This window comes from Babylonia areolata, chromosome 32 (genome assembly GCF_041734735.1).
Source record: "Babylonia areolata isolate BAREFJ2019XMU chromosome 32, ASM4173473v1, whole genome shotgun sequence".
Lineage (NCBI taxonomy): Eukaryota > Metazoa > Mollusca > Gastropoda > Neogastropoda > Buccinidae > Babylonia > Babylonia areolata.
The window spans coordinates 18,043,560-18,151,733 of NC_134907.1; the positions used below are offsets into that span (position 1 = coordinate 18,043,560).

At 43.3% G+C, this 108,174-nt stretch overlaps 3 protein-coding genes across 10 annotated transcripts; 2 read left to right on the forward strand and 1 right to left on the reverse strand.

Annotated features, from left to right (window-relative positions):
* Positions 1-18,754: 18,754 nt before the first annotated feature.
* Positions 18,755-30,886, forward strand: LOC143276664 (chymotrypsin-like serine proteinase). Its single transcript, XM_076581288.1, has 7 exons — positions 18,755-18,907; positions 20,631-20,737; positions 23,625-23,803; positions 24,665-24,755; positions 27,458-27,623; positions 28,733-28,875; positions 30,329-30,886. Exons 1-7 carry the CDS (start codon positions 18,874-18,876, stop codon positions 30,473-30,475), a joined length of 867 nt encoding a protein of 288 aa, XP_076437403.1. The 5' UTR covers positions 18,755-18,873; the 3' UTR covers positions 30,476-30,886.
* A 6,880-nt stretch (positions 30,887-37,766) lies between these two features.
* On the forward strand, positions 37,767-56,929 carry LOC143276719 (solute carrier organic anion transporter family member 2A1-like). The gene is made up of 13 exons (XM_076581370.1): positions 37,767-38,114; positions 38,884-39,138; positions 41,426-41,542; positions 41,997-42,216; positions 43,139-43,321; positions 44,686-44,772; positions 46,605-46,808; positions 47,549-47,713; positions 49,825-50,008; positions 51,089-51,233; positions 51,700-51,854; positions 52,897-52,961; positions 54,193-56,929. The coding sequence occupies exons 2-13, from the start codon at positions 38,923-38,925 to the stop codon at positions 54,519-54,521; spliced, it is 2,070 nt and encodes a 689-aa protein (XP_076437485.1). The 5' UTR covers positions 37,767-38,114; positions 38,884-38,922; the 3' UTR covers positions 54,522-56,929.
* Positions 56,930-57,643: 714 nt separating this feature from the next.
* LOC143276720 (uncharacterized) lies at positions 57,644-103,835 on the reverse strand. Of its 8 annotated transcripts, none has more exons than XM_076581372.1 (17): positions 103,548-103,835; positions 102,462-102,543; positions 101,548-101,591; positions 99,805-99,894; positions 96,854-96,874; positions 91,451-91,534; positions 79,174-79,305; positions 75,461-75,536; positions 73,802-73,884; positions 72,475-72,529; positions 71,050-71,222; positions 69,828-69,929; positions 68,795-68,966; positions 67,600-67,724; positions 65,437-65,571; positions 62,378-62,627; positions 57,644-60,416 (listed from the first exon to the last, which is right to left on the reverse strand). In XM_076581372.1, the coding sequence occupies exons 2-17, from the start codon at positions 102,502-102,504 to the stop codon at positions 60,175-60,177; spliced, it is 1,827 nt and encodes a 608-aa protein (XP_076437487.1). In that variant the 5' UTR covers positions 102,505-102,543; positions 103,548-103,835; the 3' UTR covers positions 57,644-60,174. The 8 variants fall into 8 exon arrangements, with proteins under 8 accessions (XP_076437487.1, XP_076437494.1, XP_076437493.1 ...); XM_076581379.1 differs by having other exon boundaries at positions 91,463-91,534; positions 99,817-99,894; positions 102,462-102,550; XM_076581378.1 differs by having other exon boundaries at positions 99,817-99,894; positions 102,462-102,550.
* Positions 103,836-108,174: the final 4,339 nt, after the last annotated feature.

Genomic DNA, 108,174 nt, shown 5'->3' on the forward strand with positions numbered 1-108,174 from the left:
GGCTCACTGTCAGTGAAATTGGCATACCAGCATTCTCTATGCTGTCAGTGAGGTTGTCATGTCCTCTTTCAGTTGCTTTGGCTCACTGTCATTGTGTCATGACTTCATGTCGTCATTGTCGGTTACAGCTCTGTGTCATCCTGTGTCAGCAGTTTTGGTTTACTGATGTCATCCACTCTTAGCACTGGTTCAGTTACATCGTGCCATGTGGTTGTGGTGTAGATATGTCATCTGTCACTGGCTTACTGATGTTGTGCCAAGTTCAGGTGTAGTTATGACGCTGGCTTATTGATGTTGTGCTAAGTGAGGGTGAAGTGTAGTTTTGACATCTGTCACTGGCTTACTGAAGTTGTGCCAAGTGTGGGTGCAGTTATGACACTGGCTCATTGGTTTTGTGCCAAGTGTGGGTGTGTGGTTATGACATCAGTCACTGGCTTACTGATGTTGTGCCAAGTGTGGGTGTAGTTATGACACTGGCTCATTGGTTTTGTGCCAAGTGTGGGTGTGTGGTTATGACATCAGTCACTGGCTTACTGATGTTGTGCCAAGTGTAGGTGAGGTGTAGTTATGCCATCTGTCACTGGCTTACTGATGTTGTGCCAAGTATGGATGGGGTGTAGTTATGTCATCTGTCACTGGCTTACTGATGTTGTGCCAAGTGTGGGCGAAGTGTAGTTATGTCACTGGCTTACTGATGTGCCAATTGTGGATGGGGTGTAGTTATGTCATCTGTCACTGGCATACTGATGTTATGCCAAGTGTGGGTGAAGTGTAGTTATGTCACTGGCTTACTGATGCTGTGCCAAGTGTGGATGGGGTGTAGTTATGTCGTCTGTCACTGGCTTACTGATGTTGTGCCAAGTGTGGGTGAAGTGTAGTTATGTCACTGGCTTACTGATGTTGTGCCAAGTGTGGGTGGGGTGTAGTTATGTCGTCTGTCACTGGCATACTGATGTTATGCCAAGTGTGGGTGAAGTGTATTGATGTCATATCAGGGAGCCTTGCTCCCTATGACTGTCACTGACGTTATTTGTCTTACATTCAGCTACTGTTGTCACTTTGGTAGCGACATTGACTGGCAGTTTTGTGTTGTTTGTCAGGTGTTTGTGTCTGTAAAATAGGTTCATGGTGTCACATCTATGACACTGGCACAGTACCTCAGTGAGCGGTTCCATTGTCATCTGAATGATCTGTCAGAAGCAGGGGCTGTTGGAGAGGAGTGGCAATGTTTGATGTCAGTGAAAGTGAGGAGTAGTTCCAAGGCAGTGCATGTTGCAGCTTGTCAGGAGCACCAAGGCTGGGTGTCCTCTTTTGCTGATGTTTTGTCAGTGGGTTGACGCAGTCAGTCACTGTGTGTGACAGTGTCAGTGAGTTGACATGGTCTGTCACTGTGTGTGACCGTGTCAGTGAGTTGACGTGGTCTGTCACTGTGTCTTACAGTGTCAGTGGGTTGACGCAGTCAGTCATGGTGTCTGACAGTGTCAGTGAGTTGACGTGGTCTGTCACTGTGTGTGACAGTGTCAGTGAGTTGACGTGGTCTGTCACTGTGTCTTACAGTGTCAGTGGGTTGACGCTGTCAGTCGTGGTGTCTGACAGTGTCAGTGAGTTGACATGGTCTGTCACTGTGTGTGTGACAGTGTCAGTGAGTTGATGTGGTCTGTCACTATGTGCCAGTGCCAGTGGGTTGACTTGTTCTGTCACTGTGTGACAGTGTCAGTGAGTTGGTGTGGTCTGTCACTGTGTCTGAATGTGTCTGTGAGTTGACATGCTCTGTCACTATGTGACAGTGTCAGTGGGTTGACAATGTGTGTGACCAACAGTGTCAGTGGGTTGATGTGATCTGTCACTCTGTCTGACAGTGTCTGTGAGTTGACATGGTCTGTCACTGTGTCTGACAGTGTCGGTGAGTTGACATGCTCTGTCACTATTTGACAGTGTCTGTGAGTTGACATGGTCTGTCACTGTGTCTGAATGTGTCTGTGAGTTGACATGCTCTGTCACTATTTGACAAGTGTCAGTGGGTTGACACTGTGTGTGACCAACAGTGTCAGTGGGTTGACGTAGTCAGTCATTGTATGTGACAGTGTCAGTTACACTGGTGTCAGGCTGCCAAAGAGCTGTCCATGGCACTACCCTTCGTCTGTGGAGAGTGCCTGGCTTGGTTCCATTTTATTTCTTTGTGTTGTTCATTATTCATTGTTTTATTTTCACGGTAACCTAGGTTTGTTGTTCAGGAATTTGAAGACAAAATATACCTGAGAGTCTTTGTTTTTTTCTGTCAATGATCATTCTTGTTTCAACAGTCTTTTCAAGTTAGATTATTTATTAGGACAAGAGAAAGGAGTTATATGAATGCTTCCAATTGGGAAATGATTTTTATAGACAGTGTGTGAATGAACAAGTGATCCAGAAAAGAGGAAGACAGAAAGGAAAGAAGCAAGAGGCAGTGCATTCAGGCAGTCGTGGGCAACTATGATGTGTACCTAACAAAACCAGACACACATGAAAGAGAATGACTTGAAATAATTGGAATATAAAATGCTGCTGAATTCATACTTTAACACAATACCTCATTCAGTGAGAGTGACATCTTAATCAGGAAGTAACTTTTTTTTTAACCCCCCTTTTTACTATTTGAGTCTTGTCCAAATGAGAATTGAGTTTGTCAGAGAGAAATGACCCTTTGTGGCTGCAGGTTATGAGCTGCATGATTTATGACCGTAATATTATTATCCTTCAATATCTTGCAGGACATTTTCTTCAAAGAATTCATTTAAACACATTGTTGATGGGGTTTTTATCTTTCTTTTTTAACTCCCTCCCCTTTGACATTGATCACTGAGACAAACATGTATTGCAGCGAAAAAACAGTTTGGGGGTGATTGTTTTCATGGTGGATATGTGATACAAAAACCAGTTTTTTTTTTTTAATTACTATTTTGATATATCTTATTCTTCTCCTTTAACTGTGTGAAGAGTCATTTGAGCTTTTTCATTTTTTATTTTTTTATTGCAATTATACTTTTTATATAGTGAAGTTTTTTCTTGTCCTCTAACTGTGTGGCAATTGATTGGGGCACTGGTTACTCCATATCTGTCAGCTGTGTGAAATTCTGGTTGTTCAAGTGTTTTGTGTGTGTGTATGTGTGGATCTTTTTTAACTCGCAAAAAAAAAAAAAGACCATAAAAAAACAACAAAAAATTGGTAATTGGAAAGGAATGTTGAGAAAAGGAATGGCTCATGAATATTGAAAGGAACGGATCATGAATATTGAAAGGAATGCGTGGTGAATGTTGAAAGGAATGGCTCATGAAGGGTTCATGAATATTGAAAGGAACGGATCATGAATATTGAAGGGAATGGGTCATGAATATTGAAAGGAATGCCTCATGAAGGGAATGGATCATGAATATTGAAAGGAATGGGTGATGAATGTTGAAAGGAATGGTTCATGAAGGGTTCATGAATATTGAAAGGAATGTATCATGGAAATGGAAAGGAATGGTCAAGAGCAGCGTGAAAGAGTTACAGAAAGGAATGTTGGGCAAAGGAACAGGTAGATCATCGTGATTTTAAAAGGATGGAGGGTGATGAGGAACAGTTTTATTCGTAACCTTTTGGAACGGAATGTTGAGAAGGGAAATGAATCATTAATATTGAGATGGGTGTGTGAGAAAAGAGAGGAGTGAGTGGTTGGTGTTTTGGAAGGAAGGAATCCTGAGCATAATATTCAGTTCTGATTGAGAAAGATGCTTGAGAATGATGAGGATTGGTTTTTTACATGAATTTGAAAAAGAGACTTTGAGAAGAGGAAGGGATTGGAAATGTTGAAAAGAATGCTGAGAAGTAGGAATTCTTTGTTTCGTAACTTGTGAACTGTGGGCAAGTTGACAATGAGAGGCAGCTTTGGTGTTGAGCTGTGTGGACTGCTTGTGACAGGGAGGTCAGTGTTTAACTGAGGACTTCAGTTGGTGTGGATTTAGTGTGTTAGATTGTCTTACTTTGTTAGATTTTCATCCATTGTGTTAATCTGTCACTTTTTTTTTTCTCTCGCTGTTTGTGTCACCCTACACTCCTGTGACCAAACAGCCTCCATGTTTGTGTCAAAAACATGGCTGATATTGTGTACAGACATACACACAGATGGAGCATGGACACAGAACTGTGAAAAACTGTCCATCAGGAGGTATGTCTTTCAGGAGGTAACTGCCCCACACCTCCCAGTCCCTCCTAAAATCAGCACGGCTGCCAAAATGATGGAGTTAAAAATAGTCATATTGCTAATGTATGTGAAGGCCTGTTCCATGAATGACCAAGGGAGAACAAAAAAGGAGGAGAAAAAAAACATAAAAAAGCACAAAGAAAAACAAAACAAAGGACTGGCTTATTCCATCCACATTCATTCAAGCACAAAATTTTTTAACAAAACAAAAGGATCTGCTTCATACCATCCACATTCAGGGGCATAATTCACATGCCACTCTCCGAGATTCCCCTGTACTGCCCTACCCTGACTTGCTTAGATAAGCCATCTTAGCAGCACAAAGCTTGCTTGGTCTTGAGGAATCCTGTAACTTGGTGTAAGTCTATGCAGTTGACACTATGGACAGAAACACAGAAACTTCCTGACACAAGCAAACTGAGTGCTGCTAAAATGACTTGTACATTAACTCATATTCATTCCTGGACTCACAGTGCTACAACACACACACACACACACACACACACACACACACACACACACACACACACACACCTCACCCGCCCCTCCCCATCCCTTGGCTCACAGTGCCACAATACACACAACCACCCCCTAACCCCCACACACCACCACCCCTCCCATTGTGCTACAGTTCACACCCCAGCGTCGACACTTTGCTACTAATGTACAAAACACACCCAAACGTCCACTGTCCACAGGGAGTGTCACATGGACAGTTTTTTGTTTGTTTGTTTGTTTTTGCTTCTGCTGATGACCACAATCTGTAGAAACAGCTCCAGTATCAGTGAGTGACGTTTTCATTTGACGGGTATGTCTCAGGGTTTCTGTTGTGTTTCTTCGTGATCTCTGTGTGTCTGCTTTAACTTCAAGAGGTTATACTACTGACAGCATAAGTGTTGTAATCATGCATATAGATACAATTCTGATTTAGAAAGATGCTTGAGAATGCTTGTGTATATATATAAACATATATATATATATATATACTTGTACACTGCATGAACCTTTTCTCCTCATGCCTGGTATGTGCCTGTGTGGTGGGGTGTTGGTGAGAAGAGCAGGGGTGTTGTGCAGAGAGAGTGAGGGAGTGAAGACATGGAGAGATCTCAGCCATGTGTGGTGATTTGGGGGGTAGCTTTGTCACTGGGAGATGCTTGTTGAAGTAGAATCTGTTTTTTTTTTTTGTTGTTTTTTTAATACTTATTTTTTATATACTTTATTCCCCATCAATACAAGATAGATTTTTGTGAGAGAGGGGGGGGGGGGGGGGGGGGGTCAGCAGCTGTATGATGTGACATTGGTTCCTCGACTCCCAGTTGTTTTTTGTGGGTTTCTTTCTGACCTGTTTACATGCGGATCAGTACTCACCCCTGTTGTCTTGAAAGGCATTCACACTGGATGTTGAATGTGATTCAGCTGGAGTTATCAATGTGTGTGTGTGGTTGGAGTTATCAGTGTGTGTATGCGGGTGGAGTTATCAGTGTGTGTATGCGGGTGGAGTTATCAGTGTGTTTGAGGGTGGAGTTACCAGTGGGTGTTTGTAGTTAGAGTTGTCAGTGTGGGTGGAGTTATCAGTGTGTGTGTGTGGTTGGAGTTATCAGTGTGTGTGTGTGTGGGTGGAGTTATCAGTGTGTGTGTGGGTGGAGTTATCAGTGTGTGTGTGTGGGTGGAGTTATCAGTGTGTGTATGCGGGTGGAGTTATCAGTGTGTTTGAGGGTGGAGTTACCAGTGGGTGTTTGTAGTTAGAGTTGTCAGTGTGGTTGGAGTTATCAGTGTGTGTATGCGGGTGGAGTTATCAGTGTGTGTATGTGGGTGGAGTTATCAGTGTGTGTATGCGGGTGGAGTTATCAGTGTGTGTTTGAGGGTGGAGTTACCAGTGGGTGTTTGTAGTTAGAGTTGTCAGTGTGGGTGGAGTTACCAGTGTGTGTTTGTGGGTGGAGTTATCAGTGTGTGTTTGTGGGTGGAGTTATCAGTGTGTGTTTGTGGGTGGAGTCACTAGTGTGTGTTGTGTGTATCTGGGTAGAGTCATTCGTGTGTGTTGTGTGTATCTGGGTTGAGTCATTAGTGTGTGTTGTGTGTATCTGGGTGGAGATATTAATCTGTGTTGTATCTGGCTGGAGAGATGTATGGGTGTTGTGGTGCTGTGAAAAAATGCTTTGAATCTCGTAGTGATGATGAACTGTTATGGATGTTTTTGACGGCTGATGATCAAAACAAAAAAAAGTGCGTTGAATCATATTGTGATGAGAAACCAATGGATGCATTGACGGCCAATGATCAAAACAATCAAATACACTGATTTTGTGTGAATCAGTGTTGTAGTGTTGTAAAGGATAACAACGTTGTGAAAAATTTAATGTGAAATAAGTTAGTTGTGTGACTGACAATGTCAGTGATCACTTGGGCAACACAGTGTGAAAATGGAACCTGGGTGAAGAAAGAAATGAATGAACTGTGTGAATGCTGTGGCGGCATGGTGACTCAAGTGTTTTTTATGTACCAGTATTGTGGTGAAGCCAAGGATGCGCAACATGTATAAGTGTTGTGGTGTTTTCTATCATGTATGTGAATCAATGCTGTAGTTGTGTAGAATTGAAAACGCTGTAGTATTGTAAAAATGAATGTCCGTAGATTACGAAAGCTGCACAGAGCCATATGAGCAGAGAACCAGTCTGTGTTTCTGTCTACATTGGAATGGGAGAACAAATCACGCTTATCCTCTTTGGACAGTCATATGTACATACATGCTGAATTCAATTTTGAATGTACGTTTTTTTAATGTGTTTTTTAATTTTATAGTTAGTGTGAGGGCAGTGGGCAGAGTCCAGTTATGACCATGTGGAGTGATTTTACGGGTAGACATCATGGTGTGTTTTCAGCCTGCTGTCTGTCAGCTTTTCATTTCTTTGTTATGATTACTACTTTATTGGTCAGTGATCTGCCCTTGTTTTGTTGTTTTTTTTCTGTTGTTATTGTTGCATGAAATAAGTTCCTGTTCGTGATTTGCCCTGCATGTTTCTTTTATCATTTCCTAACTTACTGGGTTGGGATGACGTCGTTGTGTTTTTTTCTCTCTTCATCATGTTAGAAAATTCTGCCAGGTATTTCCTGAACAAATTATCGTTTTGTGTCCTCAAACAAATTGTTTTATTCATGGTATAAAATCCTTATCTGAATCCCCATCCCCCCACAAAAACAGCAGTTTTGGTTGAAGTGTCAGAGTTTGGTGAGATGTGTCAGTGTGCAGTCAGAATTCCTGCTTACCTCAGTATTGTGCCAAACCTTAATTCCAGTGGAAGATTCTCTGACCTCTGTTAAAAACAACAACAACAGCAACAACAACAACAAAAAAAGAACAGAAATACTCACAGTCCAAATGTATACATTGTAATGATCCTTTCAAGAATAACATGACATCAGTAGTGTTAACAATCATTGGAATATTAAGCCATGTTTGTGAAGGGTTTTGTCAGAAGGAGAGGATGGTACTTCAGCAATATGTAGTGGTAAACAACAGTGTACATTTTGTAAATTTTTGTACATGTGTGTGTGTGCATGTGTGTGTTTTTTTTGTTTTTGTGTGTGTGTGTGTTGTTGTTTTTGTTTTCCAGTGTTGAGTATGTGAGCAGACAGTTAAAACACATGTAGAGAAAGTGTATTGGAAAGATGGGTGTGTCAATGTAACGGTGTGTGAAGAAGTTGTATGGACAAGACAGTGAAGTTTAAAATAATGTCAACACTGCTGACAGTACAGGCTGACTGTGTTGTGTGGTGTGCACTGCCTCTGTCTGCCTGAAGCAGTGTGTTGTCCATGGAACATGTCTAGCTGTGTTGTCCATGCAACACACACTAGCTGTGTTGTCCATGGCACAGGTCTAATCTAGCTGTGTTGTTCATGGAACACATACTAGCTGTGTTGTCTATGGCACATATCTAGTCTAGCTGTGTTGTCCATGGCACAGGTCTAATCTAGCTGTTGTCCATGGCACAGGTCTGGTCTAGCTGTTGGCACAGGTCTAGTCCAGCTGTTGTCCATGGCACAGGTCTAGTCTAGTTGTTGGCACATGTCTAATACAGCTGTGTTGTCCATGGCACAGGTCTGGTCTAGCTGTTGGCACAGGTCTAGTCTAGCTGTTGTCCATGGCACAGGTCTAGTCTAGCTGTTGTTCATGGCACATGTCTAATCTAGCTGTTGTCCATGGCACGTCTAATCTAGCTGTTGTCCTGTGTTGTCCATGGCACAGGTCTAGTCTAGCTGTGTTGTCCATGGCACATATCTAATCTAGCTGTTGCCCATGGCACATGTCTGATTTAGCTGTTGTCCATAGCGCATGTCTAGTCTAATTGTTGTCCATGGCGCAGTCTTCTGGTAGTTACTTACCACTTCTCTTTGACTGACACTTAAAGTTAGCATGGACCTTACACACAGGGTTCTTCCTAGCTTCACAAGTTTTCTTTGCGCATGAGGATGAGTGGTGATTGGCTCTGTGTGGTCAGCTGGGTGGCAACTGTTTAACTAACTGTATACAGCAATGATAATGTAGGGTATTTTTTTACTAATGTTAACTATAAACAACAAATATAATATCAGGATATTTTTGGATGATATAAACTATAAACAACAGTGATGATGTAAGGATCAGTTGAAGAGGGACATAAGTCAATGACATTTTTTTTTTAACCCTGTTTAAGAGACCTTGGCGTTGTAATGTGACTTCAAGTTTTGAATGTTTTTGTCATTGTTGCAGGACCAAAGCTTATGTGTATGATATGTAATTCACATGTACAGTTGTGCTGTTTTCATGCCCATGCATTTCCACTGTAGCTGAATGGTGGTCACATAAACACAAGTTTCCATGTGTTTTAGGGTTGTTTGAGGGAGATGAAACAGTCAAGATACATGTTTGGGGTTCTTACACAGTGGAATGATCACAGAAAACTAACAGCCCCCTAGGCTTAGTCCTATTGTGTATGTGTATGACACTGCATTGAAAATGTGATTCACTGTAGTTTATATGGTCTCTCTTTTTTTTTTTTTGTAATTGCTACTGTTAGGAGTAGGGCTTTTCTGTGTTTAAGCTAACTGAAAATGATATGTTTATATTTTTATTCTTAGTATGTTGCTGTGTATAGTTTAAATAACTATTTCATTTTCTTTCTGTTTTTTCTTCTCTTTTTTTTTATACTCAGAGCATGATCATATTTCAACTAACAAGCAGACTTGGGAAGAATAAAACTGAAAATAATCATATTAGAGATTTTAAAAAAAAAAAAAAAGAAGAAGAAGAAAGGTATGAATAGATAAATGCATAGTTGTCAAACGTAGGTAAGTTAACAAAACAGTCACTCACAAAAATTATTGTAATTAGAAAAAATGCATTTTATCATTCAGAAGTCACAGATGTATGTTTGCTGCCATGTTTGACAATGTGCTTTGAGTGAGTGTGTCTTATTTCCGTTTATCACCATGTCATGTGTGTTCCTAGTCCAGAAAAATGTGTATTGATGTCATCCAGAAAATGTGTGTTAATGCTGGGATGAAAAATGTGTCAGCAGCTGTGTACTACTCATAATTTCATCCATGTAGAGATGAGAAATGGGTCGGAAATTGTTTGTTTGATTTCATCCAGAAACTGTTTATTGATTTCATCCAACCCACCTACCTCTTCTCACATAACTGCGTATTATATTAATGAATTTTATTCCAGCGAGCACTGCATGTGTAAAGCTCATACACCTCCAAGAGAACCACAGATCTGGGAGTCATGGTGACAACCTCTGTCCAATTGCCAGTTTATTTTATTTACCTCCCCTGCCTGCTCTCCCCATTCCATGGTCATCACGTGATGAAGTTCTGAGTAGTTTTTGCTTGCTGTGTCTCTGTGTACGTGTGTTTATTTTGATCAGTTGTTACCAGAATATTGACAGCTTCAAGCGTGCATGTGTGTGTGTGGTGTGGTGGTGATTCTTATTTTATTTTTACATTTTGGTTTCCCCAAGCTGGAAACGACGAGGGATTGAAGGCAGAGAAAGACTTGCTCAAAGCCAGGCAAACATGATTGAGTCAGGAATTGAGCTGAATTTCGGAAGGAGCAACAGAGTGACAGAGTGAGTGAGGACTCAGAACCCAGTAGCGAGTGGGATTCACACATTTGAAGAAACCAGTGAGATTTTCTGATTGATGGGATAAGTGGTGTTTATTGATAGGATGAATTTGATTGAGGAAGACCTTGAGTTGCTGGGGAAGCAAGACTTGGTGTGCTTGATTGTGTTGAGAGGGAGTGTTTGAGGGGTTGACGAGGGCTGACTGTGAACGACATTGACTAAGATGGAGTGGGATCGAACGATACTGAACAGGTTTCACAGAGGTTGAGCAAGACTGGACAGGATTTTAGTGAGTGGTTGTTGAGCAGAACCATTTGAAGGAGACTGACAAAGATTGACTTGACTGAGCAGAATTTGCTGCGTGAAGTTGAGCAGTCAATTGAGTAGGATGGTCTGACTGAAGGAAATTGGGGAAAACTGACAAGGATTGTTTGAGGAGGATTGATTGAGAGCGATCGACAGACAGAGGGAGACTGACAGGAATGTTTGATCAGGATTGATTGGGAGGGATTGACTAAGAATGAGCAGGACTGATTGAGAAGGATTGACAGGATTGTTTGAGGTTGATTGATAGAGACTGACAGAAGAGGACTTGAGGAGATTGAACAGTATTAACTGCTGAGCAGGACTGATTGAGGTGGAATGACAGGGATTCCATGAAGGAACTGGATTGAGTGTGATAGATTTAGATCGTGACGTCATTGAGTGAGTGATGAAGAGTGATTGAAGACGACGGGCAGAGTTGAGGGAGACAGAGAATGACGTAACTTGAGTGACGAGGAAGAAGACGAGCAGGAGTGGCTGAGTGAGGCTGGTTTGACCAAGCAGGTTTCTAATGAAGAGAGAGAGAGAGAGAGAGAAGGGGGTGAGGAACAAAGATCTGTGATATGACGTCAAATGGTGGGGTTGGGAGGGGGGGTGGAATGACATGTCAAAGGGTGGGGGTGGGTAGGGTTAGAACTAAAAACCATGTCCTTTATGGGAATAAAGCTTTTTATACATATCACATCGTATGCTGTTTGTCGGTGTTTTTTTGTTTTATTTATGTTTGTTGTTATTTTTAGACTCTCTCTCTCTCTGTCTCTCTCTCTCTCTCTCTCTCTCTCTCTCACAGGAATTTGCAAACGCTGCACTCATGCAAACACACGCTCTCTCTCTCGCTCTCTCTCTCTCTCTCTCTCTCTCTCACACACACACACACACACACACACACACACGGAGACCGAGCACAAAATATGCAGAGGGGTGTACACGAGACAAACACGAGGTCCTGAAACGGCGAGAAGCGTTCTTTAATTTTGAAACCAAACCACGCAAAGAATCCATAAAATACACACCAGCCCAGTCAATAGATGCAAAGTACCTTTTGGTTCAAGTGGAAAATCGATATGAGAAACATTCTTTGACTTTGAAACCAAACGATGTCAAATGAAATCAAAGCAAAACAAAACAAACTCTCTCTCTCTCTCTCTCTCTCTCTCTCTCTATATATATATATATATATATATATATATACCAGCATTCTTTAACTGTGAAACCCAAACAACAAAAAAAGAAAACCCATAAGAATATATACCAGTCCAGTCAACAAATAACTGTTGTACTGTAGTATTCGGTTCCAGTGCAAAATCAATGGATTTTTCGATGTAAAATTCACACCGCTTTCCCTTCGACAGTGTTTTATTTAACTTCATTTATTCAATCATTTTTAAGTGTGTCACGTTCAGTCTGTTTTCCTTCTTCAGCATTCTGCCCAAGTAATGATATAAATGATATTGATTAAATAAATCACGAACTCTAATTCAGCGCTTTATCTTGTGTAGAGCAGCTCAAAAGTGCTTTTGTATTTCTTCTTCTTTACCCCTAACTCTGAAGACTTATTTGGGTTGCAGTGCAGGACTGTTGAAGAGTACCCAGCTTCAATCCCAGGACAATTATTTGTGTCAGCAGGGATGGTGGTGGTGAGACTGGCCAGCTTGGTCCTTTCGGACATCCGCTATGCGTTTTACCTCTCTACACTTCATTGATGAAAAAAGATATTAAAAGATAACTTTCTTTCTTTTTTTTTTTTTGTTTTGTTTTTGTTTGTTTGGGGTTTTTTGTTGTTGTTGTTTTTTGGTGTGTTTTTTGTTAATATGTTTATTGTGGACCAAGTTCAATTTTTCCTGTGTTCAAGAAAATAGAATTACGAAGAGTTATTGAAAGAAACACCACCACTCATAGTTTATTTTTTGTTTTTTACAAATCTTTTTACTTTAATAGATTGTGATATTTCATTCAATCACTTCGTAACTTATTGTTGTTGTTTTGTTTTGCTGTTTTTTTGTTTTTTGTTTTTTTTTGTTTTTGTTTTTTTTTGGGGGGGTGGGGGTGGGGGGTTCAACACAGGCAAAATAGAAAGTGGTTCTTAACTTCTTTAGGACAGTATACACCCCCACATGAAGCGGAGGGCTGTGGTGGCTGTGATTTACTGCACTATCTCACAGATTTACTGCACCCTGTGACAGACAGAAGAACAAAACGGGATGCGCACAGACCTGTTAATGACCACCACAGCTGCGAACTCTATGTTGGCCTTTGGTCACTCTCTCTGAGAGGTCCTCGAACAAAGGAAAGAGAAATCTGCATTGATAGTTAAGCTGGCTTACCTGGATTGTGTGTGTGTGTGTGTGTGTGTGTGTGTGTGTGTGTGTTTCTATCTGCTTGTCTCTGTCTGTCGTCTGTGTCTCTCAATTTCTCTCTCTCTCCCTCCTCTCTCTCTCTCTCTCCATCTTTCTATCTGTCTCTGTCTGCCTATCTCACTCTCTCTCACTTTCTCTCTCTCCCTCTTTACCTCCCTCTCCCACTTTCTCTATGTCTCTGTCTGTCTGTCTCTCTCTCACTTTCTCACTCTCTCTCCATTTTCACTCTCTGTGTGTCTCTGTCTCTCTCACGTTCTCTCTCAATTTTTTTACTCTCTCTGTGTCTGTATGTCTCTCTCACTTTCTCTCTGAACCTTTCACTCTCTCTGTGTCTCTGTCTGTCTGTCTCTCTCTCTCACTTTCTCTCTCTCTCTCTCCATTTTCTCTCTGTGTGTGTCTCTGTCTCTCTCACTTTCTCTCTCAATCTTTCACTCTGTATCTGTCTGTCTCTCTCACTTTCTCTCTCTCTCCATTTTCACTCCCTCTGTGTCTCTGTCTGTCTGTCTGTCTGTCTCTCACTTTCTCTCTCTCTCCATTTTCACTCTCTGTGTGTCTCTGTCTCTGTCCCTCTCTCTTTCTGTCTCAACCTTTCACTCTCTCTCTGTCTGTCTGTCTGTCTCTCACTCTCTCTCTCTCCATTTTCACTCTCTGTGTGTGTCTGTCTGTCTCTTTCACTTTCTCTCTCAATCTTTCATTCTGTATCTCTCTGTCTCTCTCTCTCTCCCTCTCTCTCTCCATTTTCACTCTCTGTGTGTCTCTGTCTGTCTGTCTCTCACTTTCTCTCTCTCTCTCCATTTTCACTCTCTCTGTGTCTCTGTCTGTCTGTCTGTCTCTCTCTCTCCCTCTCTCTCTCCATTTTCACTCTCTGTGTGTCTCTGTCCCTTTCACTTTCTCTCTCAATCTTTCACTCTCTTTGTCTCTCTGAATGTAGCTGTGAGAAGACCACTTTATCTGTCCCTTTCACAAAAGCCTGACCAATGCAATGGGTGTGTGCGTAGGTCAGGCTTTGTGGAGGAGTGTGTGTAGAACAAACACAAGGAAGTGCGGACAATGTAGTAATAATAATAATAATGGATACTTATATAGCACACTATCCAGAAATCTGCTTCAGGTGCTTTACAAAAACGCTTTGTTAACATAAAACATTACATCTATGTTACATACACACACCAAAATATGACTACACACACGCACGCACACACACACACACACACACACACACACTGCGTACATACATTTTAACAATACATGTGTATCTAACAGCTACCCTAACACATGCGCACACATAGGCAGGCACAAACTTACATAAACGCACGTGCACACAATACACATTCATATACATGCATGTAGTTAACATAGTCAAGCACAGCTAACGCAAAGGAAGTGGACCTGCCACAATAGAACTTACTGTTGAGGGAAAAGGTGAGTTTTGAGACGAGATTTAAAAGATGCGAGGGAATCAGAATGACGGAGGTTATCAGGGAGCTTGTTCCACGTCTTTGGCGATTGAAAAGAAAACGATCTGTGTCCATAGGTCTTACTTCTGACGTGAGGTATCCTAAGAAGTCGAGTATCAGGAGGCTGACTCACGACTCTGATTGAGATCAAGCTGAAGCCATGGTGATGAAGACCGTGAAAGGAAAGCACTTTTGATGTTGACGATTGTTGCATGTTGCTTTTGACCAGCTGAATTGTTTGGCTTAGAATCTTCACCTCAGAGTAATGTATTTTGTGATGGACCGGACTTTTCAAGGACTCAGCCCTCACTTTATGAGAAAATGACGTCGGAATCTTAAGCTCAGGGTAATGTAAAATTTTGCTGTGGATCGAACTCTTCAAGGATCCAACCCTCACTGTATGAGAAAATGACGTCAGAAAATACACCCCCTCCCCTGCCCCCCGCCACACCCCTCCCCCTACCCACCCCCAGAGAGTTATATTCACATGGATCAACAAGGGGTCCACAACTGATTACTTAACACTGATAACTCTAATTTAGACAGACCTCACACCTCTGACAGGGACTGTCTTGCAGTGAACCACTGCAGAGACTTCACACCTCTGGCAGGTACTGTTTTGCATTGAACCACTGCAGAGACTTCACACCTCTGGCAGGGACTGTCTTTCACTGAACCACTGCAGAAACTTCACACCTCTGACGGGGACTGTCTTTGTTTTGCATTGAACCACTGCAGAGACTTCACACCTCTGGCAGGGAATGTCTTGCATTGAACCACTGCAGAGACTTCACACCTCTGACGGAGACTGTCTTGCGTTGAACCACTGCAGAGACTTCACACCTCTGGCAGGGAATGTCTTGCATTGAACCACTGCAGAGACTTCACACCTCTGACGGAGACTGTCTTGCGTTGAACCACTGCAGAGACTTCACACCTCTGGCAGGGACTGTCTTGCAGTGAACCACTGCAGAGACTTCACACCTCTGACAGGGACTGTCTTGCGTTGAACCACTGCAGAGACTTCACACCTCTGGCAGGGACTGTCTTGCATTGAACCACTGCAGAGACTTCACACCTCTGGCAGGGACTGTCTTGCATTGAACCACTGCAGAGACTTCACACCTCTGGCAGGGAATGTCTTGCATTGAACCACTGCAGAGACTTCACACCTCTGACGGAGACTGTCTTGCGTTGAACCACTGCAGAGACTTCACACCTCTGGCAGGGACTGTTTTGCATTGAACCACTGCAGAGACTTCACACCTCTGACGGAGACTGTCTTGCAGTGAACCACTGCAGAGACTTCACACCTCTGGCAGGGACTGTCTTGCATTGAACCACTGCAGAGACTTCACACCTCTGACGGAGACTGTCTTGCAGTGACCCACTGCAGAGACTTCACACCTCTGGCAAGGACTGTCTTGCAGTGACCCACTGCAGAGACTTCACACCTCTGGCAAGGACTGTCTTGCAGTGACCCACTGCAGAGACTTCACACCTCTGACAGGGACTGTCTTGCAGTGAACCACTGCAGAGACTTCACACCTCTGACAGGGACTGTCTTGCATTGAACCACTGCAGAGACTTCACACCTCTGACGGAGACTGTCTTGCAGTGAACCACTGCAGAGACTTCACACCTCTGGCAGGGACTGTTTTGCATTGAACCACTGCAGAGACTTCACACCTCTGGCAGGGACTGTCTTGCATTGAACCACTGCAGAGACTTCACACCTCTGACGGAGACTGTCTTGCAGTGACCCACTGCAGAGACTTCACACCTCTGGCAAGGACTGTCTTGCAGTGACCCACTGCAGAGACTTCACACCTCTGGCAAGGACTGTCTTGCAGTGACCCACTGCAGAGACTTCACACCTCTGACAGGGACTGTCTTGCAGTGAACCACTGCAGAGACTTCACACCTCTGACAGGGACTGTCTTGCATTGAACCACTGCAGAGACTTCACACCTCTGGCAGGGACTGTTTTGCATTGAACCACTGCAGAGACTTCACACCTCTGGCAGGGACTGTTTTGCATTGAACCACTGCAGAGACTTCACACCTCTGACTGAGACTGTCTTGCAGTGACCCACTGCAGAGACTTCACACCTCTGGCAGGGACTGTCTTGCAGTGAACCACTGCAGAGACTTCACACCTCTGGCAGGGACTGTCTTTCATTGAACCACTGCAGAGACTTCACACCTCTGACAGGGACTGTCTTGCATTGAACCACTGCACACCAAAGCTGGTACCAATATTCATGATAATTGCTGAGGTACATCTTTTGTCAACTTTACAGCTACAGTTTAGGAAAAGACTTCAAATGGGCAGGACAAAACAAGAGAGCAATGCTTAAGGAGAGAGACACGCAGATGGAGAGAGGGGGGAAATATCAACGGCAGAGAGAGAGAGAGAGAGAGAGAGCTCAAACTGGTCAAAGAAGCAAGAGAGAGAGGTGGGGGAGAAGGGTTTTGTTCTTACCCCTTTAAATGATCGCTCAATACGAGCAGAAAACGTTCCTGTCGTTAATCAAAATTAAGCACTTTACTTCTATCAATCTGTCCATATGTCTATACATGTCTGTCTATCTATCTGGCTGGCTGGCTGGCTGGCTCTCTCTCTCTCTCTCTCTCTCTCTCTCTCTCTATATATATATATATATATATATATATGTGTGTGTGTGTGTGTGTGTGTGTGTCTGTCTGTCTGTCTGTCTGGCAGGCTGGCTGTGTATCTATATGTCTGTCTATCTATTCTGAGAGAAGAATAAAAGGAAAGAAAGACAAGACAAGAAAATAGAAAGCGGACGTGATTTAGAATACTTCGCATCTGAAGCAGACAGTGGCCACATCAACAACAGAACACTCAAGATGTCAGCAATGAATCATACCAACACCAGTTTGAAAGCATAATGCCTTCATCAAAGCCACATCAATCTACCCAAATAGCAAACATAATGCCGCCATCAAGGCCACATACATCTGCTGCCTAAATAGCAAACATAATGCCGTCATCAAAGCCACATACATCTGCTGCCTAAATAGCAAACATAATGCCGTCATCAAAGCCACATAAATCTGCTGCCCAAATAACAAACATGACGCCGTCACCAAAGCCGCATAGATCTGCTGCTCAAATAACAAACATAATGCCGTCATCAAGGCCACATACATCTGCCCAAACAACAAACATAATGCCGTCATCAAAGCCACATAATCTGCCCAAATAACAAACATAATGCCGTCATCAAAGCCACATAAAGATACCCAAATAACAAACATAATTCCGTCATCAAAGCCACGTAAAGATGCCCAAATAACAAACATAATGCCGTCATCAAAGCCACATAAAGATACCCAAGTAACAAACATAATGCCGTCATCAAATCCACGTACATCTGCTGCCCTAATAACAAACATGATGCCGTCATCAAGGCCACATAAATCTGCCCATAATATAACAAAAGCGTGTTGTCCACGTAATGGACATTGTAGGCTTTTAGATAAGTATATATCGTAAAATGCAATCACTCCCATGAATGTCACAAAGTAATGATCAGACACAGACATGATAGACAAACAGATAACCCCTTTATGACAAAACAATTTAACTCTCTCCATACGAACGGCGAAAGAGACGGCGTTAACAGCGTTTCACCCCAATTACCATCATCAAAATATTGCAAGCGGAAGGCTCTTACACTGAAGACGTGAATGTTGACAAAGAATACCACAATTCTGACGACGGAAGCTAAAGGTTGGGTCATTCAGACACCCACTGGACATCCGAGGGGTCTGTGTAGAGGAGAAGAGAGGACTGGCCGTACTGAGTGAGTTAACTGACTTGATAAATCACAATAATGAACCATACTGGCAAAGAACATTCAAGTAATGGAGGCTCTCTCTCTCTCTCTCTCTCTCTCTCTGTCTCTCTCTTTCTCCCCGTCTCTCTCTTTCTCTCTCTCTCTCTCTCACACACACACACACACACACACACACACACACACACACACACGCACGTAGGGGATATGTCACACCTCTCAGTTTTAATATCCAGAGGGCCATTCTTTATCTATCAGCCTATCAGTCACTCACGCATCCCCAAAAGTCATAACAACAACCACCGACCCACCCCCGCACCTTAAAAAAAAAAAGAAAGAAAAGAAAAGAAAGTCACGACAGCTGTCGATAACCAAAGGAGGGGGGAGGTCTTTGAACAATATTTACGACAGGCCTTCAGAAAAGAGCCCAGGACTTTGCAACGCCAGCACATCACTGCTGTCATTAGCAAGTGAAATTGTGCACAAGCTGGCATCAAGGCCAGGGCGTGGATATAAATAAGATAATGTGGATGGATAGGTAGACTCAGTCACAACGACCAGAACACTACCACCTTTCACAGCCATGAGGACGTTTTGCTTGTTGGCCATCGCCGCTGGTACGTGAGTTTTTCACTCTGTTGTATTACAGGACGAAGGTGGCACAGTGGTTAAGACGCTCATCTGCCAATACAGAGAGTCCATGAGGGGCCGGGTTCAAATCCGGCTCTCGCTCTTTCTCTCAAGTTTGGCTGGAAAATCGAACTGAGCGTACAGTCACTGGGATGAGACGAAACAGAACCCATGGCAACCAGAGTGTTGTCCTTTGGCAAAATTCTGTCGAAGAAATCCACTCTGATAGGTATACAGATATATATATATATATATATATATATATATGCAGGCACTCAAGGCCTGACTAAGCGCGTTGGGTTATGCTGCTGGTCAAGCATCTGCCTAGCAGATGTGGTGTTGCGTATATGGATTTGTCTGAACGCAGTGACGGGCGCAATAGCCGAGTGGTTAAAGCGTTGGACTATCAATCTGAGGGTCCCGGGTTCGAATCACGGTGAAGGCGCCTGGTGGGTAAAGGGTGGAGATTTTTACGATCTCCCAGGTCACCATATGTGCAGACCTGCTAGTGCCTGAACTCCCTTCGTGTGTATATGCAAGCAGAAGATCAAATACGCACGTTAAAGATCCTGTAATCCATGTCAGCGTTCGGTGGGTTATGGAAACAAGAACATACCCAGCATGCACACCCCCGAAAACGGAGTATGGCTGCCTACATGGCGGGGTAAAAAACGGTCGTACACGTAAAAGCCCACTCGTGTGCATACGAGTGAACGCAGAAGAAGAAGAAGAAGAAGTCAGAACGCAGTGACGCCTCGTTCAGAAAGTGAAACAACTGAAACTGTATCCCATTATAGCTGTCTGACATTACTCATACAGTTGTGGCCCTTGCTGCTGGTATGTGAGTGTTGTATCATGGTTCACATCATACCTCTCTGATTGCGGCCCTTTCCCCTGGTACGTATGTGTTGCACTGTTGTACAATGGTTCACTTCATACCTGTCTGATAGAATACGCACGTTAAAGATCCTGTAATCCATGTCAGCGTTTGGTGGTTTTTGGAAACAAGAACAAACCCAGCATGCACAACCCCGAGTGTGGCTGCCTACAGGGCGGGGTAAAAACGGTCATACACGTAAAAGCCCACTCGCATACATACGAGTGAACGTAGGAGTTGCAGCCCACGAACGAAGAAGAAGAAGAATATCTGTCTGATAGGACTCAAACAGTCGTGGCCCTTGCCGCTGGTATGTGAATGTTGCACTCTCCTGCATCATGGTCTTTAGGATGAGACGACATACTGAAGGTCCTGGTTGCACGTAAAAGAACCCACGACAGCAAAAGAGGCTAGGATGTCCATGGAAATAAATTCAAAAGCAAAAATAATTAACTTTGATAGTTCATGGAAAAAAAATCTACAGAAAAGATAATGAACTTCGATAGTAAAAACGCATTGATATACTTGTAGACAGTAAACAACAGGTAGGGAAAGGGTGGGGCTGTTGTAGATATTTTTCGGTGGGTATGTTTCTTTTGTGACAGCGTCTGTTTGAATTGTATGTCGCAGAAAAGACCCTAAGTACATTTGTAGGTGTATAGGTATATCTCTGGAGGCAGGAAGACTTGCCATGTGATTTTGTACTCGATAATCGTGTTTCTAATGATTGTGTGTGTGTGTGTGTGTGTGTGTGTGTATGTGTGTGTGTGTGTGTGTGTGTATGTGTGTGTGTGTGTGTGTGTGTGTGTGTGTGTGTGTGTGTGTGTGTGCAGTGTGCGTGGGGTGGGCGCTGGGTCAGCCCAAAGACAAGGAAATCGGATGGCAGGACGCCAAGCTGCTCTACCCCATCAAAGATAACCAGCCCAAAGCTCCCAAGCAGGTACTGGTCGGTTCGTTGTCTGTCTGCCTGCCTGTCTGTCTGTCTGTCTGTCTGTCTCTCACCTGTCTCTGTTTACATGGGAAATTATAGAGAAAATAATCACTGCTTCCGGGATTTAAGATGACCAGTTTGGAGTTCCCAAGCAGGTGGTGTTCGTTGTCTGTCTGTCTCTCACCTGTTTCTGTCTACATGGGAAATTATTGAGAAAACAATTACTGCTTCTGCTTCCGGGATTTAAGATGACCAGCTTTGAGCTCCCAAGCAGGTGGTGTTCGTTGTCTGTCTGTCTGTCTGCCTGCCTGCCTGTCTGTCTGTCTGTCTGTCTGTCTGTCTCTCACCTGTCTCTGTCTACGTGGGAAATTATTGAGAAAACAATTACTGCTTCTGCTTCCGGGATTTAAGATGACCAGCTTTGAGCTCCCAAACAGGAAGTGGTCGTTGTCTGTCTGTCTGTCTGTCTGCCTGCCTGTCTGTCTGTCTGTCTGTCTGTCTGTCTCTCACCTGTCTCTGTCTACATGGGAAATTATTGAGAAAACAATTACTGCTTCTGCTTCCGGGATTTAAGATGACCAGCTTTGAGCTCCCAAGCAGGTGGTGTTCGTTGTCTGTCTGTCTGTCTGTCTCTGTTACCTGGGAAATTATAGAGAAAACAATTACTGCATCCGGGATTCGAACCTCATCACCCTGGGACTGAAGGTTAAACACTATATCCATTTTAGCCATCGCACCTAATATCACTGAAAGTGAACAGACGTTGAATTAAAGAAAGAAAGCCGTCGCACCTCTATGACGTTACACTATTCACAACTGAACAACGTGTGTGGGGTTGGGGGTGGGAGATATGGGCGTGTGTGTGTGTGCTTGTACAAGTAAGTGTTCATCTGTGTGTGTGTGTGTGTGTGTGTGTGTGTGTGTGTGTGTGTTTGTGTGTGTGTGTGTGTGCCGTGGAAGCTGCGATACATTGACTAGGAAATGAGTGTGTGGAGGAGGGGGTAGAGGAGGTGCAGGTGTGTGTGTGTGGTGTGTGTGTGTGTGTGTGTGTGTGTGTGTTGGAGCTCATGTACGTTTATATGTATTTGACTGTGCTTTCATATCTGTGAAACTGCATGTTTGGTGCATATCTGTTATGCATGTGTGGGTGTATATGTGAATGTGTGTCTTCATGTTTTACATTTATTTGCTTATTTATCATCATTGTTGTCTTATTTATTTATTTATTTATTTAGTTATTTATTATCATTATTTTATTTATTTATTATTATTATCATTACTACTACCTTTTTTATATCATAATTATTATTTATTTCTTTATTTATGTAAGCTTATCTATTATTTATTCACCTTTTTTTCTTTTTCTTTTTTTCTCAAGGCCTGACTAAGCGCGTTGGGTTACGCTGCTGGTCAGGCATCTGCTTGGCAGATGTGGTGTAGCGTATATGGATTTGTCCGAACGCAGTGACGCCTCCTTGAGCTACTGAAACTGAAAGTGAAACTGTGTGTGTGTCTGTGTGTGTGTGTGTGTGTGTGTGTGTGTGTGCGCGCGCGCGCGAGTATGTGTGTGTGTACGTGTGTGCACGTGCGCGCGCGTATGCGTGTATGCGTGTGTGTGTGACACCTCCCACCCCCCGACCCCCCTTGGCCCCACACTCGGCCCAGCCCCCCTCCCCCTACCCCCCCAACCCCTCCTCGACCTCCCCCCAGCTGACGAAGACGTGACGTGACGGAACAACAACGTGAAGTATGCACCATGATATCAAAGGAAAACATGCAGAACAAACAAGAACAGAAACAGTACCCCTGAGATAAGATATGAAAGAGGGGCAGAGACAGACTCATGACTATCCTATGTCACCACGTGCTCAGTGTGCTGTGTGCTGCAGACACTTTGCATCAACGATGTTTACCACACACACAATGGCCAATAACAACGATGTTTTACCACACACATAATGGCCATTAATGACGATGTTTTACCACACATAACGGTCAATAAACATCGCATAATGGCCAATAGCAATGACGTTCTACCCAATGAAATGGGCGCTTCGTCAGAATTGACAGTCTGACAGTGCGATGGCGTGTTTCAGACAGGCCAGACGCTCTCGGACCGCTCTGTTGCCGAGAGTTATTATTGTGTTGTGATCATTGCGTTTCTGTTTACCAGTGCTCGTGTACCTTCGTTAACAGTTGTTCTACTGTTCCTCGGTGGTTTGTGTATAACGTGCTGCTGTATCTGACTGTAGTTCTTTCCTCGCGCACCACTCGTAGCGTAGAACTGCGGTCAAACTTCAACTTGATTGATTGATATGGATACCTATATAGCGCCTATCCTCGGTTGGAGACCAAGCTCTAAGCGCTTTACAAACACGGGGTCGTTTACACAACAGGCTGCCTACCTGGGTAGAGCCTACTGACGGCTGCCACTGGGCGCTTATCATTCGTTTCCTGTGTCATTCAATTAGATTTCATGCACGCACACATACAAACTCAGACAGACATGTAACGTTTTACGTGTATGACCGTTTCGTTTATTTACCCCGCCATGTAGGCAGCCATACTCCGTTTTCGGGGGTGTGCATGCTGGGTGGTGTGTTCTTGTTTCCATAACTCACCGAACGCTGATATGGGTTACAGGATCTTTAACGTGCGTATTTGATCTTCTGCCTGCCTATACACACGAAGGGGGTTCACGCTCTGGCAGCTCTGCACATATGTTGACCTGGAAGATCGGAAAAATCTCCACCCTTTAACCCACCAGGCAGCCGTTACGGAGATTCGAACCCGGGACCCTCAGATTGAAAGTCCAACGCTTTAACCACTCGGCTATTGCGCTCGTCGTTTTAAATTAACCTTGCGATTTTACCACACACGCGCACGCACGTGACAGGGCTCCAAGGATGACGTAGGACATCGCATCATCAACGGCAACGTGTCCACCTACGGGAAGCACCCCTACATCTGCTCCCTGCAGCGTCAGCAGAGCAACCAGTGGTACTTCATCTGTGGGGCCGTCATCTACAACGAGAACACCATTCTTACTGCTGCTCACTGCGTGGACGGCCGAGAGTGAGTCTTGGTTTTAGAGGGGAGGTGGCCGGGAGGGGGGGGGGAGGTGTGGCCGGGGGGTGGGGTGGGGGGGGGGATTGGGGGGTTAGGGGGGGGGGGAGTGGAGGGGAAATGCTTGAGAGAGTGAGGGGAAAGAGAGAGATACAATGACATGATCATTTTTTTTTTTTCTTTTTTTCAAATAGCGTTTTACAGCTCTAGTGCCAAGAGGGATGATTCGGCTTACAAAAGCAAGCCACGAAAAGGGAGGAAAAAAAGAAAGAAAAAAAAAGAAAAAAAGAAAAGAAAAATAAGAGGGAAATGACAAGAAACTGAAGTACACATTCATAAACGCATAAACACTCAGACATTCACACTCAGAGATTAGATAGATAGATAGAGAGAGAGAGAGAGAGAGAGAGAGAATGAATGAATGAATGAATGATTCTTTATTTTCCAACGGTGGAGATATTAGTCACATTGGCCGATTTACATTTTTTCTTTTTCTTTTTTGAGACACACAAACATATACACATATAAAATTTGTAGTCAAATTCAATACGTGTATAATGTACAAGGATAATACGGTCAAACTAAGAGACACAACATCGCTCAGAATGATCTTTACGAAACGGAAGCAAGTAACACACACGCACGCACACACACACACACACACACACACACACACACACACACACACTCACACACACACACACACAAACACACACACACACACAAACACACACACACACTTTCTCTCTCTCTCTCTCTCTCTCTCTCTCTCTTTCTCACACACACACACACACACACACACACACACACACAACACACACACACACACACACACACACACCCCTCAATTGAGTCTTTTTTTCTTTTCAGAGCGAAGGACTTCAGAGTGAGGTGTGGGGACTTTTACCTGAACCAGCAAGACCAGTTTGAACAGACCAAACGTATTGAGAGGATTAGGATGGTGAGCCTAGCTCTCTGTCCGTCTCTCTCTGTCTGTCTCTCTCTCAGTCTCTTTCTCTCTGCGTCTGTCTGTGTATCTGCATCTCTCTCTCTGTCTCTGGCTCTGTGTCACACACACACACACACACACACACACACACACACACACACACACACACACACACACACACACACACACACACACACACACACTTTGCCAACTTTTATTCATGAAAGTTGGAGTTATGTTTTTGAAATAGGTTACTTGTTAACCATGTGGCTCGGAAAAATCAGTTCCAGTCGACATATTCTTTCCACTGAAGATACAAAAGCAATAGTCGGTTCATTGATCTTGTCTAGGCTTGACTATTGCAGTAGTTTCCGGATTGGTTCACTAGAGTACCCAACTGAAAAGCTCCAAAACGTCCAGAACTAGTCACCTGGACGGGAGCACGTCACACCTCTCTGACAGTCTCTTCACTGGCTGCCTGCCCAATACAGAATCAGCTACAAATCGCACATGTTTCTCATCTATTTCTGGTACTGCCACGAGATACCTTTCAGATATCATCCACACACACACACACACACACACACACACACACACACACACACACACACACACACATATATATATATATATATATATATATATATATATATATATATATATATATATATACATCCCATGACGTCAGCTCCGTTCCGAGATACTTTTCAGATATCATCCACATATATATACATCCCATCTCGTCAGCTCCGTTCTTCTTCCGATACTCGTCTGCTTCGCATCCCCTCTGTCAGACCAAAGTCATCCAGTCAGCGTTCTTTCGCTTTTGTATTTGTATTTGTATTTCTTTTTATCACAGCAGATATCTCTGTGTGAAATTCGGGCTGCTGTCCCCAGGGAGAGCGCTTCGCTACACTACAGCGCCACCCATTTTTTTTGTATATTTTCCAGCGTGCGTTTTTTTGTTTTTTTTTAATTCGTTTTTCCTATCGAAGTGGATTTGTCTCCAGAATTTTGCCAGGGACAACCCTTTTGTTGCCGTGGGTTTTTTTTTTTTTTTTTTTTTTACGTGCGCTGAGTGCATGCTGCACACGGGACCTCGGTTTATTGTCTCATCCGAATGACTAGCGTCCAGACCACCAACCAAGGTCTAGTGGAGGGGGAGAAAATGTCGGCGGCTGAGCCGTGATTCGAACCAGCGCGCTCAAATTCTCTCGCTTTCTAGGCGGACGCGTTACCTCTAGGCCATCACTCCACATGGCCCAGCTGTCTGGAACCAACTCCCTGTGCAGATCAGAAACTCTTCTTCCACTTCGTTCAAGTCTTCCCTGAAAACACACTTCTTTAACTGATGCATACACCGCGCCGCTCCGTTGTGGTCATTGTGTCTTCTCGTGTGCGTGCGTGCGCGCGCGCGCGCGCGCGCGCGTGTGTGTGTGTGTGTGTGTGTGTGTGTGTGTTTTATAAGGCAAGTCAAAAGCGAAGTGACGGTATGTACTGTATTGCATTGTGTTACTTCAAGTCACTCACTCACTCACTCACTCATTCCCTCGACCGCTGGGGTCGTTGGGGGGACATGAGGAAGATGTCATAGCTCGCCACGCCGTTCTGTTGGCAGCTGTCGTGAGGAGATCTGGCATCGTCATTTTGGTCCATTCCTTGACGTTGTCGGACCAGCTCTTTCTCTGCCGCCCCCGTCTGCGCCCTCCCTCTACAGTCCCTTGCAGGATGGTTTTGGAGAGGGTGTTATGTCGTATGACGTGACCAAACCATGCCATCTTCCGTCGTTTGACAGTCGCCAGCAGTGGTTCTTGGGGCGACTGTCAAACGTATTACTTCAAGTATTCTCTCACAAAGGACTACCCTGTGCATGCTATTTGAACTGATCTCCACTTTGAAGATCGAGTGGCCACAGTACAACCCTCTCCTACCCCCTTTTCCTGATAGTCAGTCGTGATCGACTATGGCCATCAGAACCGCTGAGGAGGTAACTGCTGTTCCGACTATCTGGGCTAGAAACTGATTATAGTAGAGAGTGTCTTGCACCAAGTTGCATCCTGCTCTCTTGGCCAAGAGGGTTTTCGGACAGTCGGCGTTGTGATGGTCCCCCAAAGGCCAAGTAGCCCCAAAGGCTGCAGCACGAAGAGCCATTGCAATTTTGCCTCCTAGTTTGAGAGTCATAGTCGTTCGCAAAAGACTAAGCTGTAAAAGATTTCCCATTGCACTGGAGAAACCATTGATAATACAGCTCTCACTTGGCTGTTAGTTCAATTGTAAACTTGTGTCAGTCTGTGATACCATCTTCTTCTTCGTTCGTGGGCTGCAACTCCCACGTTCACTCGTATGAGCGCGAGTGTATGACTGTTTTTACCTCGCCATGTAGGCAGCCATACTCCGTTTTCGGGGGTGTGCAGATTGGGTATGTTCCTGTTTCCATAACCCACCGAACGCCGACATGGATTACAGGATCTTTAACGTGCGTATTTGATCTTCTGCCTGCCTGTACGCACGAAGGGGGTTCAGACACTAAGCAGGTCTGCACATAATGTTGACCTGGGAGATCGCAAAAATCTCCACCCTTTACCCACCAGGCGCCGTCACCGAGATTCGAACCCGGAACACTCAGATTGAAAGTCCATTGCTTTGACCGCTCGGCTGTTGCGCCCGTCAATATATGACGTTCAGTGACAAACTTGGTGTCCCGCGTGTTACAGCACCCGAGATGGGACTACACGGGTTCCCGCGGGTTCCCCAACGACCTGGCTGTGATGAAGGTGGAGTCCCCCCTGGAGTTCAACGACTACGTCAACACTCTGCCCCTCGCTGAACGCGGGACCCAGCTGCCCAGAGACTGTCAGCTGGCCGGATGGGGAGTGACCGGTGGGTGGCAACATCCCCCCCCCAACCCCCTCCCCCTTGCCCCCCTCCCCACCCCCCCCATGCCACCCCCACCGCCCCCAGAAGCAGCAAATTATTTCTGTTTATAACAAGAAATCACATGCGCGAAATATTTGTTTTGAGGTCTGAAAAAAAAAGTGAACATTTGGAAAAGAACAACAACAACAACAAAATCTCCCCCCCCCCCCACCCCTCCATGAAAAATATCTCCCGAATAAAATAGTCATTCGGATAAGACAATAAGCAATGGATCGCCGGGGAAAAGTATCCCCCCCCCCTCCCCTTCCATGAAAGCCCCCCGGATGAAACAGTCATTCGGATGAGACAGAAGCAATGGATCGCCGGGAACAATTTTTGACTCACTTGTGTAAACAAAGTGAGTCTATGTTTTAACCCGGTGTTCGGTTGTCTGTGTGTGTGTGTGTGTGTGTGTGTGTGTGTGTGTGTGTGTGTGTCCGTGTGTCCGTGGTAAACTTTAACATTGACATTTTCTCTGCAAATACTTTGTCAGTTGACACCAAATTTGGCATAAAAATAGGAAAAAATCAGTTATTTCCAGTCATCTTGTTTAAAACAATATTGCACCTCTGGGATGGGCACAAAAAAATAAAAAATGAAGCCTAATTATATGCAAACTGCATTTACTGTTATATTTATATTTTTTGTATTGTCTAAACTTGGCACTTTGATCTGATATTCTGACCCAACAACTACAGCAGTCATTATTATCATTTTTTGTTCAAACAGGAACTTCTTTTGCTAAGCATGGAAGTTTTATTTATTTTGCAAACGTTTTGGTGCAGATAGTAAAAAAAAGGGAAATTACTCTGTAATTAATGCTAGGGGAGTTAATTTGCTTTAAACTGATCTTTCTCATCTTGAACATTACATTTTGAAATTATACTCAATACATAAAAAGCTTGGATTTTTTTTAAAGTGTATCACAAGTGAGTCTTGAAGGCTTTGCCTCTCTTGTTCTCATTATCATTAATTGCAGCAGCAGCAACAGCAGTAGCAGTAGTGGTAGTAGTAGTAGTAGTAGAAGTAGTAACAACATCATCATCATCATGACCACCATGACCCCTTTCCAGAGACGGGTAGCATCTCCATGGTGCTGAAGGAGGTGACCATCAGACGGCTGCCCGCCAGGGTCTGTAAGAGAACCTGGGGGTCGCTGATCAACACAGGCCACATCTGCTTCATGGACGCTGGTCAGCCTGACTCCTCCTGCAACGTCAGTGGGACTTTGCTCTTCTTCGGGTGGATGGGTGGATGGGGGTATACTTGGGTGGATGGGTATACTTGGATGGGTGGGTGTATGGGTGGGTGAGAGTATGGTTGGGTGGGTGGGTGGATGGTTGGGTGGGTGGATGGCTGGGTGGGTGGATCGTTGGGTGTATGGTTGGTTGGGTGGATGTTTTGGTGGGTGGATGGTTGGGTGGGTGTATGGTTGGGTGGGTGGATGTTTGGGTGGGTGGATGGTTGCGTGGATGGGTGGGTGGATGGGTGTGTGGATGGTTGGGTGGGTGGGTGGATGGTTCGATGGGTGTGTTGGTGGATGGATGGTCGGATGATTGGATGGCTTGCTGGCTGGCTTGTTGGGTGGATGGATGGTTGGGTGGATGGGTAGTTACTTAGGCGGGTTGATGGATGGTTGGGTGGATGGATGATTAGGTGGGTGGATGGATGGTTGGGTGGGCGGATGGGTCGTTAGGTGGGTGGATGGGTGGGTGGATAGCTCAGTGGATGGATGTCTGCTTCATGGACGCTGGTTTAGCCTGACTCCTCCTGCAACGTCAGCTCTTCTTCGGGTGGATGGATTGGTGGATGGTTGGGTGGGTGGGTAGATGGTTGAGTGGGTGGATGGATGGATGGTTGGGTGGATGGGTGGGTGCATGGGTGGATGGATGGTTGGGTGGATGGGTGGTTGAGTGGTTGGGTGGATGGTTGGGTGGGTGGGTGGATGGTGGATGGATGGTTGAGTGGATGGTTGGGTGGGTGGATGGGTGGGAAGATGGTTGGGTGGATGGTGGGTAGATGGGTGGGTGGATGGTTGCATGGGTGTACGGATGGCTGGGTGAATGGGTGGGTAGATGGGTGGGTGGGTGGATGGGTGGTTGGTTGGGTGGATTGATGGTTGGGTGGGTGGATGGGTGGGTGGATATTTGGGTTGACAGTTCAGTGGATGGATGTCAGCTTCATGGACGCTGGTCAGCCTGACTCCTCCTGCAACGTCACTGGGACTTTGGTCTTCTTCGGGTAGATGGGTGGATGGGTATCTCGGGTGGATGGGGGGTTGGATGGTTGGGCGGATAGATGAGTGGGTGGGTAGATGGATGGTTGGGTGGGTGGATGAATAGTCGAATGGTTGGCTGGGTAGATGGCTGTCTGAATGGATTGTTGGTTGGTTGGTGGGCGAATTTGCTATTTGACTGGCTAAAAGAAAGGGTTGGTCAACGGTGTCGTTGTTTGACTGGTTTATAAATTGGTTGGTTTGCTGTTCACTGAGACCTGAGACAAAGAGTGTCAGTTGTTATCAACGGCTGAAGCAGAGTACCAGAGCTGATGATATACAATTATCATTCCCAGTTGCGTGTGTATGTGTGTGTGTGTGTGTGTGTGTGTGTGTGTGTGTGTGTGTGTGTGTGTGTGTGTGTGTGTGTGTGTGTGTGTGTGTGTGTGTGCAGGGGGATAGTGGGGGTCCCGCTGTGTGCGGCGATTACCTGGTTGGTGTGACGTCATGGGGGGTGAGGGGCTGCGTACAAGGCTACCCTTCCGTCTACACCCGTCTGGCCAGGTACAGCAAGTGGATCAAGCGGAAGGCCTTCAACTGATGTCACCCTCGCTGTGACGTCATTGAAAGAATTACGTAACCTTAGCAGTTCAGTGACGTAGTTATAGTAGGATTTTTTTTGTCTTTCTTTCTTTCTCGATGTCTTAGAAGATCTTTCAAACTAAGAACGATTCTTTGCCCTCCAAAATATGACGTCATATCTCTTCGACGTAATCAGCCAAGCCTGTTGTGTCAATAGCTATTCCTTCACATTTTAACTAGGATAGTATGAAAAAATGCTTTAAGTTGTAATAGATTTGATTGATTACATGAGAAAGTCAAACTGTCAGTTACTGTTAAACTTGTGCTGTATTTAGGATACGGCCCAGTAGGGGTACTGCCTTTGTCCAAAGGAGTACTTTGATTGGGTTATTCTTGTGTAGATTGTTTTCGCATTTTGCCATCAACAATAAATTCCTGTTTTAGATCCTTTTTTTTCTTGTGTGTGTGTGTGTGTGTGTGTGTGTGTGCTTGCGTGCATTTGTGTGTGTGTATGTGCGCTTGCATGGGTGTGTGTGTGTGTGTGTGTGTGTGTGTGTGTGTATGCGTGCGTGCGTTTGTGTGTGTATGTGTGTGTGCGTGTGTGTGTGTGTTTTGCCCTCAAGGCCTGACCGAGCGCGTTGGGTTAACCACGCTACTGGTCAGGCATCTGCTCAGCAGATGTGGTGTAGCGTATATGGTTTGTCCGAACTCAGTGACGCCTCCTTGAGCTGCTGATACTGATAGTGATACATGTCTCGCCCCTCTCAGTTGTTCTTTCCTCCTTCCTCTTTTCCCCTCTCTTCCCCTCCAGTCCGTGTTATCTCCTCCAGTGTTCAACAGTTTCACGTGCATTCCATTTTCCTCGCGCAGGCTCGCGCTTGGAGTTGTCACTTCGCTCAGCCAGGGGCTTGAAGTCTCACCAAATGTTCACACACACACACAAAGTCATTCGTTTTCAGTGCTCAAACCGTGTCTGGTCGCCTGGAGTTCCAACGCTGTGTTGGGTGGATTGGGGGTATCTGTTCATTCAGGTACACCAAGGTTTCCTGTACGTAATGAAATTATGGTGCTTAGAGCCTCGCCGACCACTAAGGCCATCTCAAGGCTATCGCCGCGTTAATAGCTACTACAAGGGTACGTATCGGTAATATCCACATTTCTTCCCCAGTGTTCTTTCCGGCCATTTGGTTTCGTTTCAAGGACGGTAAAATCGTAAATTTGTTTTAAAATAGCATTGTAATACACACACACACACACACACACACACACACACACACACACACACACACACACACACCCTCTCTCTCTCTCTCTCTCTCTACCCTGTGAAGAGACGCGTTAACTCACTCAGTACGGCCAGTCCTCTCTTCTCTTCTTCACAGACCCCTCGGATGTCCAGTGGGTGTCTGAATGACCCAACCTTTAGCTTCCGTCGTCAGAATTGTGGTATTCTTTGTCAACATTCACCTCTTCAGTGTAAGAGCCTTCCGCTTGCAATATTTTGATGATGGTAATTGGGGTGAAACGCTGTTAACGTCGTCTCTTTCGCCGTTCGTATGGAGAGAGTTAAGGTCTGTCAAAGAGTGGAGGGGAAGTATCAGTATCAGCATCAGTATCAGTTGCTCATGGAGACGTCACAGCGTTCGGAAAAATCCATATACGCTACACCACAGGATGAGTAGATGATGTTTTGAGGGACCTTTGTCATCACAAGGATGAGTGGATGTTTTGAGGGACCTTTGTCATCACCAGGATGAATGGATGTTTTGAGGGACCTTTGTCACCACAAGGATGAGTGGATGTGTTGAGGGACCTTTGTCATCACAAGGATGAGTGGATGTTGTGTTGAGGGACCTTTATCACCACAAGGATGAATGGATGTTTTGAGGGACCTTTGTCACCACAAGGATGAATGGATGTTTTGAGGGACCTTTGTCACAAGGATGAATGGATGTTGTGTTGAGGGACCTTTGTCACCACAAGGATGAATGGATGTTGTGTTGAGGGACCTTTGTCACCACAAGGATGAATGGATGTTTTGAAGGACCTTTGTCACCACCAGGATGAGTGGATGTTTTGAGGGACCTTTGTCACCACCAGGATGAATGGATGTTTTGAGGGACCTTTGTCACCACAAGGATGAATGGATGTGTTGAGGGACCTTTGTCACCACAAGGATGAATGGATGTGTTGAGGGACCTTTGTCACCACAAGGATGAATGGATGTTTTGAGGGACCTTTGTCACCACAAGGATGAGTGGATGTTGTGTTGAGGGACCTTTGTCACCACAAGGATGAATGGATGTTTTGAGGGACCTTTGTCACCACAAGGATGAATGGATGTTTTGAGGGACCTTTGTCACCACCAGGATGAGTGGATGTTTTGAGGGACCTTTGTCACCACCAGGATGAATGGATGTTTTGAGGGACCTTTGTCACCACAAGGATGAATGGATGTTTTGAGGGACCTTTGTCACCACAAGGATGAATGGATGTGTTGAGGGACCTTTGTCACCACAAGGATGAATGGATGTGTTGAGGGACCTTTGTCACCACAAGGATGAATGGATGTTTTGAGGGACCTTTGTCACCACAAGGATGAGTGGATGATGTTTTGAGGGACCTTTGTCACCACAAGGATGAGTGGATGTTTTGAGGGACCTTTGTCACCACAAGGATGAGTGGATGTGTTGAGGGACCTTTGTCACCACAAGGATGAATGGATTTTTTGAGGGACCTTTGTCACCACCAGGATGAATGGATGTTTTGAGGGACCTTTGTCACCACAAGGATGAATGGATGTTTTGAGGGACCTTTGTCACCACCAGGATGAATGGATGTTTTCAGGGACCTTTGTCACCACAAGGATGAGTGGATGATGTTTTGAGGGACCTTTGTCACCTCAAGGATGAGTGGATGATGTTTTGAGGGACCTTTGTCATCACCAGGATGAGTGGATGTGTTGAGGGACCTTTGTCATCACCAGGATGAGTGGATGTGTTGAGGGACCTTTGTCATCGCCAGGATGAGTGGATGTGTTGAGGGACCTTTGTCACCACCAGGATGAATGGATGTGTTGAGGGATCTTTGTCATCACAAGGATGAATGGATGTTTTCAGGGATCTTTGTCATCACAAGGATGAATGGATGTGTTGAGGGACCTTTGTCATCACCAGGATGAATCGATGTTTTGAGGGACCTTTGTCACCACAAGGATGAGTGGATGATGTTTTGAGGGACCTTTGTCACCACAAAGATGAGTGGATGTGTTGAGGGACCTTTGTCATCACAAGGATGAGTGGATGTGTTGAGGGACCTTTGTCATCACAAGGATGAATGGATGTTTTGAGGGACCTTTGTCACCACAAGGATGAGTGGATGATGTTTTGAGGGACCTTTGTCATCACCAGGATGAGTGGATGTGTTGAGGGACCTTTGTCATCACCAGGATGAGTGGATGTGTTGAGGGACCTTTGTCACCACAAGGATGAATGGATGTGTTGAGGGACCTTTGTCATCACAAGGATGAATGGATGTGTTGAGGGACCTTTGTCACCACAAGGATGAGTGGATGTTGTGTTGAGGGACCTTTGTCACCACAAGGATGAGTGGATGTTGTGTTGAGGGACCTTTGTCATCACCAGGATGAATGGATGTTTTGAGGGACCTTTGTCACCACCAGGATGAATGGATGTTGTGTTGAGGGACCTTTGTCACCACAAGGATGAGTGGATGATGTTTTGAGGGACCTTTGTCATCACAAGGATGAGTGGATGTTGTGTTGAGGGACCTTTGTCATCACAAGGATGAATGGATGTTGTTTTTGAGGGACCTTTGTCACCACAAGGATGAGTTACCTTATACGAGCCGAGTGAGCTGGGCCCAGCATACACAGCTCTGGTACCCCCCCCTCCCCTTCATCAACCCCGTCCCTTTTATCCCCACCCCCTCCCCTTCATCCCCCAGCCCCTTCCAACCACCGCACACGTAGGTTATCACAACCTTATGTTGTCACGGCAAGCTGACGACTTAGTTCGTCACAGATGTGACACAGAATACGAAAGATGAACATCACAGCACTGAAAACAAAAATTCGGGTCAGTTTGTAGACTGCCACAGCGCTGAGGTCTCTACTTCATGATGTTATCGCCATCCCTCTTTTTTCTTTTTTTTATCTTTTTATTTTATTTCATTTATTTACTTTTTGTGCTTTTTTTGTGCTTTTTTGTTGTTGTTGTTGTTTTTGTTTTTTTGTCTGCAAGTGAATTTGTTTCTGAATCTACTGTCGAAGTAATTTTGTCCGGTGACAACCCTTTGTCGTTGCTGTAGGTTCTTTAACGTGCGCAAAGTTGTATGCTGGCACACGTGACCTCGGGTGAGGTGATCATCTCGTCCGAAAGACTAGCACCGACACCCAGACCACCACTCAAGGTGTGGTGAAGAGGTGAGAAAATCACCAGTCCCTGGCCTGGGGCACTGTTACCACGTGGGGTGAATGACCACTGGTGGCCGTGTGTTGTTTGGTGGGGAGTGGTGACGTTGGTGTCGTCCTGCTATCGCCTGCCAGTGAATTGGTGATCCCGATTTGCCTGTTCCCCCAGTTCGCCTGTGTTGGGATGTGTGTGTGTGTGTGTGTGTGTGTGTGTGTGTGTGTGTGTGTGTGTGTGTGTGTGTGTGTGTGTGTGTGTGTTCGTCTTCAGTTTAACGTCTTTCCACTTGAAGTGATATTAGACGAAAAAAAAAAAAAACAAAAAAAACAAAAAACACCGTGGGGGTAGGGGTTGTGGGAGGGGCGTGGGGGGTAAAAGTGTGTGTATGTGTGGAGGGTGAATAGGGAGAGACAACGCTAGGGAAAATGGAAACGTTATAAACGTGTGTGTGTGTGTGTGTGTGTGTGTGTGTGTGTGTGTGTGTGTGTGTGTGTGTGTGTGTGTGTGTGTGTGTGTGTGTGTACACTGTATGTTTGTGTGTGTGTGTTTGTGTGTGTATACAGTGTGTATGTGTGCGTGTGTGTGTGCGCGCGCGCGCGTGCGTGTTTGTGTACGCTGTGTGTATGTGTGTGTGTTTGTGTGTAGACACTGTGTGTGCGCGCGCGCGCGCGTGTGTGTGTGTGTGTGTGTGTGTGTGTTTGTGTGTGGACACTGTGTGTGTGTGTGTGTGTGTGTGTGTGTGCGTGCGTGTGTGTGTTTGTGTGTGTGTGTGTGTGTGTGTGTTTGAAAACAAATAAACAAGTATTTAAAGCCATGGTGCTCCGTCCTGTTTCCTGACTCGCGCTGTCCTGAACAGTCGCTATCTAGTCGATGCTTTGATGTTATCGTCAAAGTCTGTGTCACGTCCGTGACCAACTGAGAGGTCGCCGGCGTTCCGTGATGACAGACAGACGTTGAACAGTTTTATCATTATTTTCTTTCTTTTTTTTTCTTTTTTAATCATTTTGCCATCTTGCCCTGGTGTTCAGCGGCGAGACCGACCGATCCTGAGGATCATTCATCCAAAGGTTCGAATCCCCCAATGTTAAAAGACTATAGACTGACAGACACACAGACAGGCTGACAGACAGGTAGGTAGGCAGGTGTATATAGGTCGATAGAGGTATCAGTTGCATTCCTTTCAGAAAAATGAGGTGTACGCGCACGTACATTGTATGTGCGTGCGTGCGTGTGTGTTTGTGTGTGTGCGTTTGTGTATGCATGTGCGTGCGTGCGTCTGTGTGTGTGCGTGTGTGAGTGCAATGTCTCTCCCAGACCTGAGAGAAACAAGACATGTTACATGTGTGTGTGAGTGTGCATGTGTGTCTGTGTGCCTGAAATCTGATTGAATGACACAGGAAACGAATGATGAGCGCCCAATGGCAGCCGTCAGTCGGCTCTACCCAGGTAGGCAGCCTGTTGTGCAAATGACCCCGTAGTTGTAAAGCGCTTAGAGCTTGGTCTCCGACCGAGGATAGGCGCTATATAAGTGTCCATATCAATCAATCAAAAAACCTGCGGTGTTGGTCAGAAAACGGAAGCAAAACTGCGAAAGACGAGTCGGTGAAGGGGGATGACTCTCCGCTGTGTGGAACCAGTTTCCCTCCCCTGGGGCTGGAGTCTGCCCATTGTTCTAAAAAATAGGTAGATAGCGCAGGCCTTCTTATTCATTTACTTCTTTATTTGTTCTTTTTTTCTTTTCTTTTTTTTTCTTTCTTTTTAATGTTTAAATATTCATTTACTTGTTTATCTTTTTTTTTCAAGATAATATATCTAGATATTCATTTACTTCTTTTTTTTTTCCCTCAGGGCCTGGCGAAGTGCGTTGGGTTACGCTGCTGGTCAGGTGTGGTGTAGTGTATATGGATTTGTCCGAACACTGTCACGCCTCCTTGAGCTACTGATACTGATATGGATAGTTGCATGCCTTTTTTCAGCCCCTTTGGTAACTGAAGCCAGCGGAAGTGTTCAATCAGCTATTTTGCTACTCATGTCAGTAAAGAGCGCAGCGGTAACTTCATATATATATATATATATATATATATATATATATATATATATATATATATATATATAAACCGAGCGCTCAGCTGGCTACGGTGACTGCTTCACGGCAAGCTTTTCACTTGCTCGCGGCGTTAGTTAAGCTGACATTCATGTGTGTGCCTCTGCAGCAAGTTTGCGCTACGTGTCACTGCACTGTTTTCCTATAATAACTTTTGTGAATAAACCATTGGCAAATATCAATCAAGACACAACATTTGGCATGTTCTGGGGGCAAGCATAACACGATTTCATCAAAGATATACGGTTACAGTTCAGAAATTGCTACCAGTTAGTATACAACTTCTCAACGGTCTGACAGCCGGATATAGAAGGTCAAAGAAAGAAGCTTTCTCCTATTAAACTGGAAAAAGAAAAGAAAGAAAAAAGTCCCCAATACACTTACTTTCCACTCACGGAAAACGGTAAAATTATTCTTCTCGGGGATTCGAACGTTCGGACCCATAATGTCTCATAGCCTGTCTCTTGTGTACTGCTGAATTGCCATGCCACTCGTAATGCTAAGCCTCATCAAATTGCATTGTCCTTGTTATTAAATTCCGTCATGGATATGATAGGAATCTTGGGCGCCATGTTAAAGCGTACAAGGTGTGTGTCAACACTTTGAAATTTGGGGTGTTGAAAACATTTAAATGGTTTGTGTAACGTGTATGACATGGTATATTTTCATGTCAGTTTCTCAGGGACAAAACTGTTGAGTCACGCGCGCGCTGTGTGTGTGTATGGTTGATAAGCAAAAAGTAATGGCCCATTATAGAGATTGTGCACAGACTTGCAGCGTTCTGGTTGGTCAGAAAAGCGGGCAAACCCTCTCGCATTGCGACAAGGGTGTCAATTTCACAGGCAGATAAACGTTGTCCGCACGAGAGAGAGAGAGAGAGAGAGAGAGAGAGAAAATACATTCGGATAATCTTGAGTGTTCCTGCCTCATGAGCAGACAACTCACAGCAGACAGTGACAAGTTACCTTTTCTTTCTTTTCTGTTTGTTAATTGTCTTTTAGTCTTGCTAAAAGATTCGTGCTAAATCCCTGTTCAGTTTTATAGTTTGTGAAGTAGAAAAACTGCGGATGACTGAAAAAAAAGTTGCTTTTACAACTTTTCACAAGAAACATCGCTTGTATCAGGTGGGTGAATATGGATTACCATTTATTGTATTGTATTGTATTGTATTGTATTGTATTGTATTGTATTGCGCTACGTGTCACTGCACTGTTTTCCTGTAATAACTTTTGTGAATAAACCATTGGCAAATATCAATCATTATTGTGTTTTCCAGTAAAAGTGGGTTTTTCTATATAGTTTCGCCATTTATGGAAAGGATTTCATTTAATCGTTTTCGATATTTGTACCCAATAAAATGGATATTTCTGATAGTTATGTCTATTTGATGTAATTGTTGTGTTGTTGTTTTTTTTTTGGGGGGGGGGTTGTTTTTGTTTTTTGGTGTGTGTTTTTTTTGGGGGGTGCGGGGGTGCGGTGGGGGTGGGGGGGTGGGGGTTCGTTTTTTTTATTATTACTTTTTGTTTTGTTTTTTTTTAAAAATTTTTAGGAAGTATAATTCTCTATTACATTGACATAGTGTCTGTTGTAAAATTACTGGAGATTTTTTTTTTCCCCTGGGCTTAGTGTCCGGAATATAATGTATTATATATCGTGATAATATATCATGCATCATCTTCTTCTTCTTCTTCTTCGTTCGTGGGCTGCAACTCTCACGTTCACTCGTATGTACACGAGTGGGTTTTTACGTGTATGACCTTTTTTACCCTGCCATGTAGGCAGCCATACTCCGTTTTCGGGGTTATGTATCATTCAGTTTGTTGTGTATTACTGAAAGTTTTTGGGAATCTTAATTCCTGCGTCACCGACATTTTGCGTGGATCTGTCCCTCAGCCCCTCCACGGTAAGAACTGAACGACAACCGCCAACAACATGGCGGCCCCCAAGTCCAAGCAGATGACTGAGGAAAATGGCGACCCCGAAACGGCCACGGACGCTGAGAGTGATGACGGCTACACGCCGGAGTGCGGAATCGGACAGTTCAAACCGGCTGCCCTGAGAATGTGTGCCACCATGCCCATGTTCACGGGGTTCTACAGCATCAGTGCATTGCTGACGTCGACCCTCAGTTCTTTCGTCAGCAGTCAGGTGAAGTGACGTCATTGTTTCGTCATCATTACTACCCAAATTTACCATGTTCACAGGTGTCTCCAGCATCAGTGCGCAGCTGACGTCAACCCTCTGTCAATAGTCAGGTGAAGTGACGTCATTATTTCGTCATTACCAAACAGTTTAAAAAAAAAAATCTTTCTACACATTCTTTTATGGCGTCATTGAACTTTTCGGGAGGGCCGCCCAAATTGTAAAGAAGCGAAACAGATTTCCACAATTATTAAGTTGTCACTTTTAACTTCCCTTGTTCTTTTTTTCAAATTGTTTGCACTTTTATCTTACATATTGACACGGTGATTACTAAGTCATTTTATCAGTATAGTTAAAATAGTCATGCTCCTTGCTTAGTCTGAATTTAGGCCTGCATTCACGCACACATCTGGCATATAATGAGACATCTGAATAAACTAGGGGAAGTAATTTGCTTACACGGATCTCGCTCATCGAAAACATTAATTAAAAACAAGACTCGGGGCATAGAATGGTTGCTGTGATTTACACTTACTGTGAAGGCTTTACATTATTTACATTAGCCCAATAGGTCCTTTGGTCGGTATAAGTAGCGTCCGGAGTGACTTTGTGCATTCCTTTCAATCAGACATATTGGCAAGCACATCGTCCTGATTGTTCGAGAGAAAATGTTCACCGAAGGCGAAGGAGGCTGCTGAATTCTATTCTGAAACTGATTCGTGCAAAGGCCTCAACACTTGGTGCATAATGTCTACGAATGACCGTCCAGATCAACAGATCTGCTTGCCTTACCAGTTGTCTAGGGTTCGTCACTGAATTTACTCAGAGAGTGGCAAACGTCGGCAATCACACAGAAAGAAAAAAAATCGTAGTTTAAGAAAATGGGCGTGCGTGTTTAGGATTCCGGCAATGAGTAACCCTTTTTGCGATTGCGCCAAAACTACAGTGCCAAGACATTCGCACAGGAACGGTTATTACAGTTGATCAGAGTGGGAGAACTCGTCCGAATAGTTGAACAGAGTTTTGTCAAAAGAACTAGACTTCTCTTTAGTTATACTGTGCATATTACGTCCAAAATGTGTTTAGAGTTACGATTTACTGAAGCCAGAAAGTCGTGCTGGGGAGGGGGAAAATTGAAACTTTGACTGATCCATTTTATGATCGAAAATCATTAAGAAATACCAAACGATGTGGCCCGCTTTCGATTGAATTGTTCCATTTCCAGCACACAACTTTTTGTCCGACAAAAACACGTTTCTGTCACTCAGTCTGGCTCCGCGACTAAACCATTATTGTCGTTAGTAGAGGGCTTAGTATGTGGAGTCCTAAGTACGTTAAATGAGAACAGGCACCACTGAACACCACCGAAGTAACTCAGCAGCAGTGCAGTGTCCCTTCTGGTGAGTGGCCTCCTGGCGACCTAACATCGATGGTTCCCTGCGGACTGCTGACGCTGGAAATGTGACGGACGAACCCGGGTGTGGCCTTGTATGGAGGAATCTTAATGGATGGCGTGGGAGCAATGCCACTGAAATGGTGCAGATGATGGGGCAGCAAAAAACAACAAAAAACAACAAAAAAACCCAACAAAACAACAACAAAAACAAAGCAAAAAAACAACAAAACAACCGTTTCTGATGGTGAGCAAGGAAAATAACATTTGGATCGATTTGTGTGTAGTACCACCACCACCCAACCCCTCACCCCTCTCCCCCACTGCACGTGAGCTATGAAGGCTTTTCGGTGTGGGTTTGGATGCTTGTGTGCGGACAGCGCTACGAAAACACCAGTCAGTCACAGAATGGACTGTCTTATTTCGCCTACATGAATGGTAATTTACATCAGTCCAGTTCTTTCAAAGCAGTCTGAGCCCATGTATATGATAATCAGTCGCGTTCGACTATGACCATTCAGAACAGCAGAGGATGTAACTGCTGTCCCGACTATCTGGGCTGGAATTTTATTATAGTGGAGAGTCTTGCCCAACTTACATCCCCACTCTCTCCGCCGAGAGGGTTTTAGAACAGTCGGCGTTTGGGATGGTTCCCAAAGGCCAACTAGCCCCCAAGGCTGCAGCACTAAGAGCCATAGCAATTTTGCCTCCTAGTTTGAGGGTCATAGTCCTTCACAAAAGACTAAGGTGTGAATTATTTCCCATTGCTGTTGGCCCGACTGCAAACTTATGTCAGTCTGTGATGCAAGCTGAGTGTTGGGCCAGAACCCATATGTACTTGGTCACCAAAGATGACGTGACAGAAGATGACGTCATGCAGTGACGCTGTGTGGTGTGCAGGTGACGACACTGGAGAAACACTTCGGGTTCAGCAGCTCTCAGACAGGATTCATCATGGCGGCCAACGACGTGGGCTTCCTCGCCATGATCCTCTTCGTCAGCTTCCTGGCCTCCAGGGTAGGCACCCCTCCGGAACTGGATCCTGTCTCTCCTTTTCCCCCTCTTCCTTCTTCTCCTCCTCTTCCTCCTCCTCTTCTTCTTTCTCCTCCTTCTCTTCCTCCTCCTCCTCTTCCTCCTCCTCTTCTTCTTTCTCCTCCTTCTCTTCCTCCTTCTCTACTTCCTCCTCCTCCTCCTCCAACTTCCTCCTCCTCCTCCCACTTCCTCCTCCTCCTCCTCTTCCTCCTCCTCTTCCCACTTCTTCTTCCTCCTCCTCCCTCCCCCCTGACCCCCACCCCCTCCACACATGCACGCGCACACGCACACACACGTATATATTACCAAACACATCAAACGAGTTTGGGGCGTGTTTTTGGGAATTGACGTCACAAGGCACTTGACGTGAAAGGAAGTTGACGTCAAACCAGTGTCTGTGACAAAATGATGATGAGGAGGACCTTGTTTTCATCATCAGGTTCACATTCCACGTTCGCTGGGTCTCTTCACCATCATGTTCGGGGTTTCTGGGATCTTCTGCGCCCTGCCGTACTTTCTCTTCGGCGCTCCGAGCCCCGCGTCACTGACCGAGGCCGGTAACGTCAGTATGACGTCAGCCCAACCCGCCGGAAGTTTCCTGGGACAGCTGTGCGATGGCGTCAATGACACGTCATTGAATTGTGACGCCTTGAAGGAAGGTAGGAGCCAGTGCCTGTTTCAGTCTATTTCTTCGTCATCGTACCTTCATCAGCATCGTCGTCGTCGTCTCCATCATCATCATCATCATTGTTTAGTTCTCATTTATATTTGTGATTTCAACATCTTTTTCGTGAAGTTAAAAGTGATATGATTGATGTAAATGCTCCACACTCGAAGCAAATGTTATTTTCAGCAGCGGCATCTGTTGAGTCCTCTTCATGATCATCGTTGTCACTGTCGTCGTCGTTATTAAGAATTGATTGTTGTTTTTGTCTTTGTGAAAGTCATCACAATCATCATCATAGCATCATCGTAGCCCTTCTCCTCCCCATTATCATCAGCATCATCAGTATAACCATTATCATTACAACCACAGTCATCTTCACCATCTTCATTTTTGTTTTTGTGACAGTCATCACCATCAACATCATATACCACCACCACTACCAGTTACTCACCACCACTATTACCACCACCACCACCACTGTACTATAACGACCTACGCAACAACCACCACCATCACCACCACCACCACTGTACTATAACGACCTTCGCAACAACCACCACCATCACCACCACCACCACTGTACTATAACGACATTCGCAACAACCACCGCTATCGCCACCACCACCACCATCACCACTGCTCCATAACCACCACCACTCTAACCACCACCATCACCATTTATTTTACGCTAACCACAGCCACCACCACCACCACCTCATCCCTCACTCTCCCTGTACATATTTGTATCAGTTAACATGAAATACGTAACATTTTCAAGTGTCCCCCCCCCTTCCCCCTCCCCCCCGGCCCGTTTTCCTTAAAATAAACACTGTCTTGCCCCCGTCCCCCCTCCCATCCTACCCCACTCGCCCTCCCTGCCCCCCATCCTGCCCCCTCCCCCCCCCTCCCCCCAGACAGCAGCGGGGGCTCCCAGCCAGAGGACGGGCGGAGCGCGGCACGTGGTCACGCGGGGACGGCCCTGGCGCTGATCGCTGTGGGCATGGTGCTTCAGGGTGTGGCCAAGACTCCCCGCATGCCCTTCAGCACGTTCTATGTGGACAACAACCTGCCCCAGGTCAAAACGGGATTCTACATGGGTCAGTGATCCCCTCACAGTTAGAGTGGTGATGATGATGGTGATGGTGATGATGATGATGATGATGATGATGGTGGTGATGATGGTGGTGGTGATGATGATGGTGATGATGATGATGATGATGATGGTGATGATGGTGGTGATGATGGTGATGATGGTGATGATGGTGGTGATGGTGGTGATGGTGGTGATGGTGATGATGATGATGTGGCCAAGACATACCCTTATTTGTCAACCCTTGTCAAGGGGGTTAACTTATGCGTGCCGGGTTCACACTCCGAGGGTGCGGCCCAGCCCCCTTCGAATGTAAGGGGTTAAGGGCCGAAACACTTGACTGAGGGGGGCTTCTTCTCTGAAGACGTTGCACTGTCCAGCTCTCCCTAGAGTTTCTTAACACTGGGTTGTTTGAAGCCGGCCAGTTCTTGTCATTGTGATTTAAGTGATCTCTGACACGATTTAACTCACTCAGTACGGCCAGTCCTCTTTTCTCCTCTACACAGACCCCTCGGATGTCCAGGGGGTGTCTGAATGACCCAACCTTTAGCTTCCGTCGTCAGAATTGTGGTATTCTTTGTCAACATTCACTTCTTCAGTATAAGAGCCTTCCGCTTGCAATATTTTGATGGTGGTAATTGGGGTGAAACGCAGTTAACGTCGTCTCTTTCGCCGTTCGTATGGAGAGAGTTAACCGTGAGTGGTGAAATGTATGCCATGGATAAGCCCAGGTCGTGCAGTTTGCTGTTGGGGGTTCGTAGAGGTTCTGTGGTGTGCCAGGACTCTGGAGTCTTAGGCTGACTGCAGCACTGTTGGTCCTAAAGTGTAATTGTTCTGTGTTTCCTCGTTTGAACCTCCCGTCCTCGGTTGGTCCACTGCAAACAATTGAGATGTTCATGTTGTAATGAGAACACTACCATGAGAAAGCCTGGTAGGTGTTGATATTGTGTGTCTGTGTGTCTGTGTGCGTCTGTGTCTGTATCTGTGTCTGTCTGTGTGTGTGTGTTTATTTTATTTTTTATTTTTTATTTAACCATGGATCGGTGTGTCAGTGTATGTTGAAATACAGTGTTATTTCTTCTTGTTGGGGTGCTTTCATATCTATGCAGGTATCATCTTCGTCATCACAACTATTATGCGATTTGACACAATGTTTTCTCCCTATATATGTAGGCATCATTACCATCACCATCACAACTGTTACGCAGTTTTTGATACAGTGTTTTCCATATCTGCGTAGGCATCATAATCGTCATGACAGCTATTATTCAGTTTTTTGACACGGTGTGTTTTCCGTATCAATGCAGGCATCATAATCGTCATCACAACTGTTAATCAGTTTTTGACACAGTGTGTTTTCCATACCTGCAGGCATCATCATCGCCGTGGCCATCATGGGGCCTGTGTTGGCCTTTGCACTGGGAGGCCTGTTCTCCCGTATTTACGTCACTCTGGAGGGTAATGCCTTTGTTTCTTTGTTGACTCGTTTGCGTGTATATTCGTTTGATCTTGCTTTTTTTTTCTTATGTGTCTTCCTACCACGAACCAGACGACAGGAAAACGAACGTGTGTTTGGATTTGGGATATGTTCTAATTTGTTACGAAGTGATGTGAGACTTGTTTCATAACGTAATTCTGCATGAACTACAGTGGTGTTTAGGAATGTTTTATAACATAATTCTGCAAGAACTAAAGTGATGTTTAGGAATGATATTATGATCACAAACGCTACCTTGAACATTTAGAAACCTTCAAAATGTTGATTCATAACAATGTTGATATGCTTTTAGTTCAGTTCTTCAAATCATATGTCGTTGATCCATGGTCCAGCGGTGTGTTGAGGACACTTCACAGAACAATGGAGTTACTCTTTGAAATGACCAGGGATTAGTGAAAACGGCGTAGCCCAATGCTTTTAGACTAAGTCGTTTCTATTTTCTTTACTCTGCTCAAGTTTTTTACTCAAGTTTTTATTTCATTCATTTATTTTTTTTGGTTTGTTTGTTTGTTTTTGTTGTTTTGTTGTGTTTTTTGTTGTTGTTTTTATGAATTTTTATTATTTTTATTTTTATTTTATTATTTTTCTTTAATTTTTTTTTTTAATTCTTATTTTCTCAAGGCCTGACTAAGCGCGTTGGGTTACGCTGCTGGTCAGGCATCTGCTTGGCAGATGTGGTGTAGCGTGTATGGATTTGTTCGAACGCAGTGACGCCTCCTTGAGCTACTGATGGTGATAGTGATACTGATACTGATCAAGACCAGCTTGTTTTCCTATCCAATTGGATTTTTCTGTTTAAAAAAAATGACAATGAAGTATCCAATGATTGCAGAGACCAACTTGTTTCATGTCAACGTGGATTTTTCTATGTAAAAAAAATTGATGATGAAGTATCCAACGGTCGCAGAGACCAATTGTTTCATATCAACGTGGATTTTTCTATGTATAAAAAAATGATGGTGAAGTATCCTATAGTTACAGAGACCAACTTGTTTCCCTATCAAAGTGGGGTTCTTTTTTTTTCTAAAGAGCCTTGATAGTGAAGTATCCAATGGTTACAGAGACCAACTTGTTTCCCTGTCAAAGTGGGTTTTTCTAAAGAGCATTGACAGTGAAGTAACTAACTCGTTTTCCTATCAAAGTGGGTTTTTCAATCTAAAGAGCTTTGATAGTAAAGTATCCAGTGGTTACAGAGATTTGTTTTCCTATCAGAGTGGGTTTTTCAGACTAAAGAACTGTGATAGCGATGTATCCAATGATGGTGGTATGATATGATATTTGTATCTGTATTTCTTTTTATCACAACAGATTCCTCTGTGTGAAATTCGGGCTGCTCTCTCCAGGGAGAGCGCGTCGCTACACTACAGCACCACCCATTTCTTTCTTTTTCTTTTTTTTTTTCTTTTTTTTATTTTACAGTTTTTCCTGCCTGCAATTTTATTTGTTTTTCCTATCGCAGTGGATTTTATCTACAGAATTTTGCCAGGAACAACCCTTTTTTTGCCGTGGGTTCTTTTACGTGCGCTAAGTGCATGCTGCACACGGAACCTCTGTTTATCGTCTCATCCGAATGACTAGCGTCCATTCCACCACTCAACGTCTAGTAGAGGTGGGGGGGGGGTGTGGGGGGGGGGGGGGGGGGGGGGGAGAAAATATCGGCGGCTGAGCCGTGCGTGATTCGAACCAGCGCGCTCAGATTCAGTCTCGCGTCTTAGGCGGACGCGTTACCTCTAGGCCATCACTCCATGAGTGCCTATGTAGGTGTCATTCCCAGCGTATCCAATGGTTACAGAGACCACCCTGCACTACCGCCACCCGAGGTGGATCGGGGCGTGGTGGCTGGGCTACGTCACCTTTGGCTGCATCGCCTGTGTCGTGGGCCTCCCGCTCTTCTGCTTCCCGCGCCGCATCAAGGGAGGCAGGCGGGGCACGGAGCCCGTACGACCTCACGGGGAACCTCCCAGTGTCCCCGGAAAGATGTCCCAGCTGGTGAAAGGTGTGTGTGTGTGTGTGAGGGGGGATGGGGCTGGGGGGGGGGAAGACGGGGCCGTGGGGGGAGGGGGGGGGGTGTAGAGAGCGTGGGTTAGTGGGTGGATGGGTTGGTGGTGTGTGTGTGTGTGTGTTTGGTGTTGTGGTGTGTGGAGGGGGGGAGGGAGGAAAATCAAACCAACCAACATAACCTTAACAAGCGCTCGGTATATCTCTACATCAAGCGTATAATTGCTTGGTGATTCAACTAACAAATGAAAAAATATATATAGGCTACCATACTTACACGTTGGGTTTATTATTATTATTCTTATTATTGTTGTTGTTATTGTCGTCGTCGTCATTGTTATTACTGTTGTTACTATTATTGTTATCATTATTATTGTCGTTGTTCTAATTATTATTGTTGTTATCATAATTATCATCATCACCATCATCGTTATCCTCATCATCAGTATTCTCATCATCATCGGTATTATCATCAGTATTCTCATCAGTATTCTCATCAGTATTCTCATCATCGGTATTCTCATCATCGGTATTCTCATCATCGGTATTATCATCATCAGTATTATCATCGGTATACTCATCATGGGTATTCTCATCATCGGTATTCTCATCATCGGTATTCTCATCATCAAGTATTATCATCATCAAGTATTATCATCATGATTATCATCGGTATTTTCATCATCGGTATTCTCAGCATTATCGGTATTCTCATCGCCTGTGACGGTGTGACGGCAGAGTTCCTATCAGCCCTGGTGAGGCTGTGGACCAACCCGGTGTACATGTGTGTGATGATGTCCTCCTGCACCATCCTCTTCGCTGTAGGGGGCACCTTCTCCTTCACCCCTAAGTACATGGAGAACCAGTTCGCCTTCCCTGCCTGGAGGGCCAACATGGCCATGGGTAGGATGTCGTCTCTTGTCTCTTGGTGTTGTTGGTGGTGGTGGTGGTGGTGTTTCCAGTGTATAACATAGCGTCTAATACGCTCTATGGTGTTGATGGTGTTGTTGTTGTTGTTGTTGGTGGTGGTGGTGGTGGTCAATTGCTTTTGTGTTGGTAACGTCTAATACGCTCTGTGGTGTTGATGTCGTTGTTGTTGTTGGTGGTGGTGGTGGTGGTGCTCATCAATTTCTTTTGTGTTGTGTCCAGTGTATAACACCGCGTCTAATATACTCTGTGGTGTTGATGTTGTTGGTGGTGGTGGTGGTGGTGTTGGTGGTGGTGGTGGTGATGGTGGTGGCGGTGATGGTGGTGGCGGTGTTGTTGTTGTTGGTGGCGGTGGTGTTGGTGTTGTTGTTGTTGGTGGTGGTGGTGGTTGGGTGTGGGTGGTGATGATGGTGGTTGGGTGTGTGTGTGGTGGTAGTGGGTGGGTGGGTGTGGGTGGTGGTGGTAGTGGGTGGGTGGGTGTGGGTGGTGGTGGTAGTGGGTGGGTGGGTGTGGGTGGTGGTGATGGTGTCCTCCTCCTCCTCCTTCTTCTTCACCGCCTAAAGAGCTGACATGTCCATCGGTAGGGTATCATCTTCAAACTCTTCGTGGTGGTGGTGGTGGTGGTAGTGGCGTTGTGGTGGTGTAGCGGTGGTGGTGTGGTTGGTGGTGGTGGTGGTGTGGTTGGTGGTGATGGTGGTGGTCAATTGCTTTTGTGTTTATGTGTCCAGTGTATAACATAGCATCTAACATACTCTGATAACGACACATCCAACGTTTCGATGTATTATTGTATCAACGTGTCCATTATTTTTGTATTGATATGTTCAGTGTATAGCATCACATCTAATATACTCTGATCGCGACACATCCAATTTATCAATGTATTATTGTATTGATGTGTCAGTTTTGCATTGTTGTGTCCAGTGTATAACATAACATTTAGTACACTCTGATAGCGACTCATTCAATTTATCAATGTATTTTTTTTCACTTTGAGTGATATTGGATGTGTCGTGTGTGTGTGTGTGTGTGTGTGTGTGTGTGTGTGTGTGTGTGTGTGTGTGTGTGTGTGTGTGTGTGTGTGTGTGTGTGTGTGTGTGTGTGTGTGTCTGTCTGTCTGTCTGTCTGTCTGTCTGTCTGTCTGTGCGTGTGTGTGTGTGTGTGTGTGTGTAGAAGATGAGAGTGAGGTGAGGATGGTACTTGTATCAACGTGTATTACACAATGTATCCAGTGTATAACCTGTTATATTCTCTGATAGCGACACATCCAATGTTTCACCGTAATATTGTATCAACGTGTATTGTACAATGTGTCTGGTGTATAGCGTCTAATATACTCTGATAACGACACATCCAATGTTTCGATGTATCATTTTATCAACATGTCCATTAGTTTTGTATCATGTCCAGTGTATATAACATAACATCTAACATACTCTGATAGCCACATATTCAGTGTTACGCTGTATTATTGTATACAATGTGCCCAGTGTATAACATCTAATATACTCTGATGGCGACACATCCAATGTTTCGCTGTATCATTGTATCAACGTGTCCATTGTGTGGAGCGATGGCCTAGAGGTAACGCGTCCGCCTAGGAAGCGAGAGAATCTGAGCGTGCTGGTTCGAATCATGGCTCAGCCGCCGATATTTTCTCCCCCTCCACTAGACCTTGAGTGGTGGTCTGGACGCTAGTCATTCGGATGAGACGATAAACCGAGGTCCCGTGTGCAGCATGCACTTAACGCACGGAAAAGAACCCACGGCAACAAAAAGGTTGTTCCTGGCAAAATTCTGTAGAAAAATCCACTTCGATAGAAAAAACAAATGAAACAGGGGGGGGAGGGGGGGGGGGGGGGGGTGGCGCTGTAGTATAGCGACGCGCTCTCCCTGGGGAGAGCAGCCCGAATTTCACACAGAGAAATCTGTTGGTGATAAAAAGAAATACAAATACAAATTAGTTTTGTATTATGTTCAGTGTAGAACACGGCATCTAATGCACTCTAATAGCGGACACGTCCATGTATTACCGCATCACCGTACGTGTCCATCGGCTTTGATCGGGTGTGAACTGATGCCTGCAGCGGGTGTGACGCTGGGGTCGGCCTGTCTGGGTAGCTTCCTGGGCGGGTACGTGTCGAGGCGGATGAAGATGGGCCCCGCGGCCAGCCTGAAGGCCATCAGCGCCGTGTCGGCGGTTTCAGTCCTCGCCTCCTGTCTCCTGCTCGTCTTCAGCTGTCCCCAGCCGCACGTGCACAACAGCCCGAGGTTAGTGTGTGTGTGTGTGTGTGTGAGTGAGTATACATATATATATATATATATATGTGTGTGTCGGTGTGTGTGTCGGTGTGTGTGAGTGTGTGTGTGTGTATGCGTGTGTGTGTATCGGTGTCTGTGTGTGTGTGTGTGTGTGTGTGTGTGTGTGTGTGAATGTCGGTGTCTGTGTGAGAGTATATGTGTATATGTGTTTGTCTTTGTGTGTGTGTGTGTGTGTCTGTGTGTGTTTGTATTTGTGTGTGTGTTTGTGTTTGTATTTGTGTGTGTGTGTGTGTGTGGGGGTGTCTGTGTGTGTGTGTGGGTGTCTGTGTGTGAGTGTGAGTGTGTATATGTGTTTGTGTTTATATTTGTGTGTGTGTCTCTGTGCGTGTGTGTGTGTGTGTGTGTGTGTGTGTGTGTGTGTGCCTATCAGACTGGATTCTTAAGGACTTTGCCAGAGGACAGCACTTACTTTGCCCTTGATTTTTTCTCCTGGGAGAATTGTTTTACTAGCAAGAACATTGGATCTTGTAACATGGCCATACCAGCGTAGCTGACTTTATTTAACTGTCAAGAAATCTTCACGTGGTCCAGTGCATATTGTTTAATGGTACTGTGCTTCCTTGAGCACGGCAGGGCAAGTCGCTGGTCATTCTTTTTACATTACAGCACTGAACAGTATGGTCATCTTCTGTGTCGTTGGACTTTCAATCTGAGGGTCCCGGGTTCGAATCTCGGTGACGGCACCTGGTGGGTAAAGGGTGGAGATTTTTCTGATCTGCCAGGTCAACACATGTGCAGACCTGCCAGCGCCTGAACCCCCTTCGTCTGTATACGCACGCAGAAGATCAGATACGCACGTTAAAGATCCTGTAATCCATGTCAGCGTTCGGTGGCTGATTGAATGACACAGGAAACGAATGATGAGCGCCCAATGGCAGCCGTCAGTCGGCTCTACCCAGGTAGGCAGCCTGTTGTGTAAATGACCTTGTGTTTGTAAAGCGCTTAGAGCTTGGTCTCCGACCGAGGATAGGCGCTATGTAAGTATCCATATCAATCAATCAATCAATCGTTGCTTTGTTTGGTGGGCAGGTCCCGTGCATCACAGGGGACCAGTCTCCAGGACAGTTTGGACAGCTGTGCGTGTGACGACGGGGATTACTTCCCCGTGTGTGGGGATGACGGCAAAACCTTCTTCTCCCCCTGTCACGCCGGATGTCAGGGCACTGCGCGTGAGGTGAGTGTGTTCAGTCAGAGCACTGCCCGTGGGGTGATTCTGTGTTCAGTCAGGGCACTGCCCGTGGGGTGAAAGTCTGTGTTCAGTGAGAGCACTGCCCGTAGGGTGAGAGTCTGTGTTCAGTCAGGGCACTGCCCGTAAGGTGAGACTGTTCAGTCAGGGCACTGCCCGTGAGGTGAGACTGTGTTCAGTCAGGGCACTGCCCGTGGGGTGAGAGTGTGTTCAGTCAGGGCACTGCCCGTGGGGTGAGAGTCTGTGTTCAGTCAGAGCACTGCCTATCTATTCTGCTTAATGGAAAGGTGCGGTTTCAAGGGTCCCACATTCCATTTGACACTGACGTGTATGACCTCAATGTTTGACCTTGACGTATATGACCTCGATGTTTTACCTTGACGTGTATGACCTCGATGTTTGTGACCTAGACGTGAATGGCCTGCGTGTTTGACCTTGACCTATTTTCTGGCAGAATTACGTCAACTGCACGTTCACTGCGGGAGGCACAGCCATAGCGGGTATGTGTGACTACAGCTGCAACATGTTCTACCCGTTCGTCATCTTCTTCTGCATTCAGAATTTGTTCGGTACTCTGGCCATTATTCCCAAACTCATCGTCTACATCAGGTACGTCCCAGTCAGACTGGATAAGGTAAGGTGAGGTGAGGTGAGGTGAGGTAAGGTAAAGTAAGGTAATGTAAAATAAGGTAAGGTAAGGTAAAATAAGGTAAGGTAAGGTGAGGTAAGGGGAGGTAAGGTGAGGTGAGGTAAGGGGAGGTAAGGTGAGGTGAAGGTAAATAAGGTAAGGTAAGGTGAGGTAAGAGGAGGTGAAGTAAGGGGAGGGGAGGGGAGGTGAGGTGAGGTAAGGGGAGGTAAGGTGAGGTGAAGGTAAATAAGGTAAGGTAAGGTGAGGTAAGGTGAGGCAAGGTGAGGTAAAGATACGAAAAGAAACGAATAGAATAGAATAGAATGAATTCTGTTATCTCATAAAGAGAAATTACATCAGGTGCGGTAACACACAAACGCACGAAAAAAAAAAAAAAAAGTCCATTTACACAACTTGCACGCACAAAGTAATTAAGAATGACTTTATCAAGCAGGGACACTAAACATTTATATATCAGTTTTTCATATATAAAAAAAACATTTCATATACTCTTTTTAAAAATGTAATTGATAATCATTACATCGTAATTATCAGTAGTCCTATTCTGCTTGTTGTTCCATTCAAGAACAGCGGCCATGTAGACACGATACTTCGTGCATGGACATTTTCAGGGAATGAGAAGATTGACACATAAATCCAGTCATAGTTAAGGACAGTGGTGATCAATCGTTCAAAAAGCGAGTGTAAAAGCTGGCTCACTGTGTATGTGTGCACGTGTGTGTGTGTGTGTGTGTGATTGTCTTTGTGTTGTTCAATTCATATTAATTCAAATGGTTACTAAAATTGTCAGTACAACAAAAAGTTAATCTGACAATAAATGGTTTCAGTCAGTCAGTGTGTGGATGCATTTGTTTAAAGGTTTTGGCACACGTTCGTGTAGCATGCACGCTGTTTCATTCCTTTACTTATTCGTTTGTTTCATACAGTATTCTGTAAGAAAACAGAGCTGTGTTGTCCCTGGATATAATGATTTATTAATTCATGTGTTTAATTGCTCTCCAGATCTGTTGAAGAGCGAGACAAAGCCATGGGGCTTGGGTTTAACGCCTTCATGACATCCATCTCTGGTTAGTGTGTGTTGTGTTGTGTTGTGTTGTGTCTGTGTCTGTGTCTGAGTCTGTGCGTGCTGTGTTGTAATCAGTACTTTTCGTCACAACAGATTTCTCTGTGTGAAATTCGGGCAGCTCTCCCCGAGGAGAGCGTTTCGCCACTGTGCACTGAGCGCCACATTTTCTGTCTGTCTGCAAGTGTGTGTGTTTAATTAACAGTCCAAGTGGATTTTTCGACAGAACTTTGCCAGACACAACGCTTTCGTTGTCACATGGGCTAGACCATCCATGTGTGCGCACACACGTACAAATAATGGAATGTAAAAGTGTTTCCTCCTCCTCCTCCTTTGTTCGTGGGCTGCAACTCCCATGTTCACTAGTATATACACGAGTGGGCTTTTACGTGTATGACTGTTTTTACCCCGCCATGTATGCAGCCATACTCCGCTTTCGGGGGTGTGCATGCTGGGCATGTACTTGTTTCCATAACCCACCGAACGCTGACATGGATTACAGGATTTTTGACGTGCGTATTTCAGTTGATCTTTTGCTTGCGTATACACACGAAGGGAGTTCAGGCACTAGCAAGTCTGCACGTATGTTGACCTGGGAGATCGGAAAAATCTCCACCCTTTACCCACCAGGCGCCTTCACCGAGATTCGAACCCGGGACCCTCAGATTGAAAGTCCAACGCTCTAACCATTCGGCTATTGCGCCCGTCGTAAAAGCGTTTCAAAACCCCATACATCAAACTACTCTTCCACCAAAGTGGAGTGGTGGCCTAGAGGTAACGCGTCCGCCTAGGAAGCGAGAGAATCTGAGCGCGCTGGTTCGAATCACTGCTCAGCCGCCGATATTTTCTACCCCTCTACTAGACCTTGAGTGGTGGTCTAGACGCTAGTCATTCATTCAGATGAGACGATAAACCGAGGTCCCGTGTGCAGCATGCACTTAGCGCACGTAAAAGAACCCACGGCAACAAAAAGGTTGTTCCTGGCGAAATTCTGTAGAAAAATCCACTTTGTTAGGAAAAACAAATAAAACTGCACGCAGGAAAAAATACCAAAAAATGGGTGGCGCTGTAGTGTAGCGACGTGCGCTCCCTGGGGAGAGCAGCCCGATTTTCAAACAGAGAAATCTGTTGTGATAAAATGAAATACAAATACAAATACTCCTCCCTCCTGTCTTGACCCAAAGCCAGGACCAAACCAACAAAGTAAGAACTTTTCTTTTGTCGTCTGTGCCCAGGCGGGATTCTGGGACCAGTCATTTTCGGGAAGCTGATTGACGGCATCTGCATCCAATGGGAGCAGCGGAGCTGCACGGGGGGCGGGGCCTGCCAGCTCTATGACAACGACAGCTTCCGGCTGAAGTTGCTAGGATACCAACTCATCTTCCGGGCCCTGTCTTTCGTGTTCGCCATACTGGCCTTCATCTCCGCCAAGGTCACCAAGAAGTTCGACAAGAAGGACGGAGACGGAGAGCCGCTCAAAGGAGTCGCGAAGAAGGCGGCGGAAGTTGCTGAGAAGGGAAACCACTCTTTAGAGAGAGGAAATACGGCTGAAACGCGAAACTAAGTGGAGACTAAAGTTCCCCGCCATCTTCTGTTTTCGATCATCAACAGTACAGCTGCTTTATATATATATATTTGTATTTGTATATATATATATCTTGCTGTCCTGTTCCCATTTTAGCGTCCTGAATTATTACACCTACACCTATTGGTCACATTTTCATAAATGATAAATAGTAAAGAGTGGTAACTCTCTCCATTCACAAGGTACACAGCTTCAAGTCAGTGCTGCTTATGCATGGTTTGTGGGACCAAAAAAGGAAAAAGCAAGGTGGTGGCACGTTCGTTTAGTGACTGAATCCGCATCAAAACTGAGTAAAACAAAGTACAAAATAGTCAAAATCCACTGAGAAATGGGTTACAACATCTGCTAATGAGATTTCATACATGCACAAAAATTGCCAGTGAAATAGGTTCCTGAATTATTGTATTTGTATTTCTTTTTATCACAACAGATTTCTCTGTGTGAAATTCGGGCTGCTCTCCCCAGGGAGAGTGCGTCGCTACACTACAGCGCCACAATTTTTTTTGTATTTTTTCCTGAGTGCAGTTTGATTTGTTTTTCCTATTGAAGTGGGTTTTTCTACAGAGTTTTCCCAGGAACATCCCTTTTGTTGTCGTGGGTTCTTTTACGTGCGCTAAGTGCATGCTGCACACCGGACCTCGGTTTATCGTCTCATCCGAATGATTAGCGTCCAGACCACCACTCAAGATCTAGTGGAGGGGGACTGAGAAAATATCGGCGGCCGAGCCGTGATTCGAACCAGCGCGCTCAGATTCTCTTGCTTCCAAGGCGGGACGCTTTACCTCTAAGTCGTCACTCCACTTAAGGACGCAGAAATAGGGCTTTACCCACATTTATTTCCCCAGCAATGTATTTGTCCTTATCCTGATTCTGGTGCCGCCGACTGGTGGTCGTGTGTGTGTGTGTGTGTGTGTGTGTGCTGTCCTGTAGTTTGGGACGAAGACTGCTCCGAGCAAAACGGAAGCAGAGTTGTTCTGTTCTTTTTCATGGCCGTGTTTGTACTGAAGATTTAGAACAGGAGTGAGTCATTCTTCAGGTGTTTTGACAGGAAAGTTTGACAGGGCCTTTTTTTTTCTTTCTTTTTGGGGGAGGGGGTGGTGGTGTCTCGTTTTTTTTTTCTTTTTAAAGTTGACCAGGAACTGGTAGGTAAAATTCTTCATGAGTGTCACAGTAGGAATCGTGGATCAAAGTAGTGGTAAACAACAGGCTGGATCTGTGCAGGTCGGGGTTTATCCCCGGAGAGAGCTTCGCTAGTCGCAGTGGTCTAGTCTAGATACTGTGAAATATGGGTTTCTTCTTTATCTTTTCTTAAAAAATTTAAAAAAAAAATCTTTTAGATATAGTGCTTTTTCCTGCAGACCCCCCAAAAAAAACACACCCCACGCCCCTACCCCCCGCCAGTGACAGAATAATGGAACTGTTGATTGTGGTTACTCTATGGAAGGAAGGAAAAAAGACTGACCGGTTCGTTTTTGGCAAGATACAGAAGAGCAAGAAACAAGAACTGTGTTTTTGTTTTTCTGTGATTGAAAAGAACAGGCGTATTATGTCCCGCTGAAATAAACACAAATCGGTCTTAGCGTTTTCTATAGCTCACGTTTGTAAACAGAGTGAGTCTTTGCAGCAACCTTGTTTAGCTTGTCAATGTGCGACATTGGTGCTTGTCTGTTATCCTCGGAAAGAATCTGTATTGTCTGGTCTGTATCTCTGTCTTCACCCACCCTCTCTTTCTCTTTTCCGTTTCAGACAATATATATTTATGCAAGTGTTTCTTCTCTAGTTGCTTTCCAACCCAGCGCTATTCTTGTATTCAGACTGTGTCATACTTCAAATCTCTTTATATGTTATAACCATCAGGATTATGTCTTTATTATTGTCAGTATTGTGTAGAGCAGACACTATTTAGGGAAGGGACCGGATGGAGATAGTGCATCAGTTATCTATTGTCCTTGGAAATACAGAATTTTGTTGTGTGTGTGTGTGTGTGTGTGTGTGTGTGTGTGCGTGTGTGTGTACAGTTTCTCTAATGAAGGGTTCTCTCTATTTCTCTCTCTCATGCAGCAGTGGTCTGTTTATTCACTGCCACCATACACACTTTATCTATGACAATCACTTGTGTGAAAATGTGGCAGAGGTTGCCTGGTAGAATCAGTTAGGTGTTGACTTCTGATCCAGTGTTCACCAGTGATACAATGGTTCGAGGCCCTGTTTCAGCATGGTGTTATTGTGTCCTTGGGAGAGGCACTTTAGTGTGATTTTCCTCACTTCGGAATGGGGAGGATCAAACGGAAGAAGGGAATTGAACCCCAGCCCCTGGACACGGTGGATATGAATTCACTGCCCTGGTGGTACTGACAGGCTATAGAACATGACCTTGTTAACCAAGAGTTTTAAGTGATTTACCATCTCAGAAGATTGTCATGAAAGTATTTGATCTGTACATCATGCCAAGTTTGTGACCTCAGACATGAAACACACACACACAAATAACCACACCTGCACACAAAGAACCAACTTTGATAATACAATATCCAAATCTTTATTTTCATGCTCATGACCAAGACTCCAACAACAAACAAAACGTCCGGCGACAAAACGGACCCTCTTCATGTCACACACTGAACACGCAGACACAGTCCCCACCACATGTGGGATAAAGAAAACACAGACAACACAGACAACACAGACGACAGACAAAACGACGCCCCTTAATCACTACTGCCCCTTCCATCCCTGGGGCCGTATTCATGGGGACCGATTTGTGTACTTCAGGTGTAAAGCAAAAGTCTGGACTCTGAACGTCAAACCTTTTGCCGCAGCAAAGTCGGTATTCATGGGGCGGGCGTTTACGTATGACAACAAACGACTGGACTTCACAATTTGTTCTTGGCAACGCATTCGTTTGTATTTATATAGGGGTTTTCGTGAATAAGTTCCCATATGAGCATGCTTGTCAGCTGCTGCACGGATTGAAGTTTATGCTTGGTTTGTTCAGCCTGGAGTGCATTGGTTTGTTGTGTCCGGAGAGCATCACTAACATGTGCGATCGTGATGCATACACGTGGGTGATATGTTTTGAAGCACCAGTGTGTGCGTGTGTGTAATATTTTTTTTTGTTGTATTTTGATGAGAGGCACAACAGAAATAAACTTGTTGTTGTTGATCATCAATATCATCATCATCATACACATCAAGATGGTGCATTCTAGTTGACTGAAGTACTTTACAAAAATAAACGCGCCATTTGTCTTACAAAAACCTGGGCGTACAGAGTGTAGTCTAGCAAAATCGCTGGACTAAATTTGAGCCGTTTTTAGTCTGTGTTTAGACTTGGACTTCATCAAAGTCTTCCACCATGAATACCAACTTTCGATGGATTGTCTTCGACAACACGTTTAGTCCAGACGTTTCTGTTTGTACCCGTCCCATGAATACGACACCTGGCCCCACTCCCTGTAACTGTCCCTGACAGTTAGTAACCCTTTCAGTGCTGAGCCTATTTAATTTTACACTCGGTAACAACTATTTACCTGGAGATCCTGGTCACAGAGGGAAATTTTAAAAAAATCTTGTGTGCAAACTACTGAAATAAAGTATACAAAACCTGTATCTTTCTGAAAGGAAAATGTACACACTATCCAGTTACAACAATTTCATATTTGATGGTTTTGCGGAAGGAAAATTCCTTGAATGATATGAATGGAAATTTGTGTCCAAGGGTACTTCTCTGCACACCAGAAGGGGACAAATATCTATCCTGGTGCACTGCAGAGTTTTGATTTTTTTTTTTTTTTGGTGTGGTTGTTCCATCATCTGCAATTTCAATACTATAGTATTGCTCCCATACCTCCCATTCCCAGCCAGCACCCACACAGTCACAGAGTGTTCGTCTGTTACAGACCCAGTGTCTGCAGTCCACAGGGAACTATCTTTGTTAGGTCAAATCAGATTATCTATCAGCTAAAAAAAAATGGAGCTATTATTTAAAAAAAACAAACCACACACATATATATTATATATAAAAAGAGAGAGACTATTTCATATCCAACAAAAACAGATATACTCAAGTCCATCCTCACAAACTTGAAACTTGATGTCCATAGCTCAGATTGCTCCTGCCTTTGAATCAAACACTACTAATCAACTAACCAACCCACCCATCCACCCAATAACCTACCCCAAAACTGAAAACACTATGAACACAAACACCCACAATACATTCAACAAAACAAAAAGCATGAACACACAAAGGAGATTCAATAAAGCTGCACATGAAAAACACAAACCAGACCAAAAAAAGTCCAAAACCTCTAACATTTGATTCTTGCTGAACAATCCCTTCGTTTACCTGAACACAGAACGACTGAAGACGAAGGTGAGGGCAAGGTGGGAAGACAGCACCATTCAACACACACATGGCAACCTCCTGTCATGTATTTTTTCTTCTTCTTTTTCTTTTTTGACTCACTTGTGTGTCTGTGGTAAACTTTAACACTGACATTTTCTCTGCAAATATTTTGTCAGTTGACACCAAATTTGGCATAAAAATAGGAAAAATTCAGTTCTTTCCAGTCATCTTGTTTAAAGCAATATTGCACCTCTGGGACGGGCACAAAAAAAAAAAGAAGCTTAATTATATGCAAACTGCATTTACTGTTATATTTTTTGTATTCTGTAAACTTGGCACTTTGACCTTTTATTCTGACACAACAACAAGAGGAGTCATTATTATAATTTTTTGTTCAAATAGGAACTTTTGCTAAGCATGGAATTTTTATTTTGCAAACGTTTTGGTGCAGATAGTAAAAAAAAAGGGAAATTACTCTAATTAATGCTAGGGGACTTAATTTATCACAAGTGAGTCTTGAAGGCCTTGCCTCTTGTTTTTTTTTTTTTTTTTACAGAGAAACCTCTCCGTGATGCCTGTACTGCTTTGTTCTGTTGAGATGTGTTGTACTGTTAAAAATCTGGGTCCACATTTGTGGCTTGAACCTGTGGACACTGGGTTCCTAACCTGGCGGTTTTCCACCAGGCATAGTTTTCACTGTTACAGGTGTCCAGGATAGTGCTGACAGTACCACCTGGCTACCTCTGACACCAGCTGTTGTCCTACTGAAACACTCCACCTTCACACAGTTCAGTACCATAAAGACGGTTCAAAGTGGAATGTGTGGTCAATCAGTTCAGAGGGAAAAGGTACTAAATACCTAGTTTACATTCAACATTGCAAGACAGATAAATCCAGTTGAAGTTTACACTGTGTGTGTCTCCGCCAGCATAACATTTTTTTTTTTTTTAATCAAGTATACATCATCAAAACCTGCACTGTAAAGACTTCAACACTAAACATAAACTCCAATAATTCCAAAGTATATTTAAAAAAAAAAAAAAAAATCTACAAGCACCTGTAAGGAAACTTATAACCTTACTTTTCCAACATAGTCTTGTGACTTCATATTTCCACAAGTATTTTTTTTTTCAACTTCACAAATTTCCCTAACAAGTATCCAGCATGGGCTGTTGTTCAAGAGTCAACATGCTCACAATACATAGCGATCAAGCGAACGTCACTTTTGAGATCTACACGGTTTCTCTAGAGATGCTCCCCACACAAAGCAACATGGAGACAGCTTCAGGCTTGCTGCTCACCACCCTCCTCGTCCTTGGTGCTGCTCTCAGCCTCTTTGTCAGCTGCGCCATCATCCTCGGCCTTCTCCTCGCTGGCCGCCGTTGCCTCCGAGGATTCTGGGTCCGCCTGCACCGCTGGAGCGTCGTTGTCGTTGCCACTGGCGCCATCAGGTAAGGGAGCAGATTCCGGTGACTGGGTGGGAGAAGTCGGCAGGGGGGAGGAGGTGGTGGTGGTGGTCTCTGCTTCTGAAAATGTGAACAAAGATACAGTGATGGCAGAGAAGCAGCAATTCACAGACACAATCAGACTGTCGGAACAATACACTGACAGCAGACAGGCACCAATTCATTGACACAGACTGTCATATATATATACTTCACATATATATACACTTCACAGGACCAGTTAATAAAAAGCAGATATATTTGCAGAAAAAGTTTCAAAAAAAACAACAAAAAACCACCACCAAAAAACCCTTAAATCCTTGAACCAACACTACAGAGTGAAAATCCTGCAAGAGAGCTTCAGTCACATGTTGGGCCCAGAAATCTGGACAATCATGACTGGAAGGAATGCCTGCCTTTGTGTGTAGAAATACAAATTTGGTCGGAATGTGCAGCATTACAGTGACATTCTAAAGGTAGTCTGGAACCCCTAGAATTATGGTAAAAGACACTGGAACCCCTAGAATTATGATTAAAATACTCTGGAACCCTTAGAATTATGGTGAAAGACTCAGGAACCCCTAGAATTATGATTAAAAGACTCTGGAACCCCTAGAATTATGATTAAGACTCCAGATCCCCTAGAATTATGGTGAAAGACTCTGGAACCCCTAGAATTGTGATTAAAAGACTCCAGAACCCATAGAATTATGGTAAAATACTCTGGAACCCCTAGAATTGATTAAAATACTCTGGAACTAGAATTATTGTAAAATACTTTGGAACCCCTAGAATTACTGTAAAAGACTCAGGAACCCCTAGAATTATGATTAAAATACTCTGGAACCCCAAGAATTATGATTAAAAGACTCTGGAACCCCCAGAATTATGATTAAAAGACTCTGGAACCCCTAGAATTATGGTAAAATACTCTGGAACCCCTAGAATTATGAGTAAAAGACTCTGGAACCCCTAGAATTATGGTAAAATACTCTGGAACCCCTAAAATTATTGTAAAGACTCTGGAACCCCTAGAATTATGGTAAAATACTCTGGAAACCCTAGAATTATTATAAAAGACTCTGGGACCCTTAGAATTATTGTAAAAGACTCTGGAACCCCTAGAATTATTGTAAAAGACTCTGGGACCCTTAGAATTATTGTAAAAGACTCTGGAACCCCTAGAAGTATTGTAAAAGACTTGCTGGGACCCACACTACCAGCCTGTAACAATCTCCGTTATGCATCACCTACCCCCCACCCCCACTTTATTTCTTAACTTTTTGTGGGAAAAATATTTTTCCAACTAATTTATTTTTCATGACCCAAACCCTCTTTTTTTTTTCAATCCATGGTACAACTTTTTATGTAGTGTAAGTAAATCACTATTGTTTTACTCCTCAAAGAAACAGGAAATCTCAGCATGCTGTCTGCCATCATGGCACAGTAGTGCTGCACAAACTGCCTGTCTCACTGATTGCCAGTTCACTTTAAAAAGTCTCTCAAAGCACACCTCTTACGTTTTGCTGAACATCCTGCTGATACACTTCTGTAAGTTCTTCTGGCTCTCTGTGTGTGTGTGTGTGTGTGTGCAAAAGTGTTTGGTATGTCATACAAGAATGCATATATATATATATACTTAACTTTTATTGTAAAATGCCACAAGCGGTCTTAGAAGTCAGTGTCACTCAGTCAGTCTACAGAATTATCAATATCACTATTATTGTTATTGATATTATTATAGAATAGAACAGAATATGTCTTTATTACCAAGTGTACCAGGGTCACAAGGAATACTGGGGGGGGGATAGTACATAACAAGATACGAACATAAATCGAAAATCATACACTATTATTACTATTAATATTCTAGTACAATCAGTATTCTCTATAGCACTTTATTCTAGTACAATCAGTATTCTCTATAGCACTTTATTCTAGTACAATCAGTATTCTCTATAGCACTTTACTATAACAGTGCTCAATAACACATTCCACTCATTTTCTGTTCCTTCATTCACCCAAACCAGCCGTCATCTCACCAGGGGGAGGAGTGGTGGTAGCGGTGTCTGACGGAGTCTCCTCTTCCTTTGGCGGTGTCACAGCTGCAGGAACTGACGGTGCTGCTGGTTCGGTTCCCGTGGCGTCACATTCTGATGCGGCGGTGGTGGTGGTGGGTGTGGGAGGTTGGGCAGGGGAGGAGGAGGGCTGGTCACTGGCAGCGTGGCCGTCAGCAGGAGGGGGTGTGGGAGTGGGTGTGGGGTCTGTGGGTGCTGCTGGCGTGGCCGAGTCCTGTGGGAAGAGGTCTGATTCGTTTGTTCAGCTGTTTGTCACAATGATCATTGTGTCGGTCTTTCTTCGTCACTTCTTCTGTTTCTGTGCTGGCTGGTTGGTTTAGCCCTATTTGTTCTGTACTGTATCGTATTGCATCACAGTGTGTGTGTGTGTGTGTGTGAAGGTGTGTGTGTTTGCTGTTGACTGTTTCTTGTTTTTGTCTCTGTGTGTGTGAAGTGTGTGTGTGGTACTGTGAACACACAGCCTAAGCGTGGAAATGTTATGTGCCTGATATGAATCAAGTTTGTTCATTGTATTGCATTGCATTATATCGCATCATACTGCAAAACTCAAAAACCCAAGTCACGAGCACAAAAAAACCCCACACATTCAGCTGTGATATCTATAATTCTGTGAGCACACATCCCACCAACAAAGCCCGAGTACAAAGCAATGCTACTGTGATAGCTTGAACTCTAGCAACAGTGAGTCAGAGCAATACAAACACAAAGCAGTTCACTTTGTGAGACTATCCTTAACCCTGCGTGGGTTAGAGCAATACAAACACAAAGCAGTTCACTTTGTGAGACTATCCTTAACCCTGCGTGGGTTAGAGCAATATCAACAGAATGCAGCCCAGTTTAGGGTACCTTGAACTCAACAAGTCTGATGAAAAGTGGAGGCAAAGACAGATGACTGTTCAACCACACCAAAGCATGGACAACAACCCCTGCTCTTCAACATGAAACAAAAGCACGCATGCACTTTCCAGCCACTGCCACTAACATTACTGATCAGCATCAACACAGGTCGATAACAGGTACTGACTTTTCCCTTCCCCTGTAACTTGTGCTTTAACTCACTCAGTACGGCCAGTCCTCTCTTCTCCTCTACACAGACCCCTCGGATGTCCAGTGGGTGTCTCAATGACCCAACCTTTAGCTTCCGTTGTCAAAACTGTGGTATTCTTTGTCAAAATTCACCTCTTCAGTATAAGAGCATTCCGCTTGCAATATTTTGATGATGGTAATTGGGATGAAACGCTGTTAACGTTGTCTCTTTTGCCGTTCGTATGGAGAGAGTTAAAAAGGTTCTGGTTAAAGGTCACTTTGCCTTTAACAGCCTTAAGCCGAGTGATTTAATCGTTGGAATCACGGTGGTGGCACCTGGTGGGTAAAGGGTGGAGATTTTTCTTATCTCCCAGAGCAGACCTGCTAGTGCCTGAACCTCCTTTATGTGTATACACACGCAGAAGATCAAACACGCATGTTAAAGATCCTGTAACCCATGTCAGTGTTCGGTGGGTTATGGAGACACAAAAATACCCAGCATGCATGAACCACAACAGAGTCGTCGGCAAGTCGATGCTGGTCGTGTAACAGAAAGAAGAAGAAAGGACAGTGAATTCATATCCACTGTGTCTAGGGCTTGTCATGGGAAGGAGGTTTGACCTCCCTGACCATTCACACCTGGGTGCAGTGAGGAAAACTGGAGCACAGTGCCTTTCCCAAGGACACAGCGCCATGCCACAACAGAGGCCTGAAACCCTGATCACTGGCGAACATCGGATCAGAAGTCTAATGCCTGAATCAATCTGCTACAGTGCCCCCACACCTCCCAAACAAGAGATGCTACTGACAAATAAACCCCCACTCTCTCTCCCCTCCCCTATTAACTTGTGTGCCCGTGTCTCAACTCAAAGAGCAAGCCAGAAACATAGTAATGGAACCACTGTTCTGTGAGTATTTCTTTACCCCTACCAGGCACAAGTGACATTGACACAGATCATAATTCAGCACAGTTCGAAAGCTGCCAGTACTGGAAGCCCATTCCTCAAGCGGTTAGAAGATATTCAAACAGAACACTTTTAACAATGGTCAGAATAACGATGGGTTTTTTGGTTTTGTTTTACTCCTTGTTTTTACTCCATGAGCCAGAGTTAGGAACCATCCAATCATGGCACAATCATTCACTGCAAGATGACTTTTACATGAGTTAGAGTGATGCAATCATGACACAATCATTCACTGTAAGATGACTTCTACATGAGTTAGAGTGAAGCAATCATAATGCAATCATTCACTGTTAGGATAACGTTTACAAGAGTTAGAGCGATACAGTCAAGACACAATCAGTCACTGTAAGATGACTTCTACATGAGTAAGAGCAATACAATCATGACACAATCATTCACTGTAGGAATTAATTTTTCAAGAGTTAGAGCAAAGCAATCATGAAGCAATTGTTTGCTGTAAAGATGACTTCTGTAAGAGTTTGAGCAAAGCAATCATGAAACAATCATTTGATGTTAGTGTGTTAGGATGTCTTCTGTATGAGATTGAGCGAAGCAATTATGACGCAATCTGAATCGTTTGCTGTAAGGATGTCATCTAAAAAAGTTAGAGCAAAGCAATCATGATGCATCGTTTTCTGTAAGGATGACTTCTGCAAGAGTTAGAGCAAAGCAATCATGATGCATCATTTGCTGTAAGGATGACTTCTGCAAGAGTTAGAGCAAAGCAATCAAGATGCATCATTTGCCATAAGGATGACTTCTGCAAGAGTTAGAGCAAAGCAATCATGATGCATCATTTGCCGTAATGATGACTTCTGCAAGAGTTAGAGCAAAGCAATCATGATGCATCATTTGCCGTAAGGATGACTTCTGCAAGAGTTAGAGCAAAGCAATCAAGACGCAATCATTCGCTGTCAGGATTGCTTTTACAAGAGTCAAAGCGAAGCAATAATGACGCAATCGTCCGCTGTCAGGAAGTCCTCTACAAAGAAAGCCAGATTCATCCAGTGGCAAGCGTGACAGGGTACAAACCGATTCCTTCGCCTCAGAAGTGTCCATGGCTTCTGGGGGGTTGTTTTCCGCGGCATTCTGCTCCGTCTCTTCCTGCTCCAGAGGTTTTTCTTCCTGCTCCTGTTCACCAGGGGCAGGTTCTTCACTCTGAGGGGGCTGAACAAAACACCGATGACTGTCACTTCAGCTACACCCCCTGTGGAGTGTGTATGGATGGATCTGTCCCAACGCAGTGACACCCCCTCGATGAAATGAAACTGAAGCCATCTGTCGGCTTCACAGACAACAGCGCCCCCTGTGGTCGTGGCCGTGGATTACAGAGCCGCTGAAGGTTTCACTTTGATACTGGGGTTACGACTGTGTTCTCTCCCCTCCATTGAATCCATGGCAGTGGTCACAAAGCCAACTATCAGTGGAACATTATCCCATACAGCAGTGACGTCTCTCCCAAAAGGGAACAGTTGAACCAATGTGTGTAAACTATACCAATTGGAACATATCCCATACAGCAGTGACGTCTCTCCCAAAAGGGAACACTTGAACCAATGTGTGTAAACTATACCAATTGGAACATATCCCATACAGCAGTGGCATCTCTCCCAAATGGGAACAGTTGAACCAATGTGTGTAAACTATACCAATTGGAACATATCCCATACAGCAGTGACGTCTCTCCCAAATGGGAACACTTGAACCAATGTGTGTACACTTTACCAATGTCTCCATAGAACATCAAATATATATGATTACAGTCAAACTGAACAATGACGTCCTGAACCAAAGTGTACCTGTATACCCACAGACCGACAGTTTACAATCAGCTGAAAGGTGAGGTACGAAGATTTATCAAAACCAAAGTGAGTACCTGTGCATCCATGGAACAACATAAAATACATTTTTAAACAGAATTCAGACAGGTTTTCAATCACAATATTTCAAAAGTTTTGAAAAATTTTTAAAACACCTAAGGTAAAAAAAAAATCTTAACCATTGCGTCAGGAACCAGGAAAAGTGCAGTGTTTTGAGTGATGGCTTATGTCCCTTGCATGAAGTATTATCTGCTGTATCATTGAGAAAAGTGATCACGGTTGGAAACGAACATTTTGGTATCAGGGTTTTCTTTGTCTGTGCTGTTTTCATCACTGCCGTTCTTATGAATTCAAATTCATGTGCAACATTTCACTGCTGTGCCTTATCACTGACAGAAACAATGTACAATGTTTCGTTTCAGTAATACAGACACCAAAAAATGAAAATCCATCAGGCATGTGATCCCACGGCAGCATTTGGTTAGGCACTGAACTGAAGGTCTAGCGTTCAACAGTGACCGAGGTTCGAGGCCCCTGTTTCAGCATGGTGCTGTGTCCTTGGGAAAGGCACTGTGCTTCAATTTTCCTCACTCCACCCTGGTACAAATGGGTTCATGACTTTGTGAGGGGAAAGTCAGAACGGCGGAAGGAGAGGACTGGGCCCCGCCTTCCTGTGCCAAGCCCTGGACACAGTGGACATGAATTCACTGCTCCGATGGTCGTAAAAGGCTACGGGATTGTATGATAGTCAGTCTTGTCCAACTATGACCATCAGGACAGCAGAGGAGGCAACTGCTGTGCCGAGTATCTGGGCTAGAATTTGATCATAGTGGAGGAGTGTACTGCCCAAGTTAATCCCCACTCTCTTGGCCAAGAGGGTTTTAGGACAGTCAGCGCTGGGATGGTTTCCAAAGGCTAACTAGCCCCCAAGGCTGTAGCGCTGAGCCAGTACGATCTTGCCTCCTAGTTTGAGAGTCATAGTCCTTCACAAAAGACTAAGCTGTAAATGACTTCCCACTGCAATGGAGAAACCACTGATCATACAGCTCTAACTCTGCTGCTGGCCCAATTGAAAGCTTATGTCAATCTGTGATATAAACTGAACGCTGGCTATGGACTGTGTTGTTGTCGAAACAGATTATAACAGGTCTTTGTATAAAATTCATACTACCCTCCCCGGTGAGTGTGCATCGCCACAGTGCAACGCAACACTGTTTGGCACAGTGAATATGAATTCATTGCCCCATGTGGCTGTAAAATGCGATGGGACCCTTAACCTATAACATGTAAAACCTGTACAAACCCTGTTTAAGTCAAACTGCACCACATGTGTAAGGCGCAAAAAAAAAGGAAAGAACTACAGTCATCAGCATACCTGTGTCTCCTGTTCTTCCTCCACTTCCATGGACTCCGGGGCAGGGGGAGGGGCAGAGGGTGGGGGTGTGGCTTCACTGGTTTCCACAGCGTCTGTTGCTGCTGTCTGTTGGGCTGCTGCCTCATCTGGCCACAGACAGAAAGAATGAACAGTGTGTGTGTGTGTGTGTGTATGTGATAAATGTGTGTGTATGTGATAAGTGTGTGTGTGCGTGTGTGATTGATATGTGTGTGATGTGTGTGTGTAATATGTGTGTGATATGTGTGTGTGTGATAAGTGTGTGTGTGTGTGTGTATCCTTGCATACATGTGTGTGTTTACACAAGACAGTAATAAACCAAAGTCCCTTTCACACAGGATGATAACCAACCAAAGTCCATTTCAAACAAAACAAGCTGATACGAATCCCTTTCATACAAGACAAGACCTAACTCAAAATCCCTTTCACACAAGAGACAAAACCCAACCAAAATCCCTTTCACACTAGAGATAAGACCAATTTTTCACATAAGTATTATCTTTATTTATTCTCTTTTTTTTTTCCTTAAAAAAAGACGACAAATGATTGTGATTACTCAGCACCCATTGCTGCCAACCTTCCAGACCCAAAATTAGGAATCCTGTCTGGGAGTGGGTTCAGAAGGGGGGGGGGGGGGGCGTGGCGTGAATCAATAAATGAAAACTGTTCCTTATACTGTGAAGTAAAGCACTGATAAACCCTTTTTTTTGATGATTTGGTGCCCGTGTCCCATCCACTTTGACTGCTCTACACCATGTTTGTAAAGCAACATTGGTGCCTTGCGTGTGAGCAGTAACTGTTTTCCAGTTGAAAAACATGGATCGGTGTACGAACCAGCGAGAGGGTTCAGTTTCTCATGTTTTGTGTGTGTGTGTGTGGGGGTGGGGGTTGGGGGGGGAGTGGGGGTTCGGAGGGGGGAGGGGGATCAGGGGGGTGGGGGGTGGTGGTTGTTTATTGTTGAAATTTCAGAATTCAGAAAAATATGCATAAAATCGTAATTTGGGCATCAATGCTAAAATGTGGAAAAATTCCTAAAAATTTGGAACGGTTGGCAGTTATGAACACCTTGTACATGTGAATTGAATAAAAACGTTTTTAAAAAAAAAAAAAAAAATTTTTCACACAAGAGATGCGCTACGACCCTTGACCCTCTCGCATGCAGACCTGAACCACGGACCTGTTTTCTCACCCCCCTCCGCCTTCTTCTCGCCCTCGGTGGCCGCCTGTCGTCGTCGCTCCTCCTCCTGCTGCTGCATCATGTGTAGGTGGCGCTGCTTCAGCTCCTCACGCGCCCGTTGCACCATGCCGCCGAACATGTCGTCCGTGATCTGTGGCTTGCTGTCACACAGCTGTCACACACACATAACGCATTGCTGTCACACACACACATAACACATTGCTGTCACACACACACACACATAACACACTGCTGTCACACACACACACACATAACGCATTGCTGTCACACACACACACACACAACACACTGCTGTCACACACACACACGTAACGCATTGCTGTCACACACACATAACGCATTGCTGTCACACACACACACATAACGCATTGCTGTCACACATATAACGCATTGCTGTCACACACCCACAGAATGCATTGCTGTCACACACACACAGAATGCATTGCTGTCACACACACAGAACACTTTGCTGTCATTCTCTTTCCAGGCCCCGTCCTTGTGGAATAAGCTCCCTCTTTCCCTCCACAGTTCGGTTTCTCTGTCATCCTTCAAATCTTCTCTTAAAACTACTCTTTTCACATCCTGATTGGCATCTCTATTTCATTCCTCTCCAGTATGTGTGTCCCTTCTGCGTGTGTGTGTCTGTTGCGTGCGTGATAAAAGAATGGCAAAATCGTGGTGGAAGTGGTGACTGTCCCTTGATGCCTGTGCTGTTTCGTCCCAGTATACTTGTCCTATAGGTTTGTTTTTTTTGTAAGCGCTTGAGGCTTTGGTAAGATTAAGCCCCATAAATGCCCATTATTATTATTATTGATTATTCTGACACCTATTAGAAGATGAGTAACTATTAGTCATCATCATTATTGTTATCAAATATTACACCATGAAACGAAACATAAAACGAGGCCAGAAGCATGAAATATTAAGCCCTTGACTACTGCTGACAAGAACACACGTCAGTGAAGGGCTGTAGTCTCACTCAGACAACACACACAGCTCACAGACCACTGACCTTCTTCAGGTCCACGTTGAAGGTGTCGCTGGATTCCACAAACTTGCGTTTCTTGGCTTCGTGCCTCTCCTCAATCTGGTGCAGCTCTGCCTCCAGCTTTTTCTGGCACACACATCATCAACATCAAAATCATCATCAACTTCATTATCTGTTCACCACCATCATCATCATCATCATCATCATCATCATCAGCATCATTATCTGTTCACCATCATCATCAACATCATTATCATCATCTGCTCTGCCTCAAGCTTTTTCTGATACACACATCATCGGCATCACTATCAACATCATCAACAACATCATTATCATCATCATCATCATCAATAACATCATTATCATCAACAACATTATCATCATAGCTCTGCCTCCAGCTTTTTCTGACACACACCATCATCATCATCAAGAAGAAGAAAAGGAAGAAGATGAAGTTGAAGGTAAAGAAGGAGAAAAAGAAGAAAAGGAAGAAGACGATGAAGTTGAAGGTAAAGAAGGAGAAAAAGAAGAAAAGGAAGAAGATGATGAACAGGATGAAGAAGCAGAGGAAGAAGACAAAGAAGCAGAAGAAGAAGCAGAAGAAGAAAAAGGAAAAGAACAAGAAGAAGGAGAACAAGAAGGACAGGCAGAAGAAGAAGAGAAGAAGCAGAAGAAGAAGAAGAACGAAGAAAAAGGAGAAGAAGAAAAAGAAGAATAAGCAGAAGAAGAAAAAGGAAAAGAACAAGAAGGAGGAGAACAAGAAGAAGAAGCAGAAGAAGAAGAAGAAAAAGAAAAAGAAGAAAGAAAAAAAAGAAGAAGAAAAAGGAAAAGAAAAAGAAGAAGGAGAAGAAGAAGAAGAAGCAGAAGAAGAAGAAAAAGTCAAAGAAGCAGAAGAAGAAAAAGAAGAAGAAAGAAAAAAAGGAGAGGAAGAAAAAGAAGAAGCAGAAGAAGAAGAAAGAAGAAGAAGAAAAAGGAAAAAAACAAGGAGAACAAGAAGAACATGCAGAAGAAGAAGAAAAAGAAGAAGAAGACAAAGAAGCAGAAGAAGAAGAAGAAGCAGAAGAAGAAGAAGAAGCAGAAGAAGAAGCAGAAGCATAAGAAGAAGAAGAAGAAGACAAAGAAGCCAAAGAAGAAGAAGCAGAAGAAGAAGAAGCAGAAGAAGAAGAAAAAGAAGACAAAGAAGACGACAAAGAAGTAGAAGAAGAAAAAACAGACGGAGGAGGAAAAGCAGAAGACGACTGTTTACCTGGTGCATGGTGAGGGACTGCACCTGACGTTTCAGCACACTCATTCGACCCGTGGTGACCACAGAGCGCACGTCCGGCACCACGCTGTCGCTGAAGATCTCGTTGATCAGCCGGTGGTTGCGAACATAGCGTGCGTGCGCCACGTGCTTCACCGAGAATCCGTCGTCTGGGTCTGTGCCAGCAAAGAGAATGGATTTTTGGGTGAAGAGACCCACCCGACAATAGATTTATACTGTGTGTTTTTTTTTTTTGGTTTTTTTTTAGGTGAAAAGACCCCACCATATTGGTTTTTTTTGTTTAAGAGACTCCACTGTTTTGTTTCTTAGTAAGGTTAAGAGACTTCACCATTTTGTTTTTTGTTTAGGTTAAGAGACCCGGTCATTTTGTTTGTTTAAAGACCCCACCATTTTTTCTTCTTTTTTTAAGAGTCCCCACCATATCATTTTTCTTGGTTAAGAGTCCTCACCATATCATTTTTCTTGGTTAAGAGACCCCACTATATTCTGTTTTTAGGTGAAGAGACCCCACCATATTGTGTTTTTAGGTGAAGAGACCCCACCATATTCTGTTTTTAGGTGATGAGACCCACCCATGATTTTTCAGGTTAAGAGACCCCGCAACATTTTTGTTTTAGAGACTCCACAATATTTTTTTTTAGGTTAAAAATCACTGCTACTTTTTTTCTTCTTTTTTTTTTAAAGATAGGAGACCCCACTTTTTGTGTGTGTGTGTGTGTGTGTGTGTGTGTGTGTGTGTGTGTTTGTTTTGTTTTTTATGTTAAGAGACCCCACAGGAACTTTGGGGAGGTACAGTTGGAATGCTTTGGTCTGTGGCTGTTTCGTTTTAAACAAAAGTTGCTCAGTTCTCCAGTGGCAACATTTCCGCCTTGGAAGCCACAGAATCAAAGTGCACAGGATTGAATCCCACAACTTGGCAGTATTTTTCGCCCTCCTCTACTACACCTTGAGTGGTGGTCACTATGCTAGTCATTTAGATGAGACAATAAACCAAGATCCCATGTGCAGCATGCACTTGGCACATGTAAAACAACCCACAGCAACAAAAGGAGGAACTGGTTGTGAAAAAAGAGTACTACAATATCATAAGAGCTGGGCATGAAAGGCTAGATTTTCGGACAATTTTTTTTTCTTTATCGAAAATGAACAAGGATCGTGTGCTACGAAGAAAACTTCTTTCCCTTCTTAGCCTAGAGACCTATACAATCAAGGATTGTATCCTGACAGTATTCTTGCCTTTCTGTGTGTGCTGCAGTGCAGATTTGATCAGAATGCGCAGCGGTAGAGCGACCCTGTGAATGCAGTCTGACACCCCCTAGAATTATGATTAAAAAATCCAGTCCACGGGGCCATCAAGATCTGTAACTCTGTCAGATAGATGACCTCCTCCCCCCTCCCCCGACTCACCTTCATCATCCTCGGCAGGCTGGATGCTGATTCTGGGCATCTCCAGCTTCTGGTTCTACAGCGCGGACAGAAAGAAACACTCCTTTAGAAGCTGAAAGAAAAACTCCCGTAGCGGCTGAGAGAAGCACTCCTTTAGCGGCTGAAAGAAAAACTCCTGTAGCAGTTGAGAGAAACACTCTTTTAGCAGCTGAAAGAAACACTTCTTTAGTGGCTGAAAGAAGCACTCCTTTAGCAGCCCAAAGAAAAACTCCTTTAGCGGCTGAAAGAAAAACTCCTTTAGCAGCTGAAAGAAACACTCTTTTAGCAGCTGAAAGAAAAATTCTTCTAGCAGCTGAAAGAAAAACTCCTGTAGCAGCTGAGAGAAAAACTCCTGTAGCAGCTGTGAGAAAAAAAAAACTCCTTTAGAAAAAAACTCTTTCAGTGGCTGAAAAAACCCCACTCCCTGAGCAACTGAAAGAAACACTCCTTTTATCACCTGAGAGAAACACCCCTTTACCGGCTGACATCGACATCAACCAGTCCATCAGAACTGTGGTATGCTCGAACAAGTAAGGACACATGGGGTTGGGGGGCAAGTGACCAGTCCGCAGTTTTGTGTGCATGACAAACACACACACGTGATGACACAAGCACTGGCCATGCCCCCTGTGTGTCCATCCTGATGATGACAGATTGGTGACAGCTGCTCCATCCGTCGTCCTGCCATCCACTGCAGTGTGCTGCTGTTTTTTTATTTTGGCGCTGCGAGTAGTAACCAGCTACACAAGTTATTATTTCTTTTAGATTTTCTCTTCCTTTCTTAAACCCACTATACTCCATCACCAGACAAGGTCAACGTACCCACCACCAACAACTGTTTGATTTTTCATTATGTTTGTTTTTGTCGCTCTAAACACACACGCACACATACACGCTAATAGGGAATAGTAGAGCGAAAACAAAACATAGAGAAAAGTTGGTTTTCAAGAAGAGGAATGTCTCATATGGAGGATGTGTGTGTAAATATCACCCCCCACACCCCTCCACCCAATACCCCCTCTGGCCCAGTTCTCTTCCTATTCCTACAGAGGCATGCAGAAAAAGCCACAGTGATGACGACAACGAACATGCAAACATCCCACACAGGCATGCATGTCTCCACTCTCTAAAACATGTTGCTTTCACAAAATGACCAACTAAATAAAAACCACAATTTATCTCACATCATAAAAAATCAAAACATGCACACACACACACGCACACACATACAGACACCAAACCATCCATGAACCCAAAATGAAACAAACCAAACATACAGAAATGATGGAATGAAAAAGATAACTCTTACTGATTGCCTGGAAGTGCTGGGAGTTTTGTCCCCTTTCGGTGTGGGTTCATCCTCCTCTATTCCCGACTCCTTTTCTCTTTCTGCTGCAAGCGTTACGCCAACTTAACTGAACTCACATCAATGCCTCTTAAAAAAGAAGAAGAAAAAAAAAAGGCAACTGTATTTTCAATGATCAATAAACACTGATCAATGAATTCAACATCAACATCAGCCAACAACAAACAAAACACAATGAAAGAACATGTTTCAATAAACAATCATTATCAGTGATACAATTCATTCAGATAATTCACTATTTCATGACTACAAATTCCTGATCTCCATATTTTTTTCTGTTCAGCAGACAACTGGTCATACGTAACACATACAATGAATTTGTAATGTAATATGCTCTGCCACAAAGCATCCCCCCCCCTCCCAAACACACACACATACACACAAGTGCTCTCCCTCTCACAAACACATGAACATGCACACACATTCACAGACTTTGTCTCAAAAGCCAGGGCTCGAAATAGCCAATGTTGGACTGTCCGGGACAGTTAAACCTTCCAGCAGACAATTGGAAATGCTCTGTCAGGGGAAGGGTGAGCGAGCAGTCAGCTTCAGTGAACACTGATGGCACTGCCCTCCTCCCCTTGTCACTGAAACCAGGTTGTTGTATGCACTGCACGTGTCAACAAAAATATCACAGACCTCACTTGAATTCTGTGGGAATCCTCTTTTTCCTGTAAAATATACTACTTACATTATGACTTACATTATGAATCATGTCTGCTGACTAGTCATTTCTTTGCCAGTTGTTACTTTCAGTAACTATCTCTTTTGCTAGGGTAGGCAAGTGAAAATTTGGGGAAACATTTTTTTCTTTCTTAAGTCTACTTGTTTCCAGGCCAACAAAAAGTGATCTGGAAATTTCTGGCCCCAAAAACAAACTCTCTCTCAACTCACTGCAGGTTCTGTGAACCAATACTGATTATTTCTGGTCAGCACTGAACTGAAATGGAACTAACAGCAATCATTTGTTGCATTCACAAGATGACAGCCATATTTGCTAGTGGGAAAAAGTCTGAAATAATCTGTACCACCTCAGAAAACAAAGTTGAAGTAATCTACACCAGTGGGGTTTGGTTTGCTCCACAGTACAAAAGACCCAACTGATATCAATAATATGGATCATTAAAAACAAATGCTTAGAAGGTCAACATTTTGTGCATGAAGGTAGTACTGCTCAAGACGAGTCTAATCTTAAAGAGATGTCAACAAATATTACAGGGCTTTTAGCAAAAGTGGACAAATACTGTGTTAAAAGAAAAAGGTTTAAAGGTCCCATAACGTTTCAAGGCCACCAGGGCAGTGAATTGATATATCCACTGTGTCCAGGGTTCGGCAAAGGGAGGCAGGGCACAATCCTCTCCTCCTGACGTTCTAACCTTCCCCAACCAAAGTCAGGTAACCCTTCACACCACGGGGGAGTGAGGGAAATAGGAGTAAAGGCCCTTCCCCACGGACAAAACACCATGCTTCAAACCCTGATCACTGGTGAAAAGTGACTTGTAAGTCCAACGCCCCAACCAACTCTCCGACAGCACCTCCCAGTCACCTTGGCAACAGTTGAGACAGTGGTCCTCCTGGCGGACACACCTTGACCAACCTCACCTTTGCTCTTGGCAGCGATCCAGGCCTGGTAGGCAGGTGAGCTGTGGTACACCTTCATGGCTTCGTTGTACGCCGTCTGACACACACACACACACAGGTCGCTTTTCTGGGCTTGATCATAGAGGGAAAGAGCAGACCAGGGTGTGTGTGTGTGTGTGTGTGTGTGTGTGTGTTGTGGTGTGTGCGTGTACGTGTGTGCATGTGCGTGTGCGTGTATGTGTATGTGTATGTATGTGTGTGTGTGTTGTGTTGTGTGTGTATGTGCATCAATAGTTTGCTGTGTTTCTCGTTTGCTTTGTTTCATTTTGGTTTTAAAAGTGAAAACAGGTCAGAAAGCAGCATGAAGACCATAAAGAGTATTTTTGCTTCTTCTCCTTCTTCTCCCTGGACTCTGTGAACAGTAACTGGGGCTCCACACTGAAGAACTGTTCACCACATTCCTCCAGGTCTGCCAGTTGTGTGTCAAAGCCTGGGTCTCCATGAATGGCATTTATGTCCATTCTGCGATGTTGTCCATCCATTGTTTTTGGGGGTTTTTTTTGGTCTTCCCCCTCCGTCTCTCTCCCTCAACAGTTCCTTGGTGGACTGTTTTTGTAAGGTCATTGGATCTTGTTATGTGGCCATACCAGCATACTTTTGTTAACTGATGTCAGCAGATCTTAATACAGTCCGACATGCTGCTTGATGGTTTGGTGCACTTGCTCACTGGTGATGTGATCAATGTATCTGATGTTCCGTATCTTGCATTAACTCACTCCAGACAAACAGTTCTCCCCCTTGCTTTTCCCTTCAGATGACCCATTTGTTAAGGTCATGAAAAAAAATCACAAAAAATACAAAACTGCTGGTAGCTTTCTTCACTGCAGATACTTTATTCAACGTCTTCATCATCCTCATTGATGTCAAAACCTTCAGCTTGAAGAGGGCTTGAAGCATTTCAATCACTTCAGCAGCGGTAAAAGCAGATTAGTTTGTCGTGTGGGGTCCTGGACTCGCTGGCTCGCTGTGGAGTGTGTTGTTACAAAATCTCATGAAGAAACTTTCCATTCGACCCTTGACACGTTCGCAATGCCTGGTGTAGCTGCAATTGTTATGCTACCCCATGAGGAAAACGTGGAAAAATTTTAATTGTTGAAACCGTTATAGCGTTCCGTCGTCCGGAACGCTACCTTATGTCAGGAACGCTATAGCGTTCCATCGTCAAGAGTGAGTTAACACCTCATTCTCCTGGCTTGAATTCTTTCCAAACCAGCTGTGAGGGTCCATGTCTTGCGCGCACACAGGAAGATGGAATATCAATGTACCAGTGCACACTGGAGTCTGATCTTGTCTTTCACAGAGATGCTGCTGTCCTTCCATACCAGTTTTAGTGTTCATGATATCTTTGCTACCCTTGAGAGGATTCCTGTTTTGGATCCTACATTGCTGTTGTCAGATCACATGTAAGTGAACTGTTGAGCAGTTCCAATCTTCTGTCCCTGGACAGAGATACATCAGCAGTGATGGCGGCGTTGTGGCTGGCCATCAATTTGGTCTTCTCAGTGCTGATTTCTATGCTGTGTCTTGTTATTTCATCCAGTCTTTTAACAATCTTGGTGAGTTCTTGCTCGCTCGCTGCCAAGCCATTAATGTCATCGAGAAAAGGTTTGTGATGATTCTTCCTCCAGTACTAACTGTGCTGAAAGTGTAATGATTTTCATCACAGAAGCGAAGGCTGGTGATGGTTCTTCCTCCAGTACTGACTGTGCTGTCATGTTCGTTATCACAGAAGCGAAGGTTGGTGCTGGTTCTTCCTCCAGTACTGTGCTGACATGATCTTCATCAGAGAAGTGAAGGTTGATGATGGTTCTTCCTCCAGTACTGACTGTGCCGACATGATCTTCATCAGAGAAGCTAAGGCTGGTGATGGTTCTTCCTCCAGTACTGACTGTGCCGACATGATCTTCATCAGAGAAGCTAAGGCTGGTGATGGTTCTTCCTCCAGTACTGTGTTGAAAGTGTAATGATTTTCATCAGAGAAACAAAGGCTGGTGACGGTTCTTCTTCCGGTACTGACTGAGCTGTCATGATCTTCAAGTATGTCAGTCATGAAGTGTTGCAGCAGTGTGCTGAATTATAAACACTGCTTAAATTTGCAGTGTGGATATATAGCCTTCAGATCAGTACAAGTATCTCTCTGTCCCCAAACTTCTTACACACTGCACACACACACACTCATGCACCACACACACAAACACACACATTCTCCCTCTCCACACTTTTAGCACATATACACACACTAGGCACACCCATTCTCTCCAAACACTTTTAACACACTCCAGAAACACACACACTCTCCACACATTCACAGAGGATCCTCTCCCCTTCCTCCAGTCCTCCCCCCCCCCACCAACCCCCCCCCCAACAAGACACTCCCTACCCACTCCCCTTCTCAGCCTCATACTCCTCAGTGTACTATTTCTCCCCATCTACACCCCCCTCCCCCTCACCTTCTCAGCCTCTCAGTGTTTCTTCCTATATACCCCCCCCCCCCCAAAAAAAAAAGCCCTCACCTTCTCAGCCTTACACTCCTCAGTGTACTGTACTCCTGTTTCTCCCCGTCTACTCCCCCTCCACCCAGCCCACACCTTCTCAGCCCCATACCCATCAGTGTACTGTTTCTCCCCATCTACTCCCCTCACGCACATCCTCCTCTCTCACTCCCCCTCACCTTCTCAGCCTTATAACCATCAGTGTACTCCTGTTTCTCCCCATCTACTCCCCCCCCCCCTCCCCTCTCTCACTCACCTCTGCCTCAAACTCCTCAGTGTACTGCTGTTTGTCCCTGTCAACTCCCCCCACCCCCCTCCCGTCTCCCACTCCCCCTCACTTCTCAGCCTTGAACTCCTCAATGTACTCCTGTTTCTCCCTATCTAATCCCCCCCTCGCCTCACCTTCTTGGCCTCACACTCCTCAGTGTACCCCCCCACCCACCCACTCCCCCTCACCTTCTCCGCCTCATACTCCTCGGTGTACCCCCCACCCACTCCCCCTCACCTTCTCCGCCTCATACTCCTCGGTGTACCCCCCACCCACTCCCCCTCACCTTCTCCGCCTCATACTCCTCGGTGTACCCCCCCACCCACTCCCACTCACCTTCTCCGCCTCACACTCCTCGGTGTACCCCCCACCCACTCCCCCTCACCTTCTCCACCTCACACTTCTCAGTGTACCCCCCACCCACTCCCACTCACCTTCTCCGCCTCATACTCCTCGGTGTACCCCCCACCCACTCCCCCTCACCTCAGCCTCACACTTCTCAGTGTACCCCCCACCCACTCCCACTCACCTTCTCCGCCTCGCACTCCTCAGTGTACCCCCCACCCACTCCCCCTCCCCTTCTCAGCCTCACACTTCTCAGTGTACCCCCCCACCCACTCCCCCTCCCCTTCTCAGCCTCACACTTCTCAGTGTACCCCCCACCCACTCCCCCTCCCCTTCTCAGCCTCACACTTCTCAGTGTACCGCCCACCCACTCCCCCTCCCCTTCTCAGCCTCACACTTCTCAGTGTACCCCCCACCCACTCCCCCTCCCCTTCTCAGCCTCACACTTCTCAATGTACCCCCCCCCCCACCTTCTCAGCCTCACACTCCTCAGTGTACCCCCCCCCCCCCCCACTCCCCCTCCGCCTCATACTCCTTCCTCAGTGTACCCCCTACCCACTCCCCCTCACCTTCTCCGCCTCATACTCCTCGGTGTACTCCTGCTTCTCCCCGTCAGGCAGGTCGCGCCACATCTGGCCGATGATCTTGCCGATCTCCCACAGCTTCAGGTCCGGGTTCTGGGCCTTCACCTGCTCCCATACCTACAGGGGGAAAGGGTTCAAACCCCATCAACCGCTAATAGGGACAACAACAAGGGGGAGGGGTGTGGGGGGTGCGGGAGCGGGGGATGGCATGTGTGTGTGTGTGTGTGTGTGTGTGTGACAGGGGGAGGGCGGGGGGCGGTGGAGGGGAGAGGGGATAGCACTTTACTACGGTCATCATAACCTTTGTACAAAGTAAAACTGATAATAAATAACAAACTTTCAGAGAAAAAAAAAAAGCAAAAAAAACAAAACAAAACAAAATCAACTGAGGACTGACAACCTCACATCATGGGTGAAACCTAACAAAACATAAAATGTACAGAAAATTGGAAGGGTGTTTTTGTTTTTTTTTTTTGGGGGGGGGGGGGGGCAGGGAGGGGTGTCGCCTTGCAAACTGCACCAAAACCAAACAATTAAATGACAGAAAATACAAAAGTGGTGGTATGCAGTGTGCCTGTGTGTAAGAGGAGGGTGGGAGGGGGAAAGACAGGATGGAAACAGAGGGAAGGAGGGTGGGGGGGGGGGGGGGGGGAGGTGTGTGGACATCAGTAATATTACACAACAACAGGGGGTGCCAATGCACACCCTTCTTACCAACACACACACACACACACATGCACACACACACACACACACCTTAGAATGTGATCTTCCAATACTGGACATTAGAAAAATTGGGATATCACTCACTTCTTACATGACACCTTAATCTGGTAGACGAATAACCTCGAAAAAGTTGAATTGGAAAGGAACAAGAATGATCTCGATCAACTCTCCACGTTCTTCTATCACCCCTCACAAAAGAAAAGACAACAGTAATATCCAGTTCCATCTATCACACATGAAATGTATTCAGGATGGGAGGAAGGGGTGGAGAACAATTAGTGGTTTTCTTTTTTTTTGGGGGGGGGGGGGGGGGGGGCAGGGACAGGTGAGGGCGGTGTCTTATCAATACATCAGTGATTGTAATGGACAGGATTAACATGTTCATTCTGGGCATTCTCAACCCCCTCATTCATATCCACATACAGAGAAGAAACACCTTGCTACTTGCTTAGTGCCCAGACAACCCACACAGGGCCTGCTGGTGCTGAAGAACTAAATATTGCTCATGTAATAACTGAAAAAAACAAACAAAACAAAACACTAATAAAACAGACAATGAAGTATTATAAATCATGCATTTAAAAAGAACACAAAAAAAACACTCTTATTCAGACATATGTATAACGAAGAAACAGATCAAATAAACAACAACAACAACAAAAATTAACACAAATGGAAAAGTTTCACCCATAACGACCCAATCTGATTGTTTGCCCGAAGAGGCAGGGCAGGGGCGGGCAAGCAAGCAGAGGACCCAGCAAAAACAGAAGGAAGGAAACAAGAGTGGCATCCCTTTGTTATGCTGTCATTAACTCACTCAGTACGGCCAGTCCTCTCTTCTCCTCTACACAGACCCCTCGGATGTCCAGTGGGTGTCTGAATGACCCAACCTTTAGCTTCCATCATCAGAATTGTATTTTTTGTCAACATTCACCTCTTCAGTATAAGAGCCTTCCGCTTGCAATATTTTGATGGTGTTAATTGGGGTGAAACGCTGTTAACGTCGTCTCTTTCGCCGTTCGTATGGAGAGAGTTAAGGCTTTCTCCAAAGAACGATTCAGGCCAACTTACCCAGTCATCATCACTGGTGAGAAAATGGACAAGCAAACAGACAAGGGGATCAGAAAAAAAAATAAATAAAAAAATGTGACCCTAAAAAGACAATGAAACAGGCAGAAAGTTGCATGTATTAAATGAGAAAGAAAAGAAAACAGAAAGAAAAGGGGAGAATAGGGGAAAATTTCAGAGAGAAACCAAAGCAAAAAAAAAAAAACAAAAAAAAAAAGGACCCTAAAAAGACAATGAAACAGACAGAAAGTTGCATGTATTAAATAAGAAAGAAGAAAAAAAAACAAAGAAAAGGAGAGATGGGAAAAATTCAGTGAGAAACCAAAGCAAAAAAGAAAAAAAAGAAAGAAAAAAAAAGACCCTAAAAAGACAATGAAACAGACAGAAATTTGCATGTATGAAATGAGAAAGAAAAGAAAAAACAAAGAAAAGGGGAGAATGGGGGGGAAATTTCAGAGAAAAACAACAACAAAAAACCCAAAAAAAAACAACCCAATAAAGATAATAAGATAATAAAACAGACAGAAAGTTGCATGTATTAAATAAGAAAGAAAAGAAAAACAGAAAGAAAAGGGGAGAATGGGGGGGAAATTTCAGAGAGAAACCAAAGCAAAAGAAAATGAAAGAAATGAATGAAAAAGAAGAAAGAAAAATAAACAACAAAAGAGATTACAATCAAAAGGGAAAAAAAGGAAAAAAAAAAAAAAAAAATCTGAAGCCAAGGTTCTAATTCCCACAGACTGACAGACGAGATAGGCAGAATGTGATCCCATTTCATTCTTCTTCCTTTTCAGACACTCTCTCATATCTGACCACCACGGAAGCTCCAGCAGTGATCGTGAAGTCAACCACAATGTCAGAACCTATCTGACCTGTCCAGACAAATCATTCACTTCAAGCACAAGGGAAAAGAGAACATTCATTTTCTTCTTTCGATCAATGGCATTCATCAACCAACAGGCTAGGAGAAGTTAGCCGAAAATACAAAGTAACATATGTATAAAGCATACAATCATTTATACACTCCCAATACTGACATCACCACTTACCCCCTCACACACATGCATGCACCCTCTCACACACACTCTCACTGTCTGAAAACAACATTCAGCCCAGAACACTTCAACACAAAAAAACAACTTCATCTTCAGTCATTTCCTTGCATAAAAGACAATGTTACTGAATGATTTAACTTCTTACAGCAGTACCTGCATATATTGACTCCAGAAATACCCAACCTAGATCTTGTTTAAATAAACTGTAGGTGTGATCCATATTAGACAGAAGATAGTCCTTCACTAAGTGATTAAAGGTATAAGCTCTGTACAAATCAAATCTGTCAACTCCACTGGGCATGCTCCTCCCAGTTTTGCCATCTACAGTTGGCTGTCTAAAAGTTCTCAAAAACAGTCTCTTTACCAACCTCTTGAAAAACCTGTACATACCCAAAACCAGCCATAAAGACATGTTAGTATTTTTTATGCCCAGTTTCTTTTCCCTCTAAGATCTAAATCATATAACATTAAAAGAAAAGAAAAAAATATATATATATCATGAAGTAGTATCATTATTGTTCATTTTCAGCCATTTCAGCCAATAATCCAATAATGAACACAGCCTTCTGCAAAATTCATACATATATATTGGATATGTTTGTTACCCATAAATATTTTCATATCCAATTTTCTTACAATATATATATAGGCAAAAAAAACAACAACAACACCAACAACACTCCTCAAGCCCCAGCCCCCCTGAAAACCCGACATTTAAAATAACACACACATGCTCAAACCCTCTCCACCACCCCCATTCCTTTCAACACCCACCCACCCCCACATCCAATCCACCCACACAGGTCCAACAGTCCCACACAGACCTTGACTAAAACTACAGTCAAGTATCTTTCACAGAAAAAGAACAAACAAGAACGCAAACAAACTGAAAACAAAGTCAAATTCAACAATATACCACTGTACTGATCGTACTGATACCATGCAACCCATGCTCAATGCCAAACAAACAAACAAAAAATCTAAATTTAGAAAGCAGCAACTGTTAATATATATATTTAATCTTTTTCTTGTTGTTGTTGTAAAACCATGACTGGAACAACTTCTGCGTATTGAATACAACTGAATTATCAGAGGACTGTAACCTGACACAAACCTCACCATAATAACGACAACAGCAACAACGATAAAACAAAATCAATCTGAAACACTTCTCAAAAATAAACACTTTAATTAAAAAATATAAAAAAATCAACAGCTAACTGTAGCTTTTTTTTTCTTCTTTAGTCACTAACCCCAGCACCCCCCTGCCCCAAAACCCCTCCCTTCCCTGAAGAAACAAAGAATAACAAAGAGCCAAGTGGAACACAAGGAACATGTGTGTACAAACCTGTCTATAGGAAAACACCATCATTTGGAACTACACACACAAAATAAACCACACTGCTAATCAGACATTTTATCTGCGGCTTGCATACATCAGTGCAATATGCTATGAAACTCAATTTCTGATTTTGTAAGTGTATGTATGCATGATGACATATGTATGCACCGGTATATATGCACACATGTATATATGTATGTATGTATAAATGTATCTATGTATGTGTGTATCAGTATGAATATATATGTATGTACATACGATTACGTGTGTATTCATATTCACACATACGCATGTATGACTTAAATGTTTGTGTTCATGCATGTGTACACTCTCATATCCTCAGTCCATTACTAACATGACTCATGGACATTTCAATATTGAAAAAAAAAAGTAAAATGCCCACAAGTCTGTGCTTGTTCCCATTCAGCACACACACACACACACACACATACGCACACACACACACACACAGAGGCACACAAACCACTAAAGGAAACCAAATATACTCATGTAACTACACTTTTACAACTATTCTAAAGGGACAAAACATTACAAATTATACAAACATGAATAAGACTTGTACAGATATTAATTGTAGCAACATTTTCCAAAAATAGGCAAATATCTAATGAATTACAGTTTACACTCTAGCAAATACAAGTTTTTCTTTATCTTCAGTGACATGTGTCTATGACTTTGGAAGATTTTCAATCATGCCTCAAGTACACCAGGTACACACACACACAAAAAAAATCATTCCAACATACACACACATATATATATATATACACACACACATGATGTACACACACAAACACAACAACCTTCCCACAAATATTTACACTCCCAACTTCATCAAAACACAACCATATTTGTACTATACATTCACACAGAAGCGCCCACACAAATACACACACGCATAATCTGAACATGCACCATTTTCTAAAAAAAAAAAAAAACCCACACAATTATAATTATACTTATCAGTACATTCACACACAATCACCACCCCCACCCCACCCTCTACATCCACCCACACACAGAGACATATACATCCAAAATCCGAACATGCACCATTTTCTAACTAAGAACAGATAGGCAGGCAGACAGACAGACACACGGCGACAACAAAACTAACACTTCCTTCAAGATCCCCCAGACAACAGCAGAATAAAGTCCAATATCGCGATTACTGTAAAGACAATCAACGATCAACAACTGCAAAGTCTCTATGACCGGCAGAGAAAGGAGAATGAAGAAGAAAGAAAAAAAGGGGAGTGAGTGGGGGTGGGGTGACAGGAAAAGGAGGAAGGGGAGGCAAGGATGAAAAAAAAAACAACCTGAGAAGGGGTGGCAGGGAGACTGGGGGTGGCAGGAGGTGGGGTGGAGAAGTAACGACAGGCAGACTGATCACACCAACACAGACACACGGCACTAAGTGTGCCTGAGGAACTAGACACTGGCTGACTGACCAGCGCGACACAAACTTTCAGACACACTCTTGGTGACACATCGGAGAGACATTTGATTTTGCTGGATAAACAAGACCACAGCTAACTCTGGTGTACAACACAACTTACACACACACACACACACACACACACACACACCTGTTGAATGGACCAGACTGGCAGAAGAAGAAAGAGCACGATCGGGTTTTAAAATAAAGACAGACATATAGTTTTGACTCTCAAAATCTGAGAAAATACAGACACAAAGACACAGAGTGTGGAGAGAAAAGACAGTCTTCATTAACAATAACAAACCATAACAGTAAAGACAGTCAGATTGATAGACAGACAGACAGACACAGAGAGAAAGCCAGAAAGACGACATATAGAACAGATGACACTAAGGAAAAATCACACTTCTTTCATATGGAACCCACTCACCACCACTCGTTAGAAAATAATATAAAAAAAGTAGCCATCAATCGTAAAAACCAAGCAATGCGCAGTTATAACAGAAGCTCAAAGGTGCTGAAAAAAAAGAAAAAGGGAAAAAAAGAGACCGTCAGGGAAAGTATCTATGTGTGGTATAGCAAAGCAGCTAGCTTTAGGGTGCAGTTAGACCCCAACTTTCCCCCTTTTCAAAATGCACCAATATTTCGTTAATATCTTAGGAAAATGTAGATTAAAAAAACAAACAAAAAAACAAAACAAACATGACCTCAGAAAGAGTGAGTAAGAGCTTAGTCTGTCTTCTAATGTTTTTGGTCCAACCCCCACACAACAACCCCCACCCACCCACCCAACCACAGACACACACACACAATTATCAAAATTTCAGCTTCACCATATGTATTCAGTATGCAAAACTGATGGCACTATACACAGATAGAAGGCTATGCCATACACCAAACATAAAAGAGGATAAAATCACATCATCAATCATATCAACATGCTGACATGACTTGCAACCCCTTAGTTGTCATAATCCGGACATTTAGAGTCACTGCCATGGGGAACAATTTCTCTGACACAGATAAAAAAAAAAAAAAGGATAATAATAATAATAATATCAACAACAGTTACAATAATGTCAGTACAAATACTACAATTTCACAGTATCAAGTACGGGCAATGCAACTGAATACAGAAAGGAGGGATGGGGGAGGGGGGGGGGGTGAAGAGGGAGGGCTGGGACGAAGACAGAAAGGAAGACAGGAGAGAAAAGAAAGGAAAAGAAAAGAAAAAGACAAGCAAGGAAAGAGAGAACAATGCACACAGCAAGAAAGAGACAGTTTCAGTTTCAGTTTCAGTAGCTCAAGGAGGCGTCACTGCGTTCGGACAAATCCATATATGCTACACCACATCTGCCAAGCAGATGCCTGACCAGCAGCATAACCCAACGCACTTAGTCAGGCCTTGAGAAGAAGAAGAAGAAGAAAAAAAAAAGGTGAGTAAATAATAGATGAGCTTACATAAATAAATAAATAAATAATAATCATGATATAAAAAAGATAGTAGTAATGATAATAATAATATAATAATAAAATAATAATAATAATAATAAATAAATAAATAAGACAACAATGATGATGAAAGAGACAGCAACCAGTCAACTCACAAAGCCATCATGAATTTGCTAGGGGAGGGATCATCTAATCCTCACATCACTAAATCTCAGCTTATCTACCATTGTTATCACCTGTCACTTTATCTACATCACTTAATAATGATGATAATAATAACTATAAATAACAATTACAATAACAATGAAAAAAAAAAGTATTCATATTGCACTGAATGTTGTGCAGAGACAAAATCAAAGCACTTTCACGCCATGCATTCATGTACATGCTACATAACTCTGGATTCTGCGGGATGAAATTGTGACACACATTCATGTAAACAAAGCATTTTTCCGCAATTCACAGAGACACAAAGAAGTTTTGTTGTTGTTGTTTTTTACAGTCATCACACTTTTCCCATTGTCAGAGAAATTAATTATCAAACACCATTTTCAAACAAAATCACCAAGATTTTTTCATGTAAGGAAATCTTGATAGAAGAACACCACATTTCCCATTCCCAGAGAAATTAACAATCAAACACTGTTTTTCACATGACAAAACCACACACAAAAACACTTTTTTCTTTAAGGAAACAAAATCCTGATTAAACAAACCAACAAAAAAATCGCCGCAAAAAAAAAAAAAAAAAGTTTCCCCAGCACAGCAAATCTCAACACACCCATCATAACCAATCATAACAAGATATTTATGCACACTCATATCACATAAAAGACATTCTGATTATATAATAGAGACATGAATATACACACATTCACATTAGAAAATCCAAAAAACAGCACACCAGCAACAGATCAAAAAGGGCAGAAAAGCTCAGATTCATGACAGAAAGACATACAACGGGAACAGGAGTGAGAGAGGGAAGAAGGTGAGGCAGGAAAGGGAAGGGGGGTGGGGGGGGGGGGGGAGAAAACATTGAAGGAAAAAAAAGAAGAAAAAGACAGGTATATATATATATATATATATTTATATATACAGGAAGAAACGTTATGGCAGTCCCGCATTGTCAAAAACCAACAACAACTTACCTATAGATACGGAAGCAGCAGGGGCATACATTCAAAGAAAAAAAGAAACCATAGACATATCATTGTTTAGTCAACCATGTACAGCAAACACACACATAAACACAGAGCTTGCACAATAGACATATCATTGTTTAGTCAACCATGTACAGCAAACACACACATAAACACAGAGCTTGCACAATAGACATATCATTGTTCAGTCAACCATGTACAGCAAACACACACATGAACACAGTGTCTGCACAATAGACATATCATTGTTTAGTCAACCATGTACAGCAAACACACACATGAACACAGAACTTTCACAATGTACACATAAAAAAAGAAACCACAGACAATATTCAGGGTTCAAATTTAGCGGGTGCCCGGATGCAAATGCTACGAAGAGTTGGCTCAGGACGCAAATTTTCTGTCGAGAGTAATCAGCTGGCACTCAAAAATTGTGATAGAGGCGAAAGAAAATCAATTCAAAGACACACCAAGAAAGCAAGCTCGAACGTGGTTGACTGAAATGTAAAGTGTCGTCTGCTGCAGCCTGCTTCGCAGAGCAGAAGCTTTGCACGTTTACGATTGGATGTTGATGTTCATGGAAAGCTAGCGACGAACAATGTTTCCCATCTTCAATGTTAAAAGATCAGGCCCATGAGGTTTAGGCATGTGGACATTTTGAATGCGGTTTTCCAAACATCAACACAAATGCAAATCTTAACTCAAAGATTTGATTTGATTTTAATATGCTGGCACCCAAAACCACAATTGGGCACTCAAATGTTTTGTCCGGAGTGCCTGACTGGCACTCAAAACATAAAAGTTAAATTCGAACCCTGATATTTGTTTAGTCAACCATGTACAGCACGCACGCACACACACACACGCACACACACACACAAAAATAGTCAACCATATACAGCAAACACACACACACACACACACAAACAAAAACAATAGTCAACCATGTACAGCACACACACACACACACACACACAGAAACGCACACACACATACCAACACAGAGTGAGAGTTTACAAACTGTACACACACACAGTACACAGACACATGCAAAGCAAGCCCACAACAACACAACCTGCATTTCACATCATTAACCCCTTGACTGCTGCTGAGAACCATGCTCATCAGTGACGCTGGCCGCACCTCACTGACATCAGACAGAGCTTACAGTTCAGGATCAGTGAAGGGCTATCACCTCACTGACATCAGACAGAGCTTACAGTTCAGGATGTCAGTGAAGGGCTATCACCTCACTGACATCAGACAGAGCTTACAGTTCAGGATGTCACTGAAGGGCTATCACCTCACTGACATCAGACAGAGCTTACAGTTCAGGATGTCAGTGAAGGGGTATCACCTCACTGACATCAGACAGACCTTACAGTTCAGGATGTCAGTGAAGGGCAGTCACCTCACTGACATCAGACAGAGCTTACAGTCAGGATGTCAGTGAAGGGGTATCACCTCACTGACATCAGACAGACCTTACAGTTCAGGAACAGAACAGAACAGAACAGAATATTGTCATAAAACCATAAGGTTTATAAGGCACAACAAAACAAACATATTATGAAAAGAAACAATCGTGAACAAATTTCGCCAGCCCTGGCTGTAATTCTTTTTGTAAGATCAGTTCACTTGGCTTGGCATTGGGACGACATATTTTGGTTAAGAATCTGTTTCAAGAATGTCAGTCACCATTCTGTATTTAGATGTCATTTATGTTCGGTAAAATCAGTGAGACCATTTGAGAAATAAACAAAAAGTAGTAATTGCCACGTTTCAAAACTGAAGACAACCCTGACCCTGTGTCACCACGGTTCAACAGTCAAGGGGTTAATGGCTAATGTAGTGGGAGGGGCGACTGAGACAAACAACAGTCATGGGGTTAATGACTAATGTAGTGGGAGGGGCGACTGAGACAAACAACAGTCAAGGGGTTAATGGCTAATGTAGTGGGAGGGGCGACTGAGACAAACAACAGTCAAGGGGTTAATGGCTAATGTAGTGGGAGGGGCGACTGAGACAAACAACAGTCAAGGGGTTAATGGCTAATGTAGTGGGAGGGGCGACTGAGACAAAGTTTTTAATAACTGCAGATTGGTTCTACCAAACAAGGTGCCCCTGAAGCTGATACATGTACATATATATATCATACTTTCCACCTAACAAACAAAATAAAATAAATAAATAAATGAAAAAAAAAGAGATAACAGTAATAATAACAATACTCCAGTGCTGACTAGTTGCATCAAACAAGATGCCCCTGAAGCTGACACATTATATTCAATTGCCATAACGACAATAATAATAATAATAAGTAAGAATGAAAAATAGTGCTCTACAATTCCAACTAAGGTGCATCTGTAGCTGACAAACAAATACAAAGTTATTGCCTTTTTCTTCTTCTTTTTTTTTTAAATTAAAAAGTCCATCCTTACTTTCCATCCATAACTAACTGTTTTCTTTTTATTATCATTATTAGTACTGTTATTCTGCATTTGTGGGCAACAACTCCCATATTCACTTGTATATGAGCAAGCTTTTAATGTTTTATGTTGATTGTTTTTAGCCAGTCTGCACGGCATTCATACTCTATTTTCAGGGGGCATGCATGCTGGGTATGTTTTTGTTTCAATAACCCACCAAAGGCTGACACTGATTTCAGGATCCTTTACTGATCTTCTGCATGCATTTTTACACATGAAGGGGATTCTGACAGAGATTTATTCTTACATCAAAGACACATCAAATCTTGACATTAATATGCACCAAAGCAGAGAAATCACCATCAGCTTCAACAAAGACCAACTGCACTTCCCTGCTCCATTTTTCACTTGAACACCTCTACGCCCACCCTGCTTTTTCTTTTCCTACAATACATACTACTTATATAATGAATTATGTCTGCTGACTTGCCATTCCACTAATGGTAGTTACATTTATTACCTGTCTCTTTTCGTAGGGAGGCTAGTAGAAATTAAGGGAGGTGGGTGATTTGTTTTGTCTGCTTGTCCCCAGGAATAATGGTAATCATCTATGAATTCCTAGCCCTGTCGAGCAGACTGTTGTTAATCACTTCACTGAAAGAACACATATACAGCCATTAATCACTCACTGACAGAACACTTATAGTATACAGCCATTGACTGAAACACTGAAATCATCACTGTAGGCATATGACACGAAAAAAAAAAAAAAAGATTACGCAAACTGAGGCATCACAAACGTCTACTGAAGGAAGCAGAGGTATGTATCAGTACACTCAATATGGGCCAAAACAAAAAATAATAACATTTCAAAATAACCCTGAGGCCTTAATCACGATGATGCAGGCTTTCCATGGAAAGTGATATGATCACTCTCTTCTTCTTTTTCATTTTCCTAATTCTTTCATTTTCTTTAAACATTAATGCAAGAGATGCCCAAGCAGAACCTGTTAGACGCTGGACTTTCTATCCAGTGTTCACCAGTGATCAGGGTTCGAGGCCCTGTTTCAGCAAGGTGTTGTCTTCTTGAGAAAGGCGCTTTGCTCTGTGTGAATGGGTACCTGACTTCAGCTGGTGAAAGTTAAGACAGGGCAGGATTACACCCTGCCTTCCTATGTAACACCCTGGACACAGTGGATACCAATTCACTGACCCGATGACTGTAAAAGGCTTACCTTTTTTTTTCTTTTTTTTTTTTTTTAGGATATGAGAGATTTTACTCTTTCTTAAACCTTAACTATGAATGGGGAGTGGTTCTCACCACCCCCCCCCCCTCCACCCCCCCAGCCCATCCCCCCAAAAAGGAAATTCACTGACGTAACTGATGCCTCAAACGTTACGCACCCAAGCCCACAAAGACGCACGTACATGTATACACACAAGGCCAGAGAACGACCGAGAGAGAGAGAGAGAGCAGCACACCGACCACTGGACAGCCACAGCTACCATTCCACTACAGAGAAAAATGAAGTGATAACGTTCATCAGGAGCTGAACGATTGGACAAACCTTTCCTATTACCTTTCGGCTGTATCGCATGTACGGCATCAGCGGTTTGTCTGGCGGCTTGGGCGGCTTGCCCACACGCTCCGCCTGAAAAAAGGGATGACAAGAACAATTATATCGTTGGTGTGTGAACACGTGTCTTCTTCTTCTTCTTCTTCTGCGTTCACTCGTATGCACACAAGTGGGCTTTTACGGGTATGACTGTTTTTACCCTGCCATGTAGGCAGCCATTTTCGGGAGTGTGCATGCTGGGTATGTTCTTGTTTCCATAACCCACCGAACACTGACATGGATTACAGGATCTTTAACGTGTGTATTTGATCTTCTGCTTGCACATACACACAAAGGGGGTTCAGGCACTAGCAGGTCTGCACATATGTTGACCTGGGAGATCGTAAAAATCTCCACCCTTTACCCACCAGGCGCTGTCACCGTGATTCGAACCCGGGACCCTCAGACTGACAGTCCAACGCTTTAACCACTCGGCTATTGCGCCCGTCGAACATGTGTCAAATGCAGAAGAAAAGGCCAACACAAAATGGCAACCATAACAGACAACTGATTCAGTGATTGCAGTAACAGATTTGTCATGTGGTTGGTTGGTCCTTCAATCATTCAATATCTGTTCACTAATGTTACGGTAATAATCAGTCACCTGATAAAAATATGAAATGCTTTACACTGTAATGTACATTGTAAACATGTACACGGGAGTGGATGAAAATCTAGAGTATACAGATGCATGTCTGTCAGTCTGCCAATCTGTACGTTTTGTGTGTTGGTATGAATGTATATATGTATGTATGTATGCATACATGTATGTCTACATGCATATGTATGCACATACGCATTTATGTATAGTTAGTATCATGAAATAATGTTGCTCTGTTCATGTTTGTCTTTTTCTCATTTCAAGTTTGATGTAATAAATCATAAAAGATAAAGGTTCATAAAAAAACAACAACCAAAAATACTATAATTAATTTAAAAACAACAACAACCCCCCCCACCCCCCCAAAAAACAACAACAAAAAACAACCAATACTACAAATAAGTTGCTGTGCAACACATACCCCACATGCATCTTTTTTAAGGAGTCCATAACTCTCTCTCTCTCTCTCTCTCAACATACCATCATCACCAATGAATGCGATACTACAGCACACAAGTCACATCTCACTTGTACTCCAATCAATGGTAAGCTGCATACATTTCTTCCTTCCATACTTTTCTTGGGGGTGTGGGGTGGTGTTGGGGGGGCGGGGGGGATGGGAAGGGGGGGGGGGGGGGGCTCAGGGGAGGGAGAGGTCTGCACTGCCTTCCACTCCATTTAGGAGGCATTTACTCCCCACCTCCTCATCCCCACCCACTCCCTACAACTTCCCATCCAATGTCTGATTCGTCCACAAGTGAAAAAAAAAGAAAAAAAAAAAGGGGGGTGCCACGATTTGTTTTGCATTTTCAACAGGGTATTGTTACCAGGATCAATCAAACTCAGGACCTTCAGACTGAAAGACAAGAGCTCTAACCACTCAGCTGTGGCACCTGTCACTGCTGAGAGATCCGGCAGTCTGTCCTTCAGCAAGAACAGTAAGAAAGGATGTAAGGATGGACGGGACAAACAGAAAGAAAAGAACAGAAACAGCAGAAAGAAGAAGAAGAAGAAAAAAAAAAAAGAGTCCTGGGGGAAACTTCTCATGGGGGTACTATTGACTAACTGAAGACACCCGTGACTTCCCAAAGGTGAGAACATACGTCAGAAGATGACAGAAACCAGGGAAATCAAATAAATAAAATGACAAATAAGGGATGCTTAGAAGAATGCACTCTCTAAAAGCAAATGAATAACTATTTAATAAAATAATAAAGAATGTAAATTTAGCAAACCACCCAAAAAGCAATCAATATAAAAAATAAATAAGCAAAAGCACAAAGGAAAAGTTTTTGGAGACCACCCTCAAAAAGCAACAAAGAAAAATAAAGATACAAAGTAATCAGTTTTTGCAGACTACCTCCAGAAAGTAATGAATTAAAAAAAAATTTAAGATAAATAAATAACACACATATAGAGAAGATGCAAGTAGTAGGTACCGGCAACCTTTTAAAAAAAAAAAAAAAAATTCTGTTAAAACAACATTAAAACAAGCTTAGATTAAACTATAAGTCAAAACAAACATCCCACCACAAAGATTATGTTTCTATGTGTATCAGAACCAAAGTTACAGCCAACTGAAGTTCCCTGAAATTGAGCCTGTTTGCACGTCATTTTGAGCTTTTGGACAAATCTCCAATTTTACAGCATCACTGCATGTATACTAAACAACAGAGACAGCTAAAAATTAAGGAAAATGATATGTTGTTTGTAGTAAGGATGCCTTTTTTTTTCCAGCTATATTACCTGATTGTTTTATTGATACTGAGCTATAAAATCCAGTTTTTTTTTTTGCAAATTCCAACATGGCAAAATTTGTCAAAATAGCAACAGGCGCAGTTTCTTGATTTATCAAGCTATTTTTATCAAATAAAGTGATTTGTATTCAGCTGAGCAAGGCCTTTAAAATGGGCTACAGCAATAATGCAATTTGAAGAAATTCTTTTAGATCTATTGCATGTTATCTGTAAAATTTAACATTAAATTCTTCTCTCTTTTTTTTGTTTTAAACTGGACAGAAACACATGCACAAATACACATCACTATTCTCTTTCTCTCTGACAGACACACACACTACCATGACTTTTGAATTAAAAGTCACATTCAGCAATTTTTTTCTTTCTTTCTTTACTTCTTTTCTTTAATTATTTTTTTTTTAATCATGTTATCAAGTTGCAGGATGATGTTCTGAAAAAATGGGGAAAAAAAGTGTAATAATCTGTGTTTTGTAAATAAATGTGAAACCACTACCACAGAATATATCTGCTGATCCATCTCATTTCAACAAACAGCAACTTAACACACTTATCATTAATTCCATCGTGAAAATAAGAAAAAACGATCGTCGCTTCAGTTAGAGTGAAAATGAGGTGCAGCAGTATGGGGTATCTCATGCACTCATTTATGAAAAATACCCCTTCAAAAAATATTTATCGATGATATGATCAACAGTGTGACAGTAAAATCAAATGAACTCATGGCTTCAGAACGGACCAAGATCATTGTTGAAGTTTGGCTCAGCTCTGACTGCCATTTCGGCATCCGAATGATGCACAGCCGCTCTTTTGACTCAAAACTTGTCTACAAAAGTAATACCACACTGTAGTTTTGTATACCTTTCAAAAGGAAATTAAAAGAGCGTCCCTTTAATATCCATAATTACTATTGTACTGATTACCAATTTTGAAAATTTTAAGTTTAGAGTCGAGCAAAAATCGGTTTTTATGCACTATATTCGCAATATGCTGTTTTGCAAGGCGAACAAATATTCACCGGAAAGATGTGGTTCAGACGAACACAGCTGTACTAAAAATAGCTGTGTAGATCAAATGGGACAGACAAGCCAAGCGAGGAAAAGAGAGACATGAAAACCAGTTGACGCAATCTGTGTCAGAGCGGTTGGCCAGAGCGTGCAAGAAGCCTTTCAACTACCCCTGATTTTTACTCTTTTATTCAACAAAGATAAAATACAGGTGAAAAACAAAAACAGCATTAGAAAGAGGAGAAAGTGAACTTTATTTCCATATAAAACGTATCTATATTTCTTAATAATCACTCAAGTAACAGGCTTGGGGAAAATCAACGTTTTTTAGCCTTAGCCTCAGTTTAACAAGCAAAGCTGCCGGTACCTACATGCAGCAGACCAACCTCAAAAAGCAGTCAAAAAAAGTAAATAAATACATAAATGACACTCATCTACGAAACCACTATCAAAAAGCAATCGATAAAAAAAAAAAAAAATCAATATATAAAGAAGGCGCCTGCAACAGCCGACACTCAAAAAGCAAGTTGAAAAAAATTAATACATGAAAAAGAACCAAAAGTTAGGAGATAGCCTCAAAAAAGCAATGAAATTTACTTCATATACTAGCAATATACAAAGAACACAAATCTAGCGAACCACACTCAGAAAGCAATTAATACAGAAATACATAAAGAACACAAATCCAGCTGATCACCCTCAAAAAGCAATTAACAACAATAAAATAAAAGAACTTTCTTATTTTCACTTTTATGTTTTTAGAAAAAGGCCTAAAGAAGGCAAATATAGCGTACCATTCTATAATAAAAAATTTAAAAAAAAAAAAAAAAAAAAAAGTAACTCTGCACTGTTGTGGAGCCACTGAACTGTTTTACAAACCTTTACCCAAACACTGCTGGAGCATTGAAATTTCACTCAAATAGTTTCAATGTTCCTGCATAAAATCATCCATAAAAAGCAAGGAAAGGGGGAAAAAATTTCTACAGCATTTCAGACTGTCCACACGTGTGAATTTGGAGGCAAAAACTGGTTGATTTCAATACATTTTCTGCAGGTTTTTTTTTTTCAGCATCAATATGGCCAAACGCCAGAAGCTAATTGCCCCCAAAAGCTCTGGACAAAATATCTATGGACTCTGGTATTGATTATGACCCAGATATCAATAAATCTACACCAGAATTATCAGATAGTTCATTCAACGATGGTAGTATCAATTGATTGAACGGTTTAGAGATTATCAGTGCTCAAGGGGGGGGGTTATCCCTTCCATTCATACAGATCAGCCAAACAGCACCAGGCAAGGAAGACTGCAGTGGCCCTAAGCTCCCCAAGGTTGAGTGGGTTACAACGACAATGTAAGGAGACCAACCTCTAAACGCAATTAGTAACAGAAATGATAAATAAATAAATGCAAACATATCAAAGGTAGCAAATTTAGCAAACCAGCTTCAAAAAGCAAAGAATGTAAACAAATACACCAAAAATAAACAAATCAATAAATAAAATAAACAAAGTAATGATTAAATAAATAAATAAGGCAAATTTAGCAGACCAGCCTCTCTAAAAAAGCAGAGAAGAAAAATAAATACATAAGACCACCCTCAAAAAGCCAAGAACAAAATAAACACACAATTATGAATAAGCAAATGTTAGCAGACCACCCTCAAAAAGTGCTTAAAAAAACCCCCCCAAAAAAAACCAAACTAAAAAAAACAACTACAGAGACAGTCTTAAAACAAAAAAAAAGCACTTAACGAACAAATGGATAAGCAAGAGCAAGAAAAAAAACCCAAAAACAAACAAACAAAACAACAACCCAAAACAAAGAAACCAGAAGAGCGGAAAAAGACAGAAGAAAAAAAAGGGTGGGTGAGGGTGGGGAGGGACACAGGGGTGTGTTGAGGGGGCAGCACGATCAGCTCCAAATCCAATGGCCAATTCCACCAGGGGATATTTTTTTCATTGGGGGGGTTGGAAGGGAGTTTGTCCTCACCTGACTGCCAGACTTGCTCAGCTGGTCAGCCACATATCGACAGAGGAAACAAAAAAAACAGACAACAAAGAATTATTACCAACAAAGAGATGCATGCACACACACACACACACACACACACACACACACATTGTAGTATGTGCTTCATGCATGCTTCAGCTTCTTTGGTCACTCACTTCATAAAAATGTGATACATGTTACATACTTGGTTGGTGAGAAAAGTGATTACAAGCGTGTGTGTGTGCGTGTGTGAGACTGAGAGAGAGAGACAGAGAGAGAGAGACAGACAGACAGACAGTGTGTGTGTGCGTGTGTGTGGACCAAGGGAGGTGATCACTAGTGCCCTGTTTTGAGCAACAGGATCAAGACACACTGACATGATTTACTGTTTGAGTTCTTTACATATTTCATGGAAATAACAATACTACAGCTACAACTAGCCGTACATTTATCCAATGTTTTCAAACCTCTTAAAAGTGCTTTACAATAACGCATCAGTCAGATATAGCACACACACACACACACACACACACATACACTGATGCACACACACACACATACTCACACGCACACACACGCACACAAACACGCATGGAAGAAACCTATGTGGATCCAAGGAACACAAACACAGAATGGAATGCCTTAGCTACGTATGGACTGCTTGAAAAGGAATGTTTTTAGATTTGTTTTGACAGATGTGACTGTGAGAGAGGGACTGAAAGAAGGCAGTAAATTCCAGGTCTGTACCGCTGAAGAACTGACAGCTCTCCCCGTCATGCTTTTCTGTTGATAAAAAAAAAAGAAGAAAAAAGCAAAGGTCCACCTATTTCTGTCATTTGCTTTGATTTATTATCTTCTTCCTTCCCCAGTCATAGTGATTTTATGCTGGTTATGTGGCTTTTGGTTGATTTTGTTGTTGTCATTGTTTTTAGTGAAGTGTATTTAATTCTCTAAGTTCTAACCAGGAAAATTTTTTTTTTTTTAATTTTAAATATAAAGTGAATAAAATAAAATAACCTTTACAAAACAAATGTAAAAAAAATAAAATAAATGTAAAAAAAAAAAAAGAAAAAAAAAAAGGATGGACAATAGGCTGAATAACTGGAATAACTGACAACAGTAAATGAGCAATGAATGATCATCACTTAATTAAATCACTCTACCAGACCGTACTAAACTGAGATCGAAATGACAATTTTTGCTTTCATAATACGCAACATTTCTCATCAAGTATTCAGCAAAAACATCAACAACTAAAAGTAGAAACAACTCTTAAAAAAAAACAAAAAAAAAAAAACTTCTAAGGAAATGAAACATGGAAAGTGACATGGAGAATGACAGACAAAAAAATGGTGATATCCTAACACACACACACACACACACACACCAATGCCTGAATGAAAAAAATAAAACAAAGACACAAATGTACAATCAATAACATGGGCAAAATCATGAAGTGTGCAGCGAGGAACAAGGGGCAAACAGCTTGAAAACCACATCACGCCACACAGGCTACAGATACTGACACCAAGCAACAGAAGAAGGGTTCAACATCCCTACAGTAGTCCATATATATCTTCAGTTAGGTTTTTTGGTGTGTGTGTTTTCAGATAAACACGTCCGTTCTTATAGTATACAAACATTAAACAGGACTTCTACAGTACCATTCAAATCCTTAGTACCTAAGAACAGCCAAGCACATATAAATGCAGAAAAGGTAAAAAAATGTTTTCTGTATTCGTCAACATTGGTCACAGCACTCCACACACACACAACATACATACATACTTATACACACACTAAATGGATAATCATGATAATGGTACAGACAAAATAAGATCTACACTATGGGATGGAATCAATACCAGACAACAGGAATGTTATGTTTCATACAGAAACAAATGGGTAGGTCTGAACCAACCTGAAACACTCACCTCACAGTCACACAAAATCATCACAAACTAAAAATAATCAAAAAAAAAATGAAATAAAACAAAATACAATAAAATAAAATACAATAAAAATCAAACAGAAACAACACTCATCTCACTTAAATGCAGACCAATGTTTCAATGACACTATCAATCATAAATCACTCACACTAGTCACAGACACAGACTCAGAGGGGTGCAAGTTGTGATGTGATCCCAATCCAGAAACAGATTTTCCCTTTGTTGTTGAATGGTTCAGTGAAGAGAGGGAAGAAAATTTACATACTTCATTATTTGCAAAGTAATTAAAACGAAAAACCACCCCCAAAAGTTGGTTGTTTTCCCTTTAACAATTATACCAATTATCCCAAAGAAAAATGTTAACAGTCCCGATCACATTAACTTTAAGTAGTTCATGATTTTTGTTGTTGAACCAATCATTTCCACCTGACCACTGAACATCTTTTCACTGTTTCAGTGTCTGGAAACTTTTATGCTCCTTTCCTGTGAAACTTCAGCCTATTCTTATCTGTACCATGACTTTCCGACTTGGATATTATATATTTCATGAAAAAAGTAGTGACTTGCTTGTAGCATGCTTCATTCACAAACTAAGCCCAAGGCAAAGATTCTGTTATCTAAATGTTCAACAGTTCATTTCAGTTCATTCAACACTCCCGTTTAATGGTGACACACAAGTCAGTTCAACACCCAATGGAATACACATTGTTTCTGATCCAGAAAGGAACTGTTTCCCCTAAAATTCCATGTTATCTAACATACTTACTCCTGCAAGAATGTTGAGTGGTGCATGGGCTTAGAAGCAGAGAAAGGAAGGCCCAGTGAAAACAAGAGAAAGAACCAGTGGGTCACGGGAATATAGTATTTGTCATTAAAACTGAGATTCATCTCGACGACTTGCACCCCTACAGTCCACACACAACCTGACTGCCTGTCGCATGCCTGCGTCATGCGGGGGGTGAGGTGTGCAGCAAGCGGAGAGACCAAAGTCTCACTTACAGAGCCCAATACCTTCACGCTGGACTTTGTGGGCTGGAACCCAGGGTGGCCGTGAGACGACTGCAGGAAAGGACCACTCGACTTCTCCCCCTTCAGTGAACACACAGCGCACGCACCATCATCACTACATGGCTGCAAAGCAAGGTGGCTGACACAGCCACACACTCTTTCACCACAACTCACTTTAAGATAACACAGCCACACACTCTTTCACCACAACTCACTTTAAGATAACACAGCCACACACTCTTTCACCACAACTCACTTTAAGATAACACAGCCACACACTCTTTCACCACAACTCACTTTAAGTTAACACAGCCACACACTCTTTCACCACAACTCACTTTAAGATAACACAGCCACACACTCTTTCACCACAACTCACTTTAAGATAACACAGCCATACACTCTTTCACCACAACTCACTTTAAGATAACACAACCACACACACTTTCACCACAACTCACTTTAAGATAACACAGTCACACACTCTTTCACCACAACTCACTTTAAGATAACACAGCCACACACTCTTTCACCACAACTCACTTTAAGATAACACAGCCACACACTCTTTCACCACAACTCACTTTAAGTTAACACAGCCACACACTCTTTCACCACAACTCACTTTAAGATAACACAGCCACACACTCTTTCACCACAACTCACTTTAAGATAACACAGCCACACACTCTTTCACCACAACTCACTTTAAGATAACACAGCCACACACTCTTTCACCACAACTCACTTTAAGATAACACAGCCACACACACTTTCACCACAACTCACTTAACAATAACACCAGAAAAGGAGGCTCCCCAACAATATCGCACCAGTAATCAGGGTTCAAATAAACTTCAACAAAACTTTGAAAGAAAGAATCAATTAATGAATAATTTTTCTTTTCTGAGGGCAAAAGAACAAGTATACATAACATTAAATGCATTTGGGTTTGGGTTTGTTTTTTTCAAAAGAAGGGCAAAAGCACAAGCATACTCTGCATTTTTGTTTATCAATAAGATTAAGAAAAAAAAGCAGAAGTAACAAGAAATTTCAAGTGGGAAAATACATTGAACTTTTTAAAGATAGCATGGAGAGAGAGAGAGACAGAGACAGAGACAGAGACTCAGAGACAGTGAGAGAGATAGACACAGAGATATTTCATTCTAGATAAGATATGCTGTCAGTTTCAGTTTCAGTTTCACTTTCTCAAGGAGGTGTCACTGCGTTCGGACAAATCCATACACGCTACACCACATCTGTTGAGCAGATGCCTGACCAGCAGCATAACCCAACGCGCTTAGTCAGGCCTTGAGTGCATGCTTACATATTTGTGTACCTATGAAAGTGGATTTCATTTTACGTAATTTCGCCAGAGGACAACACTCTCGTTGCCATGGGTTCTTTTTCAGTGCGCCAAGTGCGTGCTGCACACGGGACCTCGGTTTTTCGTCTCATCCGAAAGACTAGACGCTCAGTTTGATTTTCCAGTCAAACTTAGGAGAAAGGGCGAGAGCGGGATTCGAACCCACACCCTCACGGACTCTCTGTATTGGCAGCTGAGCGTCTTAACCATTCTGCCACCTTCCTCCTAGACGTTGAGGAGTGAGAGCGACACTCACGGTCAGTAAACAGCAAGAGAAAGAGAGAGACAGACTGGCTGGAATGTCAGTCACTATGGTTGTTTATTAACAAAGCGATTGTGAAACAACATCAATCTCAAAGCCCACTCACTTTCTCTGATGTCTGAGGAGTGGCAGGGGTACTTCGTGATCTTGCTGCAAGCATAACACACAGACACACACACACACAAGTCACATACACACACACATGTGTACACACACACACACACCCACACACACACATTTTAAAACAATGGATATATTGGAAAAGGATAATCATCAACTGAGTTCAAAGTATCATCCAAACTGATATTATAATTTACATGTAGCATTTGATGTTCTTGTTTAAATGTCATTAAAAGCAAACTTAGTTTCATTGCTGAAAATGCTAAATTAAGTAAAAACAAAGAAACCAGAAATCAGGTTAATAGCTCTTGAACAAAATGGAAAGGAGTGCTTTATTTATGATATCTGTGCAGAGACTGCTTGAAAAGGCATGATTTTAGATATGTTTTAAAGGAACTGAGAGGTCAACAATGCTGGACTGGAAAAGGCAGTCAATTCCGAATTTGTACTGATGAACAAAAAGCTCTTCTCCAAACTAGTCTAATGCCTTAGCAATGGTAACTTTTTATCATCCAACATCTGTATCATGAAAATGTTCATCTGTGTTCCCTTGTTCTTACATTTATTATCATTTCATTTTAAATTTTGTACAGTGCTTGGAGTCTGGACATCATTTGGGTCATTGCACTTTATAAAAAATCATCCATCATTATCATTCATAATTTATTGGTATAAAACACTCTGGAAGTGAAACAAAATGACAACCTGACACATCAAAAGGAATGCAAATATCCTTTAAATAACGACAGGCTATAAGTTCAATGAAGAAGCCAGAGAAAAAAACCCATGTAATTTAAAAGCAAAGTTAGTATGTATTGACATCATGTGACATACTATCAATATTACTAATGTAATACTTATACTGCTATTAGCAGGAAGTTACTAACTGTACACACTTACAGGGCAGCGGTGATGCTTGTGTACGGCTGCTGGGCACAGCCATATCTGATTCTCTGCGATTTTTCTGCTCCTTTCCTTCCAACTGTTTTCTGGGAAAGAAACAATCTTTATGTTGTTATAATGTTAATGAAAACAAACCCAACAAAACCTAAATTTGTCATTTTCATCAACGAATAAAACCAATGAAAATTAATCAAACAATTTCTCAAAACTTAAAGTCTGTCAAACACCTTTGTTAAAGCTGAAAATCCAACAATAAAATATGAAAAACAAATTATTTGATAAAAAAAAAAGTGTTACTGGTAATATAATGAATATTGCTAGACTTCCTGTGATTAGGTGTTAACACCTCAAGTCACAGAGTCAGAACAGGAGCTAAATCTAAAATACTGAAAGGTATTTTTTGTTTTTATAATTTTTATGTTTACAATATATATATATATATATATATATATATATATATATATATATATATACACACACACACACACACACATATATATATATATACCTAAGAACAGCAGTTGGACATGTCTTCACACACATTCACACACACACACACCTGCTTTACAACATCAGTTTGCAACACTTATGCCAGTAACAATACTATATTAGCTGCGTCAGCTTGCAGTGCTCTCTGCATAACTTCAGAGTGATGTGTTTTTAACTCTTTGCAATGCCAGTTGTCAGCAGCATTGCATCTTTCTCACGATGGTTACACACTGTCACCTTCCTAAACCACTGAAGCCATCCTTAAGTGCAGAACTCGCCTTCTTAGAGAATAACTATAAATTATAATCAACAAGCTGATTCATTTCATTTCGTTTGCTACTTTCACTTGGAAGGATGCTGTACTTTCCTCTCGTGGTGGGACACAATAGTCCAATTTATTCCCTAAGCTGTTGCAGTATAATAGCTCTGCATGTGGAGCTGCCAGCAAAAGCTCAACGAACGGTCGTCTGTCGTCTGCTGAATAAAGCCTACCCGAAAAAGGTATGACCCATGTTTATCAGCACATAAAAAGGTTTTTCAATATTGGATTTTAATAATATTGATATACAAATACCATACAAATGTCTACTTCACCTGGTTTTCCTTCTGGGAGTGTTTAATCTGTGGCACAACGCGCGCACGCTAACACGGACGCCACAGGGACAAGTGTTTTCTTTAAATTTCTTTGTTTTTAAATCAATACAAGTTGACTTTTCACGGGCGTTGGAGGATCCTACTTAAGTAATCCGTGATGAGAGCGAAGTTTTTGTGAACATAAGACGCGACATATAATGACACCAAACAGGCGAAAAACTTGTCGGTAAATAAAAAGATGTTTTTTGTTCAAAAAGCATCCTCTGCTTCTAGTCAACAGCCATGTTGAAATTGAAACCGGTTCAAGAGTTTATACAAGCAGCAGCTTCGAACTAGTGAAAACTTCGTGCGTTCAAGCATATGGTCTGTGTCAGTGGTCGTTTGTTTGACAATGCACGGACCACGACCTCCGACTACAACATGTGAACAAACAAGACTCAAGGGTGAATCGGATCCGTGGGCCGTTACATAATCTCGAACTTGAATGAGTTAATCACGAGCAGCAGCAGGAATTGTCCACCATGCTGTACATATATTTTGACCGTCATTTAATTCTTCAAGACCCCGGGCATTAATGTCATAATTCATCTGTTGGCTTCTTTTACGTTGTTCCTACTAAACAGTTCTATGTGTTTTGCCCTTAATTCTACAGTTCACAGGCATCACTGTGTTCGGACAATAATTTAATCCATATATGCTACACCACATCTCAGTGCAACTGAAGCAGATGCCTGACAAGCAGCGTAACCCAACGCGCTTAGTCAGGCCTTGCGGATAAAAAAAAATTATTCAGTAATAATAATAAAAACACAAAAACAAGAACAACAAACAAACAAACATACATACATACAAAGCAGCAGATGCCTGAACTGACTTCGTCTAGGTAATTCGTAGCTTTGACAACAGTGATATGATTGTCAGTGATTATCAAACTGTATTGTATTGTATTTTTCTTTTTCGTCACACCAGATTTCCCTGTGTGAAATTCAGTTCGGGCTGCTCTCCCCAGGGAGATCGCGTCGCTACACTGAGAGCGCCACCATTCTTTTTCCCCCCCTTTCTTTTCCTTCTTTTTTTTCCCCATCATTTTTTTCCCTTTTTATCCCGTTTTTTTTTCTTTTTTTTTCCTTCTTTTTTTCCCTTCTTTTTTTTAAAAATATTTTTTCCTGTGTGCAGTTTTATTTGTTTTTACTGTCGTCTCTATTGAAGTGGAATTTTCTGCACTGAGAATTTTGCGGCCAGGGACAACCCTTTTGTTGCCGTGGGTTCTTTTGTGGCGTCGGTGCACTAAGTGCATGCCGTTTACACGCCGGGACCTCGGTTTGTAGTCTCATCCGAATGACTAGCGTCCAGACCACCACTCAAGGTCTATAGTGGAGGGGGTGGGGGAGACTCTGGCGACTGTGCCGTGATTCGAACCAGTGCGCTCAGATTCTCTCATTTCTTAGGCGGGCACGTCACATTACTTCTCAGTAGGCCATCATTCCACATTATGAATGTGTAGCCAGTGTGGGGGTGGGGAGATGTAGGGGAATGGGGAGGGTGGGGGCCTGGATACAGTGATGTACGTCAGTTGAGGGTTGGGCCTTGGTGTTTTACGGTGACTAGGCCGCGCTGCAAAATGTTGTGTGTGCGTAGTATCTGTCAGTGTGTGTGTGTGTGTGTGTGTGTGTGTGTGTGTCAGTGTGTGTGTGTGTGTGTGAGAGAGAGAGAGAGAGAGAGGGAGAGAGAGAGGGAGAGAAAGAGGGAGAGCATGCACGTCTGTGAGGGTGTGCACAAATTCAACTGAACGTCCGCATCACGTTGAACGTGGCCCATTTTTTGTTCTCATTTGGTCAGTTTTAGTCATTTGTCGTTCTGTGTGTATCTCTGTGCTTTCTTCCCCCCCATTAGAAAAAAAAATCCTATTGTTATTATAGACCTGCTGCACCCACTTACTTATTTGTGTATGTTGTTTATTCATCAGTAGTTCTCCTCATGCAGAGTGAGCGTGTCGCTGCGGTACAGTGTCTGCTCCGTCATCAGTCCTTTCCTTCCCACCTCTTTCCAGTGCCGTGCGCTCTGCAGATTACCTCTCTCGATCACTTGCCACCAGGCCAGTACTAGACAAACCATTCGAGAGACCAAGACTCGTGTCGTTGGGAGCCGGGGAACGAGAGTGTGCGTTACAGCAAACATCGTGTAACTCGAGTCGTGGAGGAGGTGGAGAGAGTGTGTGTTACAGCGAACATCGTGGGGAGAGTGTGCGTTACAGCGAACATCGTGTAACTCGATTCGTTGAGGAGGTGGGGAGAGTGTGCTTTACAGCAAACATCGTGTAACTCGACTGAGTCGTGGAGGAGGTGGGGAGAGTGTGCTTTACAGCGAACATCATGTAACTCGATTCTTTGAGGTGGAGAGAGTGTGCTTTACAGCGAACATTGTGTAACTCGATTCGTTGAGAAGGTGGAGAGAGTGTGCGTTACAGCGAACATCCTGGGGAGAGTGTGCGTTACAGCGAACATCATGAGGAGAGTGTGCATTACAACGAACATCATGTAACTCAAGTCGTGGAGGAGGTGGAGAGAATGTGCGTTACAGTGAACATCGTGGGGAGCTGAGAGTGCGTTACAGCGAACATTGTGGGGAGAGTGTGCGTTACAGTGAACATCGTGTAACTCGAGTCATGAAGGAGGTGGAAAGTGTGTGCATTACAGCAAACATCGTGTAACTTGAGTCGTGGAGGAGGTGGACAGAGTGTGCGTTACAGCAAACATCGTGTAACTCGACTGAGTCATGGAGGACTGAGGTGGAGAGAGTGTGCATTACAACGAAGATCGTGTAACTCGAGTTGTGGAGGAGGTGGAGAGAGTGTGCATAACAGCAAACATCGTGTAACTCGATTGAGCCGTGGAGGAGGTAGAGAGAGTGTGCGTTACAGCAAACATCGTGGGGAGAGTGTGCATTACAACGGCGAACATCGTGAAACTCAGTTGTGGAGGAGGTGGAGAGAGTGTGCGTTAGGCACGTCGCCCACGGGGCGTCAGCGTCGGCCGCACATCAGTTTTTGATGCCTCGCTACATTTGTCACGCGGACACCTGAAACGTGTAGCGAGGCGTGTCGCTCGCACACAGGTGACAAACCTCCCCAGGCATCATACATCACACTCCATATTTGGAAAGTCACGTGCTGAAACTTGCTGATATAGATTCCAAACGATGTCTCACGTGAAACGAGCGGGTCTCGTGATTGGTTGCTCCACGCACGTCTGTCGCTTTTGTTGCGGGGGAATAGGACAAGTTCTATTGAAGAAACACGACGCGCGGCGACGGCGATCTTGCTGCGTGGCGCGCGACTCTTGCTGCCTAAAAACCTCGCATACTGGGCGCTGCGCGAAACTGGCTGTTTGTCGCGTGAAACTTGCTGCTTGACGCCCCGTGTGTGATGGGCTTTACAGCGAATATCGTGTATGACGAAGACGGGTGCATCAGCCGAGTAGTTAAAGCTTCCAAGTTGAACTTTCAATCTCAGTGAGGCCGGGTCCCGGGGTCAGTCGATTCTCGGTCACCGTGGTGGCGCCTGGTGGGTAAAGGGTCAGCAGATGTGTAAACGTGCTCAGACTAGTGCCTGAACCTCCTTCGTTTGTATTCGCAGAAGATCAAATCGTACGCACGTTATGAGATCCCCAGTGTAATCCATGTCAGCGTTCGGTGGGTAATGGAAACAACACTGAACATATCTGGCGCCGTGCGACCACCACCCCTACCCCCACCCCGCCCCCGAAAACTGAGTATGATTGCCCAGGCTACATTGCGGCGTAAACTGAATGGTCATGCACTTAAAAGTCAAATCAGTTCGTGAAGTATCAGTATCAGTATCAGTATCAGTAGCTCAAGGAGGCGTCACTGCGTTCGGACAAATCCATATACGCTACACCACATCTGCCAAGCAGATGCCTGACCAGCAGCGTAACCCAACGCGCTTAGTCAGGCCTAGAGAGAGAGAGAGAGAGAGAGAGAGAGAGAGAGAGAGAGAGAGAATATTAAAATAAATTAAAAAACAACAACAAAAAAACAAACACACACACAAACAAAAAATCATTAAAAAAAAAAAATATATATATATATATATAAAATAAAATAAAAAGAAATAAGTAAATAAATAAATAAATAATAGACAAATACATAAAAAAAGAACTACTACTAATAATAATAATATTTATAAGGCGCAAAAACTTGATGAAGTCAACTATAAGCGTACAAAAAATTAAAATAAAATAAAATAAAATAATAAATAAATAAATTAATTAATTAAATTAAATAAGTATCGGCCTATATAAGAGTGAACTGAACGTGGGAGACGCACTGACAACCCACGAACGTGAGCAGTACGATTGCACCACTGCCTTTTGCTTCGTTTGTTTTAATTGATTCTGTGAATGTACAGATGTGTTACCGGCTGTAAACTGCTGTTTTTGAACTATTTCATTTATGATGGTCTTTGTAAAATGACGTCCCTAGTGCTTGCGATTTGTAGGCTCTGTCAGTTGAAAAAGAAAGGTTGTTATTATGACATAAACACACACACGGGCATTCAGTCAAACGCACAAATACAACATCCCAAACAAAACCTTTGTTGCGATTATTC

What these genes read in the sequence shown, in the direction of transcription:
- LOC143276664 (XM_076581288.1), top strand. Translation starts at nt 18,874, where the DNA reads ATGAGGACGTTTTGCTTGTTGGCCATCGCCGCTG. An exon ending in CTTGTTGGCCATCGCCGCTG is followed by an intron (nt 18,908 to 20,630) that starts GTACGTGAGTTT and finishes GTGTGTGTGCAG; the next exon opens with TGTGCGTGGGGTGGGCGCTG. An exon ending in AGCCTGACTCCTCCTGCAAC is followed by an intron (nt 28,876 to 30,328) that starts GTCAGTGGGACT and finishes GTGTGTGTGCAG; the next exon opens with GGGGATAGTGGGGGTCCCGC.
- LOC143276719 (XM_076581370.1), top strand. Translation starts at nt 38,923, where the DNA reads ATGGCGGCCCCCAAGTCCAAGCAGATGACTGAGGAAAATGGCGACCCC. An exon ending in GTTCTTTCGTCAGCAGTCAG is followed by an intron (nt 39,139 to 41,425) that starts GTGAAGTGACGT and finishes TGTGGTGTGCAG; the next exon opens with GTGACGACACTGGAGAAACA. An exon ending in GATGTCCCAGCTGGTGAAAG is followed by an intron (nt 46,809 to 47,548) that starts GTGTGTGTGTGT and finishes GTGTGACGGCAG; the next exon opens with AGTTCCTATCAGCCCTGGTG.
- LOC143276720 (XM_076581372.1), bottom strand. Translation starts at nt 102,504, where the DNA reads ATGGCTGTGCCCAGCAGCCGTACACAAGCATCACCGCTGCCCT. An exon ending in ACAAGCATCACCGCTGCCCT is followed by an intron (nt 101,592 to 102,461) that starts GTAAGTGTGTAC and finishes TTATGCTTGCAG; the next exon opens with CAAGATCACGAAGTACCCCT. An exon ending in GCCGAAAGGTAATAGGAAAG is followed by an intron (nt 79,306 to 91,450) that starts GTTTGTCCAATC and finishes TTCCCCCTGTAG; the next exon opens with GTATGGGAGCAGGTGAAGGC.